The 135,230-nt window shown below is 42.5% G+C and overlaps 1 protein-coding gene and 1 long non-coding RNA gene across 5 annotated transcripts; one reads left to right on the top strand and one right to left on the bottom strand.

Moving 5' to 3' along the window:
- Positions 1 to 14,731: 14,731 nt before the first annotated feature.
- Positions 14,732 to 86,404, bottom strand: LOC110528484 (pleckstrin homology domain-containing family G member 4B). 3 transcript variants are annotated; one of them, XM_021610585.3, is made up of 24 exons: positions 86,033 to 86,404; positions 63,390 to 63,587; positions 60,909 to 62,508; positions 59,159 to 59,365; positions 58,858 to 58,981; positions 56,472 to 56,565; positions 50,690 to 50,776; positions 50,284 to 50,400; positions 49,682 to 49,780; positions 49,455 to 49,603; positions 49,057 to 49,195; positions 46,304 to 46,426; positions 37,249 to 37,446; positions 35,784 to 36,796; positions 29,339 to 29,588; positions 27,707 to 27,796; positions 27,170 to 27,394; positions 23,405 to 23,575; positions 20,793 to 20,970; positions 18,611 to 18,727; positions 18,064 to 18,378; positions 15,618 to 15,832; positions 15,298 to 15,348; positions 14,732 to 15,104 (listed from the first exon to the last, which is right to left on the bottom strand). In XM_021610585.3, the coding sequence occupies exons 1-23, from the start codon at positions 86,033 to 86,035 to the stop codon at positions 15,310 to 15,312; spliced, it is 5,751 nt and encodes a 1,916-aa protein (XP_021466260.2). In that variant the 5' UTR covers positions 86,036 to 86,404; the 3' UTR covers positions 14,732 to 15,104; positions 15,298 to 15,309. The 3 variants fall into 3 exon arrangements, 2 of the variants coding, with proteins under 2 accessions (XP_021466260.2, XP_021466261.2); XM_021610586.3 differs by having other exon boundaries at positions 18,064 to 18,339; XR_016497428.1 differs by lacking the exons at positions 14,732 to 15,104; positions 15,298 to 15,348; positions 15,618 to 15,832; ... (2 more) ...; positions 35,784 to 36,796; positions 37,249 to 37,446.
- LOC149982658 (uncharacterized) lies at positions 75,718 to 127,314 on the top strand. 2 transcript variants are annotated; one of them, XR_016497430.1, is made up of 3 exons: positions 75,718 to 75,882; positions 125,629 to 125,729; positions 125,835 to 127,314. It is a non-coding gene; the product is annotated as an uncharacterized LOC149982658 (long non-coding RNA). The 2 variants fall into 2 exon arrangements; XR_016497429.1 differs by lacking the exon at positions 75,718 to 75,882 and adding an exon at positions 87,096 to 87,172.
- Positions 127,315 to 135,230: the final 7,916 nt, after the last annotated feature.

The following is a 135,230-nucleotide window of genomic DNA, read 5'->3' as shown; positions in this document are numbered from 1 at the left end:
GCCCTAATCTATGGATTTCACATGACAGGGCAGGGGTGCAGCCATGGCTGGGCCTGGAAGGGCATAGGCCCACTCACTTGGGAGCCAGGCCCAGCCAATCAGAATAAGTTTTTCCCCACAAAAGGACTTATTAGAGACAGAAATACTCCTCCGTTTCATCAGTTGTCCGGGTGGCTAAACTCAGATGATCCCACAGGTGAGAAGCCGTATGTGGATGTCCAGGGCTGGCGAGGTTACACGTGGTCTGCGGTTGTGATGCTGGTTGGACGTACTGTCAAATTCTCTAAAACGACTTTGGAGGTAGAGAAATTAACATTCAATTCTCTGGCAAGAGCTCTGGTGGACATTAATGCAGTCAGCATACCAATTGTGTGCTCTTTCAAAATGTAGACATCTTTGGCACTGTGTGACAAAACTGCACATTTAAGAGTTGCCTTTAATTGTACCCAGCACAAGGTGTACCTGTGTAATAATCTTGCTGGAAGATTAGTGGAATCTGTGTGGGTAGCTGGACAGGTAGGATGACTGACAGTGAAGGTGAACAGGTGGTCATGTGTCAGGTGACAGAGGAATGGATGAGACTGAGGCAGGAATTCCTTTAACCATAAAGTGGTATATTTACTGAGTAGTCTGTGCTGCATCACAAAGGAAACAAATAACATGTATTCAATCAAATTCATAATCAAAGATCAAATCATATCATTCATTATTAACATAATTTAGGGAATTCAACAGTCCAGTTCATTAAGAAGTCAATAGTAATCATCCGCGAGTCATTTAGGCTCGTAACTATTTATCATAAATCATGAAATAATACAAACAGTGAATGGTTCAATCTATAATCCCCATTATCAAAGTCAATCAGTTAGCAAACAATGACGTTTCTCATTTCACTCTTTCAATTGTCTTCATGTGTACATATAATTAATTTCAATACACATGAACCATGTCGATTGCATAATTGGCCTATGAGGATCCGTAGGGCCGTGATCATTGACAATTCACATTACACAATATGTTTGAAGCTGCGCTCCAAGCCGCGCTCCGCGGTAATAACTATTAACAATAATTGATGGCCCATCTCCGGATCGCAACAGATAGTTCAGATGAAAGGTAACATGAAAGGTAACAGAGTCGGTGGACTTACGTGGATTCATGGACGCACAGAACTTCTGGATCAGATGGAGTTAAGGAAGAGAAAGCAGCGAGATCAGGCGATGGCAATTTCCTCCTTTTATGGAGTTGAGATCTGTCGGACATTTCAACCTGACCTAATTAAAGCGCCCCTGGCCAAGCTGAGTAAATGGCAATGAATTAAAGGATTATTCCACCAACTCCATGGGCCTTTTCTACAGCCACCCCAGAAATTTGTTAAATTCCACACTCCTCAAAAAAAGCTCATTGCTCCCCGTCCTCTGTCATCTCAGGGAGAGGAATTAGTCGGGCAACTGGCCGGATATATGTCCGGTTCTTCACCTGGATCTCCACTGATCTAACACGACCATCGGTCCCAGGCATGGTCTTAGTTATACGGCCCACCGGCCAGGAGGCTCGAGGCAGCTGAGAGTCCACCATCATTACTACTTGGCCAGTTTCCAGGCTGGCCATTTCTCTCCGCCATTTCCCTCTGTGCTGTAGACTTGGTAGGTAATCCCGAATGAATCGGGCCCAAAAATGGTTAGCTAAGATTTGGCTGTGTCGCCACCGGCGTCTGCCTACGAGGTTGGTATCAGCATACATGGCTTGACGAAGGGACGCATCTCGGCGTCCCATCAAGAGCATATTCGGTGTAACCGGATCGGGGTCAGCGATGTCTGCAGAGAGATATCCCAAGGGTTTGGAGTTCAGAATCCCTTCCACCTCTATCAGGACGGTCCTCAAGACAGTTTCAGTGACAGTTTGGTCCCCCAGGACGACTCGTAAGGCCGTCTTTACAGATTTGATCTCTCGCTCCCATGTTCCTCCAAAATGAGGAGCGCCTGGAGGGTTACATTTGAATGAGATTTGTTGGTCCATCAGCTGATCCTGGAGGCTGGGTTCCATGGCTTGGAAGGCTTCCTCCAACCTGGCTTCTCCTGCCTTGAAGTTCGTACCTCTGTCAGCCAGGATCTCGTAGGGTTTCCCCGTCGGGAGATAAACCACCGTAGGGCCATGAGGAAGGCTTCCGTATCCAAACTCTCCAGTAGGTCCAGGTGGACACATCTGGTTGTCAAACACTTGAATAGAATGCCCCAGCGCTTTTCCACACGACAACCTAACTTGATCATCAAGGGGCCAAAGCAATCTACTCCTGTTGACCAGAAGGGTGGTTTAAGGAGGCACAAGCGAGCAGGGGGTAAATCTGCCATTTTGGGCACCGTAGCTCCGGCCCGCCATTTCTGACATTCTACGCAGGCGTATTGGTGCTTACAAATGGCTCCTCGTCCTGAAATTATCCAGTACTTCCGCCTCATCTCCCCATAGACCCTCTCTGGCCCTGGGTGGAGAAGCCTCTCATCATAACTCTTGATGAGGAGCCTGGTAAGAGGGTGTCTGGAGTCAAGGATAATTGGGTGGATAGCATCTGGGTCCAAAACCTCTGCTTGGCGCAGCCTCCCTCCGAGAGATAAGACGGCTGTCCTTAGCCACCTCCCTACCGGCTTTCAGAGCTTTTAACTCCTCAGGGAAGCTAACTGCTTGTGCTTGCTGGAGGAGTAGTGTCTCTGCCGCGAGGGAGGTAGGTATAGAAGCCACCCCATCTGAGGTCTGGTTTGTGGCGGTGATCAGATCCGGCAGTGTTTGGGATTGTGTTAGGTCAGGGAGAGCCGTTGTTGGTTCCGTAGAAATGCTGTAGCATTGGGCGGACCTCCTTAACTCATCAGTTGGTTGCGGAGGGGCAGTACGCCTGGGGGCTGTCGGCCACTCGTTCTCTGGTTGGGACAAGAATGATGGTCCCAAGCTCCAGCGATGGGGTTGAGCCAGTTCCTGAAGGGTTTTACCTCTAGTAATGTCATCAGCAGGATTGTTTATGCTATCAACATACCTTCAGTCCTGGACTTCTGTTAGGTCTTGGATTTCCGCAATGCGAGTTCCGACGAACACCTTATACCTGCAGGACTCCGACTTGAGCCAGGTCAATACAGTGGTCGAATCACTCCAGTAGATGACCCTTTGGATTGACAAGGTGAGCTCGGCTCGCAAGGTAGAGGCCAACTGGGCTCCGGAAAGGGCAGCACTGAGTTCCAGCCTAGGCATTGACAACTGTTTCTTGGGTGCGACCCTGGACCTGGCCATGACAAAGGAGACATGGGTGTGGCCTGCCTTATCCTCCACTCTAAGATAGGAAACCGCCCCATAAGCTCGCTTCGAAGCGTCACAGAACACATGCAGTTCCAGGCATGATCCCGGTTGGTCAGCACATGATGGTACATAACATCTTGGCATTTGGACATCAGAGAGCTCCGTTAACTCCGTCTCCCAACAGATCCATCGTTCCACTAGGTCAGCCGGGTGGATTGGTTCATCCCAGTCCCTCTTGGTCTGCCACAGATCCTGGACTAAGACTTTGGCCCGTGTTGTGTATGGCAGGATATACCCAAGGGGATCGTATTGACTGGCCAGGGTCCGATAGATGGTGCGCAGAGTGGGGGTTTCGGTACTCGGGGATGAGCGGTGCTTATACCCCAGGGTATCCGGTATGCAGCTTCACCTCAGTCCTAGAGTGGGCTCTTCTGGGTTAGCACCAGACTGTGTTAGCCATAGTTCACTGCTACTGGACCTAGCTTGTGGCGGGAGGTGCTGGATAACCTCCGCTCTGTTACTAGCCCACTGTCGGACCTCAAATCCCCCTTTGGACAGGAGATTCAATGACAAACAATGTACGGAATGTACTTTATGCTTTCGCTTCAGCCGTGGATGGGATGCTCTGTAAGCAGTTATCCACATAGAAGGCATTTTCCACTGAATCCAATACTTCTGGGTCACTGTCTGGATGCTCCCGTGCGTGTCTCTGCAGAGCGTATATGGCACAGCAAGGACTGCAGGTGGTGCCAAATGGGAGTACCTGCCATTCATAGATTGTGGGCTCTGCATCTCGTTCCATATCTCTCCATATGAACCGGAGCAGTGTGGTGTCGGAAGGCAGTAAACAAATCTGATGAAACATGGCTTTGATGTCTCCACTGATGGCTGTAGAGTGCTGCCAGAACCGGAGAAGGACACTGAGCAAGGAAGGACCTAAGGTTGGTCCGGGGAGTAGACAGTCATTCAGGCTTTGACCAGCAGCTTGGAATGAACAGTTGAAGACAAGTCTATACTTCCCACCATGTTGCTGGATAACATGGTGAGGGAGATACCAGGATTCACGGAGTGCGTTTCCCTCTTCATGAGCTGTCACTTCAGTGACGTAGCCTGCCTTCACAAGGTTATCTCTCGGTTATGAACTTCTGCAAGCTCAGGATTCTTCACCAGGCGTCGCTCCGTTCCACACAGTAGTGGGAGTACAGCCCGTGTCGTGGTTGCCAGAGGAGGATGGTTGGGCACCCGTAGCAATGGGGTTGCATACCTGCGAACGCCATCCATTTCAGTGGTGGTGGTGCTCTTCTCCACGAGGTCTAATGCATAGGAGTCATGTTTCGAGCGAGTGACCTCCTGTAGCTTCCGGTTGGAGAATGTGTCCATCTTCCAGAGCATCTCAACATTCCGAAGGAGGTCAGTGGCTGCATCTGGATTGCTTCTGGTGAAGAGGACTTGCTGTGACTGTACAGCTTGGGTGGAGAGAAGTAGATGGGATGGACCTTGCACAGCCCAACCCAAGGATGTATGGACAGCAATGGGCCCTCCTTCTGGTCCAGCTCGTATAGGCTCAGTCGGGGTGACAAGATATGGGTGGTCTGACCCAATCAGGATAAGTGGTGCTACTCTGGCCAGGTTAGGAAGAGGCAATCCTCGTAAATGAGGATATTGTTTCTGTAGAACACTTAGTGCTCGTAGGAGTGCTCTGCGAGATTCAAGCCATCTGCCGTGAAGGCATTGGTGATGTTATAGGCCACGTCCCTGTTTCCTGAAGGTGAAATGCTAAAGGTTACAGCAGAGCCTTTCATTTGGATAACATCATGTCGCACCGTTCTGAGATTAAGGGTCTCGGGGGTCCCCTCCAGGTTAAGCTGACGGGTGGCCGCCGTGAGAATGATTGTTCTTTCTGACCCATCATCTAGAATGGTGAATGTATCAATGCTTCTCCCTTCACTTTGCAGATTAACCTTGACCCTTGGAGACCGGTTCTGCTGGTCGAGGTACAGCTCCTTTGCAGCTCCTACCATGAGCATACTCTGCTCCTTCTGTGCTTGGGGAATTAGATCATGCAACACGGTGAGATGGATTTCTTTACAGCGGTTGCAGGGTTTCCTCAATGTGCAGTTTCCTTATGGCTATGGGCACACTTGTAGCATCGCTCGCCTGAAGTGATCCAGGCCTTCAATTGAGTTTGAGTGAGATTTTTTACCCTGGGGCATGAGCCAAGGAAGTGCCCCTTACTATTGCAATATGGGCAGTAAGGATGGAATTTGATGTTCTTGCTCTTGAGAGGGGTCTTCTTCCCGGGTTCCTCCCCGACCTCACTATTTAAGTACACGGTAGTGGGATTTGGCATTTTCTGTCCCTCCTGGCGTTCAAACTCCTTCCTTCCCCCGGTGGCTATGGCTGAGATTGTGGCCTGGTGAGTGATGCTCTTCACCTTTGCCTTCACCTCAAACCATGCGGCCAGGTCTCTAAGAGCATAGGTGCTTCTCGAGCCCTCTTTCAGGATGCCCTTATTCAAACAATGTTCAATGAAACTGTCTCTGAGGTACACTGGAAGTTTGCTAAGAAGCCTGTCCACGTGGGAACCACATTTCAGCTCGTTCCCGTCTTCTCCTTCAACGGATTGGAGCATCGAGGTCAGGGATTGGACAGCCAGGGAGAATTCTTGGAAGGCAGCATGGTCTCCCATTTTAATTGGAGACGTGTTCAGGATGTTGTTTAGTTCATTCTGGACTAGCTGACGTGGCTCACCATATCTCGCCTTCAGGGCCTGGAGAGCTGCAGTGTATGGTGTTGCGGAGTGCATAAAGGATTGGGCCAGCCTGTATGCACTGGGAAACCGCAAATGATCCATTAGTACTTGGTATTTGTAGCGTTCTGACAGATGACTGTGAATACCCAGTAGGCTTTCCAATGCCATTTCCAAAAGGACAAATTCACTCTCTTTTCCGTTTTCAAAGTATGGCAGTTTGGGTCTGGGAATTCCATAGGGTGAGGCTACTAGAAGTTTCATAATGTTGGCTCCCTCTTCTGGTTGCGTGAAGGATAAACCCGGGACTTCTGATGAGCCCACTGTGGCCTCATTGGGCCGGTCCCCTACTGTCCCAGACCCTCCATTTGTGGCAGCCGGAATTGGGCGAGAGCCCTCCAACCTGTTGTTTGAGGACTGGCCTGGCCCTGGACGAAAGGAAAGATTTGCCTTGGTTGGTAATTGGCGGAAAGGCGAAGGAGTGATGCTTTGTCCAGATGGAGGAATGCAACTTGTGTCACTGGCATAGAGGGCGTTGGTGTAGCGGCCTGTCTCCCGTGCTCCGTGTTGCCTGTTGACCCCGGAGCCTCCGGGGACTGTGTGCCATGCTGTACCAGAGGGGCAGATTGGGAAAGAAAGGCAGACAGGTCAGGTCCATGTGGAGGGGTGGTCAGGTCAACTCCCTGTTCGTTCCTCTCCAGGAAGGATGAGACCATCCGTACCTCCTCCAATTCCCTTCTGGCTTGACGGTGCCGTCGCTGCTGTGTCAGGTCCTTGGCAATGAATTCCCTTTCCTGTAGAGCTCTACGGGCCTGCACATCCAATTGGTGACATCGTTCGTCAGCCTGTCGTTCCTCCTCAATCTGACGCTCAATTTCCTCCAAAGCTAATAGTTTCATCCTCTCTTGTAGGACAGCGGTCTGTGAATCGCTGAGGGCTAGTGAATGGCGGCTGCCATGGCCACTTCCAAAGGGGTATCCACTGGTCGAACTCCCACTCCGTCTACAGTGCTTCAACGATTTCCCATTAGTTAAGGAGTGAGCGGAGCCTGCCTCAGGAAGCTGGTCGACCTGTGCGGTGGGAGTTACCTCCTCCATAGGTCCTTCATGTAGACCCCTTTCCTGCTCCAAAGCAGTTTCCGGTCCTTGGCTCAGAGGGGATGGTTGATGGCTGAAACGTATAGTTGATCCATCAACACTTTGAGCTCTGGTGGACTTGCCCTTTGATGTTGGAAACTCGACCACATAATCCTTAAGATAACCAGGTGCTTGCCTGGTTCTTCTGGTGCTGCTGGTGGTTGAGGATGAAGCCTTTGTTGCTTTAGGCTTAGCTCCTGGATATTTCCTTTGTTCCAAGATCTTTCCCTCAGCTGCTCTCTCCTCCTCCCTTCTTCCTTCCAGTGGAGACAATTCTTCCCTCTCCGCCTCCATTTCCTTTTCACCTGTCTTTGGTTCAGTCATCATCCGGTTCGAAGGACCATTGAAAGATTAGTGGAATCTGTGTGGGTAGCTGGACAGGTAGGATGACTGACAGTGAAGGTGAACAGGTGTGTCAGGTGACAGAGGAATGGATGAGACTGAGGCAGGAATTCCTTTAACCATAAAGTGGTATATTTACTGAGTAGTCTGAGTAGTCACAAAGGAAACAAATAACATGTATTCAATCAAATTCATAATCAAAGATCAAATCATATCATTCATTATTAACATAATTTAGGGAATTCAACAGTCCAGTTCATTAAGAAGTCAATAGTAATCATCCGCGAGTCATTTAGACTCGTAACTATTTATCATAAATCATGAAATAATACAAACAGTGAATGGTTCAATCTATAATCCCCATTATCAAAGTCAATCAGTTAGCAAACAATGACGTTTCTCATTTCACTCTTTCAATTGTCTTCATGTGTACATATAATTAATTTCAATACACATGAACCATGTCGATTGCATAATTGGCCTATGAGGATCCGTAGGGCCGTGATCATTGACAATTCACATTACACAATATGTTTGAAGCTGCGCTCCAAGCCGCGCTCCGCGGTAATAACTATTAACAATAATTGATGGCCCATCTCCGGATCACAACAGATAGTTCAGATGAAAGGTAACATGAAAGGTAACAGAGTGGACTTAGTGGACTTACGTGGATTCATGGACGCACCGAACTTCTGGATCAGATGGAGTTAAGGAAGAGAAAGCAGCGAGATCAGGCGATGGCAATTTCCTCCTTTTATGGAGTTGAGATCGTCGGACATTTCCACCTGACCTAATTAAAGCGCCCCTGGCCCAGCTGAGTAAATGGCAATGGATTAAAGGATTGTTCCACCAACTCCATGGGCCTTTTCTACACTTGCTGTTTAATCAGCTTCTTGATATGCCATACTTCTCAGGTGGATGGATTACATTGGCAATGGAGAAATGTCAGCCACGTCGCGGACACCGACGTCTTGCTCCCGGACAAGCTAAACACCTTCTTCGCCTACTTTGAGGAGAACATATTGCCAACGACACGGGCCGCTCCCGAGGCATTTAAGCGTGTTAATCCTCGCAAGGCTGCCGGCCCAGACAGCATCGCTAGCAGCGTCCTTTAAGCATGTGCAGACCAGCTGGTTGGAGTGTTTACGGACATATTTAATCTCTCCCTATCCCAGTCTGCTATTCCTATTAGCTTCAAGATGTCCACCATTGTTCCTGTACCCAAGAAAGCAAGGGTAATTGAACTTAATGACTATAGCCCAGTAGCACTCACTTCTGTCATCATGAAGTGATTTGAGAGGCTAGTTAAGGATCATATCACCTCCACCTCACCCAACACCTTACTGCAATGTGCATACCAATCCAATATATCCATGGAAGATGCAATCGCCATCTGAACAACAGGAATACCTATGTAAGAATGCTGTTCATTGACTACAGCTCAGCCTTCAATACCACAGTACCCTACAAACTCATCATTAAGTTTGTAGCCCTGGGTCTGAACCCTGCCCTGTGCAACTGGGTCTTGGACTTCCCGACGGGCCTCCCCCAGGTGGTGAAGGTAGGCAACAAATAAAATAAAATCTAATCAAACTTTATTTGTCACATGCGCCGAATACAAGTGTAGACCTTACCGTGAAATGCCTACATTCAAGCCCTTAACCAACAGGGCAGTTCAAGAAGAGTTAAGAAAATGAACTAAAGTTAAAAATTATTCAAAGTACCACAATAATATTTATTTTACCATTATTTAACTAGGCAAGTCAGTTATGAACAAATTCTTATTTTCAATTACATTTTAGGAACAGTGGATTAGCTGCCTTGTTCAGGGGCAGAATGACAGATTTTTACTTTGTCAGCTTGGGGATTTGATCTTGCAACCTTTCAGTTACTAGTCCAACACTCTTACCACTAGGCTATAACAATAACATGGCTATATACAGGGGGTACCAGTACCGAGTCAGTGTGCGAGGGTACAGGTTAGAGGTAATTTGTTCATGTTGGTAAGGGTGAAGTGGCTAAGCATAGATAATAAACAGTGAGTAGCAGCAGTGTACAAAACAAATGGAGGGTGGGGGGGAGGTGAATGTAATAGTCCTGTGGTAATTTGATTAATTGTTCAGCAGTCTAATGGCTTGGGGTAGTCCACGATCAGCTCCTTTGTCTTGCTCACATTGAGGGAGAGGTTGTTGTCCTGGCACCACACTGCCAGTTCTCTGACCTCCTCCCTATAGGCTGTCTCATCGTTGTTGGTGATCACGCCCACCACTGTTGTGTCGTCAGCAAACTTAATGATGATGTTGGAGTTGTATTCGGCCACGCAGTCGTGGGTGAACAGGGAGTACAGTAGGGGACTAAGTACACACCCCTGAGGGGCCCCAGTGTTGATGATCAGCATGTCAGACTTGTTGTTGCCTACCCTTACCACCTTCACTACGCTGATCCTCAACACAGGGGCCCCACAAGGGTGCATGCACAGCCCCCTTCTGTACTCCCTGTTTACACACGACTGGGAGGCCACACAGTTGTGAAGAAGGTGCGACAAAAAAGATTTGGCTTGGGCCTTGAAATCCTCAAAAAGTTACACAACTGCACCACTGAGAGCATCTTAACTGGCTGCATCAATGCCTGGTATCGCAGCAGCACCGCCCTCGATCGCATGGCACTACAAAGAGTGGTGCATACAGCCCAATACATCACTGGGGCCGAGCTCCCTGCCATCCAGGAACTCTATATCAGGCGGTGTGTAACAAAGGCCCAGAAAATTGTTAGACTCCAAACACCCGAGCCATAGACTGTTCTGTCTGCTTCCGCATGGCAAGCGGAACCGCTGCATCAAGTCTGACACCAACAGGCTTCAGAAAAGCTTCTATACCCATGCCATAAGACTGCTAAATAGCTAACTAAATAGCTAACAAAATGGCCACGCGAACTATCTGAGTTGACCCTTTACTTTTGCACTGTCTCTATGCACACGCAGGACCCTACATACTCACGCACACTAACACTCCAACACACACACACACACACACACACACCACACATACCTTTATACTGACTATGCACATGCACATGCACACACACTCACATACAATCATCACATACGCTGCTGCTACTCTGTTTATCATATATCCTGATCCCTAGTCACCTAGTCATACAGTATATACCTCTATCACGCTAGTATCCCTGCACATTGTATATTTGGTATGGGAACTGACTGACCCTATACATAGTATGCTTACTTACTTTCTTGTGTTCTTATTTCTTATTTAAATGTATTGTCTGTTTTTTGTTCCTCCTTATGTTATATGTAGTACTACATTGTTATTGATTACTGCATTGTCAGATTTAGAGCTTGTAAGAAAGGCATTTCACTGTATTTGTGCATGTGACATTAAAACTTGATACTAGAACTTTCACACCATTATAACATGCACTGTAAAGAGGCTGCTGTGAATTTAACTTACAGGCAGCTCAGTGGCAAGGAAAATTCTGTATGTCACATTACAGTGTACATCGCCTGAAATTCATTGAGGGGAAGGTTTTGCATTTCAGTATTTTACTGTAATTATAGCGGATTGGTGCAATCAGGTTGGCAGCTAGGCAAAGTTTTTACGCATCACAGCATAGCATCCAAAATAGAGCGTTGTCTAACTTTTTGTTTTACTTTGGTGAGGGGTGTGTATTTTTTTTGGGCACAGGCGAGGATAGTGTGTATTGTCCCCCTGGTTTACATTAGCCGTTTTGCAGGTTTTAATGAATACATTGCCTTCAGAAAGTATTCATACCCCTTGATTTATTCCACATGTTGTTGTGTTACAGCCAAAATTATAAATTGATTCAAATTATTTTTTTTCTCACTCATCTACACACAATACCCAATTCTGGCAAAGTGAAAACATGTTTTTATACATTTTTGCTAATGTATTGAAAATGAAATACAGAAAGACCCATTTACATAACTATTACCACCCCTGAGTCAATACTTGGTAGAAGCACCACAATTAGTGGATTCAGCTATTTCAGCCCCACCCGTTGCTGACAGGTGTATAAAATCAAGCACACAGCCATGCAATCTCCATAGACAAACATTGGCAGCAGAATGGCCTTACTGAAGAACTCAGTGACTTTCAACGTGGCACCGTCATAGGATGCCACCTTTCCAACAAGTCAGTTCATCAAATTTCTGCACTGCAAGAGCTGCCCAGGTCAACTGTAAGTGCTGTTATTGTGAAGTGGAAACATCTAGGAGCAACAACGACTCACCCGTGAAGTGGTAGGCCACACAATCTCACAGCACGGGACGGCCGAGTGCTGAAGCGCGTAGTGAGTAAAAATTGTCTGTACTCGTTTGCAACATTCACTACCGAGTTACAAACTGCCCCTGGAAGCAACATCAGCCTAAGAACTGTTCGTCGAGAGCTTCATGAAAATGGGTTTCCATGGCCGAGTAGTCGCACACAAGCCTTAGATCACCATGCGCAATGACAAGCTTTGGCTGGAGTGGTGTAAAGCTCGCCGCCATTGGACTCTGGAGCAGTGGAAATGCGTTCTCTGGAGGGATGATTCACACTTCAGCATCTGGCAGTCTGATGGACGAATCTGAGTTTGGCGGATGCCAGGACATTCTAGACGATTCTGTGCTCCCAATATTGTGGCAGTTTGGGGAAGGCCCTTTCCTGCTTCAGCATGACGACAATGCCCCCATGCAAAAAGGGAGGACCACACAGAAATTGTTTGTCGAGATTGGTGTTGAAGAACTTGACTGGCCTGCACAGAGTCCTGACCTCAACTCCATCAAACACATTTGAGATGAATTGGAAACCAGACTTCCAACCAGACCTAATCGTCCAACATCAGTGCCTGAGCTCACTAATGCTCTTGTGGCTGAATGGAAGCATGTCACCACAGCAATGTTCCAACATCTAGTGGAAAGCCTTCACAGAAGATTGGAGGTTATTATAGCAGCAAAGGGGGGGGGGGGGGGGGGGGGGGGACTCCATATGAATACCCATGACTTTGGAATGACATGTTCGACGAGCAGGTGTCCACATACTTTTGGCTATGTAGTATATTTATTTATTTACTATTTTTTTGAGGGATAATAAAACTCAATATACCTTAAAATAACTAAAACCAAATTGAAACTGTGTAGAAAGAATCATGGGTCTACATTCATATAGTTAGCCTGTGTCCAGCTCGCTGATAATCACCTCAATGAAAGCTAGACAGCCAGGGAGAATACAATTTTTCAAAAATAATGGAAAATTACAATTTGGGGTAAATGTTGATGGCGAGGAAATATATTTAAAAAATTGTGCACATGTGGCCCTCAGGCAAATTGTGATTGACACCGCTGGATAAGGTCTTCAATGGCAACCTAACCTAATGTAGCAGGCGTAAAAGAAACCAGCTACCGCTAAGTTATTTGCCATCATTTGTCCATAGCAGGGTGTCCCAAACAGAGTCAAAAACCAAAAGGTTCACCCAGGGTGTCCCGCGGACCATTTTGGAAAACCCTGGTCCATAGTGAAGGGATGGATCAGGTTTTACTTTGCTCTTCAGTTTTGAGATTTTTTTTCTAAACAAATCAATTGTTCACCAGCCTTTTAAGGTAATATTGAAATCCTCTAAATGCTTCAAGTATTTAGATACATATTCTGGCATATGGCTCAGTCCTGCAAGGAAGTATTTATTTTAGGAAGCAATAACATAACATGATAAGCTATTTTAAATGATCTGCCACTGTCTACTTTGTAGACCATGATGCAAGTTTTTCGTTGATATTGACTGGCCAATAAAAATAAAATATTAAGACGGGCAAAAGAACACAGACACTGGACCGAATAACTCTGCCTAGAAGGCCAGTCTGAGATAGAGACGGTGGCAGAAACATTATGTACAAAATAAGTTACAAATAACGCGAAAAAACACAGACAATAGCACAATTGGTTAGGAGCTCGTAAAACGGCAGCCATCTCCTCTGACGCTATCATAAATTCTCCCTAAACCATAGAGAAAGAGGGCTCTGGATAGATAGAGCCCGTTTTAGCATGGATAGTGTCATCAACTGGGTGGAAAGTGCTATGGGTTAAATTCCATCGAGGTCAGCAGGAGGGGTCATCCAATTAAATGAAACCCTGAGCAAACATTCCATAACTGGAGATGGCAGTAAATCACCAACCTTAGCTAGATACCTGTTCAGACTATACACACTCCAGCAGACTAGGTATGCACTTTTCCAGTTTATTTACGAAATGCCAATACACTCGTAGAAGTAGAAGAAGAAAACATTTACTACTTTAAAATTATGAAAAGCTCTTAATGGCGGCAGAGATGCTGGATATAATGATGAGAAGCATGTGTCTCCGCCCTAACAACGGGATTTGTTGTCCACATAGCGGAACAGCAAGCTGTCAAGCTCCTGCCTATCCCTCTCTTTGGATTGGTGGACACATTTAGTAATTTGAATACTTTTTTGAATATTCGATGAGGGGCGTTGACGTCAACCGCCTGTAATCAGTGGAAAGTGAGATGCTATGAATATGCATAGACCGTCTCTAATTTCGAACTTCGATATAAAGCATTTTTTCTCAAAGCTGCTAACATGTCACGTGCATCACACTTATATCAGTACACTCGTAACAACTTAAGCATTACAACATTTCTATTAGATCAAATAAGCGTCACATATCATAACAGCAATACATTATTATCTTGACTATATTCAACACTCTCTCATTGCCTCCCATACAAAAACTCCTTACTTGCTTAATAATGAATGAGCTGCTTAACGTGGCAATGGATAGAACCATATCGCTTCGCTTCTTACTCTCTGATGGTGCTGCCCGATGGTATAACTGAAGACGCCATTTGCCAGGATAGAACGTGTGCTACATTTCCATATCTATGCCAAAAGCCACAGCCATAGAAGACAACCTCCCTGTTTCTCTGTGCCACATGCAAGTCATCAGACCTGACAGTATGAAAGAGATTATTTTTGGAGATCATTTTTGAACTTCATCTGAAAGACATTTTTTGAACTTCATATGAAAGACACAGACTGGTTTATGTTGACTTAACATTGACAGATTATTTGGGAGTCACTTCCAAACCCTTACATACTAAAACACGTTGGTAATCCAGACATTCTGGTCCTCAAAGATTTTTAAATACATTTTAATGGAAACATAGCATAAGTACAAGTAATGCACACCAACACAGGTTTTCTGTGTTAAGAATATTTACTACATATTGAATGGTCCAATAAGGCACACAACAACATGATCATGGGTGAAAGTATTGACATCACAAACAAACAGAATATGACAGAAATGCTTATTTTTTTAAACTTTTTTTTTTACAAAATACAAAACTTCCTGTTAATGGGAAATGATAAAATCCTTGTAAATCAATGTAAATAAGAATTTGTTCTTAACTGACCTGCCTAGTTAAATAAAGGTTCAATAAAAACAAAACAAAAAACACAGAATGGTACAAGTAGAGTGCAGTAACTGTCATATAACAGAGTCATATAACACTCCTCTTTATACAGTAACACAGTTCATGCTTTCCTTCTGTTCTGGATAATTCCAAATCTGTGAAAAAAGATACACGAATAAGATTGAATTTGATAACCTATGGAAAATGACTGAAAACAAATAACATCCATGTGTAAAATAGTTACATGCAACACAAACATACATAAAATCATATTAGAAAATAGCCAGACATATATACAGGCCAACTGTAGATGGTGCAGAGTGATGTCATCGTTACAGACAAACTTACCAAACTCAGAGCTCAAACCTCAGTTGACTTCCCAATGACTGCATTTTGAACCTGTGGGGAAAATTACCAGAACATCAGTTCATGCCTCCCATTGACATCACAGCATGATTCTTTTTTTTAAAGGTCAACTTTTTTTATTGCTTTATTTAAACTGTACAGATGTAGTTGGGGATAGAGATGAAGAGGGGAGACACAGGAGGAAAGGTGGACCTGGTGTCCGGTGCACAACATCAATGCATGGTTCAGTGAACATATGACTTAGCCTAATAGCATGATATTCATGGGAAAATTAGCAGCTCATGGTTAGTCTCAACACACACCTTGGGAGGATCCTTAGTCAGGCCAGGTGGTTTGGGTGGGAGCGAGGGTGAGGTGGTTTTTACTGTAGACCAGGTGGGACTCTTAGCCTCGTGGAGGTTGTTGTCTTCAGGTCTGCGGGCTAGAGGCTCCTTCAGGCTGACGATGGAGGCGCACACAGAGGAGGCAGAGCTGCTGAAGCCGCTCACGCTCTCTCCCGAAGACTCGGAGCTGTCCACTGGAAAAGGAAGGGAAACTAATCTGAAAGGATTGAGGGGCTGTATACACCAGTGTCCATATCATAAACCATCTCAGAGTAGGAGTGCTTATTCATTCTGATTTAAAATAATTAACTGATCCGCTTTATGCCTGGCAGTTCTCTGTCTTTAGTTACGTCATATAGTAGAACATAGATCCCCTCTCATGTTAATAATAAAGCACACATGGAATTTATTGCCTGTCTGGCAAAAGCCCATTTGACCAGATCTGGTCTGTGTTGAGGCATCCACAGTAGCCAGACAGTAAAACAGACAGACCCTCCACAACCCCGTTCCAATTCATTTTAATCAAGTTAAAGCTAATTTAATGCATTTCTTCACAATTTAAACACTAAAATGCTATTTTGAAAACAGCGAAAACAAGCAAAATTGACTACAGCCATGATAACCTTTTGCTGCTGTCGTGTCTGTGACTATTCATTAATGTGAAGACTGTTGTATTATCAAATACAATTCTCTGTGTAATTATTATTACGTGAGTAAACTAATCATGTAAACTTCAAGAAACTAGGAAGTCTGGGCACCACTGAAAAATGTTTATATAGTCTCTATTTCCAAAATCGACTCTTCAGATATTTTTATATCTTATCAATTAGTCTTCTATTAATATACACATTTGCTTAATTATTTATTTGCTAACTAACTAAATGACCACAGAAATACATAAACAAACATGGTTATTGGTTACTAACTCAATGCATTGATAAGTCCGTAGTGGGCTAAACCGAATGAAAGCTTGGTAGACAATGGAGCGGGATGGAGACAGCGAAAGAGTGGGAGAGACAAAATTGATTCACTACACACAGTTGATAATTATATGAATTGAAATGCTAATCCTTTGCACATGAACGGCCTCTCTCTCGACCATAATTGAAATGTATTTATTTACACCCGTATGTCGTTGTTGTCTTCTCTGTTGGAATCGCCGGTACGTCTGCTGGAGATTCAGTTCATCAGAGTCTCTAGTTAACTTCCCCAGAAGTCACCATGTATTTCGTGGTTGTAGCTTTCTCCGCGGCTCTGGATAGTGTCTGTTGTAATGGATACGTCAGGCAGACAGTTGATCGTTGCCTAGAATAGATGCTTCCGCGGTTGTCGGTATTCTCATACTAGATGTAGCTCTTTACCATTTCAACATGTAGTGTCAGCTCCATATTTTCTGGTCTAATGTAAATTTCATCAGGAGCGGGTTTTATAGAATTCTGAGGAAAGGGCGGTCCATGACGCCGACATAATGTCTATGCTCACTTGGGCGTGGCCCCTGATTTGGTTAACCTTATATGAAAACCCATAATTTCTCATTTAGAAGGTTAACATCACATTACATCTTTTCACAAATAATTTCATGTTTAATCACATACGTTTCACAATATTTAGATGTAAACCCCATAATTAAGAAGTGTACACAACCAAAGACACAGTAATGAGTGTTTCCCGTCCTTCATAAGATCACCAAATAAAACAAACTCATCATGACTGTCCTTTAATTGTCCACGGACCACTCCCACATTCTCAAACATAGAAATATTGTTAACTTATTCAAACTTTTGATGTCCCTCTCTTTGCTCCACAGTTTACATTCCAATCTCGAACACTACAGAGTGTAGGGGCAGCATATTTTATGACTGACCAAAAAACAGCTGACTTCCCGCTCTCCCCCTCTACGAGATAGAGCACGGCTGTAGAGCGGACCCAGTGTAACCTGATCCTTCAGATCGTCACAGGAGAGTTATGACACTGCTGTTGCTTCATTCCCCTGAGTCGATATTAGACTTATCATTCTACAAACATTAGCTGCTTTACACAAGTTTAGCACTAGGATTAAAAACGGTAGTTTAGTTTCATGTGAAGTCAAACAGCAGTTACCCAGGCATCTACAGCCATCTTCCACCTCTGCACTGTTTTAAGAGAAATATTGCGCTGTTGACATCAGATGCCTCAGCTTGATGCGAGGAAGAGAGTCTGACACATGAGACTTAAAGTGATAGTTCACCCAAATTACAAAATGCCATTTGTTTCCTTACTCTTTAAACAGGATTTGGACAAGGAAAGACAACCATTCATGCTTTGGTTTTCTTTACCCGGTTGGTGTCACAAAATGATAAGCATTTCCATCAAAAGACCAATACAAGTCAATATCCCTCAAAGTAGCATGCTTTACATTTCAAACAAACTTATTAAAGCCACTCACTCAGTAGATTCTGACTCCCGCTCTCCTGGTCCATGTCATCCTCATCCAGGACCCCAGGGTGCTCCGAATACCTCCCTTGACCCCTAGCAACTCCCCTCAGCTTCGGGCCGCACAGGTACACCCCCGTAGGGGAGGACAGGGACCCTCTCCCCGAGGAGGAAGAGGAGTGGCTGCCGGAGGTTGACAAACAGCTCCCCGAGCCAAAGGAGTTTGGCCGCCTTACCGGAAACCCGCCCTGCAAGCCAGACGTCCCCGAGGAGGCCAACGCCTTGGATTCTGGGAGGGCCAGATGAGATCCAATTGTATGAGATGGGACTGGACGGGATTTAGACAACAAGAGAATTGCCAAAGTAGGAACAACTAGGATTGGGCAAAAACATCTATGATGGTGTGAATTTCTTAATCTGAAAATCCATTCCATTCAGAATCTAATTACAATATTAGATGAGTTTGATGAATGAATACATAATAATAATGGGATGAATTGAATACCAATGGAATTAAACTTGTCCTAATGTAATCTCTATAGTATGCTATGGATTTGTACCTCTTCCCATCAGAGCACAGTTGACTGCCCTGTCATTGATGGCCGCGTCGCTAGGCTGGATATCCATGAAGGGCTTGTTCCCGATACCCATGAACACCCTCTCCTGCATATGGATCTCTGGAATAAAGCAACCACAATAATAACATTGACCTAGATAAACTGTCACAGGTCAACCATTCTTGGAGCGAGGCACAATATGATACCATAGACAGAAATAAGTAGACTGCAGGGCTCGCCAACTCTGATCCTGGAAAGCTACCATCCTGTAGGTTTTATTCCAACCCTAATCTAGCGCTCCTGATTATAATATTATTATTATTAATATTTACCCATACACCACCTCCCCCCAACTTTTATTTTATTTTATTTTATGTACATTTTAACTGTCGCTTTTTTTTTGACAGTAGATACAGAGTAAGAATAAAGTAATTTGATACTTTGATATACATTACATCTAGATAGATAGTACTGATACATTATACATAGTGTTTTCAGTCATAACTATTACAGAACATGATATTTTAAACCCACTCCTCAGCAACTCTCAGTCCATCCCACCTATCTCCGTAAACCCACCCCTCAGCAACTCTCAGTCCATCCCAACTATCTCTGTAAACCCACCCCTCAGCTACTCTCAGTCCATCCCACCTATCTCTGTAAACACACCCCTCAGCTACTCTCAGTCCATCCCACCTATCTCCGTAAACCCACCCCTCAGCTACTCTCAGTCCATCCCACCTATCTCCGTAAACCGCCCTCTTATGATTTCCATGTGACATATATTTTTTTAACTGTGCTGTGATTCTTCACATAAATTCTGAACCTGTCTAACTGCATAGTATCTACAGATTGTAAGTTAAAGATACATATTTCTACTAAAAGTAAAAGTATTGTTATGTTGTTGATTGATTGACTATGGTTTTTCAAATCTCCCAACAACGCTAAATGTAGGGTTCATTTTAGATAAATGTTGTGATTTTTCAGCAATTCTTGAATCTGTGACCAGAAACAAGCTACAAATGGGTAATACCAAAATAAGTGATCAAAGGATTATGTCTCTTCGTAGCAAAATCTGCAGAGCTGAGATGGTTGTACCCCATATTCATAACATTCTGTTTGTGGCAAGAATTATGTATACTACTATGCCTTTAACCAAGAGTTGTTTTTCGTATCAATTCATAAACCATGTGCCACAGAATCAGCACATCAAAAATCTCTTCCTAACTATTTTGCAACCTGTATGGTGCCGATTTCGACATTTTGGTCATCAAGTAAAACTGGTATAAGTTTGTATTTACATAAAATAAAACTATGCCAATTTTGGTCTTTAATAATGGGCAAACAAACAAGTTCACTACACTTTCTGATTATAATAATTAGCTGGTTAATCAATTGAATCAGGTTAGTTACAACTGAGGTTTGGATTGAAAAACTACAGGAGGGTAGCTCTCCAGAAACAGGGTTGGAGAGCCCTGAAGTAGAGAGAGTTCATTATAGCCTTACCTATGTCCCAAAGGGGACGAAAATAAGGATTTAGTAAGCAAGTAATTGACCTACTAGGGGAGGAACACAATAGCAAAACTCAAACATAGAACCAACAAATCTATGGGTATGTGCTAGTCTCAATCCCACCAGTGTGTCTTGGACATTATATCAGCGCTTAATATAGATCTTTGCTGCAAGAGCTTCCCATCAAGACCCTCCCTTCTTCCACTTAGTCCTACAATCTGATTGGTTGCTTGCCAAGTATTGGAAAGTGATGGGAGCTGTATACCAGATACCAGTAGCCTGAAATTGCTTATTTTCATTGTCTGTTCCACATGATTACAGTTGAAAGCGTTGGTTTAAAAGTCATTGCTTTAATCCATCAACTCTTTTCAGATCAGTGGTAGTGTGGGAAAATATAGTAGGTTGACCTCTGTGGCTGTATCTGAAACTTTCCAAGCTGGCAAATCCTTTCTTCTTCAGTCCTTGTGTTTTCCATTCCTCTCAAAGTGCATTGGAGGGGATGATCATAGTCTTTCCATGGGACCGTCACCTCTAATGCCCTTTGAGAGGAATTGAGGAAATAAGAACAGAGTAAGCAAGGATTAGACTGCTAGTAATGTTTTCAGAAACAGACCAGATCATTTTAGGACACGAGAGATCTGATTGGCTGGTTAGTCTCAGGGGTAACTCTGACCTCTGTTGTGTTCAGCCTGCTCCCAGAGGATGCGCTCAAGGTCTTTGGTCCAGGCATCCTTCACCTCTCTGTTCCCGGCCTGCAGGGTGTAAGTGTCCTGGGACTTCCTCCTTCGGAACCAGATCTCAAAGCACAGCCCGCTGTCCCCTGAATTGTGGGTCATCCCAATGTCAGAGGTCTGTCAGAACAGAAAACATGGTCTTTAAACAAACTACAGCTTGTAAAAGGTTTTGAAGTGTTCATAAACCCTTTATAAGGCATATAAAGGACTATACGTGGATATACAGTGCCTTGCGGAAGTATTCGGCCCCCTTGAACTTTGCGACCTTTTGCCACATTTCAGGCTTCAAACATAAAGATATAAAACTGTATTTTTTTGTGAAGAATCAACAACAAGTGGGACACAATCATGAAGTGGAACGACATTTATTGGATATTTCAAACTTTTTTAACAAATCAAAAACTGAAAAATTGGGCGTGCAAAATTATTCAGCCCCCTTAAGTTAATACTTTGTAGCGCCACCTTTTGCTGCGATTACAGCTGTAAGTCGCTTGGGGTATGTCTCTATCAGTTTTGCACATCGAGAGACTGAATTTTTTTCCCATTCCTCCTTGCAAAACAGCTCGAGCTTTGTGAGGTTGGATGGAGAGCATTTGTGAACAGCAGTTTTCAGTTCTTTCCACAGATTCTCGATTGGATTCAGGTCTGGACTTTGACTTGGCCATTCTAACACCTGGATATGTTTATTTTTGAACCATTCCATTGTAGATTTTGCTTTATGTTTTGGATCATTGTCTTGTTGGAAGACAAATCTTCGTCCCAGTCTCAGGTCTTTTGCAGACTACATCAGGTTTTCTTCCAGAATGGTCCTGTATTTGGCTCCATCCATCTTCCCATCAATTTTAACCATCTTCCCTGTCCCTGCTGAAGACAAGCAGGCCCAAACCATGATGCTGCCACCACCATGTTTGACAGTGGAGATGGTGTGTTCAGGGTGATGAGCTGTGTTGCTTTTACGCCAAACATAATGTTTTGCATTGTTGCCAAAAAGTTCAATTTTGGTTTCATCTGACCAGAGCACCTTCTTCCACATGTTTGGTGTGTCTCCCAGGTGGCTTGTGGCAAACTTTAAACAACACTTTTTATGGATATCTTTAAGAAATGGCTTTCTTCTTGCCACTCTTCCATAAAGGCCAGATGTGTGCAATATACGACTGATTGTTGTCCTATGGACAGAGTCTCCCACCTCAGCTGTAGATCTCTGCAGTTCATCCAGAGTGATCATGGGCCTCTTGGCTGCATCTCTGATCAGTCTTCTCCTTGTATGAGCTGAAAGTTTAGAGGGACGGCCAGGTCTTGGTAGATTTGCAGTGGTCTGATACTCCTTCCATTTCAATATAATCTCTTGCACAGTGCTCCTTGGGATGTTTAAAGCTTGGGAAATCTTTTTGTATCCAAATCCAGCTTTAAACTTCTTCACAACAGTATCTCGGACCTGCCTGGTGTGTTCCTTGTTCTTCATGATGCTCTCTGCGCTTTTAACGGACCTCTGAGACTATCACAGTGCAGGTGCATTGATACGGAGACTTGATTACACACAGGTGGATTGTATTTATCATCATTAGTCATTTAGGTCAACATTGGATCAATCAGAGATCCTCACTGAACTTCTGGAGAGAGCTTGCTGCACTGAAAGTAAAGGGGCTGAATAATTTTGCACGCCCAATTTTTCAGTTTTTGATTTGTTAAAAAAGTTTGAAATATCCAATAAATGTCGTTCCACTTCATGATTGTGTCCCACTTGTTGTTGATTCTTCACAAAAAAATACAGTTTTATATCTTTATGTTTGAAGCCTGAAATGTGGCAAAAGGTCGCAAAGTTCAAGGGGGCCGAATACTTTCGCAAGGCACTGTAACAGTGTATGTATATTTTGAAAAAGTAATCAACCTAGACAGACAGGTTTCCTTCTCCATTTACAAACAGGGTATGTGTTAACGTACAGTGAATCATATACAGTTTTCCACTCAATAGAGGAAGTGGGCCTGGAAGTGAAACTTTTGGAGGGTAGCTACAGCAGCTCAAATTGGAAATTTCACATAATACTTTTCATCTGATGCAAGGCCTCCACATGACCCTTTTATGACGTAAGCATGTGTTTCAATGATTTCCAAGGAAGGTAGTGTCACGCTGAATAAATTATTTGTGAGACAGCCACAGGAATGCATAATAGTTTTTTATTATTTTACCCCAAGTTACGGTGTGCCGTGTAAAGGCACAGGGATGACGACCAAACAAACACTATACAAAAACACAGGGTTGAAACCCAAACAAAAGGGCGAGGAGTACCTCGAATAAATAACACAAGTGCACAATGATTAACACACGGGACGAGACCCGTAATTGTCTGTGCAATCCACAATGACACGAAAGCCCAAAACACACAGCACAGGTGCCCACACAACCAACGGACATTGTAACATTAATTGACCGCCCAATGGAAACCAAAGGGCACGTATATACAAATACAAATCAGTGGGAATAGGGGACAGGTGGTTTTGGCTCAAGTTTCACATTGAGGTATATTGTGCTGTGTTTTGTATACCTGCATACCTTGAATGACTGTTTATATACATAAGTGTCGTTGCCCACGTCGGTCCTCTTAGTCTTGCTGAAGAGGACAAGGTCCTGGAAGAGGAAGATGTGGCGGAAACACTTTTTCTTTCTGAAGGACACCAGGAACTCGTCCTGACAAATCAGCTGCCCCTGCTCCTTCAAGTTGACCTACAGGAGAAGAAAAATTACATTGAGGGCAGGCTGAATTCTGTCCGGGTGCATCTGTGGTAAGATCAACCCTTTTAAGTACATTGACATTTGACCTTATACTGTATTCATCCCCTGATAGGAACAAACTAAGAAGTGTTATAGGTTCCGAACGACCTCACAAATGTGGTAGATCAATGTTATTTGGGTTAGGTGGGTAAATCATTTGGCCAAAGTGGGTCACCCGAAAATAAGTTTCAAAACCCCTGCACTGTACTGTATGACCGGAAGAGTCAAACTTGTATCTTTATCTTACAAACTTGACAACGGAGGTTAACATAAAAAGGGAGAAAATATTAATATCCGAACAAACTCACAATTGTGGTTTACAGTATAGGCCACAGATGGGGATTTGGGTCTAGCCAATTTTTCCAATGTGGGTCGGCTGAACGAAATCAAATCAAACTTCATTTGTCACGTGGCGAATACAACAGGTGTAGACCTTGAAATGCTTACTTACAAGCCCTTAATTAACCAACAAAGCAGTTCAAGAAAGAGTTAAGAAAATATTTACCAAATAAGGGGGTACTGGTACCGAGTCAGTGTGGGGGGGTACAGGTTAGTCGAGGTAATTTGTACATGTAGGTAGGGGTAAAGTATGCATAGATAATAAACAGCGAGGAGCAGCAGTGTAAAAACAAATGGGGGGGTGGGTCAAGTCAATGTAAATAATCCGGGTGGCCATTTGATTCAATGTTCTGCAGTCTTATGGCTTGGGGGTAGAAGCTGTTAAGGAGCCTTTTGGTCCTAGACTTGGCGCTCCGTTACCGCTTGCCGTGCGGTAGCAGAGAGAACAGTCTAAGACTTGGGCGACTGGAGTCGTTAACAATGTTTTGGGCTTTCCTCTAACACCACCTAGTATATTACTGTAGGTCCTGGATGGCAGGAAGCTTGGCCCCAGTGATGCTCTCCATGGTGTAGCTGTAAAACTTATTGAGGATCTGGGGACCCATGCCAAATCTTTTCACGCTCCTGGTTGGGAAAAGGTGTTGTCGTGCCCTCTTCTCAACTGTCTTGGTGTCTTTGGAACATGATAGTTCATTGGTGATGTGGACACCAAGGAACTTGAAATTCTCGACCCGCTCCACTACAGCCCCGTCGATGTTAATGGGGACTTTTTCTGTAGTCCACAATGAGCTCCTTTGTCTTGCTCACATTGAGGGAGAGATTGTTGTCCTGGCACCACACTGCCAGGTCTCTGACCTCCTCCCTATAGGCTGTCTCATTGTTGTCGGTAATCAGGCCTACTACTGGTGTGTCGTCAGTATACTTAATGATGGTGTTGGAGTCGTGCTTGGCCACACAGTTGTGGGTGAACAGGGAGTACATGAGGGGACGAAGCACGCACCCCTGTGGGGCCCCAGTGTTGAGGATCAGCGTGGCAGACATGTTGTTGCCTACCCTCACCACCTGGGGACGGCCCGTCAAGAAGTCCGGGATCCATGTTTATTCCCAGGGTCCTTAGCTTAGTGATGAGCTTTGTGGGCACTGTGGTGTTGAACGCTGAGCTGTAGTGAATGAATAGCATTCTCACATAGGTGTTCCTTTTTTCCAGGTGTGAAAGGGCAGTGTGGAGTGTGATTGAGATTGCGCATGTGGATCTGTTGGGGCGGTATGCGAATTGGAGTAGGTCCAGGGTATCTGGGATAATGCTGTTGATGTGAGCCATGACCAGCCTTTCAAAGCACTTCATGGCTACCGACGTGAGTGCTATGGGGCGGTAATCATTTTGGCAGGTTACCTTCACTTCCTTGGGCACAGGGACTATGGTTGTCTGCTTGAAACATGTAGGTATTACTGAATCGGTCAGGGAGAGGTTGAAAATGTCTGTGAAGACACTTGCCAGTTGGCCCGCGTATGCTTTGAGTACACGCCCTGGTTATCCGTCTGGCCCCACGGCTTTGTGAATGTTGACCTGCTTATGTTGACCTGCTCACATCGGCTACTGAGAGCGTTATCACACAGTCGTCCGGAACAGCTGGTGCTCTCAAGCATGTTTCATTGTTGCTTCCTCTAAGTGAGCATGAAAGCATTTAGCTCGACTGGCAGGCTCACGTCAATGGGCAGCTCGCGGCTGGATTTCCATTTGTAATCCGTAACAGTTTTCAAGCTCTGCCACATCTGACGAGCGCCAGAGCCGGTATAGTAGGATTCAATCTTAATTCTGTATTGACGCTTTGCCTGTTTGATGGTTCATCAGAGGGTGTAGCGGAATTTCTTACTGTATAAGCATCTGGATTAGTATCTCGCTCCTTGAAAGCGGCAGCTCTAGCCTTTAGCTCGATTCGGATGTTGCCTGTAATCCATGGATTCTTGTTGGGATATGTACGTTTGGTGACTATGGGGATGACGTCGTCGATGCACTTATTGATGAAGCTGATGGTTGAGGTGGTATACTCCTCAATGCCATTGGATAAATCACAGAACATATTTCAGTCTGTGCTAGCAAAACAGTCCTGTAGCATAGCATCCAAGTCATCTGACCACTTCCGTATTGAAAGAGTCACAGGTACTTTCTATTTTAGTTTTTTCTTGTAAGCAGGAATCAGGGGGATAGAGTTATGGTCAGATTTGCCCAATGGAGAGCTTTGTATGCGTCTGTGTGTGGAGTAAAGGTGGTCTAGAGTTTTTCTCCTCTGGTTGCACGTGACATAATGGTAGAAATTAGGTCAAACGGATTTAAGTTTCCCTATATGAAAGTCCCCAGCCACTAGAAGCACCACCTCTGCATTAGCATTTTCTTGTTTGCTTATGGCCTTGTACCTTTCATTGAGTGTGATCTTAGTTCCAGCATCGGTTTATGGTGGTAAATAGATGGCTATGAAAAATATAGATGTACATTCTCTTGGTAAACACTGTGGTCTACAGCCTATCATCAGATACTCCACCTCAGGCGAGCAAAACCTTGAGATTTCCTTAATATTAGATTTTGCACACCAGCTTCTATTGATCAGTTAAACAAAGACCACCACCCCTCGTCTTACCGGAGGCAGCTGTTCTGTCACGGAAAACCCAGCCAACTGTATATTATCCATGTCGTCGTTCAGATACGACTCTGTGAAAAATAAGATATTACAGTTTTGAATGTCCCATTGGTAGGATAGGTCTTGAACGGAGCTCATCCAGTTTATTCTCCAATGATTGCACATTGGCCAGTATGGTAGAGGCGGGTTACCCACTCGCTAATTCTCACAAGGCACCTAGACTTGCGTCCCCTGTATCGGCATCTATTCTTCATGCGAATGACAGGGATTTGGGCCTGGTCCGGTAAATCCTTCGTGTCCGACTATTTAAACAAAAAATCTTTGTCCAGTTTGAGGTGAGTAATTGCTGTTCTGATATCCAGAAGCTCTTTTTGATCATATGAGACGGTGGCAGAAACATTACGAAAAAAATAAGTTACAAAAGATGTGAAAAAACACTCAAAATAGCACAATTGGTTCGGGGCCCGTAAAACGGCAGCCATCTCCTCCGGCGCCATTATTTACATTGTTACTCTTCAGTCCTCCTTTTATATCTCTCCCTCCAATCCCGTCTTCCCCATTCTTCACTCACATCACAGTCCTGGATGTCGTCCATGGCCAGCAGGTTGTTGCCATGCCTTAGCTGGAACTGGATGACCTCCAGGGCGTGCTGGACCTCGGCCTCCTCATGGCTCCTGTGGGGCCCGCACTCCCTCACCATGTCCTGCAGCAGTAGGCTGTACTTGCTGATCCGCTGCACCGGCTTCAGCAGGTAAGAAGACAGGTCCATCTTGTCCCCCAGCTGCAGCTGTTTTTGCTGGAGTGTTAGGAAAACAGAGTTCGGGACAATTCCATATCAATTCATTCAAATCAGAAATTAAAAACTGGAATTCCAATTGCATTTTTTTCTAAAATTGGAATTTGATTGTAAAACCTGCATGTCCTAACAGGGTTGCGGTAAATTCTATTTAAACTCAGTCAACTTTTAATAAAAGGTATTTCACATTTTTTTTTTGCAAACAGCATTGTTCCCGGGGGCACTTGCACTACAAATACTTCACATAAGGATGAGTATAGCATTATATACTGTAATATCAGTGTACTCTGACAGTTTATTTGATGTCCTCACCTTGAAAAAGTCATGGCCGTGGTTGATGAGTAAGCTGTCTGACTGGGGTTTGTTTTTGCTGAAGAGGGCGTACAGACCAAAGCTCTCTCTCTGGATAGGGGTAGAAGCACAGAATTCAATAGAAAATACAAAAATAATAAAATTTAAAGTATTATTATTGTATTCTGTTTTACACAGCTGTAGAACCTTTTGATTTCTCAAGATTATAATTGACCTGACTTGTGGCATGCAGTCCACATCACTTGTTGTTGGTGAGTGCCAAACAGATGAAAAGATAAGTTATAATAAAAAGACTGAAATGTCTCTCGCCCCAAAAAGTAAAGCAATGTTATTGTAAAACACTTGTTGATTGTTTGTTTCAGAGCAGTTCGATTCAAATATATTGGTATATTAGTGTTACTAAATAATGTTATATCAGTGTTACTAAATACTGTTATATCAGTGTTACTAAATACTGTTATACCAATGTTACTAAATACTGTTATATCAGTATGACTAAATACTGTTAAATCAGTGTTACTAAATACTGTTATACCAGTGTTACTAAATACTGTTATACCAGTGTTACTAAATAATGTTATACCAGTGTTACTAAATACTGTTATAACAGTGAATAATAAATACTGTTATACCAGTGTTACTAAATACTGTTATACCAGTGTTACTAAATAATGTTATACCAGTGTTCATAAATACTGTTATAACAGTGTTACTAGATACTGTTATACCAGTGTTACTAAATACTGTTATACCAGTGTTAATAAATACTGTTATACCAATGTTACTAAATACTGTTATATCAGTATGACTAAATACTGTTATATCAGTGTTACTAAATACTGTTATACCAGTGTTACTAAATACTGTTATACCAGTGTTACTAAATACTGTTATACCAGTGTTACTAAATACTGTTATACCAGTGTTACTAAATAATGTTATACCAGTGTTACTAAATACTGTTATATCAGTATGACTAAATACTGTTATATCAGTGTTACTAAATACTGTTATACCAGTGTTACTAAATACTGTTATACCAGTGTTACTAAATACTGTTATACCAGTGTTACTAAATACTGTTATACCAGTGTTACTAAATAATGTTATACCAGTGTTACTAAATACTGTTATACCAGTGTTACTAAATACTGTTATACCAGTGTTAATAAATACTGTTATACCAGTGTTACTAAATACTGTTATACCAGTGTTACTAAATACTGTTATACCAGTGTTAATAAATACTGTTATACCAGTGTTAATAAATACTGTTATACCAGTGTTAATAAATACTGTTATACCAGTGTTACTAAATACTGTTATACCAGTGTTACTAAATACTGTTATACCAGTGTTACTAAATACTGTTATACCAGTGTTACTAACTGTCTATTTGAACTTCTCTGTGAAGTGATGAGGACACTACCCTGGAAAGGGTGCCGTCCTTCACTTAAAACGCATCATCACAGTTTTTGCTCTGTAGTAAAAACGCTTTTGAAAACTTGACTGCTGACATGCAAAATTTTTGAGATTGTATTAACAGTGGATTTATGAACAAAATATTGAAATATCGCTTTCAAGTTAGGTTTAGTTATTACACGGTTAAGGTTTGTAACCATGGGAACCCACATGTCGTAGGAAGCAGCGCCCGACTCTGAAGGGTTCTCGGAGGCAGCCCTCCAGCTCTTTCAGAAAGTGATGGAGGTGGAAGTCATGGAGCTTCTCCAGGTTGCCGAAAATGTTCCCCCCCTGGCCCCTTAGGTCCTGAGGCACATCAGGCCTCTCCAGCTCAGGGAAGTAGTGCTCTCGTACGTAGCCTAGAGATCGTACATACTCCCTCTCAGTCAACAACAGCTCCTCCATGATCCTCTGCAACTTCCTGTCCACACAGGAAACAGGAAATTGGGAATTTTAAGGAGGAGGAATTTGGACAATGCGTTCTCTAATTTACCCCTTACCCTCACCCAATGCAGTTTTAAGAAAAATACCTAAACAAATAAGAAATACAAGTAACAAAAAATTAAAGAACAGCAGTAAAATAACAGGCTATATACAGGGGGTACCGGTCCAGAGTCAATGTGCGGGGGCACCGGTTAGTCGAGGTAATTGAGGTAGTACGTACATGTAGGTAGAGTTATTAAAGTGCCTATGCATAGATAATAACAGAGAGTAGGAGCAGTGTAAAGGGAGGGGGGGGGGGGGCGGGCAATGCAAATAGTTTGGGTAGCCATTTGATGAGATGTTCAGGAGTCTTATGGCTTTGGGGTAGAAACTGTTTAGAAGCCTCTTGGACCTAGACTTGGCACTCCGGTACCGCTTGCTGTGCAGTATGTAGTTATTGTAAAGATTACAGGCAACTATTCTTAATCTGAAATCTAACAAAGACCCAAAGAGAAACCATCTCGATGATGCATTTCTACTAACACTGCATGCTGTAAATGTCCTTTGTCACTCATTTGTTTATTTAAGACGTATTTCCCATAAACCCATTCCCATAACAATTACAGATTGATAAAAGCTTGTGTGACTAATGGCATAGCTGCTGTAAAGAGGTCAATGGAACTCGACCAAAACAATGGAAATGCCATGGAAATGCAGTGAGAGAAAGATCCCGAATCTCCTCATTGTGTCATTAAATGTCATCATTAAATGTCTGAGTGTTGGAGTGTGCCACGGTCTATCCGTAAAAAAATATATATATATATTTTCATAATATAAGGAATTTGAAATTATTTATTTTTAATACTTAATTCTTTCCCAAGATGGCATAGCAGTTCAGACGTATTTTTGTCCTCGTCCTGTCGTGTCCCGTATATATATATATATTTACAACTTTTTTTCACATACATTTTTAATTTTCCAAAAACTAATCTTCAGAACACTCTCCTGCAATCCGCTTCACCAATTTATATTTATATATTTGTGTATATTTATATAAAAAAGTATTGTTTACCTCAGATCTGTGATCCTCCGAGAGGCTAGCCAGAAATTAGCCAGAAGCTAGCCGGGAGCTAGCCAGAAGCTGGTCCAGAAGCTACTCTGAAGCTGGTTCATTGGCTAGTTCAGAAGCTAGTTAGCTTATTTACTGGCTAATCGTTGGTACTCAGCTGACCACGGTTTGTGGTCATCGGCTGTCCTTTGGCTCGAGAATCTATCGCCAGTTTTGTACGGCGCGGTGCAGCGCAGCGCGGAGCGGAACATATCGGACCAATTTTTCTCTCCATGTCACTGGATTTCGGCCGCTGGCTCTGGACGTCCATGCCTGGATCTCGCAGCTAGCTAGCTGCTATCCGTGTGACTATCGGCTTTCGTCGATTCCGGAGCTAACATCAATTGTTCCGGAGCTAGCCAGCTGAAGAGTTCCATCAATCACTCCTGGGCTGCAGTCACCTATCCGGACCCGTTTTGCTGCCTACGCGGAGCCCCACCGGGCCTTCACGGCTGGACTGCCGACGTTGTCTACCCGAGGGAATTGTCCGGCTGGCTCCTCCGGCGCAACGTTGCCTGGGCGCCCATCTGCGGCCTGCTAGCCGTTGGCTATCTTATCGGCTGCTATCTGAATAGACAATCGGACAATTTTTATTTTTATTGATTTATTTTTCTTCTTGGGCCTCTATAACTATATCTATTGTTTTTATTTTTGTTGTTGTTGTGTGATTTGGATTAATCCCCTCTACCACACGGAAACCCACTAATCTACTGACGGAACGCAAGAGTTGGCTTATAACAGACCTCCATCCTATGCTAGCTTGCTCCTATGCTAGCTTGCTACCGATTTAGCTGTCTAAATCGCCGTGACCCCCAACCAACCTCTCCACTCACTGGACCCTTTTGATCACTCGACTGAGCATGCCTCTCCTTAATGTCAATATGCCTTCTCCATTGCTGTTCTGGTTAGTGTTTATTGGCTTATTTCACTGTAGAGCCTCTAGTCCTGCTCATTATACCTTATCCAACCTATTAGTTCCACCACCCACAAATGCAATAACATCTCGTGGTTTCAATGATGTTTCTAGAGACAATATCTCTCTCTTCATCACTCAATACCTAGGTTTACCTCCACTGTACTCACATCCTACCTTACCTTTGTCTGTACATTATACCTTGATGCTATTTTATCGCCCCCAGAAACCTCCTTTTTCTCTCTGTTCCAGACGTTCTAAACGACCAATTCGTATTGCTTTTAGCCGCACCCTTATTCTACTCCTACTCTGTTCATCTGGCGATGTAGAGGTGAATCCAGGCCCTGCAGTGCCTAGCTCCACTCCTATTCCCCAGGCGCTCTCTTTTGACGACTTCTGTAACCGTAATAGCCTTGGTTTCATGCATGTTAACATTAGAAGCCTCCTCCCTAAGTTTGTTCTATTCACTGCTTTAGCACACTCTGCCAACCCGGATGTTCTAGCTGTGTCTGAATCCTGGCTTAGGAAGACCACCAAAAATTCAGACATTTTAATTCCAAACTACAACATTTTCAGACAAGATAGAACTGCCAAAGGGGGCGGTGTTGCAATCTACTGCAAAGATAGCCTGCAGAGTTCTGTCCTACTATCCAGGTCTGTACCCAAACAATTTGAACTTCTACTTTTAAAAATCCACCTCTCTAAAAACAAGTCTCTCACCGTTGCCGCCTGCTATAGACCACCCTCTGCCCACAGCTGTGCTCTGGACACCATATGTGAACTGATTGCCCCCCATCTATCTTCAGAGCTTGTGCTGCTAGGCGACCTAAACTGGAACATGCTTAACACCCCAGCCATCCTACAATCTAAACTTGATGCCCTCAACCTCACACAAATTATCAATGAACCTACCAGGTACCTCCCCAAAGCCTTAAACACGGGCACCCTCATAGATATCATCCTAACCAACTTGCCCTCTAAATACACCTCTGCTGTTTTCAACCGAGATCTCAGCGATCACTGCCTCATTGCCTGCATCCGTAATGGGTCAGCGGTCAAACGACCTCCACTCATCACTGTAAAACGCTCCCTGAAACACTTCAGCGAGCAGGCCTTTCTAATCGACCTGGCCGGGGTATCCTGGAAGGATATTGATCTCATCCCGTCAGTAGAGGATGCCTGGATATTTAAAAAAAATGCCTTCCTAACCATCTTAAATAAACATGCCCCATTCAAGAAATTTAGAACCAGGAACAGATATAGCCCTTGGTTCTCCCCAGACCTGACTGCCCTTAACCAACACAAAAACATCATATGGCGTTCTGCATTAGCATTGAACAGCCCCCGTGATATGCAGCTGTTCAGGGAAGCTAGAAACCATTATACACAGGCAGTTAGAAAAGCCAAGGCTAGCTTTTTCAAGCAGAAATTTGCTTCCTGCAACACTAACTCAAAAAAGTTCTGGGACACTGTAAAGTCCATGGAGAATAAGAACACCTCCTCCCAGCTGCCCACTGCACTGAAGATAGGAAACACTGTCACCACTGATAAATCCACCATAATTGAGAATTTCAATAAGCATTTTTCTACGGCTGGCCATGCTTTCCACCTGGCTACTCCTACCCCGGTCAACAGCACTGCACCCCCCACAACAACTCGCCCAAGCCTTCCCCATTTCTCCTTCTCCCAAATCTGCTCAGCTGATGTTCTGAATGAGCTGCAAAATCTGGACCCCTACAAATCAGCCGGGCTAGACAATCTGGACCCTTTTTTCTAAAATGATCTGCCAAAATTGTTGCCACCCCTATTACTAGCCTGTTCAACCTCTCTTTCGTGTCGTCTGAGATTCCCAAAGATTGGAAAGCAGCTGCAGTCATCCCCCTCTTCAAAGGGGGGGACACTCTTGACCCAAACTGCTACAGACCTATATCTATCCTACCATGCCTTTCTAAGGTCTTCGAAAGCCAAGTCAACAAACAGATTACCGACCATTTTGAATCACACCATACCTTCTCTGCTATGCAATCTGGTTTCAGAGCTGGTCATGGGTGCATCTCAGCCACGCTCAAGGTCCTAAATGATATCTTAACCGCCATCGATAAGAAACATTACTGTGCAGCCGTATTCATTGATCTGGCCAAGGCTTTCGACTCTGTCAATCACCACATCCTCATCGGCAGACTCGACAGCCTTGGTTTCTCAAATGATTGCCTCGCCTGGTTCACCAACTACTTCTCTGATAGAGTTCAGTGTGTCAAATCGGAGGGTCTGCTGTCCGGACCTCTGGCAGTCTCTATGGGGGTGCCACAGGGTTCAATTCTTGGACCGACTCTCTTCTCTGTATACATCAATGAGGTCGCTCTTGCTGCTGGTGAGTCTCTGATCCACCTCTACGCAGACGACACCATTCTGTATACTTCTGGCCCTTCTTTGGACACTGTGTTAACAACCCTCCAGGCAAGCTTCAATGCCATACAACTCTCCTTCCGTGTTCTCCAATTGCTCTTAAATACAAGTAAAACTAAATGCATGCTCTTCAACCGATCGCTACCTGTACCTACCCGCCTGTCCAACATTACTACTCTGGACGGCTCTGACTTAGAATACGTGGACAACTACAAATACTTAGGTGTCTAGTTAGACTGTAAACTCTCCTTCCAGACCCATATCAAACATCTCCAATCCAAAGTTAAATTTAGAATTGGCTTCCTATTTCGCAACAAAGCATCCTTCACTCATGCTGCCAAACATACCCTTGTAAAACTGACCATCCTACCAATCCTCGACTTTGGCGATGTCATTTACAAAATAGCCTCCAATACCCTACTCAACAAATTGGATGCAGTCTATCACAGTGCAATCCGTTTTGTCACCAAAGCCCCATAAACTACCCACCATTGCGACCTGTACGCTCTCGTTGGCTGGCCCTCGCTTCATACTCGTCGCCAAACCCACTGGCTCCATGTCATCTACAAGACCCTGCTAGGTAAAGTCCCCCCTTATCTCAGCTCGCTGGTCACCATTGCATCTCCCACCTGTAGCACACGCTCCAGCAGGTATATCTCTCTAGTCACCCCCAAAACCAATTATTTCTTTGGCCGCCTCTCCTTCCAGTTCTCTGCTGCCAATGACTGGAACGAACTACAAAAATCTCTGAAACTGGAAACACTTATCTCCCTCACTAGCTTTAAGCACCAACTGTCAGAGCAGCTCACAGATTACTGCACCTGTACATAGCCCACCTATAATTTAGCCCAAACAACTACCTCTTTCCCTACTGTATTTAATTTATTTATTTATTTTGCTCCTTTGCACCCCATTATTTTTATTTCTACTTTGCACATTCTCCCATTGCAAATCTACCATTCCAGTGTTTTACTTGCTATATTGTATTTACTTTGCCACCATGGCCTTTTTTGCCTTTACCTCCCTTATCTCACCTCATTTGCTCACATCGTATATAGACTTGTTTATACTGTATTATTGACTGTATGTTTGTTTTACTCCATGTGTAACTCTGTGTCGTTGTATGTGTCGAACTGCTTTGCTTTATCTTGGCCAGGTCGCAATTGTAAATGAGAACTTGTTCTCAACTTGCCTACCTGGTTAAATAAAGGTGAAATAAAAAAAATAAAATAAAATTGTCCCCCAGCAAATTTAGCCTACATTTAGGCTATTGTTAAAATGTGTATGTCACACTATGTTGAGGTACAAATCGGAGTGTAATGCTTGTATGGATGTCAAACCGAATACATGTCCAATACATGTTCATGTCCACATTACCAATCAACTGCATTACAGTTAAAAATGACTTTGACAAACACCTCTGATTTCTCTATGCTAGCTATGCTACCAGATTATACGAACGGGAGTTAGCATTTAGCAGTCACTTCTTCTAAACCTGAAAAGGGACTGCTTCTAAATGTTATGCAGCAAAAATAGCCAAATACACCCAAATCAGACTTTAGTAACCACACTGTGGGCCTGTTACAATAAATCCGTCATGATGGATTTTAAGAGCGCAAGAGCAGATTTGTTGGACGTGCGCCAAGCCGGTATCCTTCTTCTATCCCCCGCTGCGTTGCATTGACCTCTGTACCGCATCTATGCTGAGTATTTCTGGGAAAACATTTTTCTGATAGCTGTTGAGAAGGAGGAGGTGCATCACTCACAGGACATTGCTGCGATTTTCTTCAGCTTGTGTGTCGGCTAATGACGAGGCTTCTTGTGTCTTGTCACCACTAGGGTCAGTCAAGGACACTGAAGACACCTGTATGGGGTCAACACCTTCCTTATCCCCATTTGACTTACAGCAGGAGTGGCCAGAGCAGAAACTTCCATTACGGGAGATATCATAAGGGTTTTCAGGTGACTGCAGTGCCACTACTACGTGCCGGCTATGGGAGTGTCTTGCCAATAAGGGGGGAGAGCCACACTCTGAGGACAGGAGAGAGCTCATACAGGAACCCTCACTCAGTGATCGCCCCAAGGCACTGTGTTTCCATGGAAACGCCTCACACTTGCCAATCGGATCCCCACTCTTGAGGTCCGCCTCGCTGTGGCGCCTCCCTGGGCTACCTCCTCCATCTTGAGGCACCACTGGCATCAGTTTCCCCTCTTTGCCTGGGGATTTAGGTGACTGGTACACTTCTTTGGCTCCTTTGCCCCCTTTCGAGTCTGCTTTGAAAGGGAGGTTAAAACATGTGATGTGAGCGCTGTCCCTAGTATTGCTTTCTCTGCTCTCCATCTGGTCCTGGGAGGCCCTCCCCGAGTTATCGGCCAACCCTGAAGGGGAAGTTGAGGCCGGAGCGACGGAGCAAGTGGCCCCCTCCTCCTTCTCCTCTTCGCTCTCCTTTCCCGCTTCTAGCACCCTGCTCTTCACTTGAGCTCCGCCAGCTGTGGGCTGCTGGTCTTTGTCGGCTGCTCCTCCCCGCCGTTGCAATCTCTCCCCCAGCCGCTGGCTGACTTCTTGGCACTGGATCCAGGCTGCATTCCACAGCCTCATCCCCCCAGAGCCCCTCGCACTGTAGGCTTTGGCTTTCACAGTCTGGAAGTGTCGAGCAGAGAAGCAGTCACCCAATCTCTCCTTGTAGGTCTTGAGTGTACTTAGATTGGCTTTGGCAGGGTAACACCCTGTCTCTACCTGCTCAAGATATTGCCTGCATTCCTTGGCTAGGGAAGCAACCTACAGGAAACAATACAGAGAGCAGATTTATTAGTGTCATAGTGTTATTTCAGAAGTGTTAGAAGTTAAGTGTTTTTGTTGTGTGTGACTTGGATGAGAAGTTGGGGTTCAGAAAAGATTGATGGGAGGGATTGATTACTGGCTAGGGGTTAAAGAGGGGGAATGTCCATAAATGCATTTATCCGTCCTTCCTTCAGTTAATACATGATATGATTTACAACATAGAAACATGGTGGTAGTGATGGTAAAAGTAATATCGTGGGAGAAATGACGCAGAGTTAGAATCAATTCCATTTTGATTCCTGTCAGTCCTCCATCAAAGTGTAATACATATACTGTAGCTGACTGAAATTTAAGTGGACTTGATCCAGAATTAAGGCTGAAAGGAAGCAATAAAAGAGTAAAAAGAGAAAGAAGAGGTTTTGAAAGAACCAGGGTATTGCTCGACTAACCTGTTCACAGAAGCGATAGACATACACCATGTTGTCAAGCTCGGTGTGCCTTTTCTCCGCTCGTAACAGAAAGTCGGCCATATACGATTTGAAAGTGTTCATCACGGTACGAAAAACCTCCATCTCAGTGTTAGAGTTGTTGGGACCCAGAATCTTCTCAACCTCCATCATCAGTGTCAAGGTCTGCTGTTTTTTCTCCTATGATGAATAACAAAGATTTAAATTCATTCCTACAACTCCTGCTTTTCCTCCCCATCTGCACATTACGTAAGATCTGATAAGCGCAATTCATTGTGATAAATAGGTTTTTCATTATTTATTCTGAGGAAATATGCTCCAACTGTGTTTTTCTTGCAGCTGTGGTGTAAGAGGAAATAAATTATGAAATGGATATCTCAAAATAAACCAGTCAAAGAAACATACATCTATGAAAAATGAGATGGAATTTATTGACCTGGCCCATTTGGATGTATTGAATGTAGTTTTTCCTCTCTTCAGAGTCAAATCTTAACTTGAGATAAGGCCTACATACAGTTGAAGTCGGAAGTTAATATATACTTAGGTTGGAGTCATTAAAACTCTACTTTGTGCATGACACAAGTAATCTTTCCAACAATTGTTTACAGACAGATTATTCCACTTAAAATTCACTGTATCACAATTCCAGTGGGTCAGAAGTTTACATACACTAAGTTGACTGTGCCTTTAAACAGCTTGGGAAATTCCAGAAAATGATGTCATGCTTTAGAAGCTTCTGATAGGCCAATTGACATCATTTGAGTCAATTTTTCACGTCTTCCACCATAGTCGTTCCTCTCCTTGTTCGGGCTGCGTTCAGCGGTCGGCGTCACCGGTCTTCTAGCCATCCATAATCCACTTTTCATTTTCCATTTGTTTTGTCTTGTTTTCCTACACATCTGGTTCTCATTTCCCTCATTAAGTGTTGTGTATTTAACCCTCTGTTCCCCCCATGTCTTTGTGTGGAATTGTTTGTTGTAAGTGCTTGTGCACATGATTACTGGTGCGCGTTGGGTTGTGTGCCATATTGGTTATTCCTTTATGCTGTTGGGTTTTTGTATTAAACTGCTCCGGCTATTACCTAGTTCTGCTCTCCTGCGTCTGACTTCCCTGCCACCAGTTCCGCACCCCTTACAGAATTCCAGACCTCACCATGGAGTCAGCAGGAGCAGGTACCCCGGTTATAGGAGTCGAGGAACGCGTCAGAGAACACGCGGCGATGCTACAACATCTCGGAGTCGCGATGGACCGCATCGTCCAGACCATGGACCGCTGGGAAAGAGAGGGAGTCCCTCCAGTGCCCCCACCAGCACAACAGGGTTTCCACTACTCGTCCCTCCTGTACCAGGTCCCAGTGGGATGCGTCTCGCCCTTCCCGGGGAGTATGATGGGACGGTGCCACGGTGCCAGTGGTTCCTGCTACAGCTGGACCTATACCTGGGCACCGTTTAACCGGCTCCCTCGGGAAGGGAGAGGGTGTCCTCCCTCGTCCCGTGCCTCTCAGGGAGAGCTATGGCGTGGGCTAATGCCTTGTGGGGAGAAGGAGATGCGGCGTTGGACGACTTCACGGAGTTCACCCGTCGCTTCAGGGCAGTCTTCGACCACCCGCCCAAGGGTAGAGCGGCAGGTGAACGTCTTTTCCACCTGAGGCAGGGGACGAGGAGTGCCCAGGAGTTCGCCCTGGAATTTCGGACCCTGGCTGCAGGATCGGGATGGAACGACAGGTCCCTTATCGACCACTACCTCTGCAGCCTGCGCGAGGATGTCTGTCGGGAGTTGGACTGCAGGGATACCACCCTCACCTTCAACCAGCTGGTGGACCTGTCCATTCGGTTGGATAACCTGCTGGTCACCCGCGGACGTCCAGAGAGGGCTCTGTCGATTCCCTCTCCCAGCACCACCGTTCCGGTGCCTATTTGAGGTGCTGCGCTAAGGGAAGCCTGAGGAGGGGCTTTCACGTGTACCATCTGTGACCGCAGAGGTCACACTGCTGGTCGGTGCTGGGTTCGTTCCTATAGGGGTCGAGGCAGCAGGCAGGGCACTCTGGCGTCGCCCCAAGTGAGCCTGCACCACTCTCATCCAGAGCCCTCTGTTGTACACCTGTTTGTGCATGTTTACTTTCCTGAGTTTTCCCCGCATTCCCAGCATAAGGCGCTCGTCGATTCAGGTGCGGCTGGGAATTTTATCAACAGAGCATTCACCCATAGGTTAGGGATCCCTACTGTTCCAGTGGTTATGCCTTTCCCAGTTCACGCTCTGGACAGTCGACCATTAGGGTCCGAGGTAATTAGGGAAGCTACCATCCCCCTGGGCATGGTGACACAGGGGGTCATGAGGAGAGAATCAGTCTCTTCCTCTTTGACTCTCCTGCGTTTCCCGTGGTACTAGGCCTTCCCTGGTTAGCTCGTGGCCCTTCTGTTGCCATGACCCCACTATTTCATGGCAACAGAGGGCTCTCCCGGGGTGGTCGCGAGAGTACTCAGGGAGGTGTTTAGGGGTTTCCGTTGGTGCTACTAAGGTGGAAAGTCCAAACCAGGTCTCCACCGTGCGCATCCCCCCAGAATATGCCGATTTGACTCTCGCCTTCTCCAAAAAGAAGGTGACTCAATTATCACCCCATCGACGGGGGGATTGTGCGATAAATCTCCTGGTAGACGCTGAACTTCCCAGGAGTCACGTGTATCCCCTGTCACAGGCGGAGACGGCGGGTAGGTAAACATATGTCTCCGATATGCTTCCGACGGTTCCGGCACGCTCATGTTCACCTTCAGCACGCCGTGCTGCGCCAGAAAGCCAGAGCAGACCGTCAACGCAGTGAGGCCCCGGTGTTTGCACCGGGGGACCGGGTCTGGCTCTCGACCCTCCACCTGCCCCTCCACCTGCCCTGCCGGAAGCTGGGTCCGCGGTTTGTGGGTCCATTTAAAGTCCAGAGGAGACTGAACGAGGTGAGTTACAGGTTACAGCTTCCCCCCGATTACCGTATTAACCCCTCGTTCCATGTGTCTCTCCTCAGGCCGGTGGTGGCTGGCCCTTCTATGACACTTCTATGCTGCGGGAGTTCCACCAAACGCCTGAAGGTACCATGTTCATCAGTACAAACAATAGTACGCAAGTATAAACACCATGGGACCACGCAGCCGTCATACTACTCAGGAAGGAGATGTGTTCTGTCTCCTAGATATTAATGTATTTCGGTGCGAAAAGTGCAAATCAATCCCAGAACAACAGCAAAGGACCTTGTGAAGATGCTGGAGGAAACACGTACAAAGGTATCTACAGTGGGGAGAACAAGAATTTGATAACCTGCAAAATCGGCAGTGTTTCCTACTTACAAAGCATGTAGAGGTCTGTAATTTTTATCATAGGTAAACTTCAACTCTGAGAGACGGAATCTAAAACAAAAATCCAGAAAATCACATTGTATGATTTCTAAGTAATTAATGTGCATTTTATTGCATGACATAAGTATTTGATCACCTACCTACCAACCAGTAAGAATTCCGGCTCTCTCAGACCTGTTAGTTTTTCTGTTAGTTTTTCATTACCTGTATTAACTGCACCTGTTTGAACTCGTTACCTGTATAAAAGACACCTGTCCACACACTCAATCAAACAGACTCCAACCTCTCCACAATGGCCAAGACTAGAGAGCTGTGTAAGGACATCAGGGATACATTTGTAGACCTGCACAAGGCTGGGATGGGCTACAGGACAATAGGCAAGCAGCTTGGTGAGAAGGCAACAACTGTTGGCGCAATTATTAGAAAATGGAAGAAGTTCAAGATGACGGACAATCACCCTCGGTCTGGGGCTCCATGCAAGATCTCACCTCGTGGGGCATCAATGATCATGAGGAAGGTGAGGGATCAGCCCAGAACTACACGGCAGGACCTGGTCAATGACCTGAAGAGAGCAGGGACCACAGTCTCAAAGAAAACCATTAGTAACACACTACTCTGTCATGGATTAAAATCCTGCAGCGCACACAAGGTCCCCCTGCTCAAGCCAGCGCATGTCCACGCCCGACTGAAGTTTGCCAATGACCATCTGTATGATCCAGAGGAGGAATGGGAGAAGGTCATGTGTTCTGATGAGACAAAAATAGAGCCATTTGGTCTAAACTCCACTCGCAGTGTTTGGAGGAAGAAGAAGGATGAGTACAACCCCAAGAACATCATCCCAACCGTAAAGCATGGAGGTGGAAAGATCATTCTTTGGGGATGCTTTTCTGCAAAGGGGACAGGACGACTGCACCGTATTGAGGGGAGGATGGATGGGGCCATGTATATCGAGATCTTGGCCAACAACCTCCTTCCCTCAGTAAGAGCACTGAAGATGGGTCATGGCTGGGTCTTCCAGCATGACAACGACCCGAAACACACAGCCAGGGCAACTAAGGAGTGGCTCCTTATTAAGAAGCATCTCAAGGTCCTGAAGTCGCCTAGCCAGTCTCCAGACCTGAAACCAATAGAAAATCTTTGGAGGGAGCTAAAAGTCTGTATTGCCCAAAGACAGCCCCGAAACCTGAAGGATCTGGAGAAGGTCTGCATGGAGGAGTGGGCCAAAATCCCTGCTGCAGTGTGTGCAAACCTGGTCAAGAACTACAGGAAATGTATGATCTCTGTAATTGCAAACAAAGGTTTCTGTACCAAATATTAAGTTCTGCTTTTCTGATGATTCAAATACTTATGTCATGCAATAAAATGCAAATGAATTACTTAAAAAAACATACAATGTGATTTTCTGGATTTTTGTTTTAGATTCTGTCTCTCACAGTTGAAGTGTACATTTGATAAAAAATGACAGACCTCTACATAATTTGTAAGTAGGAACACCTGCAAAATCGTCAGTGTATCAAATACTTGTTCTCCCCACTGTATTTCCACATTAAAACGAGTCCTATATCGACATAACCTGAAAGGCCGCTCAGCAAGGAAGAAGCCACTGCTCTAAAACCGCCAAAAGAAATACGGACTAAATAGTCCGGGTAGCCATTTGATTACCTTAATGACAACAAAGTCAAGGTATTGGAGTGGCCATCACAAAGCCTTGACCTCAATCCTATAGAAAATTTGTGGGCAGAACTGAAAAAGCGTGTGTGAGCAAGGAGGCCTATAAACCTGACTCAGTTACACCAGCTCTGTCAGGACGAATGGGCCAAAATTCACCCAACTTATTGAGGGAAGCTTGTGAAAGGCTACCCGAAACGTTTGACCCAAGTAAAACAATTTAAAGGCAATGCTACAAAATACTAATTGAGTGTATGTAAACCTCTGACAAACTGGGAACATGATGAAATAATTCAATGCTGAAGTAAATCATTTTTCTTGTAATGACCGTTGTTGGTGGAAGAAGGTGAGGACCAATGCGCAACGTGGTAAGCGTCCATAATTTTTAATAAATAAATTGAACACTGAACAAAAACAACAAAGTCAACGAACGAAACCGAAACAGTTCTGTCTGGTGCAGAATACAAACACTCAACAGAAAATAATCACCCACAACTCAAGGGTGAAAACAGGCTGCCTAAGTATGGTTCTCAATCAGGGACAACGATTGACAGCTGCCTCTGAGAACCATACCAGGCCAAACACAGAAATACCAAATCGTAGAAAAACGAACATAGACAACCCACCCAACTCACACCCTGACCATAGTAAAACAAAGAACTAAGGTCAGAACGTGACAGTACCCCCCCCCCCCCCCAAAGGTGCGGACTCCGGCCGCAAAACCTGAACCTATAGGGGGGATCTGGCTGGGTGTCTGTCCGCGGTGGCAGCTCTGGCGCGGGACGTGGACCCCACTCCAACATAGTCTTTCTCCGCCTCTTAACCCGCCTCCGTGACGCCTTTCGAGCGGCGACCCTCGCCGCCGACCTCGGACTGCAACAGGTCCCGAATGGACAGGAGATTCCGGCAGCTCCGGAGTGAAGGGCAATTCCGGTAGCACCGGAGTAATGGATGGCTCTGGCAGCTCCTGACTGACAGGCGGCTCTGGCAGCTCCTGACTGACCGGCGGCTCTGGCAGCTCCTGACTGGCGGGCGGCTCCGGCAGCTCAGGACTGGCGGGCGGCTCCGGCAGCTCAGGACAGACGGGCGGCTCCGGCAGCTCAGGACAGACGGGCGGCTCCGGCAGCTCAGGACAGACGGGAGACTCTGGCAGCTCAGGACAGACGGGAGACTCTGTAGGGAGGAGAAGGAGAGACAGCCTGGTGCGGGGGGCTGCCACCGGAGGCCTGGTGCATGGAGGAGGCACCGGATAGACCGGACCGAGGAGGCGCACTGGAGGTCTCGAGCAACCGAGCCTGCACAATCCTACCTGGCTGGATACTCCCCGTAGCCAGGCCAGTGCGGCGAGGTGGAATAGACCGCACTGGGCTATGCTGGCGAACCGGGGACTCCATGCGTAGGGCTGGTGCTATGTACCCCGGCCCAAGGAGACGCACTGGAGACCAGATGCGCTGAGCCGGCTTCATGGCACCTGGCTCGATGCCCACTCTAGCCCGGCCGATACGAGGTGCTGCGATGTAACGCACAGGGCTATGCCTGCGCACTTGGGACACCGTGCTCCTCACGGCATAACACGGTGCCTGCACGGTCCACCTCTCTCCACGGTAAGCATGGGGAGTTGGCGCAGGTTTCCTACCTGACTTAGCCACACTCCCCATGTGCCTCCCCCCAATACATTTTTGGGGCTGCCTCTCGGGCTTCCTTGATCGCCGTGCCAATTCCATTCGCCGGTATCCCTCCTCGCACTGTTACAAAAACAGCAAAGTGAACGAACGAAACCGAAACAGTTCTGTCTGGTGCAGAATTGAAACACTCAACAGAAAATAATCACCCACAACTCAAGAGTGAAAACAGGCTGCCTAAGTATGGTTCTCAATCAAGGACAACGATTGACAGCTGCCTCTGATTGAGATCCATACCAGGCCAAACACAGAAATACCAAATCATAGAAAAACGAACATAGACAACCCACCCAACTCACGCCCTGACCATACTAAAACAAAGACATAACAAAATAACTAAGGTCAGAACATGACATTTCTCTACTATTATTCTGACATTTCTCATTCTTAAAATAAAGTGGTGAACCTAACTGACCTAAGACAGGGCATTTTTACTAGGATTAAATGTCAAGAATTGTGAAAAACTGAGTTTAAATGTATTTGGCTAAGGTGTATGTAAACTTCCGACTAGTAAAACTGTTTCTATATAAACCAGACCTTTGTGAATAGCCTCCACTAAGGACAACAGGGGGTCTGCAGAGAAATGTGAATCACATCTATAGATCTCAACTAAGGAATCAGCCCTTAAAGGCCTTAAAGGCCCACTCTGTGAGTTTTACAAACATTTTCGATCATTGACTTGAATATACAGTGCCTTGCGAAAGTATTCGGCCCCCTTGAACTTTGCGACCTTTTGACACATTTCAGGCTTCAAACATAAAGATATAAAACTGTATTTATTTGTGGAGAATCAACAACAAGTGGGACACAATCATGAAGTGGAACGACATTTATTGGATATTTCAAACTTTTTTAACAAATCAAAAACTTAAAAATTGGGCGTGCAAAATTATTCAGCCCCTTTACTTTCAGTGCAGCAAACTCTCTCCAGAAGTTCAGTGAGGATCTCTGAATGATCCAATGTTGACCTAAATGACTAATGATGATAAATACAATCCACCTGTGTGTAATCAAGTCTCCGTATAAATGCACCTGCACTGTGATAGTCTCAGAGGTCCGTCAAAAGCGCAGAGAGCATCATGAAGAACAAGGAACACACCAGGCAGGTCCGAGATACTGTTGTGAAGAAGTTTAAAGCCGGATTTGGATACAAAAAGATTTCCCAAGCTTTAAACATCCCAAGGAGCACTGTGCAAGCGATAATATTGAAATGGAAGGAGTATCAGATCACTGCAAATCTACCAAGACCTGGCCGTCCCTCTAAACTTTCAGCTCATACAAGGAGAAGACTGATCAGAGATGCAGCCAAGAGGCCCATGATCACTCTGGATGAACTGCAGAGATCTACAGCTGAGGTGGGAGACTCTGTCCATAGGACAACAATCAGTCGTATATTGCACAAATCTGGCCTTTATGGAAGAGTGGCAAGAAGAAAGCCATTTCTTAAAGATATCCATAAAAAGTGTCGTTTAAAGTTTGCCACAAGCCACCTGGGAGACACACCAAACATGTGGAATAAGGTGCTCTGGTCAGATGAAACCAAAATTGAACTTTTTGGCAACAATGCAAAACGTTATGTTTGGCGTAAAAGCAACACAGCTGAACACACCATCCCCACTGTCAAACATGGTGGTGGCAGCATCATGGTTTGGGCCTGCTTTTCTTCAGCAGGGACAGGGAAGATGGTTAAAATTGATGGGAAGATGGATGGAGCCAAATACAGGACCATTCTGGAAGAAAACCTGATGGAGTCTGCAAAAGACCTGAGACTGGTACGGAGATTTGTCTTCCAACAAGACAATGATCCAAAACATAAAGCAAAATCTACAATGGAATGGTTCAAAAATAAACATATCCAGGTGTTAGAATGGCCAAGTCAAAGTCCAGACCTGAATCCAATCGAGAATCTGTGGAAAGAACTGAAAACTGCTGTTCACAAATGCTCTCCATCCAACCTCACTGAGCTCGAGCTGTTTTGCAAGGAGGAATGGGAAAAAAATTCAGTCTCTCGATGTGCAAAACTGATAGAGACATACCCCAAGTGACTTACAGCTGTAATCGCAGCAAAAGGTGGCGCTACAAAGTATTAACTTAAGGGGGCTGAATAATTTTGCACGCCCAATTTTTCCGTTTTTGATTTATTAAAAAAGTTTGAAATATCCAATAAATGTCGTTCCACTTCATGATTGTGTCCCACTTGTTGTTGATTCTTCACAAAAAAATACAGTTTTATATCTTTATGTTTGAAGCCTGAAATGTGGCAAAAGGTCGCAAAGTTCAAGGGGGTCGAATACTTTCGCAAGGCACTGTACCTTTATTAACAGTCTAACCCCAACCCAGCTGTACCTTGGCCTGAGTGAGGAAGGAGCCAAAGTGCTGAAGGGCTTTGCTCACACTCTCCAGGGTGTCCTCTGTTGAGTTGGAAACCTTTAGCTGTTGCTCTCCTTCTGTATTAAACCACATCTTGGCCTATGAAGTACACATTCAGATAGAAAAATATATATCATAAGGCATACTAATCAGACCTACGTGAATAGAGTATTAGTTTTCTTTCAATCATTTTAGGTGCCCTTGATTTAACCTCTAAGGGATTGGTTTCCCTAAACTGGGAAGGTTGTTGCTAATGTGACTAGAATGACGTTGTAAGTAACAGCCAACTTTCCAGGACATAGACATGTCTTATATTGGCAGATAGCATACATGTTAATCTAACTGCCTTGTCCAATTTACAGTAGCTATTACATTGAAAAAATGCCATGCTATTGTTTGAGGAGAGTCGTTCAAAACTCTAACGCAGTTGTTAAGTCAACACATCCATCAGTGCTGCTGTGAACAGCATTACTAGACATGCCAAACGGAAGATGTATAAAAAAATCTATATATAATTGATGCATTTCAATGTTTGAGTTGCTTTTATCATGGCAACTGGTTTGACACATTCACCTCTGAAGGTAAATAATGTACTTACATTCAGTAATCTTTGTTTGGTCATCCTGAGGGTCCCAGAGATAACAGGGAGCATAGTTGTGTTTGATAAAAATCTATTTTTATTTTCAAATGTAGGAACTGGGTTCTTCAGTTTGAACCCCTGCTGTCTTTGGCTCCACACCCACCCCACCCGACCATCTAGATGTGTGAAGGTTAGTGCATTTTCTGTAGGGAAGCTAATTATCCAACATGTATGACATTCCTTACAGTGTCTAAACTTACAAAAATGCTATGGTAATAAAAAAGGTATGTTCTCTGTAGTTATGTACTTGAAAATGTATAAATTGACCAATCCGGCTCATTTGGACAAACTCCTGGCAGACTTGATACAATATATATAGTGTAGTAATGTATGCTTCACTGAAACAATCTGAAACTTGGCACACACACTGCTGCTGTCTGGTGGCCATCCTCTAAATTCTCTTGCATTTCAAAGATGATGGAATCTAATGTGTTATATTCTCCTACATTAATTTCACATTTCCACAAACTTCAAAGTGTTTCCTTTCAAATGGTATCAAGAATATCCTGGCTTCAGGTCCTGAGCTATAGGCAGTTAGATTTGGGTATGTCATTTTAGGCAAACATTTTTTTAAAAGGGTACGATCCTTAAAAACAGGCAGGCGTAGTTTCCTATTCTAAGTGACAAATAAGAACGTCTGTTGTACACAATATACAGTGCCTTCAGTAAGTATTCATACCCCTTGACTTATTCCACATCTTGTTGTGTTACAGCGTGAATTCAAAATGGATGAAAAATATATATAATCTCACCAATCCACACACAATACCCCATAATGACAAAGTGAAAACATGTTTTTAGACATTTTTATAGATCTATTGAAAATAAAATACAAAAATCTATCTATTGAAAATAAAATACAGAAATGTACATAAGTATTCACACCCCTGAGTCAATACTTTGTAGAAGCACCTGTGGCAGCGATTAACAGCTGGATTGTGCAACATTTGCCAATTATTCTTCAAGCTCTGTCAAATTGCATGTTTTGGAATATTTTAATTCTGTACAGGCTTCCTTCTTTTTACTCTATTAATTAGGTTACTATTGTGGAGTAACTACAATGTTGAGGGACCTTACAGATAATTGCATGTGTGGGGTACAGAGATGAGGTAGTCATTCATGAATCATGTTAAACACTATTATAAGCTCCTCTTTTCAGTTCGCCGCAGCTAGCGACTGGAACTGACTGCTGTGGCTGCTTCGTGTGATGTATTGTTGTCTCTACCTGCTTGCCTTTGTGCTGTTGTCTGTGCCAATAATGTTCGTACCATGTTTTGTTCTGCTACCATGTTGTGCTGCTGCCATGATGTGCTGCTGCCATGTTGTGTTGCTACCATGTTGTTGTTATGTGGTGTTGTTACCATGTTTTTATTTGTATTTTATTTAAACCTTAATTTAACTAGGCAAGTCAGTTAAGAACAAACTCGTATTTACAATGACGGTCTATCAAAAGGCAAAAGGCCTCCTTCGGGACGAGGGCTGGGATTAAAAATACATGAACAAAATATATAAGAAAAAAAATCACATCATGACAAGAGAGAAACCACAACACGGCATAAAGAGAGACCTAAGACAATAACATAGCATAGCAGCAACACATGACAACACAGCATGGTAGCAACACAAGACAACACAGCATGGTAGCAACACAACATATACTGTGTTGTCATGTGTTGCTGCCATGTGTTTTGTCCCCACAGAAGGCCTTTTGCCTTTTGGTAGGACATCATTGTAAATAAGAACCTCGTTAAATGAAGGTTAAATAAAATACATGTCAATATGCAAATTGTTACTCCTGAAATTATTTAGGCTTGTCATAACAAAGGGGTTTGAATACTTATTGACTCAAGACATTTCAGCTTTTCATTTTTAACTAATTTGTAAAAATATAAAAAAACATAATTCCACTTTGACATTATGGGGTATTATGTGTAGGCAGGTGACAGAAAAATCTCTATTTAGTCCATTTTGAAATCAAGCCTATTACACAAAATAATGTAGAAGAAGTCAAGGGAAGGGGTGTGAACACTTTCTGAAGACACTGTACTTCTATCTGAATGTCCTGTAAAGTTGCAACCTCCTGACCTACCGTGTCGAGATCTGACTCCGCCTCCCTGAGTTTGAGCAGGAAGTCCAGGTGCCGCAGTGACTCGTTGGACCTCATCACCAGCGTATGAACACTCTCCTCCACCTGGTTATACAGGACCGTCACTGACTCCAAAGCGTCACTGTAATAAGAGCTGGACGTTAGCAAACATTCACTCCTGTCCTCACCACTTCACAATGATAGATGGTTTATGGAGTTCTGGCACAAAATGGCTGTCGTGGCATCACCTAGATGGTTGATACCATAGAGATGGATGAATTGTGGTCACTTGCCACATAGCCCGTTTTAGCTTGGGCAGTGTCATGGAGGGCTTTCACAATTGTATGGGTGTTACATATCAGTTATCCACAACAAATCATGAATTTGATGAAGACCAATACCTGTAGTCATCGGACTTGGCAAATCGAAACTCTTCCCTCCTCATTCTGGCCAGGATGGCCCCACCTTCTCTCTGTAAAGTAACCAATCGGATGTCCTGCAGTACCTCTTTCATTGAGGTCTTCTGATCTTGAATAGATAGCTGGACGTCCTGAACAAAAAACAACAACAACCTAAAGCTAAAAAAAAAGAATGTTTTATTTAAGTTACTTCATGAAACTGTAACTACCTGGGCGGTGTCCATTTTTGGATTGCCATCAATTTTCTTGATTGCTCTATGTAGTATATGGGCTGCCCCTTGCAAGTCCGTCACAAAGGAAATTAGCTTCTGAAACGGATTAAGAAAATAGATTTTAGGATCCAGACTCAAAACAAAGCCAATGCAATAGATTGGGGGGATTTATGCTTTGGAATACCAATGACAACAGCTATGCAAACAAGCCCAAACTCGCCCACTATCCCCAGAAGATCCTTGTTGACTAATCCTGCAACAACAGGAAATTTGAATTATTATGTGGATTATAATTAATGGACATGTAGGGGTTGAAACATTTTCGTAGTCTGAAATTTCTTAGTGGAAATTAAAAAAACTTAAGAGGCCTTTTTAAACCTCAACTACACTGCACGTTTTACATTTCCTGGATTGCAGGACAGTTCTCCTGCAACAGGTTGATCGAAATAAGATCCTACATCTGTCAACAACAATTTAAAATTAATTTGATGACATTTGTATATCCGATTTACTAGAAATCTACTAGAAATCTTGACCATACAAATGATTTAAAGAGGCCATGACATATGTTGAAACCATTTATAAATATTATACTGCACCTGATGAAACTGCAGCCAATCAGTGTGGCTGTAGGGGAAGGTCCCGCCCAAATCAGAGGTCAGCTGTTGTCCCTCCACCAGCTTGTGCAGGGCCTTCAGAGAAGTCACCATGTCCATCTGATTGACAGGAGGCATGTGGGGAGGGGTCAGTCATATTACAGAGAGAGGGCCTGTGGGGAGGGGTCAGTCATATTACAGAGAGAGGGCCTGTGTAGACATGTCTCAATAGTCCAGATTGCAGGATTGAAAATGAGGAAAGGACGTATCCCTCCTATTGCTTTCAGATTAGTGTATATGAAGGAGAGGAGACAAGAGGAGGACCCCCCTTTAGACAAATCCATGGTGTCTTGCAAAACAGAATTATGGGTGTGTGTGCGTGCGCATGTGTGTCTGTATGCCCTCTGACCTGTAGTCCAGGGTGTCTTTCAGGGCGAGGGCTTGATTCTTTATCTACTAGCATCAGCACAATGCGGACTGCATGCAGGGCTTGTTCCTATGGAGACGACCATTAAGGAAACATGTCAGGACAAGACATCATTGCAGATCATCACAATGTACTCAATATGAATATAGGGTCCATTGAAAAATGTTTGCATAGCTTGTTCTTCAGTATAGACGGATTGGTTGTTTAGCAATTTAGCGTCCGGTAACTAGATGACTTCATACTGCATTTAAACATCCAGTAACTAGATACCTCCATGCAGCATTTTAAAGGTCCTGAACAGTCATTATGAAAAGTACTTTTTCTCTCTAAGCTAACTACCAGGAAGTTTGAAAAGACAGGCTGAGCGGGCAGGGAGCTTATATTGACTGCCCCCTCTTTGAAACAACTATTTCAAGTAACTTGGATGCAGTGAGCACTGTCGCAGTAAAGTAATTTCAAGCAAATTTGGTGATACACAATGCAACTCAAACATTGAAATGCATCAATTATACATAGATTTTTTATACATCTTCCGTTTGGCATGTCTAGTAATGCTGTTCACAGCAGCACTGATGGATGTGTTGACTTAACAACTGCGTTAAAGTTTTGAACGACCAATTTGTTCCATGCTGCATGAAGACCAAGCTAGGCAGTAACTAGCTTACACCAGACACAGATGAAAGGGGAAACATATGAGCAATGTTCCCTCTAAGCCGCACAGAAGAAATATCAGGACCAGTGAGAAGCACGAGATTGAACTTCACTCTTTCTAGACTTTTCCCTTTCAGTTAAAACTATCAGCATTTCTCTTTACTGGGACAATTGTGATCGAATGAACGCAATAATAGTCACTTTCAATGCAACATAATAAAACAAACTATTCAAGAGATTTTGTGGTAGGCAGAACACTTCAGAGTAGTATTCTATTGTATTGACACACAGAACGGTGCGGCATAAACAATCAGAGCTGCAGTAGGCTTATGTGCAATTTGACCATTGCCACATATGGATCTGTGCCATTCACTTTGAAATGGACAGCATGAGCGGTCCTGAGTAGATGTACTTGTTTTGAGATCAAAGCGAGAGCTGCATGTAGCCACGTGTGCACATTTTGTTCATACCATTTGCTAGGCACAAAAACCACACTCAAAGAGCTGTATTACGCCATAAACAAACAGGAAAACGCTCATCCAGTCCTAGTGGCCGGGGACTTTAATGCAGGGAACTTAAATCAGTTCTACCTAATTTCTATCAACATGTTAAATGTGCAACCAGAAGGAAAAAATTCCTAGACCATCTTTACTCCACACACAGAGATGCGTACAAAGCTCTCCCTCGCCCTCCATTTGGTAAATCTGACCACAATTCTATTCTCCTGATTCCTGTTTACAAGCAAAAATGAAAGCAGGAAGCACCAGTGACTTGGGCTATAAAAAAGTGGTCAGATGAAGCAGATGATGAACTACAGGACTGTTTTGCTAGCACAGACTGGAATATGTTACGGGATTCTTCCGATGGCATTGAGGAGTACACCACATCAATCACTGGCTTTATCAATAAGTGCATCGATGTCGTCGTCCCCACAGTGACTGTACGTACATACCCCAACCAGGAGCCATAGATTACAGGCAACATTCGCACTGAGCTAAAGGTTAGAGCTGCAGCTTTCACGGAGCGGGACTCTAACCCGGAAACTTATAAGAAATCGGACCGAGCACGCCCCCATTCTCATTGATAGGGCTGTAGTGGAGCAGGTTGAGAGCTCCAAGTTCCTTGGTGTCTACATCACCAACAAACATGGTCCAAGCACACCAAGAAAGTCATTAAGAGGGCACGACAAAACCTATTCCCCCTCAGGAAACTGAAAAGATTTGGCATGGGTCCTCAGATCCTCAAAAGGTTTTACAGCTGCACCATCGAGAGCACCCTGACGGGTTGCATCACTGCCAGGTATGGCAACTGCTCGGTCTCCGACCGCAATGCACTACAGAGGGTTGTGCGTACGGCCCAGTACATCACCGTGGTCAAGCTTCCTGCTATCCAGAATCTCTATACCAGGCGGTGTCAGAGGAAGGCCCTAAAAATTGTCAAAGACTCCAGCCACCCTAGTTATAGACTGTTCTCTCTGCTTCTACACAGTACGCGGTACCGGAGCACCAAGTCTAGGTCCAAGAGCCACCCCCCCTCTGGAAAGCTGCTGCTACTCTCTGTTATTATCTATGCATAGTCACTTTAATAACTCTACCTACATGTACATATTACGTCAATTACCTCAACACCGTTGTCCCCGCACATTGACTCTGTACCGGTACGTCCTGTTTATAGCCCCACTATTGTTATATACTGCTGCTCTTTAATCATTTGTTATTATTATCTCTTACCATATTTGAGGTATTTTCTTAAAACTGCATTGCTGGTTAAGGGCTTGTAAGTTAGCATTTCACTGTTGTTTTCGGTGCATGTGACAAATACAATTTGATTTGATTTGATTTAGTTGGCGAGTTATTAGCCCAGCTATAGATCATTTATAGTCATCAATTGGGGAATGATTCCTTCCTACGAGAGCACCACAAGTGTGCATTTCTATCTTTGAAATGCTAGTCAGGTAAAGAGCTTTTTTTGTCTCAATGGGTCAATTTGAGACAGGCTTGAATAAGCTAAGTAGCCAATAGGCAGAGGGTAGCATAATTTGTCTGATTCTCTGTAATAATGGTATGGGAATAATAATGCATTTTATTTTGCAAAGTGGTTCCTTTCTCAAACAACACAACAACATTTTCAGTCACCTCCTTGTCTGAAGGACAAGTGGATAAACAGGTTAAAGTCAAACCCTACATATTTTTTTCCCAGAAGTCTCATGAAATGTAGGCCTACATTGAACAACACACATTGGCTGCTACTGTAGGCTGAATGATAGAACAGCTATTTCCATGTTAAAATGTTATGCAATGCATTTTCTCCACTGCTTTGATGGTAGGCCACACTGGTAGGTCTACATAATGATCAAATAGCCACAGATTCTACTTGACCACTGTTAAAACTGTAACTTAAAGCGGTTACAGCATCAGTATTCACAGGAAACAAGTTGCACAGATTTTTCACAATGTTCAAGTTTGCACTCAGCATATCTGAAATTAGCTCAGTGCCCCAAAACATGTGAGGGAACATTGCATATACGTATCTTTGCCATAGATGAATAGGGTAAGCTTTTAATTATATTTGTGACCGACCGGCTCAAATTGGTACTACTGGAGAGACCATCTTTGTCTACACCCATTCAGCATTGTTCACACCCTCTTAAGCTTTAGCCCCACCCATCTCTTAAAGGGTTGATCCGAGCATTCTGTACTAACAACAGCAGTCAAGCACCCCTGTAAAAACCTATATTAAACACAGAATTCAAAACAGCTATTTATGACAAGTATGTATTTTGTGGTTGTGACCCAGAGACTCTTGACCATTTATTCTGGGACTGTTCTTATGTCAGAAGTTTTGGAGTGAGTTAGAAGATTTTATTATTATAAAATAAACTACTGTTAATGTTCATTTGAAAGACTCTTAATATTATGTTTTATTTTGATCAAAATTATATGGACCCTGATTTAACTTTCATTGTTCATTTGTTTATTTTTCATGGCAGATTCTTTATCCATAAAATGAAGATGTCATCTTCGCATTGTTTAAAAGACAGAATTTAAATATTGTTTTGTAATGATCAGTAAGTGTAAAAACAAAAAAGCAATATGTACCATAACACTTTCTAACAAATTGAACAAAATGTATCTCATGTTTGTATATTGTTTGTATTTGTTTTGTTCATAATAATAATAATAATACAAAAACATTTATATAAAAAGTAGTCAGGCAACCAAACTAACTTGCTAGCTACTTCCAGACACAAATGAGAAAACAGCTCACTGAACATTACTCACCCTACCAGAGCTGGTTAGGCTGTTATGTTATCCAGAGCATTGGTGACTGCAAATGTGCTATCAGATTTTCTGTTCGTAAATTCAGAGTGTTTCGCTCTCGGAGCGTTCAAGCGCACACTGGACGCTCTGGCCGAGGAGTAGGGTCGTTCTGACCTCACAACGGCAGTCAAGCACCCAAGCTAACTTGCTAATAGTAGCTTGCTAGCTACTTCCAGACACTTAATGAGAGAACACCCCACTCTGACCATTTTACTCTCCCTAGCAGAGCTGGTTACGCTGTTTTTATGTTATCCAGAGCGCTGGTGACTGTAACTGTGCTGCTTGCAACAATTTAATTACGCTTTTTTTGCCGACGTTTACTGACACCGGCCATATTCAACAGGTGTTGAACATTTGTAAATTCATCAGTTATTCCACACTCTGGCACACTCAGACGAGAGTCTTTTGTTAAGACATGTAGCTAGCTAGGTAAACAATGAACCCTAATCCCAACCCTGCAAGAATCTACAGGTAGCTAACCAACCAGGTTCCATGTTAGCTAGCTAACATTAGGCTATAACTAGTCAAGTAAATGGGTCTGAGATATGAATAATAAGATCCTACAAGTAACGTTAGCTAGCGAGCCAGCCAGCTAACGTTAGTTTGCTAACAGTACACTTTAACTTGAAATGAAACCACTTTCTGTCAAAATTAAAAACGTGTAATATCTGAAAATGTAGCTAGCTAGACTATTTTACCCTTATACATCAATGATGTACGCATCTCCTTTCGGATACTATGGTTGCACTTAGTTTGAGATGTAATCCGGAGACATGTTTTCTCCATCTCCTTAGCTATCATTACTCATATTCCACTGATTTCAAAACTCGGTCCTCCAGAAAGTGGAGACCATACACGTAATGTTAGCTACTGAGCCAGCCAGCTAACGTTAGTTCGCTAACAGGACACTTTAACTTCACATTGGGCTTATGCAGTTTTACTATGCAATACAAAAACAAAAAAAAAGCTGCGCTAGAGAGGATTACCTAGACATACAGACCAGCTCAAATAGACAGAAGCATGCTATATGGCAGACCAATCCAAAATCATCTCTCGGCATGTCCAGCCCACTCATTATCTCAGCCAATCATGGGTAGCGGGAAGGTTTCTCTCACTTTTTCTGTGGCAAAACCAACTAGGCTCTTAATTAAACAATTTTATTTGTATTTACAGATGAAACAAGTTTGTTATTAAGGCACATGAAAGTTCACATGTTCCAGAAGGCATTTCTGCCAAAAAACACATTTTGATTTAAAAGAAAAGTTTACGTTCAAACGGCTCTCCTGTGAAGTAGTGACCCGCAACATACGCCTAGTTTCCTGAAACGAGTCACAAAGGCTGACATCCTACAGTCAAATTTTTGTGCCAGTAGAGTAGCTATCTAGCTATATAAATCACACCCCTCTGCAACCAATAATTCTCTGATGTTGTTCACAAGGCGGTACTTATTTAAATTAGGTAAGCGAATATCATGTTGCCATTGGTGTACCTTAATGACAGTTAAGGTGATGTCACCTTGTCTTCTTTAAAATGAATCCAAGTGTTTGGCATGGGGGAAGGGACCAGTCAAACTTTATCAATATAGAAGCAACTGTCATTTTTCATACTTTGGTCATCATACTTTAATCTGGTTCCCTTCACAAGACTGTTCCTGACCTTTAACACCCTGTAACTAGATACCTCATGGTATGACACCCCACTATCAACTCTTTATCTCAGAATCTAGATCGGCAGATGGATTATAGTTTGACAGTTGACTCTTAATGTGAAGGAATGGCTCTTATTTTCCTAACCTGAACCATCAGTAGGGCTTTGTAGAAGAAGGAGGGAGGAGGTTTCTTCCTGGCATCGATCACCACTGTCATTCCCAGGTCCCGCACCTCTTTTCTAGGAAAATACAGGGAAGTGAGTTGGGGCATGTTAGAAAGTTGTTCACACTATCTTGGCATTCTCTCACTTTACCTGATTGAGATGTCATTTCAGTGGTTTTAGTGGTTTCACCTCTCCTCTCCCTCTGCCCCCCCCCCCCCCCCCCCCTCTCAATTCAAAGGGTCTTTCGCTCAATTCAATTTAAGGGCTTTATTGGCATGGGAAACATATGTTTACATTGCCAAAGAAAGTGAAATAGATAATAAGCAATACAAAAATAAATGTAAACATTACACTTCCAAAAGATTCAAAAGAATACATAGATTTCGAATGTCATATTATGTATATCTACAGTGTTGTAATGATTAGCAAATAGTTAAAGTGTAAAGGGGAAAATAAATAAACATAAATATGGGTTGTATTTATAATGGTGTTTGTTCTTCACTGGCTTCCCTTTTTTGTGGCAACAGGTCACAAATGTTGCTGCTGTGATTGCACACTGGTATTTCACCCAATAGATATGGGAGTTAATCAAAATTTGATTTATTTTCAAATTCGTTGTGGGTCTGTGTAATCTGAGGAAAATCTATCTCTCTAATATGGTCATACATTTGGCAGCAGGTTAGGAAATGCAGCTCAGTTCCCACCTCATATTGTGGGCAGTGTGCACATGGCCTGTCTTCTCTTGAGAGCCAGCTCTGCCTTCAGAGGCCTTTCTCAATAGCAAGGCTATGCTCACTGAGCCTGTACATAATCAAAGATGTCCTTAATTTTGGGTCAGTCACATTGGTCAGGTATTCTGCCACCGTGTACTCTCTGTTTAGGGCCAAATAGCATTCTAGTTTGCTCTGTTTTTTGGGTACATTCTTTCTAATGTTTCAAGTAATTATATTTTTCTTTTCTCATGATTTGGTTGGGTCTAATTTTGTTGCAGTCCTGGGGCATGTTTGTGAACAGAGACCCAGGACCAGCTTGTTTAGGGGGCAAGTTTATCTCCAGGTTTATTTCTCTGTAGCTGATGGTTTTGTTATGGAAGGTTTGGGAATTGCTTCCTTTTAGGTGGTTGAAGAATTGAACGTCTCTTTTCTGGATTTTGATAACTAGCTCTCACACACAGAGAGAGTACCCCCCACTCAAGCCCCCACCACTATGTTCTTTGAAAGCATGCATACCAGACAGTTGGCAGTCATTGTGGTTTGTCAGGATTGCATGCATCATAAAGGTTTAAATGAGGGACATAAAGGCAACAACATTAAAGGGCCTATCTGTTTAACCAGGCAGCCGTCACCTTGAACTTCAAAGTGTGTCCATTATTAAAGCTGTCTAAACAGATTAGATTGTAAAATGTGTATTATGAGGACATTTGGCTTTTGAACAGTCCCAGCTCCAAGACCATGTCAGCTGGGGGTAAAGCTAGAAGATTTAAAAAATAAAATAAAAACATGCACTACTAGCACCGACATTACTGATAGCTTCTTTAATGAGGAAAAATGTACTTACTATGACTGTGATATGTGTTTGTCTCACCTAGCTATAGTTGCTACCATGCTGTCTTGTCATGTGTTGCTGCCTTGCTATCTTGTTGTCTTAGGTCTTTCTTTATGTAGTGTTGTTTTGTTTCTCTTGTCGTGATGTGTGTTTTGTCCTATATTTCTATGTTATTTTTTTTATTTCGTTATTTATTTTATCCCAGCCACCTTCCCCGCAGGAGGTCTTTTGCCTTTTGGTAGGCAGTCATTGTAAATAAGAATTTGTTTTAAGGTTAAATAAATTTAAAATAAATTTAAAAAGCTATCTTACTGTAAGATGAATGCACTGTACGTCACTCTGGATAAGAGCGTCTTATAAATGACACAAATGTAAATGTAGAATCCACAAACCATGTCAGGTCAGTGATTACTTCAAGGAAGGAAGGAAGGAAGGAAAGAAGGAAGGATGCATTAATAGAGTATTCAAATAGGGCTCAAGCACAAGGCCTGTGTATGAGGCATGTACAGTAATGTTTTACTGCCCCCCTTTGGTTAAAAAATATAACCAAAAATCCATGACTGGAACTAGAAAGTGCTGAGAGGGTCACTTAAAATATTTACAAACAATGTAAAATTCTAATTTCCATGTCATTAATTTCATAGGTCATCTCACACAATGTGTTTTCAATGTCTAGTAAAAGGACACAACACATGCATGACTGGATATTATAGTAAGGTAAGGGCAGACCAGACTAGTTGATCACCTACACCCTATACAAATCACATACAGTAAACTCCCTTGAACTATCACCGAAGATGATTAGGGATTGATTGGTATTACCTGGGGATGGAGTGGAGGTAGAGTAGCACTTTGCACACCTCATGGGCGTACAGCAGAGGAGATGTCCAGCCCTGTCTGTCCCCATGGACCTCCAGCACGGCCCTGCCCACCCTGTCTCTGCTCCCTGGAGGTTGAGGAGACAAGGGTGTCATGGAGAGGTTAGATGGAGAAAAGTGTGGACCAGGGTCGTATTCATAAGGGCAGACCGTAGCAACACGCTTTGCAACTGAAAACAAAAATGAGTGTTTGTTATTGGACAACTCTGGATAACACTAAACGCAATGCAGAACTAACACTGTACCTGGCAGACTGACAATGCCCAGGTGAAGCAGGCCGCTGATGCTTCTGAAAATGGAGTGTTGGGTGGAGGGAGATGGAGGAGAACTGGATACGAGGGAGGGGGGTTGGATGGGGGGAGCTGAGGGCTTCGTTTTTGGGCTCTGGGGTTTGGTGTCAGGTCTGTTGGGTGGTGCAATAGCCCGCGTTTCAACTTTGCCAGGCTGGGGATCTTGTGGTGAAAAGAAATGACAGATCATATGAATTTCAATTTAACAAGGAAGATAGTCACGGTTTGTGAAACACACAGGGTTGAAGAACAATGCTCTACTGTAAAGTCTTCCTTGTTGTTTCGAAGAAACAATAGATCAGCATTTTCAAAGCAATTCTGACACTATTCTGTACTGTATTCACTGTATATCCTGTTCAGTGACCTTTGGTCTTTTAGCACTGGGAGCATTTATTTTTTCAGAGATAAATCTCAATGGAGTCTTTCATGCAAACCTTAACCTTATGCATTTACGCAATTCACAGCCTTGCATTGGACATGCTCTCTCCCTGTAGCCAAACACTTTGAGGCTGTTAAGCCTGGCTTTGATTTCTAGCATTCTAACTTCTTCCAGAGCCAACAAAGGCTTGTCTGTGCTCCCTCTCCCTCACCAGACCAATAGTCTCTGACAAACATGTCTCCAGACCTCTGAGTGCCCTTGTGAGGGTGTAGGGAGGAAGTATGTAATAAGAAATAGGGACAGTGCACTCTCCTTCCTCCCTAGCTCACTGACAGTCCTCTGAGTGTCCCTGTGAGGGTGTAGGGAGGAAGTATGTAATAAGAAATGGGGACAGTGCACTCTCCTTCCTCCCTAGCTCACTGACAGTCCTCTGAGTGTCCCTGTGAGGGTGTAGGGAGGAAGTATGTAATAAGAAATGGGGACAGTGCACTCTCCTTCCTCCCTAGCTCACTGACAGTCCTCTGAGTGTCCTTGTTAGGGCCCTTGTGAGTGCTTAGGGAACAGGAACTGTTTCTCTCCATTAAAGGAATGCCGTGTTTACTACCATAGCCAATGGACACTGGCCTAATGGCCCCTTCTCAGAGTACAGACTTATTAGAGTTATTTCTGTCCTACTCCCTTGTTATTTGGAATGAAGTGATTGCAGCCATTCTGCCCAGGAGAACAGACCAGAGAGCAGGAGAGGGGAAATTGGACCCCCCCCCCCCCCCCCCCCCCATCATAGGGAGCCTCTTTATGGCATCCTCTGGCCTTTGACACAGCACACTCTCTTCAGTAGAAAGGGTCAATGTTGAGTTTAAATTAGTTGGTGTACACAGAGATGGTTTCAATGTCCATTTGAAACATGCACTTTTTATGAAGCAAGACAGTACGCTGAATGTGGTACAACAATACTATAGCCTAAATGTTGCAATTCTGTCTGTGGGGTATTTCGACCCTCGGGAAATACAAAACATTAATCTCACACAATAGCAGAGCAGTAAAAATCTACTGACACTGTATCTAGAATTCATTGCCAACTCAATGCAAGTATAGGCTCATTGAATTATAAATCTGTTGTTATCCCAAACAACATGAACGTCCCTTTAAACATGTTATTAAACGGTTCGTTCTCACAGCGGTCACAGATAGGGCATTCATATGTTGAAGTCATTCAGCTGTCAGACGAAACTGCCAGTTGTTTCATCTGAAAACTGATAACTCAGGAAATTTCATCTGACAAATGAGAGATGTTCTAATATGGATGCTGTACATAGTCACTATTACCTTTCTTGGCAGACTGCTGTCTGTCCAGCTTGGGGGACATCGGCCCAAAGGCCTTGCCTTTCTTACATTGCACCACCTGAGAACTGGGGGGAATCATCTCTGGGCAGATGTCACTGTGGCTCCTGTTGTTCAGTTTATGGACCAGAGGACTTCCTCTGGCCTTCTCAGACACGGTGGACAGTGACCTGGGCTTGGTTTTGTGTTTACCTATGGTTTTCACCGCCTCCGGGTTCCAAATTGGCTTGGAGGTGTAGTCACACTCGCATGCATCAACCATGACCGGGTGAGAGATTGCCGGAGGTAACGCTACCTTTGAGTCAGGTCCCGATTGATGGGCCATGTGGTGTGTCTGAAGATAGGGTTTCCCTTGGCACAGTTTATGGATGATTTGAGTTTCTATAGTATTTTTTCCTGGTTTGTGAGTTATGGCAGGTTCAATGGATTTGTGTGGTATGTGATTTAGGTCCAATGGGGGTTCTTTACCAAAGTGTCCATGTTGGTGTGGCTCGTGACCTACAATAGGCTCCTTACAGTGGTTACAGCACTCCCCGGGGTCCTGACCCGGACCTCTGGCGTGACCCCATAAGCCCATCTCCTCCCCTTCACAGGGGCCAGACTCCTCCAGAGCAGCTAGCAGACCTATGCTCCCCTTTTCAAAGGGAACTGGGTTGCGCAGAGCTGCCAGGTAGGAGTCCCTGTACCTGCATTTTAGTTCCTGTCCACTAGGCTCCTGACCTAGCCTCCTCTGGCTGCATGGCATGCAAGGCTCTTCTGAAAATCTGAGGCTGCGCCCACAGGGGGTGCTGTTCATGAGCGGTACAGGGGGAGGGGGCCTGACTGGTTTGAACAAAGGGGGAGTAGAAGAGTTGGGAGTCTTACTGCATCCCGTAAGAGACTCTTTCTTGTTTGCGAAATCCACTAAATCCACGTAGTCACCTTCGACCTCGCGGTAGTTCCGGCTGGTGTCCCAGGTGTTAGGCGACACCCAGCCCACAGGCTTGACTAGTGGCTTGGCACGCGGTTTGGGAACGGATTTTTCATGGTCCCCCTTGATTAGTTTCGAGGTACCATCCATGAGTCTCAAAGACACAGAGATCCCGTCCCTGGCAGGAAGGATCATGGTCTCTAGGGAAAGGGCGGAAGAAGTAGAGTCGGAAGAGGAGGGAATCTGCAACGGCGTTGGCTCAAACGGAACGTCACGGATAACACTTGGTGTAGTCATTGTCTTGGGCTTGTTCAGAAACTCTGGAATGGCAACTTGTGCCCAGGGCACCTTCATCACTCCCTGGTCGGTGGAAAGCAGGCAGCGGGACAGTGGGGTGCCATGGCGGCCGTCATTCACCTCTCTCAGCCAGTCAAGGGTGAAGATGCACGGGTAAGAGGTCTCGGGGATGGGGGTCTCCTCCACCTCACGGCAGCCCTCCTCCAAGAGACTTTTGAGAACGATGCGGGCTGCCTGTTCTCCAAAGGGCTCCACCTGCAGGTAAAAGTCTCCGGGGCGCAGCAAAAGAGGGTTGAGTGAGGCCAGCTGGATCACGGTCCTGTCGCGGAGGCATAGGGGCCAGCCCTCACAAAGGAAAAGCACATCCGAGTACGCAGCCTGGGGAGAGGAAGGGAGAGGTTGGAGAGGGAGGTAAATTGCATGGATTTACGATTTCTTAGGTCAGTATTTTTTCGACATTAATCCTGCGGTAGGACTGCACATTTTTTGTTCCAGCCCAGCAACAGCGTAACTCAACCAATTATCAACACCCTTGATCAGTTTAATCAGGTGTGTTAATGCTGTACTAGAAGAAAAAATACTAAATGATCCATCATTTAAATTCCCGGGGTGCCCACTAGGGGTGCACTTAAGCTATGTAACATGTGCCATGTGAGGAGACTAGAATCCTAAACAAAGCAGGCTTATGTCTACTTTAAATTGCATTTGACAGACTGGAATGCAATGAGGGAAGGATAGATTCACCATTAATTTCACCTCAAATTCACCTTTATGTCAGTACACTACTGAGCTGTGGTTATGGAAAACTGATTCTGGCCTAAACCAGACTGTTATTGAGCCTCCAATAAGACAAATGCCTGGTATTCTAGACTGTTTTCTTTTGTACAAAAAAAAAAACAATCAAATATAATCCTTTGCTGAGCGATGTCAGCTCAGTTGCGTATCTGGCTAGCAACCACAGAAAATAATAGAATTCGGAATTGATGAAGCATAAAGAACAGCTTGGATGTATCCCCTGATGGACAACTAAACCTTTTGTTGATCTTTTTTTGCTGAGATACAGTTAGAACCTCAGTTGTAAACCTGTGCGGTTTTACTGTTACTGTCAAGTTCCTCCATCTATTCTCTCTCTCTGTGTGTGCGTGTGTGTGTATGTGTCTGTCTGAGAGAGATAGAGAGGTGTGTGTGTTTTTGTGTGTCTATGTGTGTGTGTGTGTGTGTGTGTGTGTGTGTGTGTGCGTGTGTGTGTGTGTACTCACACACGCCGCCTGCTGCACGATCTCCAGGAGGTGTTTGGACGGGATGAGAAAGTCCAGCAGGCAGTGCAGCGCATCACCGCGGTATCGCTCCTCGATGGTCCTGAACAGCTGGCTGAGGACAGTGGGCGCTGTGGCCTCGAAGGGCGGGAACAGGGCCGACAGGGCACTCTGAATGGACGAGTCCAGGGATTCTGGATTCTAGTGAGGGAGAGCGATAGAGGAATGTTTTAGTTTCAAGTCAACTTCCACATCAACAAGATCAAACATCAAATTAATTTCATTTCACATTTATATAAGATTGGAACGCATGACCAAAGAGTGAATGATAATGCAATTGTACCCTGACCCTTTTCATTGCAGCCATTGGAATGCAATGCAGGTATGTTTGCCAGAGTGAAAATCCCCAAACTATGTGAATAGTTTCAGAGGTGAGTGTATATTTTGACCTCCACTAGTGTTGACAGCGCCGGTTTGTTTGAAGAAAGTCCACATAACCGTAGAACGTCCAAAAAGATAGATAATCTGTAAAGGTAAAGCCACAGGACCGATATCTTTCTTGGCTTTTACCGCTGCTCTGGGCCCTCTGGAATGCAATATCACTTGAGAGTCAGCAACCCAAAAATGTTGAACTTTGAAGTAAACTGTATGGATATTTAGGGGAATTGTAGCCTCTAGTTGTGTCTTCATATTCAGCATAATCATCAACATCGTCAAAACATGATTGGAACGCTGAAAAGAAGGAACAATGCCCCAAAGCCAAAACATTCCTCTAAAATGTAATCATTTCACTCTCTGACTTCATTTTTAGTTTCAGGGAAATATTTTGTTTTGTTTGAGTGGGGAACTAAACTAATCAGAAAGCCTTTGGCATGCTCTGGATATGCTTAGCTCTGTGTTTCATGTCCTTCCAAAATGCACCTAATTTAAGCTGGTACTCTTCAAGCAGGGGAAGAGTCATGGTCTGCGTGAGAGAACAAAGAAATGTATGTTCTCCTTCACATCACAGGTCCCCATAGAGAAGAAGTTGTGTAAACGGACACCATTGTGCACTAGCGTCAAGCATGATGGTAGTTTTACTACATACAGTATATGCTATGCTACATATGTCTGTTTTAGATAGTCACGGCAATAAGAACTAGGCCACATTTATCCAGGGTTGTGCTCTGCTTTCTGCTCCTTGGACCACCTGTGGAGAATAGTACAAACTAAACACACAGAAGCAAATGGGGGAGTTTAAAAGGGATATTGCACGCCAAAATCAAAGTTTGTTAGACATTGTCCCACCTGAGAAAGTAGTATACTGTCAAGTAGTCCCGAATGTGGTGATGCTTTCCATTGTGTACAGCAGTGGTTCCCAACCAGGGGTACTAGGAACCCTGCGGGTACTTGGCCTATCCACAGACGGTACTTGAGAAGACTAATTTACCAGCATACTGGTAAAATGCATACTAGGGGGTACTTCAGGGATACTCCAGGCAGAGCAAAATTCAGTTGCAGTACAGTACATTAAGTCAAAAAGATTGGGAACCACTGGTGTAGAGGATAGCCATATACATTTAGATAGACAAGGAACGTTCAAGTGTTTTTCTATCACAACATTATCTTTGAACTTACTCTGACGATATTCTGTGGAGTTCGTCCTTCAGCTGGTCGAAATTTGGGACGAAAGTATTATTAAACTGACTTCAAAATGTAGGTTTCGGTGTGTGGCATTCAAGATCTGTTTGTGCATAACCTAAGGCACGTGCACAAGACGGAAGTACATGCACATGCAGGTGTTTACATTGTTTTGTGCATGCGACAGGTGATTGGGGCGACAGGGTAGCCTAGTGGTTAGAGCGTTGGACTAGTAACCGGAAGGTTGCGAGTTCAAACCCCCGAGCTGACAAGGTACAAATCTGTCGTTCTGCCCCTGAACAGGCAGTTAACCCACTGTTCCCAGGCCGTCATTGAAAATAAGAATTTGTTCTTAACTGACTTGCCTGGTAAAATATTTTTTTTTTTTTTAAATCGACATTTCAACTCCTGCGCCAGTAATCATTTCATTGGGTATTTTGCCTCAAAGGTCGACCAGCTGAATTTTATTCAACATTCTGGCTTTTAAGGAAACTTACCAAGTTTTTGCAGTGCTTTGTTTCAGACTGTATACCAAGAATTGGTATAACAGTCTTATTTATTAGTCAAATGTCAAGATAAATTCAGTACCACAATGTTGAAAAACATGGGAAAAACATTTGATTTTGGAGTGTAATGTCCCTTTAGGTTGTGTGACACTGATAGGGAAATATACATTGACTTCTCTAACTCTACACATATACAGGGCCTTCAGGAGGTATTCACACCCCTTAACTTTAGGCACGTTTTGTTGTGTTACAGCTTGAACTTAAAATTTGATTTTTTGTGGGAATGACATTTGTTGTCGCTGGCCTACACATGATACCACATAATATCAAAGTGGAATTATGTTTAGAATTGTTTTCTCCTCAAATGAATATAAATGAAAAGCTGAAATATCTAGAGTCGATAAGTATTCAACCCCTTTCTTATGGCGAGCCTAAATATGTTCAGGAGTACAAATTTGCTTAACGAGTCACATAAGAAGCTGGATGGACTCACTCTGTGCAATAATAGTGTTTGGTGAATTTATTAATTACACTTTGGATGGTGTATCAATACACCGTCACTACAAATATACAGGCATCCTTCCTAACTCAGTTGCTGGAGAGGAATGAAAACCTCTCAGGTGACCAATGGTGACTTTAAAACTGTTACAGAGTTTAATAGCTGTGATAGGAGAAACAACATTGTAGTTACTCCACAATACTAACCTAATTAACAGAGTGAAAAGAAGAAATCTTGTACAGAATAAAAAATATTCCAAAACATTCCTTCTGTTTGCGACAAGGCACTAAAGTAATACTGCAGAAAATGTGGCAAAGCAATAAACTTTTTGTCCTGAATACAAAGTGTTATGTTTGGGTCAAATCCAACACACCACACTACTGAGTACCACCCTCCATATTTTAAAGCATAGTGGTGGCTGCATCATGTTATGGGTACGCTTGTAATCGTTAAGGACCAGAGAGTTTTTCAGGATAAAAAAGAAACGAATGGAGCTAATCACAGGCAAAATCCTAGAGGAAAACCTGGTTTTTGTGAGGATTCGTGAACATGCTACCTGAAAACAGTTACCTGGAAATTACATGGATTTTCAAGACTGGATTCCTATTTCATCTGAATGCAGCTGAGCTCTAGATCTGTAGGTCTGTCATGTGTATTTGACTTGAATATGCTATTGGCTTTGTCTAGGACTGAGAGAGAACTCGCATGTTTTGCACAGTCAGTTGGCAGCTTTGGTCCACCTTTCAGACTTGCACAGTGTACTGTATATTGGATTGGATAGGATATCTCAGCACAAAGATGCAGAAAAAGCATGCTAGCTCTCACAGTCGGTTCAAAGTTCCCCTCTGTGTTGATCTCCAATCCCGCAATGACTGTTTTTAGACCTGACCTGATTTAGCTCTCTGGCTTAGCCAAGGCCACTGGGAGGTCTAGGGTAAACAGGCCTCCAACATCTTCAAAGGCCTCACACTGGCTGAGGGAGAGACACGCTAACATAATATATGCCAGATGACTCAAAAGATATGCTAAATGCTAATGTATGATAACCTGCTAATGCACTTCCCTCATGAGCAAAACACACTGGGGAGGCAGGCTAGCCTAGTGGTTAGAGCGTTGGACTAGTAACCAAAAGGTTGTAAGTTCAAACCCCCGAGCTGACAAGGTACAAATCTGTTCTTCTGCTCCTGAACAGGCAGTTAACCCACTGCTGTCATTGAAAATAAGAATTTGTTCTTAACTGACTTGCCTGGTTAAATAACTAATAATTAACAACACTGTGCATTATACAACAGCATTTCAGAATCCATTCTGGCACAGTGCTCAAATGTTTTGTTCTGTTTCAAATAATAAGCGCCAAGTTCCTGATCAGGTTTGTTAGTGCTGGGCTCAAACAAACATGCCTTAGGAATCATCTAAAAAACACAGTTCTACTTTGACCATTATGTTAATGTAGGTCGAGGGTTGGCTTTGCAGTTGTGCTCACATTATTAGTACATTACACCAACAGGACGTGGATAATAAAATACAATAATAACACTTATGGTTGTATTGAACCTCCATCGATAGTTTACTAATTACATGAAATCTTTGTGTCTGTTAGAAAGATTACGTCCTCAACTGAAAGGAATGCTTATTTCTGCTAATTGTGCACATCTGTTACAATACATCAGGAGTTGAAGAACAGAACTGCCTTTGAGGCCGGTCATCCGATGTTAATGTATAACAGCTGTGAATGAGTCATCATTCAAGAATGACTTCTACTATATGTCCACTGACCTAGACTTAGCGCCATGTTCAATAAAAAAGTACTCTGAAGTTATACCAGACTGAGCCAGCACATTGTCCTATATTTGCTGCTAGACAGTCTTTCCATTATTTGTCCCCTATGGGTTCAGGACAAAATTAAGCAAAAATGTACACAAACAAGACACACGTGCGTTTAAAACAATTATCAAATCGGTATATCAGTACTCTTGCGAAGGCCTTCCCATTCAACCCTGCTGAGGTCAATACTTTTTTACCAGAAATAAAACTATAGACTGCGGCTTTAAATGGCCACTGCAGTTCCTGATTTGGCCTCGCTCATTAAGAAACGCTAGCGGCCATGACTGAAGCCAAACGAGAGCTGTCTTGGGGGTGTAGTTTGATGTGGGTGTGTTATGTTTGTATATCATGCCCTGGTAGGTACTGTTGTTGGTCCCTCCTGGGTCACCGTAGCAACAATATAGCCACTTCCTCAAAGTAATCACTTCCTTAAAATAGTCAGAAATAATCTAAAATAAATCAAGAAATGACATTTTTTGCCAAGGAGGTCTTAGTCGCACAATTTTACATCCAGCTAAGGTGTTTGGTGTAGTATTTCTCAAGTTTAAAAAATGTGCATGAAAAACTAGTCTGCATACAGTCTATCGAGTTGGGAAATCGCTCAGGGCTTATTTCTGAGAACAATAACATGTCTACAACATCATCATTTGCAGCTGTCAAATTACTGTAAATAACGCACAAGCTACACACTGTTTATCACTGCCCAAAATCACTTGTTAGTTAAGTTCTGGTAACACTTTATTTATTTTAAGGGTCTGTAACAACCATTAATAAGGCATTTACAAACAGAATGCTCACCATTTATATTAGTAAATGTTAATAAGCTAGTTAATTCAAAAATATATTAAAAAATGTATTTTCCCATAAATATCTGTTGCGTTATGCTAATTAGTGTCAGTTGATGACAATTCTCCCGGATCCGGGAGCGGTAGTTCCAAGAGGTTAAATATCCTGTGTATGTTATTTAACCTTTATTTAACAAGGCAAGTCAGTTAAGAACAAATTCTTATTTTTAATGATGGCCTACCCCGGCCAAACCCTAACCTGGGCGACACTGGGCCAATTGTGCACCGCCCTATGGGACTCCCAATCACGGCCGGTTGTGATACAGCCTGGAATCGATCCAGGGTCTGTAGCGACACCTCTAGCACTGAGATGCAGTACCTTAGACCATTGTGCCACAAGGGCACCAGGTACTGCTGGAATGTCTACCAATGGCATGCCCATCTTTTTATGAGAAATTACACTGGTCACTCAAAACAGTATTTATAAAGCATTAATAGCTCACACTAATGATAAGTAAATGGTTTATACATGTGGGAGCAATGATTCATAAATGGTGAACACAGACTTTATAAATACTGGCAACACTTTACTAGACATCAAGCGTCATAGCACGTTATGACACAGTCATAACCATGTCATAATATGTCAGAACAGCTGACAAAACACTGTCATGACACATATATTTAGACCTGTTGTGACATAAATTGCGTTATTTTATGGCTGTTAATGACAACTACTGTACATAGAGTGGAAAAACCAACAAAACCTACTATGGTAGTAGTGGCTGGTTATGACACCTACATAAGTGTGGAAACCCACAAAACCAACCACACAAGGCAAAACATTCCATTACACCATAGCCTACGTGTCAATGGTATATTTATGTTATATATACAGTACCAGTCAAAATTTGGACTCACCAACTCATTCAAGGGTTTTTTATTTAATTTAACTATTTTCTACATTGTAGGATAATAGCGAAGACATCAAAACTATAAAATAACACATATAGAATCATGTACTAACCAAAAAAAGTGTTAAACAAATCTAAACATATTTTATATTTGATATTCTTCAAAGTAGCCACCCTTTGCCTTGATGACAGCTTTGCACACTCTTGGCATTCTCTCAACCAGCTTCATGACCTGGAATATATTTCAATTAACAGGTGTGCCTTGTTAAAAGTTAATTTGTGGAATTTCTTTCCTTCTTAATGCGTTTGAGCCAATCAGTTGTATTGTGACAAGATAGGGGTGGTATACAGAAGACAGCCCTATTTGGTAAAATACCAAGTCCATATTATGGCAAGAACAGCTCAAAAAAGCAAAGAGAAACAGCAGTCCATCATTACTTTAAGACATGAAGGTCAGTCAATCTGGAACACTTCAAGTGCAGTCACAACAACCATCAAGTCGCTATGATGAAACTGGCTCCCATGAGGACCGCCACAGGAGAGGAAGACCCAGAGTTGCCTCTGCTGCAGAGGATAAGTTCATTAGTGTTACCAGCCTCAGAAATTGCAGCCCAAATAAATGCTTCACATAGTTCAAGAAACACACATTGTGTTGGTCCTCGCTACATATTAGTCGCCAGACCCACTGTTGTTGTCTGTTCACACTGCTTGTCCTTGAGTCCAAATTTGAGATTTTTGGTTCCAACTGCCGTGTCTTTGTGAGACGGAGAGTAGGTGAACGGATGATCTCCACATGTGTGGTTCCCACCATAAAGCAGGGAGTAGGAGGTGTGATGGTGTGGGGGTGCTTTGCTGGTGACACTCTCTGTGATTTATTTAGAATTCAAGGCACACTTAACCAGCATGGCTACCACAGCGTTCTGCAGCAATACGCCATCCAATCTGGCTTGAGCTTAGTGGGACTATCATTTGTTTTTCAACAGGACAATGACACAAAACATCCCCAGGCTGTGCAAAGGCTATTTGACCAAGCAGGAGAGTGATGGAGTGCTGCATCAGATGACCTGGCCTCCACAATCACCTGACCTCAGCCCAATTGAGATGTTTTGGGATGAGTTGGACCGCAGAGTGAAGAAAAGGCAGCAAACCGGGGCTCAGCATATGTGGGAACTCCTTCAAGACTGTTGGAAAAGCATTCCAGGTGAAACTGGTTGAGAGAATGCCAAGAGTGTGCAAAGCTGTCATCAAGGCCAAGGGTGGCTACTTTGAAGAATCTCAAATATAAAATATATTTTGATTTGTTTATCGCTTTTTTGGCTAACTAATGTTAATGATTCCATATGTGTAATTTCATAGTTTTGATGTCTTCACTATTGTTTTACAAAGTAGAAAATAGTAAAATAAGGAAAAAAACCCTTGAATGAATAGGTGTGTCCAAACTTTTGACTGGTACTGTGTACAGTATATATACAGTTGAAGTTGGAAGTTTACAGTCAACAATTTCTAAGATTTTACTGAGATTTTACTGAGTTACAATTCATATAAGGAAATCATGAGGAAATCATAAATTCTTTTGGCCCTAATCTATGGATTTCACATGACTGGGCAGGGGTGCAGCCATGGGTGGGCCTGTGAGCTCATAGGCCCACCCAATTGGCAGCCAGTCCCACCCACTGGGGAACAAGGCCCAGCCAATCAGAATTTGTTTTTCCCAAGAAAAATACTTTATTACAGACAGAAATACATATCAAACATCTCCAATCCAAAATCAAATCTAGAGTCGGCTTTCTATTCCGCAACAAAGCCTCCTTCACTCACGCCGCCAAACTTACCCTAGTAAAACTGAGTATCCTACCGATCCTCGACTTCGGCAATGTCATCTACAAAATAGCGTCCAATTCTCTACTCAGCAAACTGGATGCAGTTTATCACAGTGCCATCCGTTTTGTTAATAAAGCACCTTATACCACCCACCACTGCGACCTGTATGCTCTAGTCGGTTGGTCCTCGCTACATATTAGTCGCCAGACCCACTGGCTCCAGGTCATCTACAAGTCCATGCTAGGTAAAGCTCCGCCTTATCTCAGTTCACTGGTCACGATGGCAACACCCACCCGTAGCACACGCTCCAGCAGGTGTATCTCACTGATCATCCTTAAAGCCAACACCTCATTTGGCAGCCTTTCCTTCCAGTTCCCTGCTGCCTGTGACTGGAACGAATTGCAAAAATCGCTGAAGTTGGAGACTTTTATCTCCCTCACCAACTTTAAATATCTGCTATCTAAAGCAGCTAACCGATCACTGCAGCTGTCCATTGTTAAATAGCCCACCCAATTTACCTACCTCATCCCCATACTGTTTTTATTCATTTACTTTTCTGCTCTTTTGCACACCAGTATCTCTACCTGCACATGACCATCTGATCATTTATCACTCCAGTGTTAATCTGCTAAATTGTAGTTATTTGCCTACCTCCTCATGCCTTTTGCACACAATGTATATAGACTCTTTTTATTATTTTTTTGTACTGTGTTATTGACTTGTTTATTGTTTTCTTCATGTGTAACTGTGTTGTTGTCTGTTCACACTGCTATGCTTTATCTTGGCCAGGTTGCAGTTGTAAATGAGAACTTGTTCTCAACTAGCCTACCTGGTTATATCAAGTGGAATAAAAAATACATTTAAAAAAATACACCTCAGCACCCCTACTCAGACGAACCCGCAGGTGAAGAAGCCGGATGTGGAGGTTCTGTGCTGGCATGGTAACACGTGGGGTGCGTTTGTGAGACCGGTTGGACGTACTGCCAAATTCTCTAAAATGACATAGGAGGCAGCTTATGGTAGAGAAATTAATATTAAATTCTCTGGCAACAGTTCTGGTGGACATTCCTGCAGTCAGCATGCAAATTGCATGCTCCCTCAAAACTTGAGACATCTGTGGCATCTGTGACAAAACGGCCCATTTTAAAGTGACCCTTAATTGTCCTCAGCACAAGGTGCACCTGTGTAATGATCATGCTGTTTAATGAGCTTCTTGATACGCCACACCTGTCAGGTGGATGAATTATCTTGGCACTGCTCACTTATAGGGATGTAAACACATTTCTGCACATAATTTGAGAGAAATAAGATATTTGTGCGTACAGAACATTTCTGGGATTTTTTATTTCAGCTCATGAAACATGGGACCAACACTTTACATATTGCGTTTATATTTTTGCAGACATTGATGTCAGACATGTACTTACCCCAATGCTCTGTTGCTGATGACTGGGATGAATGCAGGAGCAGATTTCAGGAGCAGGACAAGGCACCCTCTTTTTGACTGGTGACTGGCATAAGGGCATGTATGTGATAGGCCTATCTGGCTTATATGATTTGATGGTCAAAATGCTTCTTAACAGCATAATAAAGTGTATTTTCTTAGTCTAAGTAAAGTGACACAAGATGGTCATAATGCTTCTTAACAGCGTAATAAAGTGTATTTTCTTAGTCTAAGTAAAGTGACACAGGATGGTCATAATGCTTCTTGACCGTGTCAAAGTGTATTTTCTAAAAGTCATTTAAAATTTGATTTAAAAATGACATGCACTACTGTTCAAAAGATTGGGGTCACTTTGAAATGTCCTTGTTTTTGAAAGAAAATCTATATTTTTGTCCATTAAAATAACATAAAATTGATCAGAAATACAGTGTAGACATTGTAATGTTGTAAATTAATATAGTAGTTGGAAACAGCAGATTGTTTTAATGGAATATCTACATAGGCGTACAGAGGCCCATTATCAGCAACCATCACTCCTGTGTTCCAATGGCATGTTGTGTTAGCTCATCCAAGTTTATAATTTAAATAGGATAATTGATCATTAGAAAACCCTTTTTCAATTATGTTAGCACAGCTGAAAACTGTTGTTCTTTTTAAAGAAGCAATAAAACTGGTCTTCTTTGGGCTAGTTGAGTATCTGGAGAAGCAGCATTTGTGGGTTCGATTACAGGCTCAAAATGGCCAGAAACAAAGTACTTTCTTCTGAAACTTGTCAGACTATTCTTGTTCTAAGTAATGAAGGCTATTCCAAGAAACTGAAGGTCTCGTAAAACGCTGTGTACTACTCCCTTCACAGAAAAGCGCAAACTGTCTCTAAGCAGCATAGAAAGATTAGTGGGAGGCCCAGGTGCACAACTGAGCAAGAAGACAAATACATTAGAGTGTCTAGTTTGAGAAACAGATGCCTCACAAGTCCTCAACTGGCAGCTTCATTAAATAGTACCCACAAAACACCAGTCTCCACATCAGCAGTGAAGAGGCGAATCCGGGATGCCTTCTAGGCAGAGTTACAAAGAAAAATACATATCTCAGACTGGCGAATAAAAATAAAATATTAAGATGGGCAAAAGAACACAGACACTGGACAGAGGAACTCTGCCTAGAAGGCCAGAATCCCGGAGTCGCCTCCTCACTGTTGACGTTGAGACTCGTGACCATATTATGAGATGTGATGACAAGTTATGTCAGCTGTTATGACATTATGACACGGTTATGACCGTGTCATAATGTGTTATGACACTGGGAGTCGAGTAATGTGTTACCTAAATAACTTGTAAATGGTTTATTACGGACCTATAAAATAATATTACATAAGTTCCAACTCTGTGTTGTCAATGAATGAAGCTAGCTAGCTAGCAGGCACATTGACCGCCACATCCAGGCTGTATCACATCCGGCCGTGAGTCCCATAGGGAGGCGCACAATTGGCTCAGCGTTGTCTAGGTTTGGCCGTGGTAGGTCGCCATTATTAATAAGAATTTATTCTCAACTGACTTGCCTAGTTAATTAAGGTCAAATCAAATATAACGTTAAATGGCTACCTCTTTTCATTAACTTCACACCTGGCTAAAATGACCAAATCCTGAAAAGGTACATTTTCAATCCAGACAGGCTGAACTCATTGGCCATTTCGCCTCTCACCCTGACTCATTCCACCTCATGGGTGGCTTGGCTGGTGATATATTCTGGTGAGTGAGACCCCATTGAGCTACAGTAAACATAGCTCCGCAGCTGGATCCAGTTCAGAATGCCTCTTTAAGCCAAGTGCATTGAGTGGAGGAAGGGAGCTTGGTGTTATGAGTTCTTTTGTATCCCATTACACTTGACCAACTGCCAGCATGACATGCCAAACAGGCTGGAGCCGTGCGCAGTTCAGCATGACTTCTTCCCAGGGAAAACACTGTCTTTGATGGCTGATGGGTCCGGTATATGCATATAGAAGCCGTGTCTCAGATGGGGCTATTGGCCTCCGACTACATGCTAAGCATTGGCCAGGCTCATAGCAACTTGTCAGCCCTCTTACTCTAATATCTGATGATTTGTGATTAAATGAAATGTGATGGTATAAGCAACTCAGCAACAAAAACAGATTATGAAAATAGGAAACCCGTTTGACAACAATGACCCCCATACCATAGCATAGGGGAAAGGGGGGTGAGGATGAATTCGTTTGTTGCATTGTTTTCAATATTATTGATGCTATTGCTTTGTATTTCAGCGCTTTCTCTTTCTCATGACTTCTGGCTTTTAGCAATTTGGAAACTCCCATTTACACCCTTGCACTATCACTGCCCCACATCCTTGTGACAACACATAACAGCTTTACAGTATATTGCTGTATCTAGCTCTATTTCCATATGTAAAAAAAAAACTAAAATGAATAGGGTTACCTCTCCTTCCTGAAAGGCTTTTGAATCACAGACTCAGAGCAAAATATTTAATCAAGCTTGAATCCACAAGCATTATAACGGAGGATGTATCTCAATAGGAATTATTAGCCTCCTCTTCTCGGCTCCTTTACCTGCACTGATGTTACTGAGCTGGTGTAAGCAAATCCTTGTTGGGCATCTACCACATCACTTTCACCTATCTAATGCTTTCAGATCAGTGCAAACGAAGGAGAGGAGACGGGAGAGGAAAGCACATTACACTATTGGGATTCCCCCTGGTCCACACAGACAGTAGACTACTTCTGAATCCAGCTGACAGCAACATTCCAGTACCGCCTACCCTGCCGCCCACTCAAGTAAGCCCTGCTGTGTGTGTCTGTCTGTGTGTGTGTGTGTGTGTGTGTGTGTGTGTGTGTGTGTGTGTGTGTGTGTGTGAGACATCCTGGGGTTTTCCATCTGGCATCTATTGTCCTGTGTATCCAGAGGTTTAACCCTATTCAACACACTCTTGAAGCCTTTCAATCAAAGGTCATTGTTTGTCATGGATTGTCTGTTCTCTGCTGTGGCATCTGTCGTGATGGGTGGGTCTTTGTCCTGTCTATCAGAGGGATGTCCCCTGGGTATTTCACTGAGGTAAGCACTGAATAGTTAAGCTGAATACTCATACTAACCCCACTAACTGTGTGATTTATGATGTGAATTTAGTATATAGTATGCTTATTGGTCATAGTATGGAAATGGTTAGTATGCCAAAAGTTCCCGGATGTCATACTAAGTTCGCCAAAATACTAAGTATACATGCAGTGGACACTATTTCCGTTATTTTAGGGCCCACAATGCAATTCTTCAGAAAATGGGCGTGGCTTCATAACTTTTCCGATTTTAAGAAAAAGAAATAGGCAACCGATGTCGGACGAGAGCGGATACAAATTACGAACCGCATAGCATTACAACAGTATGTACTTTACTGGCATGGTAGCTAACTTTAGTTAGCAGTATATTAACTATCTGATATCTAACTAACTACCCAACTTTTTTGACTTGATTATTCACATCATTCTTAGCTAAGTGGTATTGTCATTGTGAGTATCAAGGAACACTGTTAATTCTATCAATCTACTCCGATTTCAGAGCACTCTCGTGCAGAATAACTAATGAATTTACGAACACTCGACAACACCCGTTGAATATGGCCGGTGTCAGTAAACATTGGCAAAAAAAGCATAATTAAATTGTTGCCAGCAGCACAGTTAGTCCAATGCTCTGGATAACAAGAAAACAGCCTAACATGCTCTGCTAGGGAGAGTAAAATGGTCAGAGTGAGGTGTTCTCTCATTTGTGTCTGGAAGTAGCTAGCCAACGTTAGCCAGTTAGCTTGGGTGCTTGATTGCCATTGAACGCTCGGATCAACCCTACTCCTCAGCCAGAGCATCCAGTGTGCGCACTGAACGCTTCGAGAGCTAAACACACTCAATCAGACAATGCTCCAAATTTATGAAGGCACAGAGCACACTCTGGCACTACAGATTGAATTTACGAACACATCTGAAATCGTAAAATGTTTAGCTAGTCATTTGTTATGCTAACAAGCTACTTGGTAGGTTGCAAAGCAACAGCATCAACTTCCGATAGGCAGGCGAAGCTCTGGTACGCTCAACTGAAATGATGTAGTAGGGATGCACTGATATGACCAATATGATCCAATATTTTCCTTGCCAAAAAAAACACAATACTGATACTGATAACCGATATATAACATTCTTGCAACCATTACATTTTTCTAGTACAGTTAAATAGTTGAAACACACACACACTGACCAAGTTATTTGGTTTGCATTTACGTATGTCCCCATTTCCAGTGAAACATAATCAAAACCTATTTCTTTCACTTACTTGCTGTGCTGTTTCGTTGTTCATTTGTTCAGTTTCAACCAGGATTTCATCGTACATGTTAAGCAGTGACGTTTTAGCTGTCTGTGGCCTCTCTTCCTCGGTGCGCATTGTCACTGTGTCCGTTTCCATCTTGTCCAGCTATGTCTATAACATTTAACGTAAACCCTGTTTCTTCTCTGCATCTATGTAGCGGTCCTTGTACCTAGCATCGAGCATGGTGGCGCCACAGTGAGAATGCCACCGAATCGCTTGTTCAAAGTTAACCTGATAGTCTGTGTTGGCATTTTTGTTGAGCAGGCATTTCAAAGCCATGACAGATGCAGTTGAGCTTATTTCTCGAGACAGTTGTTTGAATGGAGCTAGGATTGTTTATGTTTCCAAGTTTCAAATATGTTCTCAAATGCCATTGAAATGGCAGCAGTGGTATGAGAACCAGCACATTCTTGAGCATGCAATACGGCTTTCCTCAGTGTGAAATCCTCATCGACCCACTGTGCTGTCAGACTCATAATGCTCATGGGGCTGATATCGCTGGTCCAAATGTCAGTCGTGAAGCTAATAGCAGTGACTCTCATGGATGTGAGTTTCAACAATACTGTGTAACTCCGGTAGGGCAACATCTGAAAAATGTTCCCTACTTGGTAGTGTGTACCAGTGCTCGACCAGTCAGTGAAAGCCAACATCATCCACGACAGAGAACGGTTGATTGTCAACGGCAATGAATGCCATTATCTTGGCGTTAATGGGTTTCACTTTTGAGTTGTCTAGCTGAAATTGTCTTACTCTTTCAAATGACTGCTCGACTTGTTGACTGCTCGATCCACACAGCAGACATTGTGGGCTAGGTTAGGAATGCTGTGTTGCACGTGTAGCGCTATATTTTTCATGGCGTCTTTACGTCATATTATGTTATATAGGTATGCACGTCAGCTTTGACATTCGTTTATAGTCCTCTTTCTTTCTCTCTCTACCTACGCCCCTCTCTCTTGCTCTACCTAGCCCCCCTCACTCTACCTACTCTTTCTTTCTCTCTACATACCCCCCCTCTCACTGACTACCTCTCTCTCTCTCTCTACCTCCCTCCCTCCTTCTACTGCCTTGGGCACTGGTCAACGAAGGCAGGACTGCTCTTGGATTTCATCGGCTATGTAAACAACCTGTCAAGGTGTGTGTCACGCCATGTGTAGACTGGCAGTGTTTAACCCTGTAATCAGCAGCAAGGTCAAAAGCTTAAAGGCATGTAAAACAAATGCAAATGTCCGTAGTGTAAAGATCATCTCTGACCTCCAACCAAATTACCCCCTATCCCTTTGTGCAACATGCCATGGGCTCATGATTTCAAGAACTAATCATAACATTTTTCCACAAACCCTCGTGAGGGATGGACAGGCAAGTCCATAGCCCCTCTGGGGTAAAGACCACAACCCTAACCACTACGCAGGGAAAGTAGGCTATAAACTCTCCAATGCTCCAAGGAATGTCACTTTTGATTAGAAGTGATGGTTTGTGGTTTTAGAGAAAGAGCAGTGAACCATTTGTAATCTCTAGTGACTCAACATGCTTGTCTGGCCAGACAGACAGGTAGACAGCAAATCCCAGATGACACATCTACCCAAAACCACATTATTGTGTCTGTGTGGACACAAGGTGGTGGGCAGGACAATTCCACATTGTTCCCAAAACAAGCGATAGATAAAATAACCGTTAGACAGATCATATAACTGAAACGCAATTTCAGTTTCAATGTATTTAATTTCTTTAACTAGGCAAGTCGGTTAAAAACAAATTCTTATTTACAATGATGGCCTACCCCGGCCGATGCTGGGCCAATTGTGCACTGCCCTATGGGACTCCCAATCATAGCCAGTTGTGATACAGCCTGGAATTGAACCAGGGTCTGTAGTGACACCTCTAGCACAGAGATGCTTTGCTTTAGACTGCTGCGCAACTCGGGAGCCCTACTCGGGGTGTATGGCTCATTTTCGAGTTATGCACTTTGTGTCACTTGTGCCGTATCCCTCATGTATCAGCATTTAGAGCAACTTAGGACAGTACGATATACAGTAAATAGGCTGTAAAGAGGGCAAGATACTTGTTTTAGCGAAGACCTGTATAATACGTGGGCAGCACATTTGCAAATAAACTAAGAACAAACTGCTTTAAGGTATAAGAAGGTCTGTATTTCAAGCTTTCAATGTGCAACAACTCTTTCCCTGTTCCCAGCATGCTCCCTGTTCCCAGCATGTTCCCCCACCCCCTCCTCTCTTTCTCTTTTTCCTCTATTTCTTCAGGAGAGGGCTACTCTCGTTGGTTGATGGGACAGTACTGTCTTTGTCTGAGGCCCTGTTGTAAAACCACGGCTCAGGGCTTTGGCAAAGGGGCACACAATTGAACTAAGCCATTTTAAATTATTTTAAAGCTGAACCCGCCTAATAAAGAAGGCCCCCAACAAGACAAGTCCCTGCATGCATCCACCCATTCATCCATCCATCTATCTAGCTTTACCGAAGTCTTGTATGTTGTGTTGCTAGCAAATGGATTTGGCCTACTGTATACAGCACTAGTTTTAATTAACAAGCCTCTAAGACTCTCCGGCAGTGTTAGGGGTGTCTGATGTTTTGTTTGTCTTTGTCCTCGGAAGGGCCACTATTAAAAACAGGTGCCTGTGGGTGTGCTGTGATTCAAGGGAAAATACAAATGATCTGAATCTTGAGTTACAGATGAATAAAATACATTAAGCCCTATACTGTATTGTGCCATGCCTCTGAGGACAATGGCCAACAGCAACAATGCTTATGATTTAAATGAAAAATCCTTAATAGTTTGACATTGCATTGTTAATTCCTCCTTTCCTTGAATATCTTGAAATGCTTTGCTAGGTAAAAGTTCAAGTTTAACCTAGCTTTCATCTATCGAATCATATTGATTTATAATTTGAAAGAAGGAAGGATTATTTAAAGTTTTGAAAGTGAGCCCCTGCATCCTTACGCCTCAACCCCTTCACCAATGCCTGGTGAAGTTGCACACCTGTGGAACTGGTTCACATGCCAATTCTGGCAACCCAACCCAAATAAACATATCCTATTGTTAGAGGAACAGCAGGCAGCTTTTAAAAATATATATGTTTTTCATATCTGGGCAATTCCACGCTTACAGAATTACTCTGAGACTCCGATTCCTTTACCACGAAATTGTTCATGTGTTTTTTTTCCGGGCATTTTTTCGACAGCTGAATACTGACGACCCACTTATCATGAAAAAAACGCTGTATTTTTTTCATCTCCAAGCTATTCTCTGAGCTTTCTTTCTGAGAAAAACATCAGGAAAAATACTTGTTTTTTTTGTTTTTGGGGAGTTGTAAGTAATGGTTCCCAGAGTACCCTTCACCTAGTTAAATAGGCCAAAGCGTTGGACACAGCGCTAATAGGGGTAGTCTTAGCCCGTAAGGCATCCCATTTACTCTTTGCACTCCAGGTATCACAGTGAATGATTTTGCCTTCAGTAAACACTGAGTGTGGAGATACTGGTGGGTGGTATGTGTGTATGTTTATGTGGGTGAACGGCACTGACAGTTGCTGTGTTTTTTTCTTGTTCTCTGCTAATGCCAAGATCTCTCTGCGGCTAAAAGGTGGGCGAGCTGTGAAGTGCATTTGGCTGGCTACAACAGTTCTATTATCACAAGACGGAGAGCACAGGATTCATGGGGATCCATTACACCACATTAACTTAAAACTGGGATAGACAGCAATAATTCAACAATCTCTGAAAGTATACCAATAACAGCTTTTCACACTCTTGGCATTCTCTCAAACAGATTCACGAGGAATGCTTTTCCAACAGTCTTGAAGGAGTTCCCACATATGCTGAGCACTAGTTGGCTGCTTTCCCTTCACTCTGTGGTCCAACTCATCCCAAACAATCTCAATTGGGTTGAGGTCGGGTGATTGTGGAGGCCAGGTCATCTGATACAGCACTCCATCATCCTCCTTCTTGGTCAAATAGCCCTTACACAGCCTGGAGGTGTGTTGGGTCATTGTCCTATTGAAAAACAAATTATAGTACCACTAAGCGCAAACCAGATGGGACGGCTTATTGCTGCAGAATGCTGTGGTAGCCATGTTGGTTAAGTGTGCCTTGAATTCTAAATAAATCCCAGACAGTGCCACCAGCAAAGCACCCCCACACCATCACACCTTCCCCTCCATGCTTCACAGTGAGAACCACACATGTGGAGATCATCCGTTCACCCACTCTGCATCTCACAGAGACATGGCGGTTGTAACCAAAAATCATACATTTTGACTCATTAGACCAAAGGACAGATATCCACCAGTCTAATGTCAATTTTTGGTGTTTCTTGGCCTCAATCCAGTCTCTTCTTCTAATTTGTGTCCTTTAGTAGTGGTTTCTTTGCAGCAATTTGACCATGAAGGCCTGATTCACTAAGTCTCCTCTGAACAGTTGACATTGACATGTGTCTGTTACTTGAACTCTTGTAAAGCATTTATTTAGGCACTCTTATTTTAAATGCATTCCAGGTGACTACCTCAAGAAGCTGGTTGAGAGAATGCCAAGAGTGTGCAAAGCTGTCATCAAGGCAAAGGGTGGCTACTTTGAAGACTCAAAAAATATAAAATATATTTTGATTTGTTTATCACTTTTATGGTTACTTAATGATTCCATATGTGTTATTTCATAGTTTTGATGTCTTCACTATTATTCTACAATGTAGAAAATAGTACAAATAAAGAAAAACCCTTGAATGAGTAGGTGTGTCCAAACTTTTGACTGGTACTGTATGTTGAATAGGACTTATAAAAGCCAATAAATTCACCTTATTATTGTAAAATAAATATGCTGTAGGCTATGCAGAGACGTGTTTAGGTCCACTCAAGTCTATTAGCTGTAGTTACATACTGAAGATCCGAGACCAGATGACACTCAAAACAGGGCATGACCCGGACCCAACAGAAAAGTTGATCTATGAAGACCTTGAGTCACAATACATGTGTTGGTCTCATCGTTTCACTTCGGATTTATTTATTTTTAATTTTTTTCACCTTTAATTAACCAGGTAGGCTAATTGAGAACAAGTTCTCATTTGCAACTGCGACCTGGCTAGGATAAAGCAAAGCAGTGTGACACAGACAACAACACAGAGTTATACATGGAGTACACAATAAACAAGCCAATAACACAATAAACAAGTCAATGACACAGTAGAAAAAATAAAGTCTATATACAGTTTGTGCAAAAGGCATGAGGTAGGGAATAAATAGGCCATATGAGCGAATAGTTACAATTTAGCAGATTAACACTGGAGTGATAAATGAGCAGGTGATGATGTGCAGGTAGAGATACTGGTGTGCAAAAGAGAAGAAAAGTAAATCAAATAAAAAGAGTATGGGGATGAGGTAGATAGATTAGGTGGGCTATTTACCGATGGACTATGCACAGCTGCAGCGATCGGTTAGCTGCTCAGATAGTTGATGTGTAAAGTTAGTGAGGGAAATAAAAGTCCCAACAGTGATTTTTGTAATTAGTTCCAGTCACTTGCAGCAGAGAACTGGAAGGAAAGGCGACCAAATGAGGTGTTGGCTTTGGGGATGATCAGTGAGATATACCTGCTGGAGCGCGTGCTACGGGTGGGTGTTGCCATCGTGACCAGTGAACAGAGATAAGGCGGAGCTTTACCTAGCATGGACTTGTAGATGACCTGGAGCCAGTGGGTCTGACGACGAATATGTAGCGAGGGCCAGCCGACTAGAGCATACAGGTCGCAGTGGTGGGTTGAATACGGTGATTTGGTAACAAAACGGATGGCACTGTGATAGACTGCATCCAGTTTGCTGAGTAGAGTATTGGAAGCTATTTTGTAGATGACATCGCCGAAGTCGAGGATCGGTAGGATAGTCCATCCAGGGTGGTGATGCTAGTCGGGCGGGCGGGTGTGGGCAGCGAACGGTTGAAAAACATGCATAGCGTTTAAGAGAAGTTGGAGGCCACGGAAGGAGTGTTGTATGGCATTGAAGCTCATTTGGTGGTTAGTTAGCACAGTGTCCAAGGAAGGGCCAGAAGTTTACAGAATGGTGTCGTCTGCGTAGAGGTGGATCAGGGAATCGCCTGCAGCAAGAGCGACATCATTGATATATACAGAGAAAAGAGTCGGCCCGAGAATTTAACCCTGTGGTAGCCCCATAGAGACTGCCAGACACCCAGACAATACGTCCTCCGATATGACACAATGAACTCTGTCTGTAAAGTAGTTGGTGAACCAGGCGAGGCAGTCATTAGAAAAACCAAGGCAATTTGCTTTATTATGGATGAAAGTCGATTTTTGGGTGCATTAATTCCACGTGGTTATAGTGTTAATTCCGTGTGGTTGCAGGTTTAAAATAGAAACAACTCAAAGGGTTAAATTTAGGCATTTATTTCAAGTTTAAGGTTAGGGCTATGGTTTGGGGAAGGCTTAAAACAAATTATTTAAAACAATGCGCTGTCTCCATCATGTATCATCATGTACTCTTCCTGCTTGCCTAGAGCCTTGTGAACTGCTGTGGCGCAATGGTCAAAGCAGCATGCTCTAGTGCCAAGCAGCATGCTCTAGTGCCAAGCAGCATGCTCTAGTGCCAAGTGTCAAGAGTTGGTGCCCAGTGTTGTGTCATTGTTTTCTTGTTTTTGTTTGTTTTTGGGGGGGTTGAGCACCAAGGAAGGCATATATCGACGTCCTCAAGACCTTTTCAAACATCCGAAATAGAAGACTGTTTCTATTGACCAGGCTGGATTAATGCCTAAGGAACTGAATTTCAATGTGTCCTATATGTGCTTGAAGTAAAAAAATAAAATAAAAAAGTGAATCCAAAATAAACTAGCAGTGTTATTAATAGTGTTTTTATTGAAATATTCAGTGAAAGTTTTAAAGAAGTAATTCCAATACCTCTTAATAAAAGAGATCCCAGGAAATCTTGGATGAGACGTGGAGAGACGTGTTCAGCTGTCAATAAAATTTTTTTGACTTTGAACTGTTGAGAATTGGTCCAAAAGAGCTGCTCAGGCCCTGGGGTTGATCATTTACATGAAGTTTGAATAAAGTTTGAATCCCATGACAAACCCTTTTGGCGTGGCATCCCAAATCCAATATGTTCGGCATCAGACACCAAGTTGTGTTTGACTGGTGCACACATGCTGATGTGGCATCTAGACCCAAGGAAGTTTGATAGGAATTTTTATATTTTCTTAGTCAATCGTTTACTTGACATGGTGATTTGTCATGTATTGAACAAACAGACAAGTAAGTAGTGAATGTATAACAGCATTGAGCTTTAAAAAAAATGGAAAATGGAAAACCAGAACAGGCACAGGATGGTAATCGAATAATTTCAACTGATAGGATAACAGATGTAAATCAGGTGGGCCGAACGTGACGATAGCGTCAGTCACAGTGTAGGACGTTCTAAGAACATTGCAGCCATACAGTCACACAATTTCCCAAGGAACGTTTTGAGCTGTAGCACCTGTGAGTGAAGCCTACATTAGATGTGTAACTAAGGGACAAACCATGGAAAGGAAGATACAGGGGTATGTCTAGAGCTGCTACCTCCCACTCAAGGTTGCAGGGAAGTTACTGTAACATTCAACGATGCAAACTGAAAGTGGAACAGATATTTCATGTATGGTATCACTTGGCTTGGGATACAATCAACCCTGCAGTGCCAAACACTGGAGGCGGATCAAATGAACATGCACTGCAGAACAATGCACGTTATAAGCTATGCAAATGATCAGACAAATTCAGACGTCATAGTTTTTGCTTTGAGAATGCGTTGAAAACAATCATCGTCTGCAGCTTTTGTTTACTCAGATTCCAGGATTTTGGCACATGTTTGATTGACTCCAATCTCAGCGCTGGTCCACTAAAGCTATCCGCTATGTCTTCCTCCTTCCAACATTATAGAGCCAAAAACATCTCCAGAAAAGTTTAAAAAGGCCACATCCTTCCAAAACCCCATTCATGTCTCAGTGGTCGCACCACTTTCGGCTTCTTCATGTGGTTGAACCGCTGTCATTAATTAGTCCTCATTGTTACCAGGATTAGTCCCCAACAGACAGAAAGGACTCTGTGGAGTTCTGGGCCGGACTTTGACAGAGTTTATAGAAGCAGCTCACTGAACTGAAGAATCACATTATTCCAAAATGCAAAGCACTCTGCCTTGTATACTGCCCAGTGTGAGAAATACTCCTGCTTAGCCCCTATACTGTCATTGGTTATCCCGTTGATGAGTGCAATTCATATCAATTCAATTCGAATCAAAGGGCTTAAGTTTTGCCGTCGCCACATAACAAAGACACGGTACTGCAGCTTCTTTTCTCTCTCTTAAGTAGTGGAGGACACCTGAGGGGCTTGAGATGATGTGTTCAGTTAGCTGCATGAAATAGTGTCCCTAACAACATACAGTACATTGTGCTTTTGAGACAATACATGTAATATGTGTAACTGTTTTAGGAGACCGAAATTGGTAAATACTTGTAGTGAGCGTTCACTTATGTCTTTCAGATGATACGATTTTAATCAACATTATCAAGGCGATAGCACCTGCTGCGGTAGTAGGCTAACTTGCTTTGCTATTCATCTATGAAATCCATACTGTACTCTATATCTTAGTTTGCCAACAGTATGCTTTGAATAATAAAATGCATACAGAACACTCTCCATTCATGCATTAGAGAAGAAGCCAATGAGAAAGACAACACGGACTCGTTCAAAGCCACATGTTATTGACTCATTAGGTCAGTGGAGCACCACAACTCATAGACCTGGAGAAGTACTGTAACATGAGACAACTGAAACAAAAGCACATGACAGCCCAATAGAAAAAGTGCCTTTCATTACCATCTTTCTGACAGTATCTCTTCTATCCCGCTGAATTTTTCTTCACATTTTTCTTTATAATCCAGTCCAGATAAATTCCATTTGACTCCAGAGAGAGAGGGGTCTTCTTGCCATGTTTCTCAATAGCTAAGTTCCTGCCATCAATAAAGGAAGGTCCACATCACAGTTAGTGGTCTGCGACCCAGAATAAGAAGGAAAACTCCCATTCGTTAGTGGCTTTCCCGTTTCAGTGAGTTGAGCTCAGAGCTGTGAAGTGTCTAGCTGCCTATTGCTTCACTGGCTCAACGTTTCAGCTTCTCTGGCAGCACTGTGTTTTGGAGCAAGTGGGAGCGCAGGAGAAAGAGGGAGCAAGAGAAAATGCCTGAGAAGGGGGAGGAGAAAATGCCTGAGAAGGGGGAGGAGAAAAGCTTTCTCTTTCAGAAGAAAATCCCTCTAGGCTTTTCAGGCTTTTTCTCAGAGGAAGCAGTAGCTTCAGACCAGTGTGGGATTCTCTTTCGCTCTCGCTCTCTCTCTCTTTCTTACACACAAACACAGGCCCACACACGCACGCACACACGCACACGCACACACACACGCACAGGTGCTCAGACACACACTTGAAAGCTTTTTTCCATTTTGGATCTCAATAAAGTATTAAAATGAGTGTGTGTCTGTATTGAGATCTAAAGTGAAATGAGTATTCAAATATCGACTTACACATACATACACAAACCCTTCCATACACTCTTCCCCACACTCAATAACAACACACACTACCGTTGATATCGCCTCCTTCTATAGCGGCCCCCTTCTGTCTATTTTAATCATTAAGGCTTTGGGAGGGTAGCTTCATAGCTTAGTCCCCTTTAGAGTCTCCTCTTTTTACTGGATATTGGCTGCTGCAGGCTTAAACTGCCTGCCAAATGGCACCCTATTCCCTAAATAATGTATAACTTTTTACCAGGGTCTATAGGGCTAGAGACAAAAGTAGTGCACTAAATAGGGTGATTTTTAGGACGCACCCTCTTTAATTTCCTCTGCACAGAGCCTCTGCGCTATGAGACTGTCCAGTGTTACAACACTTGGAAGAGAAGACATAGAGGATACGTCCAGGGTCCAGTTCATTATGAAACACACCTTAGCAAAACGTTTATGGACCAGGTAGTACCTCCGTGTTTCCAACCTTTTTTCTTATGTTTAGTGCCGAATGAAAATGGCCCAGTGCACCAGCAGGGCATTAGCAGAGTAATTGGCTAGCTATAGCTAGCTGCTTCCACAGCAGAATGATGGAATGTAAGGTTACACCCTCTCTGGTCTGTAGCCTACTTCTGAGGGGTTGCTGGTATGGTGAATGAAACTCAAGAGCTAGTGTGTGAGCGGCGGTTGCTTGAACATTCCTTGAGTGTTTTCGTTGAGAGACAGACAGAGAAAGAGAATAGTGTTTATTTCTCGCAGCTTAAAGCTACAAGGAATGGAAGTGAAGTGCTTTGAATATGGCTGCTCTCTCTCTCCAGTCGTCGAGAGCGATGAACATCAGGACTGACTAAACATTCCTCAATGGACCAATGCAGCCATTTTTATCTCAATGTCAAATCAAATCTGGGTAACAATGAAGTACCTCACTGTGATTGTTTTCAATAAAAATAGTGATGTCACCAGGCAGACCAGAACTTAAATTCCAGCAAAACAGGCAAAAATGTCAGGTAGTCTTTTCAAACAGCTCTTACACTAAAAGGGCATTATGATAGTTTTCCCAATTTCAAAGTATTATTCCAACCTCAAAGTGTGGAAATACAGTGCATTCAGAAAGTTTTCAGACCACTTCCCTTTTTCCACATTTTGTTACGTTACAGGCTTATTCTAAAATTGATTAAATTATCTTTCTTCCTCATCAATCCACACACAATAACATGTAATGAAAAAGCAAAAACAGGTTGTTAGACATTTTTAGCAAATTTATTTAAAAAAACTAAAACAGAAATACATTATTTACGTAAGTATTCGGACCCTTTGCTATGAGACTAGAAATTGAGCTCAGGTGTATCCTGTTTCCATTGATCATCCTGGAGATGTTTCTACAACTTGATTGGACATGATTTGGAAAGGCACACACCTGTTTATATAAGGTCCCACAGTTGACAGTGCATGTCAGAGCAAAAACCAAACAATCAGATTGAAGAAATTGTATGTAGAGCTCTGGGACAGGATTGTGTTCGAGGCACAGATCTGGGGAAGGGTACCAAAAATGTTCTGCAGCATTGAAGGTCCCCAAGAACACAGTGGCCTCCATAATTCTTAAATGGAAGAAGTTTGGAACCATCAAGACTCTTCTTAGATCTGGCTGCCTGGCCAAACTGAGCAATCGGGAGAGAAGGGCCTTGGTCAGGGAGGTGACCAATAACTCGATGCTCACTCTGACAGAGCTCCAGAGTTCCTCTGTGGAGATGGGAGAACCTTCCAGAAGGAAACGGAATCCACTCTTCAATAAAAGTCATATGACAGCCCGCTTGGACTTTGCCAAAAGGCACCTAAAGGACTCAGACCATGACATAAAAGATTCTCTGGTCTGAAAAAAAAGATTGAACTATTTGGCCTGAATGCCAAGTCTCACGACTGGAGGAAACCTGGCACCATCCCTATGGTGAAGCGTGGTGGTGGCAGCATGCTTTGGGGAAGTTTTTCAGCGGCAGGTACTGGGAGACTAGTCAGGATCGAGGGAAAGATGAATAATGCAAAGTACAGAGAGATCATTGATGAAAACCACTGGGAGACCAGTCAGGATCAAGGGAAAGATGAACGTGGCAAAGTACAGAGAGATCCTTGATGAAAACCTGCTCCAAAGCTCTCAGGTTCTCAGACTGGGGTGTAGGTTCATCTTCCAACAGGACAATGACCCTAAGCACAACAATGCAGGGGTGGCTTCAGGCAAGTCTCTGAATGTCCTTGAGTGGCCCAGCCAGAGCCCAGACTTGAACCCTATCTAATATCTCTGGAAGACCTGAAAATCACTGTTTAGCGATGCTGTCCTTCCAACCTGACAGAGCTTGAGAGGATCTGCATAGAAGAAGAATGTGAGAAACCCCCAAATATAGGTGTGCCAAGCTTGTAGCGTCATACCCAAGAAGACTCAAGGTTGTAATCGCTGCCAAGGTGCTTCAACAAAGTACTGAGTAAAGGGTCTGAACAGTTTCTAAATGCACTGTATATATGACACACAGGAAAATCACGCTTTTGACTGCACTTAGCCTTTAAACATTTTCATTAAGAAGGAGAGAGAAGATTTTACTTCTCTGAGCCAAACGCACAAGAATAATGTAGATTAAGTAACTGGAATGGAGAGCGTTTCAGCTGTTCTCTTATTATTATAATTATTATTAAGGAAATCGTACTTCTTGCAAAGCATGTAAACGTTTAAATCTAACTATTATATTAATCTGACTATTCACAATAATCGTACTGTTGTGTGCATGTAACCATACTTAGGGGGCATGGTGAGGCAGGTAGCCTAGTGGTTAGAGTGTTGGACTAGTAACAGAAAGGTTGCAAGATTGAATCCCTGAGCTGATAAGGTAAAAATCTGTTGTTCTAACCCTGAACAAGGCAGTTAACCCACTGTTCCTAGGCCGTCATTGAAAATAAGAAATGACTTGCGTAGTTAAATTAAGGTAAAATAAAAAATGCCCAAAACAATAAAGACATTACAAATGCCATATAATACATATATATATATACACACACAGTGTTGTAACAATGTACAAATGGTTAAAGAACACAAGTGAAAATAAAAAAGCATAAATATGGGTTGTATTTACAATTGTGTTTGTTCTTCACGGGTTGCCCTTTTCCTGTGGCAACAGGTCACAAAACTTGCTGCTGTTATGGCACACTGTGGAATTTCCCCCAGTAAATATGGGAGTTTATCAAAATTGGATTTGTTTTTCGAATTCTTTGTGGATCTGTGTCTTGAGAGCCATGTCTGCCTATGGCGGCCTTTCTCAATAGCAAGGCTATGCTCACTGAGTCTGTACATAGTCAAAGCTTTCCTTAAGTTTGGGTCAGTCACAGTGGTCAGGTATTCTGCCACTGTGTACTCTCTGTTTAAGGCCAAATTGCATTCTAGTTTGCTCTGTTTTTTTTGTTAATTCTTTCCAATGTGTCAAGTAATTATCTTTTTGTTTTCTTATGATTTGGTTGGGTCTAATTGTGCTGTTGTCCTGGGGATCTGTGGGGTGTGTTTGTGTTTGTGAACAGAGCCCCAGGACCAGCTTTCTTAGGTGACTCTTCTCCAGGTTCATCTCTCTGTAGGTGATGGCTTTGTTATGGAAGGTTTGGGAATCGCTTCCTTTTAGGTGGTTGTAGAATTTAACGGCTCTTTTCTGGATTTTGATAATTAGTGGGTATCGGCCTAATTCTGCTCTGCATGCATTATTTGGTGTTCTACGTTGTACACGGAGGATATTTTTGCAGAATTCTGCATGTCTCAATTTGGTGTTTGTCCCATTTTGTCAAGTCTTGGTTGGTGAGCGAACCCCAGACCTCACAACCATAAAGGGCAATGGGCTCTATGACTGATTCAAATATTTTTAGCCAGATCCTAATTGGTATGTTGAAATTTATGTTCCTTTTGATGGCATAGAATGCCCTTCTTGCCTTGTCTCTGTCACGATTCTTCAAAGTCGAACCCAGAAGCAGACCAGGACAAGGAGAGTAGGAAAAAGGTGAGTATTTATTTACAAGTGAATGGGTAGATATATCCAGGTGGTGTAGCGGGTAGCGGTGATGAGTTGATGGGAGTAAATAGGTGGATCCAATGGGGAAGCGGAATCTTCTGACGACCAGGCGGGAATGGGGTAAATGATCCGGGTGAGTAACTGAAGACAGAACAAACAGAGGTAAGTTCAAGGCAAGCAATACGTAACAAACAACAAAACAACTTCTATCCAACTTGAGGCTGATACTCTGGCACAACATACGGTTCATGGCTAACGATCCGGCAGGGAATGGATGTCAGGTCCGGGCTTATGAAGAGGAGAGATGATGATCAGGACCAGGTGTGCATATAGCTGATGGGATACAGGTGCAGATAATCAGAAACCCCAACTGGCTACATTGCCCGGCAACCAGACAGGGTGCGTTCCAGGACGCCGGAAAAACTCTCCAGGACAGAACATAGGCAAAAAACAGACTCAGGAAACGGGATTCGTGACAGTCTCTCAGATCGTTCACAGCTTTGTGGAAGTTACCTGTGGCGCTGATGTTTAGGCCAAGGTATGTATAGTTTTTTGTGTGCTCTAGGGCAACAGTGTCTAGATGGAATTTGTATTTGTGGTCCTGGCAACTGGACCTTTTTTGGAACACCATTATTTTGGTCTTACTGAGATTTACTGTCAGGGCCCAGGTCTGACAGAATCTGTGCAGAAGATATAGGTGCTGCTGTAGGCCCTCCTTGGTTGGTGACAGACGCACCAGATCATCAGCAAACAGTAGACATTTGACTTCGGATTCTAGTAGGGTGAGGCCAGGTGCTGCAGACTTTTCTAGTGCCCGTGCCAATTCGTTAATATATATGTTGAAGAGGGTGGGGCTTAAGCTGCATCCCTGTCTCACCCCACGACCCTGTGTGAAGAAATGTGTGTTTTTTGCCAATTTTAACCGCACACTTGTTGTTTGTGTACATGGATTTTATAATGTTGTATGTTCTACGCCCCAACACCACTTTCCATCAATTTGTATAGCAGACCTCATGCCAAATTGAGTCGAAGGCTTTTTTTTAAATCAACAAAGCATGGGAAGACTTTGCCTTTGTTTTGGTTTGTTTGGTTGTCAATTAGGGTGTGTAGGGTGAATACATGGTCTGTTGTACGGTAATTTGGTAAAAAGCCTATTTGACATTTGCTCAGTACATTGTTTTCATTGAGGAAATATACGAGTCTGCTGTTAATGATAATGCAGAGAATTTTCCCAAGGTTACTGTTGACGCATATTCCACGGTAGTTATTGGGGTCAAATTTGTCTCCACTTTTGTGGATTGGGGTGATCAGTCCTTGGTTCCAAATATTGGGGAAGATGCCAGAGCTAAGAATTATGTTAAAGAGTTTTATTATAGCCAATTGGAATTTCTTGCCTGTATATTTGATCATTTCATTAAGGATACCATCAACACCACAGGCCTTTTTGGGTTGGAGGTTTTTTATTTTGTCCAGTGGGTTCTGGTAGTCTTTAACAGTTGATTCTAAGATTTGTATTTGATCATGTATATGTTTTTGCTCTTTATTCTTTGTTATAGAGCCAAAAAGATTGGAGAAGTGGTTTACCCATATCTCCATTTTGGAAAGATAATTCTTCGTGTTGTTGTTTGTTTAGTGTTTTCCAATTTTCCCAGAAGTGGTTAGAGTTTATGGATTCTTCAATTCCATTGAGCTGATTTCTGACATGATGTTCCTTCTTTTCCGTAGTGTATTTCTGTGTTATTTTGGTGATTCACCATAGTGAAGGCGTAGACTCAGGTTTTCTGTATTGTTTTAGTGATTCACCATAGTGAAGGCGTAGACTCAGGTTTTCCGGGTCTCTAGGTTTCTCAATTTCTTTCTTAGATGTTTGCTTTCTTCATCAAACCATTTGTCATTGTTGTTCATTTTCTTCAGTTTTCAATTTGAGATTTTTAGATTTGATAGGGAAGCACTCTCTCCATACCCCTCTATCTATCTATCTCTCTCTCTCTCCATACCCTCTCTTTCTCTCTCTCCATACCCTCTCTCTCCATACCCTCTCTCTCTCTCTCCATACCCTCTCTCTCTCTCTCTCCCTACCCCCCACTCTCTCTCTCTCCATACCCTCTTTCTCTCTCCCTACCCCCTCTCTCTCTCCATACCCCCCCCCCCCTCTCTCTCTCTCTCTCTATACCCACTCTCTCTCTCTCAAAACCCTCTCTCTCACTCCATACCCACTCTCTCTCTCCCTACCCTCTCTCTCTCAAAACCCTCTCTCTCTCAAAACCCTCTCTCTCACTCCATGCCCACTCTCTCTCTCCATACCCACTCTCTCTCTCTCTCAAAACCTTCTCTCTCACTCCATACCCACTCTCTCTCTCCCTACCCTCTCTCTCTCAAAACCCTCTCTCTCTCAAAACCCTCTCTCTCTCAAAACCCTCTCTCTCTCAAAACCCTATCTCTCTCAAAACCCTCTCTCTCACTCCATGCCCACTCTCTCTCTCCATACCCACTCTCTCTCTCCATACCCTCTCGCTCTCTCTCTCCATACCCTCTCTCCATACCCTCTCTCTCTCTCTCTCTCCCTATACTCACACTCTCTCCCTACCCTCTCTCTCTCTCTCTCTCTCTTCATACCCTCTCTTTCTGTCTTTCTCCCTACCCTCTCTCTCTCTTTCTCCCTTCCCTCTCTCTCTCCCTACCCTCTCTCTCTCTCTCTTTCTCCCTTCCCTCTCTCTCTACCTCTCTCTCTCTCTTTCTCCCTATACTCTCTCTCTCTCAAGAGCCACAGATGGACAGATGTGTGTCACTGGGGGAGAGGGGGCCTTTAAATGGACAGATGTGTGTCACTGGGGGAGAGGGGGCCTTTAAATGTACATATGTCTGTCTCTGGGGGAGAGGGGGCCTTTAAATTGACAGATGTGTGTCACTGGGGGAGAGGGGGCCTTTAAATGGACAGATGTGTGTCACTCGGGGAGAGGGGGCCTTTAAATGGACATACAGTGGGGCAAAAAAGTATTTAGTCAGTCACCAATTGTGCAAGTACTCCTACTTAAGAAGATGAGAGAGGCCTGTAATTTTCATCATAGGTACACTTCAACTATGACAGACAAAATGAGAAAAAAAAATCCAGAAAATCACATTGTAGGATTTTTAATGTCTGTCATAGTTGAAGTGTACTTATGATGAAAATTACAGGCCTCTCTCATCTTTTTAAGTGGGAGAACTTGCACAATTGGTGGCTGACTAAATACTTTTTTGCCCCACTGTATGTGTGTCACTGGGGGAAGATGTGTTTGGCAGGGGGATGGCATTAAGAGAAGCAGCAGTTACTCAGACTCCCATTCTTCTCTTTCACAATATAGCTCTCTCTCTACCTCTATTAAAAGGTTCTTTCTCTGAAGTACACACATTTGACAATACTCTCTCACGCTCCCTTTTCTTCCTCTCTCTCTTTGTCAGCTTTCTGCATATGTAAAAGGACCAGGGGGAATATTGAAAATAATGTTTATATATTTAGCATACTGTACATAACCTCCCATTTGGCAGATAATAATTTTCAATTTCATTACATATATTCTAGTTCTATAAGAAACATTCCTCTACACTTCCCTAACTCGCTAAATATGCCTTCATTTTCCTCTGGTCAATGTGCATGTGGAGTCTGGTTTGGGTTTCATTCGTTATTGTGACAATCCCTGGTGCTGTCGCTCCATATGAAACATGCTTGTCTGGTGAGGCTGTGCTGGATCATAGAGGCCACAGCGGCTGACATTAATCTCAACCCCCCTCCATTCATTAAAACCAGATGTGGTGTCCATCTCCACTAAGACTGGGGGCTAGTTGGATGGTCATGGCAGCGAGGGATGAGGCAGATCTGGGCCAGTCATTTTACACACAGACACTCATGGAAATAGACAAGACATACAACCATAAACACAGACGTAATGTAGACAAACAGAGATGTAAAAGAACACAGATAATGGCAGCCAGATACAGATGACACACACACACACACACACACACACACACACACACACACACATACACATACACAGCAGGATGAGACCCCTAATCCCCCAACCCTCCTGTTGGTCATTCCTTCTCAATGAGTGGGAGACCCCTAGGGTTAAGAATGAAAACCTCCCACTTCCCTTTTCCATTTCCTTGTGTGTGTGCGTGTGTGTGTGTGTGTGCGTGCGCGCGTGCGTGCGTGTGTATAGACACTATCTCAAATATAGCAATGATCATAACATTTCATAGAACATAGATGTCATTAAATGTGTCTATATGACAACGATCCCAGTCTTGATGTTTGAAGTGTTTCATCTGGGCACAGGGAGGATGAAAGGAGGAAACTGAGGACAACCGTGTTATCTGTTTCCTCTCCTCCCTTCACCAGGCAGAGTGCCTTGTTATCTCTGTCTGGAGATCTCCAGATATATAGACTACGACATCATATCCTGCCTGGCCTGGGTTGTCGCCGTGGTGATTTAGACAGACTTTCTACGGTCAAATTTATTAGGGCACACTGTAGCCATACGGATACGAAAACAGGCGCTTCTCATTGGATAAGTTCCAGTAGTCCCTCCCTGTTTCAGTCTGTTATCTTCCGTTTGGTGCCTAATGAATACGTCCCTACATTCTCTCTCAACAGACAGCAGGCAGTATAGCAGACCATCGTCCACCATCTGTCCTCACCCTGAGTGTGTTTGTGTGAGATATTCACATGGGGCATTTCTCTTTTATGGGGACTAAATGATCAATTTTGACTCCTAGTGTGTCATTACTTGTGTTCCTTTAGCTAATACAGCTCGTATTGGGAAACACTAAAAAGTGCATTCCAGAAGGGTGAGTGAAACATCCTGGAACTGCGTGTGTACTACTTTTCCTACATAATCAGGACCTTAATGTCCTAACAATTCATCCCAATGTCCTGAAAAGATAAGAAAACAACTTTTTTGAAAAGTCAGGATTTTTTCAGGTCCTGAATTTGTCAACTGCTATTTTAAGTTGAAGGATTTTGTGGTTAAGGAAAATCTGTTTTTTAATGGTCAAACATTTTTACACTCCAAAAAGTCCGGAAATGTCACGAAAACAAAGCTGTGTGTGTGTCTCTGTGTGTGGGTGTGCGTGCATCTGTGTGTGTGCTTGTGTGCCTGTGCAACTGTGTGTGTCTCTGTGTATGTGCGTGTGCTTGTGTGCCTGTGCAGTGGTGGAAAAAGTACCCAATTTTCATAACTGAGTAAAAGTAAATCTACCTTAAAAGAAAATGACTCAAGTAAAAGTCACCCAGTAAAATACTACTTGAGTAAAAATCTAAAAGTATTTGGTTTTAAATGTACTTAAGTATCAAAAGTAAAAATAATTTTAAATGTCTTATATTAAGTAAACCAGACAACACAATTCTTGTTTTTTGGATAGCCAGTGGCACACCAACACTCAGACATCATTTACAGACGAAGCATTTGTGTTTAGTGAGTCTGCCAGATCAGAGGCAGTAGGAATGACCAGGGATGTTCTCTTGATAAGTGCATGAATTAGATTTTCCTGTCCTGCTAAGCATTCAAAATGTATGAGTATTTTTGGGTGTCAGGGAAAATGTAAGGAGTAAAAAGTAAATTGTTTTCTTTAGGAATGTAGTGAAGTAAAAGTTGTCCAAAATATAAATAGTAAAGTAAAGCACAGATACCCCAAAAAAGACTTAAGTAAAAATACTTTTAAGTTCTACTTAAGTACTTTACACCACTGTCCGTGTGTATCTCTGTGTGTGTGTGTCAGTTTGCTTGTGTGCCTCTGTGTGTGCACACCCCTGTGTGTGTGGGTGTGTGTCCCTCTGTGTGCGTGGGTGTGCGCGCCTCTGTGTGTGCGTGCCTCTGAGTGTGCGCGCATGTGTGCCTGTGTGCGCGTGTGCCTGCTCGCTCTTGTGTGCATGTACTAAGTTATGCAGTATGGTAAAGTAGACTGTCAACTATCTAAAAACCAGACTTGAATGATATACCATGACATTAAAGTTTCCCAAATGTATGCTGTCTGTAATTGTAAATCCATAAATCTATCAAGTTCCAGAAGTTATGTTACATCTTTATAGGTGCTAAACGAGACCACTGAGAGTTATACAACACTCTAAATTGCTTTCCATCTGGTTTATCTGCTCAGTCCCATCTGTGATTCCATAATGACACATCATTTATGTACAACTCTGGTTTATCCCTGAATATGTTTTTGTAATGTTATGGACACAGACTCCAATGCCAATGTATCTGAAAGTCATTATATGCTAGGAAGTATAAGAGAACGCAACATTTAGAGGATGGCTACATTAGCATCACACAGTTACATACCTAAGACTGATTTTGGAGCGATTCTCTGGTCGAAGACAATCTACGATCCTGTGGAAAAGAATACAGATACAACAATTTCTGAAATATGCGTGAGCTTGGTGAATCCGACACTAAGATTAATGCACCATGCGTGCTCTGGCTGGACAAGACTAAAAACATGACAGACTTTTCCCGAGCCTGCAAAACGGGTTCCTACAGCTGGGAAGAGACAGATTTAGAACATTACCCTATTGGTATTTTGTGTTAAAGTAGGCCGGATAGGTTTTGCAGGGATTGGATTTGAGAAACACAGTATTCTATTTTTGTTCACTGGACACCTGCTCATTGAACATCTCATTCCAAAATCATGGGCATTAATATGGAGTTGGTCCTCACTTTGCTGCTACAACAGCCTCCACTCGTCTGGTAGATGTTCGAACATTGCTGTGGGGACTTAATTAATTCAGTCACAAGAGCATTAGTGAGGTTGGGCACTGATATTGGGCAATTTGGCCTGGCTCACAGTCTTCGTTCCAATTGATCCCAAAAATGTTCGATGGGGTTGAGGTCAGGGCCCTGTGCAGGCCAGTCAAGTTATTCCAAACAGATCTCGACAAACCATTTCTCTATGGACCTCGCTTTGTGCAATGGGGCGTCGTCATGCTGAAACAGGAAAGGGCCTTCCCCAAACTGTTGCCACAAAGTAGGAAGCACAGAATCATCTCGGATGTCATTGTATTTTGTAGTATTAAGATGACTAACGGGCCTATCCAGAACCATGAAAAAAAGACCATTACTCATCCTTTACAATTGGCAAAATAAATTGAGGTATGTAGGGTTCTCCTCCTTCTACGAGGGAAAAACAACATACTAGAATGAAGGAAACAACAACATATCAAATTGAAAACATATAAGGATCCAATAATTACTAGTAAGAAGGAATATAGGGAACAACAAAATACTAGTATGAAGGGAACAACAACACACTATTATGAAGGGAACAACAACACACTATTATGAAGGGAACAACAACATACTAGTATGAAAGGTACAACAACATACTATTATGAAAGGAACAACAACATACTAGTATGAAAGGAACAACAACATACTAGTATGAAAGGAACAACAACGCACTATTATGAAAGGAACAACAACATACTATTATGAAAGGAACAACAACATACTATTATGAAGGGAACAACAACATACTAGTATGAAGGGAACAACAACATACTAGTATGAAAGGAACAACAACATACTATTATGAAAGGAACAACAACATACTATTATGAAGGGAACAACAACATACTATTATGAAGGGAACAACAACACACTATTATGAAGGGAACAACAACACACTATTATGAAGGGAACAACAACATACTAGTATGAAAGGAACAACAACATACTATTATGAAAGGAACAACAACATACTAGTATGAAAGGAACAACAACATACTAGTATGAAAGGAACAACAACATACTATTATGAAGGGAACAACAACACACTATTTTGAAAGGAACAACAACATACTATTATGAAAGGAACAACAACATACTATTATGAAGGGAACAACAACACACTATTATGAAGGGAACAAAAACACACTAGTATGAAGGGAACAACAACATACTATTATGAAGGGAACAACAACACACTATTAAGAAGGGAACAACAACACACTATTATGAAGGGAACAACAACATACTAGTATGAAAGGAACAACAACATACTATTATGAAAGGAACAACAACATACTAGTATGAAAGGAACAACAACATACTAGTATGAAAGGAACAACAACATACTATTATGAAAGGAACAACAACATACTAGTATGAAAGGAACAACAACATACTATTATGAAAGGAACAACAACATACTAGTATGAAAGGAACAACAACATACTGGTATGAAGGGAACAACAACATACTAGTATGAAGGGAACAACAACCCACTATTATGAAGGGAACAACAACATACTATTATGAAGGGAACAACAACATACTAGTTTGAAGGGAACAACAACATACTATTATGCAGGGAACAACAACATACTAGTATGAAAGGAACAACAACATACTATTATGAAAGGAACAACAACATACTATTATGAAGGGAACAACAACACACTGTTATGAAGGGAACAACAACATACTATTATGAAGGGAACAACAACATACTAGTATGAAGGGAACAACAACATACTAGTATGAGGGGAACAACAACATACTAGTATGAAGGGAACAACAACACACTATTATGAAGGGAACATCAACACACTATTATGAAGGGAACAACAACATACTATTATGAAGGGAACACCAACATACTATTATGAAGGGAACAACAACATACTATTATGAAGGGAACAACAACATACTATTATGAAGGGAACAACAACATACTATTATTAAGGGAACAACAACACACTATTATGAAGGGAACAACAACATACTATTATGAAGGGAACAACAACATACTATTATGAAGGGAACAACAACATACTATTATGAAGGGAACAACAACATACTATTATGAAGGGAACAACAACATACTATTATGAAGGGAACAACAACATACTATTATTAAGGGAACAACAACACACTATTATGAAGGGAACAACAACATACTATTATGAAGGGAACAACAACATACTATTATGAAGGGAACAACAACATACTATTATGAAGGGAACAACAACATACTATTATGAAAGGAACAACAACATACTAGTATGAAAGGAACAACAACATACTATTATGAAGGGAACAACAACGCACTATTATGAAAGGAACAACAACATACTATTATGAAAGGAACAACAACATACTATTATGAAGGGAACAACAACATACTAGTATGAAGGGAACAACAACATACTAGTATGAAAGGAACAACAACATACTATTATGAAAGGAACAACAACATACTATTATGAAGGGAACAACAACATACTATTATGAAGGGAACAACAACACACTATTATGAAGGGAACAACAACACACTATTATGAAGGGAACAACAACATACTAGTATGAAAGGAACAACAACATACTATTATGAAAGGAACAACAACATACTAGTATGAAAGGAACAACAACATACTAGTATGAAAGGAACAACAACATACTATTATGAAGGGAACAACAACATACTAGTATGAAGGGAACAACAACACACTATTTTGAAAGGAACAACAACATACTATTATGAAAGGAACAACAACATACTATTATGAAGGGAACAACAACACACTATTATGAAGGGAACAACAACACACTAGTATGAAGGGAACAACAACATACTATTATGAAAGGAACAACAACATACTAGTATGAAAGGAACAACAACATACTATTATGAAGGGAACAACAACATACTATTATGAAGGGAACAACAACACACTATTAAGAAGGGAACAACAACACACTATTATGAAGGGAACAACAACATACTAGTATGAAAGGAACAACAACATACTATTATGAAAGGAACAACAACATACTAGTATGAAAGGAACAACAACATACTAGTATGAAAGGAACAACAACATACTATTATGAAAGGAACAACAACATACTAGTATGAAAGGAACAACAACATACTAGTATGAAAGGAACAACAAAATACTATTATGAAGGGAACAACAACATACTAGTAAGAAAGGAACAACAACATACTATTATGAAGGGAACAACAACATACTATTATGAAGGGAACAACAACACACTATTATGAAGGGAACAACAACACACTAGTATGAAGGGAACAACAACATACTAGTATGAAAGGAACAACAACATACTATTATGAAAGGAACAACAACATACTAGTATGAAAGGAACAACAACATACTAGTATGAAGGGAACAACAACATACTAGTATGAAGGGAACAACAACACACTATTATGAAGGGAACAACAACATACTATTATGAAGGGAACAACAACATACTAGTTTGAAGGGAACAACAACATACTATTATGAAGGGAACAACAACATACTAGTATGAAAGGAACAACAACATACTATTATGAAAGGAACAACAACATACTATTATGAAGGGAACAACAACACACTGTTATGAAGGGAACAACAACATACTATTATGAAGGGAACAACAACATACTAGTATGAAGGGAAAAACAACATACTAGTATGAGGGGAACAACAACATACTAGTATGAAGGGAACAACAACACACTATTATGAAGGGAACAACAACACACTAGTATGAAGGGAACAACAACATACTAGTATGAAAGGAGCAACAACATACTATTATGAAAGGAACAACAACATACTATTATGAAGGGAACAACAACATACTATTATGAAGGGAACAACAACACACTATTATGAAGGGAACAACAACACACTATTATGAAGGGAACAACAACACACTAGTATGAAGGGAACAACAACATACTATTATGAAAGGAACAACAACATACTAGTATGAAAGGAACAACAACATACTATTATGAAGGGAACAACAACACACTATTTTGAAAGGAACAACAACATACTATTATGAAAGGAACAACAACATACTATTATGAAGGGAACAACAACACACTATTATGAAGGGAACAACAACACACTAGTATGAAGGGAACAACAACATACTATTATGAAAGGAACAACAACATACTAGTATGAAAGGAACAACAACATACTATTATGAAGGGAACAACAACATACTATTATGAAGGGAACAACAACACACTATTAAGAAGGGAACAACAACACACTATTATGAAGGGAACAACAACATACTAGTATGAAAGGAACAACAACATACTATTATGAAAGGAACAACAACATACTAGTATGAAAGGAACAACAACATACTAGTATGAAAGGAACAACAACATACTATTATGAAAGGAACAACAACATACTAGTATGAAAGGAACAACAACATACTAGTATGAAAGGAACAACAAAATACTATTATGAAGGGAACAACAACATACTAGTAAGAAAGGAACAACAACATACTATTATGAAGGGAACAACAACATACTATTATGAAGGGAACAACAACACACTATTATGAAGGGAACAACAACACACTAGTATGAAGGGAACAACAACATACTAGTATGAAAGGAACAACAACATACTATTATGAAAGGAACAACAACATACTAGTATGAAAGGAACAACAACATACTAGTATGAAGGGAACAACAACATACTAGTATGAAGGGAACAACAACACACTATTATGAAGGGAACAACAACATACTATTATGAAGGGAACAACAACATACTAGTTTGAAGGGAACAACAACATACTATTATGAAGGGAACAACAACATACTAGTATGAAAGGAACAACAACATACTATTATGAAAGGAACAACAACATACTATTATGAAGGGAACAACAACACACTGTTATGAAGGGAACAACAACATACTATTATGAAGGGAACAACAACATACTAGTATGAAGGGAAAAACAACATACTAGTATGAGGGGAACAACAACATACTAGTATGAAGGGAACAACAACACACTATTATGAAGGGAACAACAACACACTAGTATGAAGGGAACAACAACATACTAGTATGAAAGGAGCAACAACATACTATTATGAAAGGAACAACAACATACTATTATGAAGGGAACAACAACATACTATTATGAAGGGAACAACAACACACTATTATGAAGGGAACAACAACACACTAGTATGAAGGGAACAACAACATACTAGTATGAAAGGAACAACAACATACTATTATGAAAGGAACAACAACATACTATTATGAAAGGAACAACAACATACTAGTATGAAGGGAACAACAACATACTAGTATGAAGGGAACAACAACACACTATTATGAAGGGAACAACAACATACTATTATGAAGGGAACAACAACATACTAGTTTGAAGGGAACAACAACATACTATTATGAAGGGAACAACAACATACTAGTATGAAAGGAACAACAACATACTATTATGAAAGGAACAACAACATACTATTATGAAGGGAACAACAACACACTAGTATGAAGGGAACAACAACATACTAGTATGAAAGGAACAACAACATACTATTATGAAAGGAACAACAACATACTAGTATGAAAGGAACAACAACATACTGGTATGAAGGGAACAACAACATACTAGTATGAAGGGAACAACAACCCACTATTATGAAGGGAACAACAACATACTATTATGAAGGGAACAACAACATACTAGTTTGAAGGGAACAACAACATACTATTATGCAGGGAACAACAACATACTAGTATGAAAGGAACAACAACATACTATTATGAAAGGAACAACAACATACTATTATGAAGGGAACAACAACACACTGTTATGAAGGGAACAACAACATACTATTATGAAGGGAACAACAACATACTAGTATGAAGGGAACAACAACATACTAGTATGAGGGGAACAACAACATACTAGTATGAAGGGAACAACAACACACTATTATGAAGGGAACAGCAACACACTATTATGAAGGGAACAACAACATACTATTATGAAGGGAACACCAACATACTATTATGAAGGGAACAACAACATACTATTATGAAGGGAACAACAACATACTATTATGAAGGGAACAACAACATACTATTATTAAGGGAACAACAACACACTATTATGAAGGGAACAACAACATACTATTATGAAGGGAACAACAACATACTATTATGAAGGGAACAACAACATACTATTATGAAGGGAACAACAACATACTATTATGAAAGGAACAACAACATACTAGTATGAAGGGAACAACAACATACTATTATGAAGGGAACAACAACACACTATTATGAAGGGAACAACAACATACTATTATGAAGGGAACAACAACATACTATGAAGGGAACAACAACACACTATTATGAAGGGAACAACAACATACTGTTATGAAGGGAACAACAACACACTATTATGAAGGGAACAACAACACACTGTTATGAAAGGAACAACAACATACTATTATGAAGGGAACAACAACATACTATTATGAAGGGAACAACAACATACTATTATGAAGGGAACAACAACATACTATTATGAAGGGAACAACAACATACTAGTATGAAGGGAACAACAACATACTATTATGAAAGGAACAACAACATACTATTATGAAGGGAACAACAACATACTATTATGAAGGGAACAACAACATACTAGTATGAAGGGAACAACAACATACTAGTATGAAGGGAACAACAACATACTAGTATGAAAGGAACAACAACATACTATTATGAAGGGAACAACAACATACTGTTATGAAGGGAACAACAACACACTATTATGAAGGGAACAACAACATACTAGTATGAAGGGAACAACAACATACTATTATGAAAGGAACAACAACATACTATTATGAAGGGAACAACAACATACTATTATGAAGGGAACAACAACATACTAGTATGAAGGGAACAACAACACACTATTATGAAGGGAACAACAACATACTATTATGAAGGGAACAACAACATACTAGTATGAAGGGAACAACAACACACTATTATGAAGGGAACAACAACATACTAGTATGAAAGGAACAACAACACACTATTATGAAGGGAACAACAACACACTATTATGAAGGGAACAACAACATACTAGTATGAAAGGAACAACAACACACTATTATGAAGGGAACAACAACACACTATTATGAAGGGAACAACAACATACTAGTATGAAAGGAACAACAACATACTATTATGAAGGGAACAACAACACACTATTATGAAGGGAACAACAACATACTAGTATGAAGGGAACAACAACATACTAGTATGAAGGGAACAACAACACGCTATTATGAAGGTATTTGTAGTTGTCCACATATTCTAAGTCAGAACCGCCCAGAATAGTGATGTTGGACGGGCGGGAGGGTGCGGGCAGCGATCGGTTGAAGAGCATGCATTTAGTTTTACTTGTATTTAAGAGCAGTTGGAGGCCACGGAAGGAGAGTTGTATGGCATTGAAGCTCGTCTGGAGGGTTGTTAACACAGTGTCCAAAGAAGGGCCAGAAGAATACATAATGAGTTTGTCTGCGTAGAGGTGGATCAGAGACTCACCAGCAGCAAGAGCGACATCATTAATGTATAAAGAGAAGAGAGTTGGTCTGGTCCAATAATTGAACCCTGCGGCACCCCCATAGAGACTGACAGAGACCCGGACAACAGGCCCTCCGATTTGACACACTGAACTCTATCAGAGAAGTAGTTGGTGAACCAGGCGAGGCAATCATTTGAGAAACCAAGGCTATCGAGTCTGCCAATGAGGATGTGGCGACTGACAGAGTTGAAAGCCTTGGCCAGGTCAATGAATACGGCTGCACAGTATTGTTTCTTATCGATGGCGGTTAAGATATCGTTTAGGACCTTGAGCGTCACACATTTCACACACATTATTTACATACTTACTGTTAGCACTTGGTAGCCTATAGCAACTCCCCCAAATAATAGGCTTTAGATGAGGCAGGTGAACCTGCATCCACAATACTTTACTTCAATAACACTTGAGATGAGATCTTCCCTAAGCATTACAGGGACATGGCTCTGAATACATATAACAACACCTCCCCCATAAGCATTAATTTCTATTCTATAGATGTTATATACTTGTATTGCTATATCATCAAAGGAATTATCTAAGTAAGTCTCAAAAATGGCTAATGTATGAATGTTACCTGATGTTAGCAAATGACTGATTTCATTAACCTTATTTCTGAGGCTACATATATTAATATGAGCTATGTTCAGCTCTTTCCCTGGTATTTTCTCAGAGATAGACAGCTTGGACACAGCTGTCTAGAGGTCCAGTTGTGAGGCCGGTGCTTGGACACCACAGGACTAAGTAGAGCAACAGTCTTGTAAAACCAATGTCATACACTGAGTTGAAATCAGTGGACACTATTCCCTTACCTTTTACATGTTTACATTAATGTACTTGAGTAACATACTGCACAATATTGTATCACAAGTGAAAAAACACCAAACGTGAACAAGAAGACTTAAAAAGAACAGAGAAACAGAGAAAGCATGTGTGTATACTGTAAACGCACAAGCAAACCCTTTGTCGTTGCTCCAAAAGAAGTGTAGTGGAGGCACAGGAAAACAGCTCAATTCTGAGTCATGTATCGCTCCATGGACAGATGCTACACATCCCATCGCCTAAGCAGGTTGCTAAGCTACTGCTCATTTTGACAGACAGCTTTTTAACCAGCATTAACAAGCCTTATACAATGACTTTTGGGCAGTCACTGCAGTCACTGAACTGAAGAAAACTTCAAGACTGGAACACCCAATAAGTTAGCTAAGAGGATGGTCAGCTTTTAACCTTAGAAGGCGCTAGCTTCACTGTTGTTGAATAAGCAAAGCTGGGGACACTATGGTGTTTGGGAAAGCAGCATGTGAAAACATTTTACAACGTCTCTTCTGGGAAAGTCAGGGCTCAAACACAGACCTTAGTCAGTGACGGACATGTTTTCAGTTCATTTAGAAGGCAACAGGTGTGAAGGTTTGTAGGGGCTGCAGCCTCAGTGCTTCTCCTCAACCTTTTCAAACCAAACAAATAATGTTACTGGACAAACAATCTGAAGATGCACCAAGACTTTATTTTATTGGTCAATCACTATGAGACAGAAGATGGCTAAGGAATTGGAGGAGTAAAACAGAATAGAAAAATATCTTCATTGTCTAATCTCAAGCACACACAAGCCTGCACATACACACACACAAAGTGAATGATACCATCACAATAATTAAATTGGATACAGAATATGCATAAACGGAGGTAACTGACTGATATAAGAACATAATATTTATTCATTTATGGCCATATCATCTCATTACATTGAAACTTAGATGCATGAGTAATCTGAGTGTTTGTTTACTGGGGAAATCACAAACAATAGCAGCCTTATAAAAATTCCACTGAGTCACTACAAGTATGCAAGACATCTTGCAGATCAGACACTTGTCACTGCTCTCTCTCTCCCGCTCGCCATCACTCACACTTTGGCTTTCTGTCTGTCTGTCTGGATAACTCTACTCCCTCCACAGAACTCTGCAACTCCTTCCTTCAGTTTTTGAAGTTTGGACATGATCACCATAATAAACTCATCACTGAATGATCAATCTCCTTCAGCGTACCCTCCCCCTGTCTACCTCCCAAACGTGACCACTGAAACCCAGGTTTCTGAATTTGCCCCAAATGAACTCTCCCTATATCTCAAAACTCAGCATGTCATCCAAGACTACAACTTGCTCCATGGGTCCTCTCCTCACTGTTCTCATCAACGCCTGCCTGCCTACTTTCTGTCTATATATCACACACATCGTCAACCTCTCCCCCACTCAGGGAACTACAAAACAGCTGCAGTCACCCCCATCTTAAAAAAGCCAGGACTGGACACCTCCATCCTCACTAACTTACACCACATTGCCAACCTCCCATTTCTTGCCAAGACTCTGGAACAGACAGTTGCCTCCCAATTACTAACCCACCTGCTAATCAACAACCTATTTAAGCCCCTCCAGTCTGGTTTCCGCCCCTCCACAGTACTGAAACCGCAATCCTCAAAGTTGTAAATTAGCTCCTCACCCCTGCAGATGCTGTAGCCCTCCACATCCACAATTCTCCTCGACCGGAGTTCTACTTTGACAGAGTGAGGAGCCTTCAGGTCCTCCTCACCAGGCTTGAGGGTCTGGGTGTTGAGGGCACCATACTCTCCTGGCTACGATCATACCTCACCAACCGGACCCACTACATCTCCTTCCATGGCCACAGCTCAGACTCAGCTGCAGTTATATAGGGTGTCCCCCAGGACTCTGTGGTGGGTCACATCTTCATCATCTACATCCTCCCCTGGCAACCTCACCATTGACGACACCACTGTCTCTCCCTCCCCAACCACGCAACCTTGGCGTCATCCTGGGACTCCACCCTCTCCTTTGACCACCACAAAAGAGAGAGTGTCAAATCCTCATTCTTCCACCGCTGCAACATTGCCAAAGTCAGGTCCTCCATCTCTCGTCCTGCTGCTGAAAACCTCATACATGCATTCATCTCATCACGCAACTCACTACTCTATGGCATCAACTTAAGCTCCCTTCATAAGCTGTAAATGGTTCAAATCTCTGCAGCCCGACTCTTCACCCACAGCACCTCACTGTGGGTTTCTCTAGAGATAAATCAGATCAAGCCCAAAATGTTTGATGTAGTAAGGGGTTGTAGTTTCCAACATGCCAATATTCTACATAGTTTAGCGCAGAAAACATGGTAATTAAATACAACGACCATAATCCTGTTCCCCCCTCTCCCTCCTATCTCCCTCCTATCCCCCTCCCCTTCCCTCCCCCAGTGTAGTATGTTGTGGGCTTTGTGCATGGCCAGGCCAGCTATTGTTCGAAGGGGGGAGGGAGGGGTAGGAGGGCAGTAGGAGAGAGGGAGGAAGGAAGAAGGACAGTAGGAGAGAGGGGAACGAAGGGGAAGGAGGGAAGGAACACAGCACGGCAAGAAGTTGCTAATCTCCTGATGATTTATCACCTCTAAGGACTGAGAGAAGCAGCTAATCCCTGACAGAGAGACGTTCTCAAGTCTCTCTCTCGCTCTGTATCTCTCTCTCTCTAGCTCTTTCTCTCTCTCTCTCGCTCTCTGTCTCCCTCGCTCTCTATCTCTCTCATATCAAATAAAAAAAAATAAAACATTGTCACGCAAATCAGGTTAGTAGAGATAATTTGTAAAGTGACTATGCATAGATAATAAACAGCGAGTAGCAGCAGTGTAAAAACAGAGGGGGGGGGGGGGGGGGGGGGTCAATGTAAATAGTCCGGTAGCCATTTGATTATTTGTTCAGCATTCTTACGGCTTGGGGGTAGAAGCTGTTAAGGTGCCTTTTGGTCCTAGACTTGGTAATCAGGTACCCCTTGCCGTACGGTAGTAGAGAGAACTGTCTATGACTTGGGTGACTGGAGTCTGACAATTTGTTGGGCCTTCCTCTGACACCGCCTAGTATATAGGTCCTGGATGTCAGGAAGCTTGGTATTAGTGATGTACTGGTCCCGATGGTGCAGCTGTAGAACCTTTTTGTTCCTTTTGTCCAGGTGGGAAAGGGAAGTGTGGAGTTGCATCATCTGTGGATCTGTTGGGACGGTATGCAAATTGGAGTGGGTCTAGGATTTCCGGCATGATGGCGTTGATGTGAGCCATGACCAGCCTTTCAAAGCACTTCATTGCTACTGACGTGAGTGCTACGGGTGGTAATCATTTAGACAGGTTACCATCACTTTCTTGGAAACAGGGACTATTGTGGTCTGTTTGAAACATGTAGGTATTACAGACTCAGTCAGGGACAAGTTGAAAATGTCAGTGAAGACACTTGCCAGTTGGTCCACGTATGCTTTGAGTACACGTCCTGGTAATCCATCTGGACGCGCGGCTTTGTGAATGTTGACCTGTTTAACGGTCTTGCTCACATCGGCTCTGGAGAGCATGATCACACATGCTTCAGCGTTGCTTGCCTCAAAGGGAGCATAAAAGGCATTTAGCTCGTCTGGTAGGCTCGCATCACTGGGCAGCATGCGGCTGGGTTTCCCTTTGTAGTCCGTAAATATTTTTCAAGCCCTGCCACATCCGACAACCGTCAGAGCCGGTGTAGTAGGATTCAATCTTATTCCTGTATTGAGGCTTTGCCAATTTGATGGTTCCTCTGAGGGCATAGCAGGATTTCTTATAAGCGTCCGGATTAGTGTCCTGCTCCTTGAAAGAAGTAGCTCTAGAGTTTAGCTCAGTGCATATGTTGCCTGTAATCCATGGCTTCTGGTTGGGGTATGGACGTACAGTCACTGTGGGGACTACATCGTCAATGCTCTTATTGATGAATCCCAGAACATATTTCAGTCTGTGCTAGAAAAACAGTCGTGTAGCATAGCATCCGCATCATCTGACCACTTCCTTATTGAGCGAGTCACTGGTACTTCCTGCTTTAGTTCTTAATTTCTCTCTCTCCCTCTCTCTCTCGGTTACATTATTTTTATTTGTCTCCTCTATGGTACTTGCTCTCTCTGGTTCCCTGTTTTTCTCTCTCTCTCCTCTCTTCTCTCTCTTTGTTCAACCATTTCCATCTCAGTTCTTCTCTCAATAATTTTCTCTCACTCTGCATGGATCTTGTAAAATGTTTGTTTTTTTCAGCTGTTCGTGTTCACAAAGCATGTTTTAGAAATGTTTTTCTATAACCTTTATTTAACTAGGCAAGTCAGTACCTATTTAACCTTTATTTGACGGCCTACCCCGGCCAAACCCTACCCTAACCGTACGATGCTGGGCCAATTGTACGCCACCTTATGGGACTCCCGTTCACGGCCGGGTGTGATACAGCTCGGGTTCGAAGCAGGGTCTGTAGTGACGCCCCTAGCTCTGAGATGCAGTGCCTTAGACCGCTGCGAAGTCTACGCCCCTTCGTCAGTTATTGGTCAACAGTAGTGATTCTTCAATGAAGCGCTTGTTGTCATTCAACGAGAGATGACTCATTTTCCTGTACATTTTTTCACTTGAGAAATATATCACCAAACATCTTAGATGTAAAATTGCGTGACTAAGATCTCCTCGGCAAAAACTTTAAAATGTATGACCGATTTCTTGATTTAAGTCTCTATACGAACAAACTACTATTACCTATTTTTTCTTGATTTTCAAGTGATGGTCTTTTAAGCAAGTACACTCGTTCGACTCGGCTAGGTGCCAGCCAAACCAAAGCTTGCAGACCCTATTACTTTCATTCACTCACTTTTTGATCCCCCACCTACCCTGTCTCTCACTCTCTTTGGGTCTGTCTGTCTCGGTCTTTCTATCTCACACACACACAATATACACGAACACACACACACACACACACTTTCTCTTTCGCTCTACAACCTCTCAACCCCCCTTTCTCTGTGGTTTGTGGTCTATGGATGCAGGCAGCAGATGTTTTGGCTGAACCCAGAGCCAGAGCCTCAGTGGGTGAGGCAACAGTCCAGTCCAGACGCAACAAACATGGACAAGATTTACTGGCCACCATGGCAGGGGCCTCAAAACAACATCAATAACACAACTGTTTGTGTCTGGAAGAGAGAGCCCAGTCACCCTGGCCCACTAAACACTGAACATACACCAACTGGCAGATGCACACTGAATACACACGTGCATGTGCACACACACACACTAAACTAAGCACCAGACCCCCTCACACTGCCAGGTAGCCTGCAGACACAGGATTACAGATTCGGTATACAAAAGCTGTACACCCACACACACACACATTCTACTATAAAATAGATTATAAATCACACAACTGGACACTCACAAACACACACACAGACACACACATACTCACACAAGCCTGACATTGGTAAATTCAGGCGCAACACATACTGCAGTACTGTACACACATGACACACCCATACTGCCATACTACAAACTGCCATACTTTCATACTGCCATACTACCATACTACCATACTGCCATACCACCATACTGCTATACACCAACATATTCAAAGCAGTTTAGTTTCAACTCTCTAAGACGTATACCATTAAACCACTAGGGGGCAGATTTGATCTACTCTGTGAATGGCAGCCTTGCTGCAGTCATTGTTCATTGATGGCACTACTCTACAGAGTAGTTGCTGTTGAGGACCAATATTATTGTAAATAAGAAGTACCCTTTGTTCAGGTCGCCTGTCTGCATTATTCCAAACCCTATCCTAAGAGACTAGAACCCTTAGATTCCTACCTCTTACATTATCTTCCCCTCTGACTGCAAAAACAGTTGAGAGCCCAGTCTCCCTGGCCCACCCAAACTAAACACTGAACACACACCCACTGGCAGATGCACACTGAATGTGCACGTGCACGTACACACACACACACACACACACACACACAAGCGCACGCACGCGCACGCACGCACACACACTAAACTAAGCACCCCTCACACTGCCAGGTAGCCTGCAGACACAGGATTACAGATTCGGTATACAAAAGCTGCCCACCCACACACACACATCCTGCAATAACATAGATTATAAATCACACAACTAGACACTCACACACACACACACACAAGCATGACATGGGTAAACTCAGGCACAGCACATACTGCAGTACTGTACACACGACACACTCATACTACCATACTGCCATACTACCATACTACCAGGATACCATACTGCCATACTACCAGGATACTCGACTGCCATACTACAATACTACTATACTACCACACTGCCATTATACTATAATGCCATACAAACATACTGCCATACTACCAGTATACCATACTGCCATACTACAATACTACCATACTACCACACTGCCATTATACCATAATGCCATACAAACATACTACCATACTGCCATACTACCATATTCCCATACTAACATACTGCCATACTACCATACAGCCATACTAACATACTACCATATACCCATACTAACATACTACCATACTACCATACTGCCATACTAACATACTACCATATTCCCATACTAACATACTGTCATACTGTCATACTGCCATTATACCATAATGCCATACAAACATACTGCCATATTACCATACTAACATACTGCCATACTACCATACTAACATACTACCATACTAACATACTGCCACTGCCATACTATCATCCTACCTTACTGCCATACTGCCATATTGCCATACCACCATACTACCATAATGCCATGTTATACTATCATCCTACCTTACTGCCATACTTCAATACTGCCATATTGCCATACCACCATACTACTATAATGCCATACTGCCATACTATCATCCTAACTTACTGCCATACTGCCATACTACAATACTGCATGCTATCATAATGCCATACTAACATACTGCCTTACTGTCATACTAACATACTACCATACTGCTATATTGCCATACGGCCATACTACCATACTGCCACACTACCATGCTAACATACTGCCTTGCTGTCATACTAGCATACTGCCATACAACCTTGCTACCATACTGCCATACTACCATACTGGTATACTACCATACTGCTATATTGCCATACTACCATACTGTCATACTGCCATACTACCATACTACCATGATATGGCCATACCACCATGATATTGTTGGACGAGTCTCCTGTCTGCATGCATGGTTGCCCTTAGTTTGACGATGTACTCCAGACTGGTGTTTTCTCCTTAGCTATCCTACTCGAATTCCACTGATTTCAAAACTCAGTCCTCCAGAAAGTGGAGAGCATACACATAACGTTAGCTAGCTAACAGTACACTTTAACTTTAACTTGACATTAGGCTTATGCAGTTTTACTACACTAATCATTTTTTTTAAATGCCGCGTTTGACACGATTACCTAGACATACTGACCAGCTCCAATATATGGTAGACCAATCCAAACTCATCTCCCGGCATGTCCAGCCCACTCATTATCTCAGGCAATCATGGCTAGCGGGAAGTTTGCTTACTTTTTCTGTGGCTAAACCAACTAGGCTTGTAATTTAATTAACAATGTTATTCATATTTCCAGATGGCATACAAGTTTGATATTAAGGCACATGAAAGTTCACATGTTCGAGAAGGCATTTCTGCCAAAAAAAGCGCATTTTGATAAATCAATATTTTTTTAGTTCAAACTTCCACGACTTCCTGTGAAGTCGTGACTTGCGACATACGCCTGGTTTCCTCAATCGGGTCACAAAAGTATTGTAATGAAGAAGTAACCTTTATTCAGGTCGCCAACCTCATACATTATCTTCCCCTCTGACTGTAAAAGCAACTGGGAAGCTACGAAAAACAACTTTGAAACAATGGTTTACTGACAGGTTGTACGGCCGACTTGGAATTGCAGATGCATATACCTTGGAAAACAGACTTGCATTAAACTTTCTGTGATCTCTATTTTGCAATGCTGAGGTGGAAAGAGAGTTTTTCCCCAAGACATTGTCTGTTCTTCACTGGGAGGTTCTACGTACTCACAGCACCATGTTGAGTGCCAAAGACAAGAGGTAGGTTTTGACACCCAGTGCATTATATCTGTGTTCCTTCGTAGATTTACCAGATTCTGTGTGGCTCACTTGGTAAGAGCATGGCACCAGCAACGTAAGGGTTTCTGCTGGGGTCACATTTACTCAAATGGATGGATAGAAAAAAATAGGCCCGCTAAATGGCCTTTTCTTATTACTGTGTTTGTCTCTTTATAAAAACCAATACAGCAATATACTTCAATTAATAACAGTGATTATGTGTGCAATTAATGAACATGTAAAACAGTTACAAATTCTCTGGCATGATAAAGAAAACATGGTAATAATGACTACAAGAAGTGTAATTTCAAAGCAATATTTTTAATCAATTCATAATTTTGGATCATTTTGAGTTAGGAGTAATTAGCCATTAGCATACAGGTAATTAACTATAAATGTCCATTAATAATCCCCATCATAGTTGTGATGCAGCCTACAAGAAAAAAACAACAAAAATTGTGTTTACAGAGTTAAGGCCTACTATTGTAAGCCTTTTGCAAAGTGTCCCATAGGGCTGTTCAACGTGCGTGCGTGCGTGCGTGTGTGTGGCCGACCCGTCTGCAGCTGTGGAGACCACAAAGGGATCCTGGTAGCAAAGAGCCTGCAGGACTGTTTACACACTTGTCGCACACAAACACACTCCAGGGTCTATTGTGTTCTTAACAAGCTCAAGACATCTGCAGAGAGAAGCAGGCAAGAGCGGGATGTGCTTATCTTTCAGTTACATGAAAATAACTGCAAGAAATGACACAGGTTGATCAATGAAATACCCCAACATGTCACGTATATTGTTGGTTTGACCTACTGTGTTTGACACATTTACTCTTAACTACCATCTACTGGACAGTAAGCGGCAACAATGTATTTCTGAAAGGCATAGAATGACATAGCTGCCATTACTTGAAGCCATTATCTACTGCAGCAGTAGGCTTCTAAAGACCATATCCAGGCCTGCATTTGTCTGTGTGTGTGTGTTTCTGTGTGTGTGCGTTCATGTGTGTTTACCATTAGTCAACTTTCAACTGTTGTCTCCGATTTAACAGCATGTGTGCGTGCGTGTGTGTGTGTCTGTGTGTGTGTTTACCTTTAGTCTACAAAACGACAACACTATCTACTGTTGTCTGTTAAACCAGGCAGGTCACCTGTGATACAAGTCAGTATTTGACATCCATCCATGTCTAAGGAGGTTGTGTGATGATGATAAATCCAGCCACTAGGGGCAACAGTGAGCACATCTGCCTTTGTTTCCAAAGGTTGCATGTACAAATCCAGCTCTAGAAAGTTGTTTTTGATATTTTTGTTTTAAGCCTATAACAAACAATTCTCAACCCTTACCTTAACCATTCATAGTTAATGCCTAACCTTAAGAATTCTGAGTTAATGCCTAAACTTAACCCTAACCTTAAAAATGACCTCAAAAACAAACAAAAAATGACTTTTGGAACAACTTCGAAATCTGACATTTGAGAAACATGGCTAAACGTCTAAGTCTGACATCAGACTGTGAGAGCTGGTAGGTTCAACTCTATGAGGGCCTGTGTGTGCCAGAGTGTGTGTGTCCTATGAGGTTCTGCTGACACACCTGTCTGCCTGTGTTTGTGCCAAGCTTAAAGGCTTTCCATCCAGGGAACCCTCAAACCCTCCAAAGCCACTAAGAAGGAAATGAGTTTGGGACAAATGGAGAGTATGGTGTCCATATTAGGAAAGAAAGATGGCTGATTGTAGCCTACTTAATGTATCTGAAAAATACATATATGTTTTGACATTTTGAAGGGATGTTTTGGCCAAGTCAGTTACCAAAAGAATGAATTGTCTGTCATGGCTAGTATATCTATGACAGTGTTATGACAGCGTTATGACAGTGTTATGTAGGCCTTATGACAAATAAAATAAAATCTTATTTGTCACACATCGAATACAACAGGTTTAGACCTTCCTGTGAAATGCTTACTTACAAGCCCTTAACCTACAATGCAGTTCAAGAAATAGAGTTAAGAAAATATTTACTAAATAAACTAAAGTAAAAACATATATACAGTACCAGTCAAAAGTTTAGACACCAACTCATTTAAGGATTTTCTTTATTTTACTATTTTCTATATTGTAGAATAATAGTTAAAACATCAAAACCATTAAATAACATATGGAATCATGTAGTAAACAAAGAAGTGTTAAACAAATCAAAATATATTTTAGATTTTAGATTCTTAAAAGCCCCCCTTTGCCTTGATGACAGCTTTGCACACTCTTGGCATTCTCTCAAATTGACTAGGTGTCGAAATGGCCGAAACCTCATTGATTTTGTTCTCTTCTAAATAATGTATTTTTTACTTAATGGAGGGCTGTTTTGTTTCCTCTGTAGAGAGTGGTAAGAGGCCAAAGTATTGTGTTGTAACTACTCTTTCCAAAGTTTTGCTGGGAGATTCTCACGTCTTGATATGCATCCAACAGCTGAGCGGCAGACAGTCCGGTGAGTTGACCCAAGCACATAAAGCCAACCTTTGGTGACCTTTGGTTTCCGGGGGACTCGACAGATCCCAGAAGTCCAGCCACATAAGGATGACATTGACAAATGTGCTGTACACTCGTGTCCATGACACTAAGAAACAGGTGTCGTGCCATGACTGGCATGGAGCATTTGTTCCAAGATAGGGAAGCCACTGATGCCACTGTCAGAGTTAAGGATGATAGACATAAAGACAGGAAGTTGGATAGCCTTTTGGGAATGAATATATATAAATACATATATATATATATTTTTGCCTGTTGCTAGGTCAAATACATTGGCATACTTTATTACATAGTGCTTGGTGGGTCAAAATCCTGTGGACCAATAGCTGTAAAAAAACACGGTAACATCTGTTTAATTTTACACTCAGTTGGTGAAAAAAAGTACTAAAAACAACAAGAATCAATGCTATAGACAAAGGTGTGTGTAGAGCTCTCGCTCAAAACAGGACCTTGAAAACTACCTTCACAATAACAGGAAATCCGTGGCAACAAGTTACTCAAGTCAGTTGCCCTCCCAACCGTAAAATGAATCAGTCGACATATAATGTACTAATCATATCCCCTCGTTGAGAATTCAATCCAGGCACACACATTTTGAACTTTCGCTAAATGTAGTGCAATTGGTCGCTTATGATAATTAGCGATTTAGTCAAGGTCTATCCGGTGATGCGGTTATGTCTCTAATCTCATTTGGGAAATAACAGTAATTAGGTTTGGCTCGGGCTGAGTCACTTTCTCTGATGTCGTGATGGTGTATTTATTGAAGTACATTTAAACTGCCCAGCCCATCCTCTGACTAACAACATCCATCTATGGGCTGTTTGTGTTTTTATGAGATGGTTCAAATCTCAAACACTGTTATGATGTAGAGATATAAAACTAAACAACTGAGGTCATGTCTGAGTCCCACAAAGATATTTACTCTAGATAATGTTTGCTCACAGGTCCAACTTCCTTCCCTGCTCATGACACCGGCATAGTGAACTGAAAACTACTGTAGCTTATTGTAACATACAGTGCAGGGCACTGATTTAGATTTAACTGCTTGGCTATACATATACCCTTGGGGGAAAGATTAATATGTTGTGCTCTTCTGGTTTTCATGACGTTTAAATGCAATATCCGGTATAAGCCTAAATGCGTTGTTATCTGAAATTAGATTAGGAATAATGAGCAGTTCATGCTGGTTGTAAATTTAAATGAACCTTGCATTGAAAGACTCCCAAACCTTTGAGAAAGCCCCCCTACTAACAACAAAAAGGATAAATGTGGATATATTATACAGCAAAGGAAGGAGATTGAATTGATCCTTTTATTATAATTCACCTTATGAATGACGGGGAGCTTAGCGATTATGAACAAAATTATATTAAATATTCTGTAATGTAATATCTTATTAGTACCTCGCCGTTGGGCTTTGGCTTTCATTACTTTGAAATAAGTCTAGAAAGCCAATACATCCAGTGAGTGAGACTCATGAATTCTGCATAATAGCACAATGGTCCCAAGTCTGGATGAATCACTCCCAGATAAATGAGCTATTTTCAAATCCATCGTAGGTACAGTAATTATTATGTTTCCCATGTACACATTGCACAATGTACAGTTTATATTCCATTTAACTTTGACATACCACTTCTCTGATCCCTACCACACCTCGAAATTACCCCATTTTGGGTGATCACTCCACCACTAAACCTACCTTAGTCACATTTATTGCACCACATTCCTAATTTGACTCATCACCTTACTGTCTATGTTAAAGGTGAAATAAAGACCACACAGAATACTTTTTAAAACAAACAAATTGTAGAAAACAAGCAAGAAAAAGCAAAGTACTATCAATATTTATCGCTTGAGCCCCACCTCCACTTTACCAATTCCTTATACTTGAGCAGACAAAAGGTGACAGCCAGTGTAAAATATTAAAGGGATACTTCAGGATTTTGGCAATAAGCTCTTTATCTACTTCCATGGAGTCCGATGAATTTGTGGATACAATTGTTATGTGTTTGGGTGCTGTTGACTGGAAGTCTATGGGTAGCATTGGCTCGCGAAACTACCTCTAGCTTCCTTCATACTGGACACAGAGACTCTGGGGAAGTAGATAAAGGGTCTCATTACCAAAATCATGAAGCATCCCTTTAACAATATCTTCTGGACCAGAGAAAATACAAAAGGCTGTGAATCATAAAGACAGACAGTGCCTGAGGCTGAGTATTTTATTGTGTGTGTGTGTGTGTGTGTGAAACTTTTCAACTTTCTCTCACTTTGTTCACGCACCCATTCAGAACCAAGCAGTGCAAAACATTAAAGGGTTCTGTAACTAAACATCTTAGACAAGAAAACACATTTGGTGATAAAGTTTTGATACAAGCTTAATAACTAACCCCACCCCCCCACCCCCCCCACCCAAAATGAATAGTCACCTACATTTCAAAGTTGTGTAGACCTAGCTTGTCTGTACAAAATAAGAGGATACACAAAGTGAAAATAGTTAGTTACCTGGTTAAGAAGTTTTTCCCTTCTTGAAGCTTTAAAAGTCCAAATGCTAAATGTTGAGAAAGGTCTCCAAACTCTGTGTAAGCCTTTTGGTTTTGAAGCAGTAGACACAGCTAAAGTGACATATGTTGTGTGTCAGACAGGTGCGGAGAGAGAGAGAGAGAGAGAGACAGAGAGAGATGGAGAGAGAGATGGAGAGAGTTTGAGTTGAGTTTTAAAATCATCTTTATTGGGTCTGGGAGCCCACCACACAATAAATACTCATACAAAACCACAGTTACACATCAATTAAAAACACAACTCCAATTCCTTCTCCACAGTAACTACACACAACAGCCTCTGAATACCCCATATACTCATAAACATATCAATATTGTTGACAAGTTTATGATAGGCAAACTCAACCCTTAGTCTCGCTGCCAACATTCCCTCCAGCATTCCCACCACAACCAAAGACCCCTGTCCCCGATTACTGTTCTTTTGGGTCTTCCATATCGCTAATTTTGCTGCCAATAACACAAAATTAAGCAACACAACTACACCCTTTTGACTAAACCTGTACTTTGGCCCAAATATATACAGTTGGGAAGAGAAAACCTCTCCCAACGTTGAGAACCAATTAGTGATCAGGTCAATCATCCCGACCAACCTGGGACACAGTAAAAACAGATGTGCCAGAGTTTCAGACTCAGCACAGAATGGACACCCCTCCCCAACAGTAGGGTCCAGGTGTACCAGATGCATGTTGGTGGCTATAGCTCCATGTATTATCCTCCTGTCCTCTTATCAATAGGCAGTTTGTATAATGATCGCCAACAGCCTTTTGGAGAGGCACCTGGACCAAGCACACCCGCCAACATCGTCGATTTTACCCCTTCCAGGGAAGAGGCATGGGACACCTTTACACATATTCTGTACATAGCCTTCTTTCCCACCTCCTTGAACTCCCCCAGCTCCGGGGTATCGAAGGAAAGCAGCATCCCCACGTCCTCCTTGAATGCCCCCATCGCAGCACTAACAATCAGTGCAGGGAACACATAATCCAGACCCTCCTTCCACCGATCAGAATTGGAAGTGTCAGTCACATACTGCAGATGAAGCACTGGCAAGGAGTCGCAGACCTCAGCGACGACCTTCCTCAGTAGGCAACCCAGCTTGTAGGCTCCTCATCAGATGACCCAGTCAGGCCAAGCAAATCACCCCCCTCCAGCCTTAAGAGGAAAAGGTGCTTTCTAAGCCCAAACAGCCCTCTCTCCTCATCAATATGTAGGCTGTTTCGACCCAGCTAGAACCGTCTCTGTACAACAATCTCTGGGCTGCTTGAAGCCAAAAAGGTGGTGGTGGAAATGTCCACCAGGCCTTGCCCACCCTCGTGCAGTGGCAGGTACAGGGCTGCAGCTTTAATCCAGTGTTGTCCAGACCAGAAGAAATTGACAAGAGTCCTCTGATGCTCTTGTATCAGACCCTTTGGTGGCTACAAAATCATTAGTCTGTGCCACAGGGTAGAGGCAGCAAGATCATTAGCTAACAGGACACTTCCCCTATAAGACAGCTGGGGCAGCACCCATTTCCATCTTGACAGTCTGGCACACACTTTCTCCAATACACCCTCCCAGTTCTTTTTCTGAAAGACATCGAAGCCTAGAAAAAAAAACGAAGTCTTCATCCCATCTCTGCCCCACTGACGCCCCCTTGGTAACTGTGGAGCGGACCCCATCTGAAGCTGACCTACCCACAGCGCTTCACTCTTTCCCCAATTGACTCTAGCTGAGGAGGCCCCCTCATCCACCTTTAAAGCGTTTGAGAGAACCTTAACATCCTCACCCCCTGTAATAAAAACTATCACGTCATCTGCATACGCAGACAGTGCTATCGTGGGACCCTTCCTTACACCTGGCACAGAGAAACCAGTAAGCCTCGCTCTTAAAAAACAAAGCATAGGTTCAATCGCCAGACTATATACCTGCCCTGAAATTGGGCATCCCTGCCTGATGCCCCTTTGGATAGGGATGGGGCAACTCAAACCACCCCCCACCTTCACCATACATGAGGCCCCAGCATACAATAAATTCATCCAAGACACAAAACATCCCCAAAGGCTTTCATTGTTTTTAACAAGTACTGGTGGTCAAAAGCCTTCTCCTGATCAAAAGAAAGTAAACCCACATTTACATCAGACAGTTTACAAATGTCTAAAACATCTCGTATCAGAAACAAGTTGTCAACAATAGAGCGATCAGGTACACAGTAGGACTGGTCCTTGTGGACCAACAATCCCAGATACTCTTTCAACCTGTTTGAGAGACATTTAGAAACAATTTTGTAATCAGCGCACAGCAAAGCAACAGGTCTCCAATTTTTTTACGAGAGCCAAATCCCCCTTTTTTGGCAACAGTGAAAGCACCGCAAGTTGACAGGATACAGGAAGAGAACCCTCATGAAAAGATTCACACACCACTTCATAAAAATCCTCCCCAATAGACCCCAAAAGTGCTTATAAAACTCAGATGGTAATCCATCGATGCCAGGGGCTCGGCCTGTTGAGAGCTGCATAACTGCTGTGGACAGCTCTTGCAGTGTAATGTCAGAGTCCAATGCGACTCTCTGCTCAGCTCCCAATTGAGGAAGACCGTGTAACAACTGTTCAGCACACAGAGTCACAATCCTCAGCCTTATAGAGGGGCGAGTAGAAATCCACGGCATGTTGACGCATTTCACTGTCATCCGTGGTCACCTTCTCATCAGGGAGACGAAGGCAGATCATCTGTTTACGTTGCAATGTCGACTGTCCTAGTTTTTTTTTAAGCGCTAGGAGCATCCATATCCTTGAGGGAAGCGAAACGAGACCTAATCAAGGAATCCTTCACTCTTTCAGAAACGACCTCAGTTCATGTCTCTTCTCCTGTAAGTTCATGACTAGTCTATGGTCGTTCTGAGTGAGCAGCTTCAATTCAATAGACTTGATGTGCTGTTCAAGGGCCTTGATAGTCTCTTTAACTTCAATTTGAGACGGAGCAGTATACCTGGGCCTTCCCAACCTCCCACCATTGTCTCAAGGACTCAAAATTCCCCTTTTTTCCCAAAACAACAAAAAACCTTTCACAAAACATGACATCATGTAATAATTTAACATTAAAATACCAGTAAGGTGATGACCTTCGTGGACAGGACAAGTGAATATCAACAGTAACAATATGATCAGAGAAACCCACAGGAGTAATGTCACTCCTTCCAACCCTACTACAGTAGTGCTCAGATACATATAACCTGTCTAACCTTCCAACCCTACTACAGTAGTGATCAGATACATACAACCTGTCTAACCTTCCAACCCTACTACAGTAGTGATCAGATACATACAACCCGTCTAACCTTGCTGCACTGACACAACCTTCATTAATTTTTAGCCATGTGTACTGCCTAACTTTCGCATTCCTTACTCTCCACACATCAGAAAGCTCACACTCAGTTAATAGACCAGACAGGCAAGTGGCTGACCGCAGGTGAGGTTCTTCAGCGGTGCGATCAACAGTAAAATCCACTGTACAGTTCCAGTCCCCCCCTAAAACCATCCACCCCTCTTGGTCACACTGTCTTAAGTTTTCCTTTATTTGATCAAATACAGCAATACGCTCGGTACCCTCATTAGGAGCATAAACATAACAAAAACAAACAAAAAACCCATGACATCCACCTTGACCAATAAAACCAGACCCTTGACAATCTCTGTTGTAGATACCACAGTCACCCCTAAGCCTGAGGAAAACAAGATTGCCACCCCAGCACTGAAATTAGTACCATGACTGAGTATATGCTGCCCCTCCCACCACATACCCCAATCAACCTCATTAGCCTCATCACAATGTGTCTCCTGTAGAAAAACTACATTAAGCCTTTTCTGTTTTATTACTTCTAATACCCAAGCCCTCTTATTCCTGTCCCTTCCCCCATTAATATTGAGAGAACCTACCCTTAGTACCTCCATGTAGAAAAGAGAAAAGAAAATCAGAAGAAACCACAGAGAATCCAAAAAGAAAAAAAACACCCTATGAAGCATGATCATCATCGTTGTTTTAATCTTCCCTTATTAACCTGACCACGTTTCCCACCACCTTTTTCTGCTGCAACAGCAGTAACAAATTTCCTCAAGCGAAACCGCTTCTTCTCACTCAACTGGTCTAACCCCACCGTCTTCTGTAACATCACAGCTGACCTCACAAACTTATCAACATCAAAATAATCTGACAATTTGACAGATTTCCCAAAAGTCGGATCCAGAAACCCATTTACCTCCTCTAGATCGTAAATTGAGTCCTCACCAGCTGCTATCATATCAAAAGAGATAGCCCAATAAGCCCAATAACTCGCGCTCCAATAGCTCATTTGGAATAAACGGCGGTACATTTGAAATCGTTACCCTTGTTGACGGAGAAAAAAGCGCCATGCTCAACCATACGATCTACAAGGTGCTCTTCTTTAAGAAATACCACTACCGCTTTATTCATCCGGGATGCATTAAGCAACATTTTCGTATCCTACCTTCTCTCCTACGGCGACCAGAAACTCCTCCACCGTGACAGTAGCTTCAGTAACACACCTAAAGCCGTGCCGAAGTGACAGGAACGGCATCCCCATTCGGGCTGCCATCCCCTCCAAAATCTGGGTAATTTCGATACGAAAAATAAAACACTTAATTCTACCACAGCAAACATAATAACCTTAATCATGCACAGAAGAAAACCAAAAAATGCCACCAAGAAATAGAAAACCGGAAGAAAGTTCTGTATATCTAACTCTACACAACACACGCACTCCTTCGCTCATACAATTCCCAGCATGCACCAAACACTCCCAGCATGGAGAGAGAGAGAGAGAGAGAGACCCTGGCAATAAACCCCAATATAATGATTTTCCAGAGAAGATCCAGATCTCAGGGAATTAGACCAAAGTTCTCAATTGATACAAAATATATAGAATACTGCACACACTACAATTACTTAGGTTTAAAAAAAGCTCAACTGGACACCTTAACGATGCAGTGAATAAACAGAGAGAGAAAGCACGCAGTGCATTCTATGCTATTAAAAAACGAATTCAAATTTGGCTAAAACTAATTGAATGTGTCATTTAACCAATTGCACTTTATGGTAGCGAGGTGTGGGGTCCACTTGCGAAACATAATTTCACCGAATGGGACAAACACCCCATTGCAGCGTTATGTAAGATTCTCCTACACGTCCAGAGGAAAACTACAAACAATGCATGCAGGGCAGAATTAGGCCACTAATAATGAAAACTCAAAAAATAGCAATTCAGTTTTGGAAACATATAATACAGTGACCCCCTCTCATATCATTACCAAGCCCTGCAATGCCAAGAGCTGAGCAAAGAAAAGAGTCCCCTCATCCAGCTGGTCCTGGGGCTGAGTTCACAAACGTGTTCTACTAACACACTGAAGCCTCAGGAGCAGAACATCCAATCAATCAGAATAAAATAATTTACAACACAGTCAAAACAAAACTACATTGCTTATTGGGAAACACAAGCAGAAAGCAAAATGCAGTGCTATCTGTCCCTAAATAGACAGTACATCGTGGCAAACCATTTGACCATGGTTATTGATCAAAAGCTTAGAAAAACCTTGACAAAGTACAGGCTCAGTGAGCACAGCCTTGCCATTGAGAAGGGTAGACACAGGAAAACTTGGCTGCCTGTAGAGGAAAGGCTGTGCAACCACTGCACAACAGCAGAACCTGGCTCCCTGTAGAGGAAAGGCTGTGCAACCACTGCACAACAGCAGAACCTGAGACAGAGCTGCATATCCTGTCAAAATGTTTCAAAAATATAAAACAATTAGAGAGTGTCGTTTCCCAAAATTTTAAACCCTTATTCAAGGCTTCAAAGACCTCTCTGATGAGGATAGGCTACCAGTCCTGTTGGGTGGAGGATGCTGAGAGCTGTGGGTTGGCAGCGTACTACATTGATGCCTGCCATAAGATGAGGGACAGTGTCTGATAAACCAACCAACATGAACATGGCCTCTATGCTTATTTTTATTGTTCAAGGTATGGTTATTTTGACCCTTGGTTATTGTTGTTACTGTTGTCCCATTGACAATTTTGATTCTTATTATTTTAATATTGTAAACATCCAAAGTAAGCTTTGACAACATGTGCATTGTTACATCATACCAATAAAGCAAATTGAATTGACAGAGACAGAGACAGAGATAGAGACAGAGACAGAGACAGGGACAGAGACAGAGACAGAGACAGGGACAGGGACAGAGACAGAGACAGAGACAGAGACAGAGACAGAGACAGAGATAGAGACAGAGACAGAGACAGAGACAGAGACAGAGACAGAGACAGAGACAGAGAAAGAGAGAAAAAATACATCCATTGGTCAGTTATGTATTTTCCAGTATTTTACACATATATCCTATTGCAGTTGACAACAACATTTCTCAACAACAGATGTTTCTCTTCAACCTCAAGAAATGAGCCTGGATTGGACTGGCTGATGAAGATGAAGAAGGGAGCTGGAAATGGGAAGAACGCACACCCCTGACCACAGGGTAAGAGATAAATACTCTACATGAAAACATCTTCTGGATATACTTGTCAATTATTTTCTACCACAGTGTCTGACTGTCTGGTTCTCTGTGTTGTTTACTCACTAGGTAATGGATTCAGATGAGTCTTCTGAGGCTTGTGGGGGCTGTAGAGAAAAACGTGTTCATGAGAGCCATCTTTCAATGGAGTGGTCATAATAGTTTTGTAGGGCAAACTGTTCTGGCGCTACAGATGTTTTCATGAAAAAAAAGATTTTCAGGATTTCTCATCGTCTGACAAACACCACTCTAGCTCTGTCACCTTTCACCGCAGATGCGGAAGGGCGATATCGGCGGATGGACTGGACTGAGACACAGATATTTCTAGGTTAAACAGACAGATTTTGATGGGGATTTTTGTATAATGTTAATTAGATTTCCGCGGGCCACGAAATTGGAGGCTAAGTACTAGGTACTGGAGGGAAAACTTCCATAGTGAGGATAGGAGGCAGGAGGACTGTGCTGAGATGAAAACAGAGAACAGGTTCCTTTAAATGCGTGGAATGACTTATGTGTCAGCCAACGCAACTGGATTTGTGAGAAAATGGTTAAACAGCACCGTAACAACATACTGTAACACAAACTGCAGACTACAGTGAACACAACGTCCTCCTTTCATTCTCTGTATCGTTCTCTCTACGTCTATATCCCTCTGTCTCTGTCTCAAACACACAAAAATGCAAACATGTTCTATTTTTTTGCATTTGCATACGAATAAAAGTCCTACTTATTTCCTGAGGTTGGTGCTTCCTGTGTAGCATCAGTGATGTTTCACACATCATTAGTACAGTATGTTCAAAATAATATATTTGTAAAGAAATTGATCCTGTTGCTTTCACAATGTAGTTTATAGTTTATTTATCTGCAAATAAAACAAGTGAAAGACACAGATAAACTGTTGTACAGGTCAGGTTGGAAACCTTTCTACCAGGTCCGCTTTATCCAAAATCTGCGTAACTGATGTCTTGACGGTGTCAGAGGTGGGGACTGCGTTAGAGCTATCAAATTCACATGCGGCTCCCGGCATTATACCTAAAGCATTACGATAACTCATATGCAGCCTTGTTCAAAAAGTTCCAACACTTGAATGTGAGATGCAATCCATACATTGATTTGGCTGTTAGACTTTAGTCAACATATTTTTGTAGACGGGAGTGGCGCTGAATAACTTTTTATTACCACGCTACAGATGGCTGTATCGGTTGTCTAATACAGGACTAGTAAAGGCCCAGTGCACTACTTTCATCAACAACAACAACAAAAAATCAGGGGGTGCTGAAGGGGGTGCTCAGTACCTCCACTTCCCACAGCTATGTTTGCTTGTATTCTATAAAATGTGTAAATTGTCAAATGCAGGGCTCTCTTGTAAAAGAGACCTCGGTCTCAATGGGACTCCCTGTTGAAATAAAGATAAAATAAAAGGTAAAAAAATCTAAGGATGATGGATATTTTGGCAATGTGAATATAGGAATGATTGAGTATGCAACCTCTGTATCTGATATAAAATGTACTGTGTGTGGTACAGCAATGTGAATATAGGAATGATTGAGTATGCAACCTCTGTATCTGATATAAAATGTACTGTGTGTGGTACGGCAATGTGAATATAGGAATGATTGAGTATGCAACTTCTGTATCTGATATAAAATGTACTGTGTGTGGTACGGCAATGGGAAGGGTGAAGGTTATATTAGAACCAACACCTATTTACCAAACGCATTCCTTGGTCAGAACTAACTGTTTTCTAACTTTAACGTCACACTCTATAGTGAAACTTGAGAAGGTAGATACATCTAAAACTATTCAGTCATATTGTCAAATGCAATTCAGTTATGTGAGGTTAGCATGCTTTTCTTACCTTATTTCTACCAGCTAAACTCTTTTGAGGAAAAACCTTTTGATTTAAGATGCAAAATGTAGTCCCATAAAAACACAATTCCCTAATCCAACATTAGATGGCAATATAGCTCACTCTGTAAAGTCGACTTTGGTAGAAAGTGACTGTCCCTGATTTCCACATTTCCTTAGATTTACCAGTTATCTGTGGGAGGTTAAAAGAGAACATGTTCCCTAAATCAATTCTTTAAACTCAAGAAATCGTAGTCAAATAAACATTGTAATGAGAAACATTAAAGGGGAAATCTGCTGTTCAAACAACAACAAAACAGTCACTGAGGTGTTTGGGGAGAAATGTAACTACACTCAAATTCATGGTCATTGACAGAGTTATCAGATCATAGTGTATAGTGTATAAGTGTATATTTTGAGTTAAAATTCCGTAATGGGGTACGACAGTTGAACTATAAGCTCATGAGGCCTTTGTAAGTTATACATCTTTAAGACTCAGTGGGTGTATGTCATTAATTTAAAAGTCCAAAAATCTATGTACCAATTGCAGATTGCGCCTTAAAAGGTTGCGTATATAAAATAGCATTGCTGAAGGTGCTTAATAACTGTGGCCTAATTCAGTTCAAATGACCCTGAGATTACCATTGTCCCTCCTATTGTATTATGATCAGCTGACGACAGAAGTGGCTAGAGGTAACCTCTTTAGAATAAATATAGCCTTGCGCTCCCTCGTGCTGCTGCCCAACCCTATTCCCACTACGCCCAATGTGCCATACAGTCCTCCACCTGTCACATGTCTTTGTATTTGGGTCAAGCATCCCTAGGAGTCAAGAACTACCAGGTTTGGTTGAGACTGCAGAATCATTCCAGACTACATAGGACTACAGATACGTTTGTTATTAGAGTACTACTCTAAAGCATGACAATACTGTATAAATAGACATACAGTATAGATTAGAGGTGTACTTCTGTATTTTCTTCAGTAATTGAAGTACCAACCATTTGTAAGAATAGGAATGAATGACATCATAGGGCTTGGTAGAATCTGTGTGGTGGAACCCTCACTTTCAGCTCTCCAATCGTGTTAGCATAGGGCCTATGTACAGGTAACTGCCAACTCTATTGGAGGGATGCGACTTCATTCTTCCATTAGAATTTCCATATAACAAAAATATAAAAAATGATGGTGGTGGAAAACACTGTCTCAGGCGCAGCGCCAGAATCTTCCATAAGTGTTCAATTGGGTTGAGCTCTGGACACACACACACACAAACATACGTACACACACACATACACACATATATACCCTTTAAACCCCCTATGCTCCTTTGACACCCCTCTTTCCAAGTCACTGAGATCTCTTCATATTGCCATGGTAGCCAAAATAATGGGCAACTGGGCATTTTAATACATGGTCCTAAGCATGATGGGATATTAATTGCTGAATTAACTCAGAAACCTCACCTGTGTGGAAGCACCTGCTTTAAATATACATTATATAGACTGTTACGTTCCCCAGTTTCTATGTTGTTGTGGGTTTGTATGTATGTGTATATGTGTTAGTAACTTTGACTTTCTTTGCTTTGGTTCCGTCCAGCCCCTTTTCCCCACCTTACCTTGTGAAGGAAGAATAAATGATCCGGTAAATGGTAATGTTCTCTGCCTCTGTCATCCTTACTCGCACCTACGAACACATACCTCTTTCACGCCACGGGGAGTTGAGTAGTAGCAGGGTGTTGTGATTCTTCCGCCAAGAGGTGTATGTAACATAGACAAAAGTACAGTGCCTTGTAAAAGTATTCGGCCCCCTTGAAGTTTGCGACCTTTTGCCACATTTCAGGCTTCAAACATAAAGATATAAAACTGTATTTTTTTGTGAAGAATCAACAACAAGTGGGACACAATCATGAAGTGGAACGACATTTATTGGTTATTTCAAACTTTTTTAACAAGTCAAAAACTGAAAAATTGGGCGTGCAAAATTATTCAGCCCCTTTATTTTCAGTGCAGCAAACTCTCTCCAGAAGTTCAGTGAGGATCTCTGAATGATCCAATGTTGACCTAAATGACTAATGATGATAAATACAACCCACCTGTGTGTAATCAAGTCTCCGTATAAATGCACCTGCACTGTGATAGTCTCAGAGGTCCGTTAAAAGCGCAGAGAGCATCATGAAGAACAAGGAACACACCAGGCAGGTCCGAGATACTGTTGTGAAGAAGTTTAAAGCCGGATTTGGATACAAAAAGATTTCCCAAGCTTTAAACATCCCAAGGAGCACTGTGCAAGCGATAATATTGAAATGGAAGGAGTATCAGACCACTGCAAATCTACCAAGACCTGGCCGTCCCTCTAAACTTTCAGCTCATACAAGCAGAAGACTGATCAGAGATGCAGCCAAGAGGCCCATGATCACTCTGGATGAACTGCAGAGATCTACAGCTGAGGTGGGAGACTCTGTCCATAGGACAACAATAGTCGTATATTGCACAAATCTGGCCTTTATGGAAGAGTGGCAAGAAGAAAGCCATTTCTTAAAGATATCCATAAAAAGTGTTGTTTAAAGTTTGCCACAAGCCACCTGGGAGACACACCAAACATGTGGGTGCTCTGGTCAGATGAAACCAAAATTGAACTTTTTGGCAACAATGCAAAACGTTATGTTTGGCGTAAAAGCAACACAGCAGAACACACCATCCCCACTGTCAAACATGGTGGTGGCAGCATCATGGTTTGGGCCTGCTTTTCTTCAGCAGGGACAGGGAAGATGGTTAAAATTGATGGGAAGACGGATGGAGCAAAATACAGGAACATTCTGGAAGAAAACCTTATGGAGTCTGCAAAAGACCTGAGACTGGGACGGAGATTTGTCTTCCAACAAGACAATGATCCAAAACCATAAAGCAAAATCTACAATGGAATGGTTCAAAAATAAACATATCCAGGTGTTAGAATGGCCAAGTCAAAGTCCAGACCTGAATCCAATCGAGAATCTGTGGAAAGAACTGAAAACTGCTGTTCACAAATGCTCTCCATCCAACCTCACTGAGCTCGAGCTGTTTTGCAAGGAGGAATGGAAAAAAATGTCAGTCTCTCGATGTGCAAAACTGATAGAGACATACCCCAAGCGACTTACAGCTGTACTCGCAGCAAAAGGTGGCGCTACAAAGTATTAACTTAAGGGGGCTGAATAATTTTGCACGCCCAATTTTTCAGTTTTTGATTTGTTAAAGTTTGAAATATCCAATAAATGTCGTTCCACTTCATGATTGTGTCCCACTTGTTGTTGATTCTTCACAAAAAAATACAGTTTTATATCTTTATGTTTGAAGCCTGAAATGTGGCAAAAGGTCACAAAGTTCAAGGGGCCGAATACTTTCGCAAGGCACTGTATATGGACACCCTTCATATTAGTGGATTCGGCTATTTCAGCCACAGCCCTTGTGGACAGGTGTGTAAAATCAAGCACACCGCCATTCAGTCTCCATAGACAAACATTAGCGGTAGAATCGCCTTACTGAAGAGCTCAGTGACTTTCAATTGGGCATTGTCATAGGATGCCATCTTTCGAACGAGTCAGTCAAATTTCTGCCCTGCTAGAGCTGCCCTTCTCAACTGTAAGTGCTGTTATTGTGAAGTGGAAACATCTAGGAGCAACAACAACTCAGCCGCAAAGTGGTAGGTCGCACAAGCTCACAGGACGTCTGAAGCACATAGCTTGTAAAAAACCGTCAGTCCTCAGTTGCAACGCTAACTACCAAGTTCCAAACTGCCTCAGGAAGCAACGTCAGCACAAGAGCGGGAGCTTCATGAAATGTGTTTCCATGGTCGAGCAGCCTCGCACAAGCCTAAGATCACCATACGCAATGCCAAACGTTGGCTGGAGTGGTTTTAAGCTTGCTGCAATGGATTCTGTAGGAGTGGACACGCATTCTCTGGAGTGATGAATCACGCTTCACCATCTGGCAGTCCGACGGACGAATCTGGTCTTGGAGGATGGCATGTAAAGTTTGGAATAATGTTTTGGAGCTGCTTTTTATGGTTCAGGTGAAGGGAAATCTTAATGCTACAGCAGACAATGACATTCTAGATAATTCTGTGCTTCTAACTTTGTGGAAACTGTTTGGGGAAGGCCCTTTCCTGTTTCAGTATGACAATGCCCCGGTTCACAAAGCGAGGCCTATACAGAAATGGTTTGTCTGTGTGGAAAAACTTGACTGGCCTGCACAGAGCCCTGGCCTCAACCCTGTCGAACACCTTTGGGATGAATTGGATCACCGACTGCAAGCCAGGCCTAATAGCCCACCATCAGTTTTCAACCTCACAAATGCTCTTGTGGCTGAATGAATGGAAGCAAGTCCCTGCAACAATGTCTCAACATCTATTGGAAAGCCTTCCCAGAAGAATGGGGTCTGTTATAACAGCAAAGGGGGACCAACTCAATATTAATGATTTTCGACAAGCTTTGTACTTTGTAGTGTACTTTGTATCCCTCAGTTACTCAAGTGTTTCCTTTATTTTTGGCAGTGACCTGTACAGTATGTACCCTACTGTATGTAGACGCTCCGGGGTATGTTTCCTCTAAGTAAAGTTCAGCTTCCCCGCCCTCAATCCTGACCATTAGTGGGGATTCAGCTTCTAGGGGCAACTTCACCCTACTCCTATGTGGAATTTCTCCACGTCTTAGCCACACACATGGTGGTCGGTATTATCCCAGAGCCTGTTTTGCTCATGCTGAGATGTAGGACAAACCCACACATGGCATCCCCCTTACCTCAGTGACACAGCTAGGAAGCAGAACCAGGTAGCCAGCTAGCCCTGGAGCTGGACCGCAGCCAGTTAGGGAAAGGGGGATACCTAGTCAGTTGTCCAACAGAATGTATTCAACTGAAATGTGTCTTCCACATTTAACAACCCCTCTGAATCCGAGAGGTGAGGGAGGGCTGCCTTAATCGTTATCCACGTCTTCGGCGCCCGAGGAAGAGTGCCTTGCCCAGGGGCAGAACAACAGATTTTTCCTTGTCAGCTCTGGGATTCGATCCAGCAACCTTCCAGTTAGCTTCAAAGCTAATGCATGTTGCTGTGATAATCATGCTAATTGATATGCTAAGCCACACTTAGCTAGGCGCTAAGCTATGTTTAACTAGACCTAGATATAAGACAGGATATGGGTAGATAAACCTGAACCTAAACCAACACAACCTCTATCTCAAGCATGGTTACTTTTCAATACTGTATGCATATTTATATACATTAGAGTAAGGCTGTGTCTTGTCGCCAACAACTCACCATTTGTATACCAGAATTAACAGAAATCAAAGTGCTTGCTCAACCAGGGGGCATGGCTCTTGAGTAATGACTTGTAATTCTGGTGGTGAAATAAGTGATCGCTATTACAGACCTCTACATGCTTTGTAAGTAGGAAAACCTGCAAAATCGGCAGTGTATCAAATACTTGTTCTCCCTACTGTATACAGTCCCCTAACCGATGATGATCAGGATGATGTTGATGGTGGGGATGATGATGATTATATTTGAATTAAATTTTATGATATTTTTATGCCGTGGACAACACTAAATGTATTTAGCAACATGGGCAACGATACACCCAACCTCAATATCTGGTGTATGATATGGTAGACTAATATACAATGTCTTGCAAAGTTATTAAGAGCCCTTGGATTTTTTCAAATTTTGTCAACAATTAACACAGCATTTTTTTCCAAGGCTAATAAAAATTCAAGAACTCAAATATAGTCCTTGCAGAAGTTTTCAGCTCCCTAAGTCAATACATGTTAGAAACACCTTTTGGCATCGATTACAGCTTCTTGGGTAAGTCTCTAAGAGCTTTCCACACCTGGATTGTGCAATATTTGCCCATTATTCTTTTCAAAATGATTCAAACTCTGTCAAGATGTTGGGGATCATGGGTAGACAGCAATTTAAAAAAACTTGCCATAGATTTTTAAGTAGCTTTAAGTCAAAACTCTTCACTGTCTTCTTGGTAAGCAGCTCCTGTGTTAATTTGGCTGTGTTGTAGGTTATTGTCCTGCTGAAAGGTGAATTCCTCTCCCAGTCTCTGATGTAAAGCAGGCTGAGCAGGTTTCCCTCTAGGATTTTGCCTGTGCTGAGCCACATCTTGTTTCTTTTTGTCCTGGAAAACTCCTCAGTATTGGCCGGTGTCAACCATACCCATACCATGATGCAGTCACCACCATGCTTAAAAAACGAGGCAGTTACTCTGAAGTGTTGTGTTGGATTTCTCCCAAACATGAAGCATTTTTTAGCATTTATGCCTAAAAGTGTGCACCTTTGCTGTGTTTTTGGCTTTATTTACTTTAGTTCCTTTATTTTTTATTTTGTTTTATTTTCACTGTCATTTAGGTCATTATTGTAGAGTCACTACAATATAGTTGATCAATCCTCAGTTTTTTCCCATCACAGCCATTTAACTCTAAACTGTAACTGTTTAAAAATCACCAATGGCCTCGTGGTAACGTCTATGAGCGGTTTCATTCCTGTCTTGCAGCTCAGTTCAGAAGGATGATTGTATCTTTGTCTTGGTGGTCTAAAAGTTGATATATGGAATTGTTTTAAGATGATCATACTGTGGATAATTTAGCTATTTGAATTTTAGGACCACATTTTTGTGGATAAAATGTTTAATTTAGCAGTTAGTGCTATAGCCCACAGAGATGCATTGAATAACACATTCATAAATGTCAAATCAGATAGTCCAAAAAGAATCAATCATCTACTTCCATACATTTATTTTTTTTTGGACCGGTACTTGGTTACCTTCAGATGATTCCCATGACACTAGTGAGGGTCGTAGAGTGAAACGAGAACACCATCGCTGTCACACCCTGACCATAGTTTGCTTTGTTTTGTTTGGTCAGGGTGTGATCTGAGTGGGCATTCTATGTTGTGTGTCTAGTTTGTCTGTTTCTGTGTTTGGCCTGATATGGTTCTCAATCAGAGGCAGGTGTTAGTCCTTGTCTCTGATTGGGAACCATATTTACGTAGCCTGTTTGGTGTTGGGTTTTGTGGGTGATTGTTCCTGTCTTTGTGTTTGTTACACCAGATAGGGCTGTTTTCGGTTTTTCACATTTTCTTGTTTTTTTGTATATTGTTCTATTTTAATCTTTATTAAAGATGTATCACAATAACCACGCTGCGTTTTGGTCCGCCTCTCCTTCAACAGAAGAATCCCGTTACAATCGCGTTATTGAGTCTCCCTTTCCCATAGTGGGGTCATATTAGTTTGTAGCCCAAACGGTGGGACACTACAGACAGAAGTTGGCACATCAGCGTTATCGACTTTAGATGAGTCCCGTGGGCCCAACCGTTTGGCCGCTACAGATGTTGTTTTTTTTAGAAGGAACGGGTCCTGGTCTGACAAACAGTAGTATAGCGCTGCCACTGTCCACCGCAGATGCGGAAGTGCAACATATGTGGATGCGATGGATTGAGACGTAGCCCATGCCCAAGATATCTCTACCTTAAACTGACGGATTTTGATGCAAAAAAAAAATTTCATTAGATTAGCGCACAGGTGCGTCAATAGACTCTTAGGGAGTCATACATAATCAAATCAAATCAAATGTTATTTGTCA

The sequence above is a fragment of the Oncorhynchus mykiss genome, chromosome 7 (assembly GCF_057628025.1).
Source record: "Oncorhynchus mykiss isolate SJ-2025 chromosome 7, ASM5762802v1, whole genome shotgun sequence".
NCBI classification, from domain to species: domain Eukaryota; kingdom Metazoa; phylum Chordata; class Actinopteri; order Salmoniformes; family Salmonidae; genus Oncorhynchus; species Oncorhynchus mykiss.
The sequence above is the reverse complement of the archived record's forward strand: the minus strand, read 5'-3'. Positions and strand labels throughout refer to the sequence as shown.

What these genes read in the sequence shown, in the direction of transcription:
- LOC110528484 (XM_021610585.3), bottom strand. An exon ending in CAAAAATGGACACCGCCCAG is followed by an intron (nt 49,604 to 49,681) that starts GTAGTTACAGTT and finishes TTTTTTGTTCAG; the next exon opens with GACGTCCAGCTATCTATTCA. An exon ending in GGCGCTGCTTCCTACGACAT is followed by an intron (nt 27,797 to 29,338) that starts GTGGGTTCCCAT and finishes ACCCCTATCCAG; the next exon opens with AGAGAGAGCTTTGGTCTGTA.